A 142,159-nucleotide genomic window follows, 5' to 3' on the forward strand; every position below is an offset into this window, starting at 1 on the left:
ATGTCACCGTGGGGGACGGTGGCCGTGATACCTTCTCACCTGAGGGCTGGAGGGCGACTGAGGAGCCAAGGGAGCAGGTTCTGGATCTCAGACCAAACCCGAGCCCCGACGCACAGGATGGAAAATCAATATGGAGACGAACAAATTAATGGTCAAGGAGCAGAGTGTTAAAAGCCACACCAAGCTCACGTAGCTGTTTCCCGTGGACAGAGCCTGGAGGCACCGCTTTTGGGGCTCAGAAAATACAGCCCCGTCAGCTGCTGGAGGGTAATTACCTGGTGGACCCACAAAATGCCAACGCTTGGCTCTGCCCGTGTGAAACGAGACACCGTCAGGATGGGCAGGGAGGAGTAAGCGCTCTAAGAGTGACATGTAGGAAGAGCTGCCAGGATGCCCCAAGGAAGCCGTGTGAGATCAGCACCTACCGGGGACGCGGACAGGCTCATGCCAAGGCCCCCTCCCGGCCAACAAAGCCAGGTCTCAGAGCAGACTGCCCTCGCTCCTGCATCTCGCCCTCCTCCATCTAAGCCGGGTGGGCTGCAGTAGAGTCCTCACGGGCCTCCCTGCCTCCCATCCAGCCCAGCCCCTCCTCCCTGCTACCACAAGGGTCTCTGCCGCAAGAAACCCGCCCTCAGCGCTCCCGGCCCGGCCCGAAGCCCCCAGGGTCTCCATAGAGCCTTCCGGATCGAGTCCCCAGCATTTCACCCACGGCCCGCGTGTTCCAGCAACCTGCTCTCCAGCCTTCGGCTCCGGCCCCGGCTCCTCCGGCCTCTCCGCTGAACTTCAGATCGTATGCAGACTCTTGGGCACCTCCACTGGACCATCCACAGGGCCTCAAACTCTGCATGGCTGGGACCAAACTGGTCACCTCAGCCCCGCTCACCCCGAAGTGCCCCCTTCTCCTGGGTCAGTAACCGATCCCACCTTCCAGCCAGCGGCTCCACATCCAGATCGCATGCGCTGAAGCGCACCCCTCCCCCTCTCCGTCAGCGGCAGGCTGCCTCTCACCCCCCACAGCCTCTGCGATGATCCTCCTACTCTTCCCCCACAGCAAGGCCAACTGCTGATATCAACGCAAGCCGCAATTTCAGACGTTTAACATAATGGAGTTTTATTTCTGTTATGTAAGAACTTTAATGCTACTTTATTTCGCAGTTATGTAAGCACCCAACGCAAGTGCTCCTGGTTGCAGCCAGGGATTTTCCTGCGGGGAGGGAATCAGAGAGCAATGTTGCTTCCTTTCTGCGTCCCATCAGCACCCCAGGGCCTCGGCTTCCTCTTTGCAGACAGTGGAAGAGCCCTCTGTGGAAGAGTAATGAAGCTTCTGTTCTTTGGAGGCCCAGCTTTGTCCCCAGCATCCCATTGACTGATTGAGAGCTAGTCACCTGGCTATACCTGGATGCACAGCATTCTGGGAAACGTAGTTCTTCCAAGAACACCCTCACCTGAGTCATAACTGCACAGGGGGAGAGGGAGTGTGGGTATCCTGGTGGACCTCAGCCATGCCGCCCCATTCTCCTGTAACCGTGCCGAGGCAAGTCCAGTGTCCCTGGAGCATGCATGAGGTGTCCTCTGGACAGGCGTGGCATACGGCCCAACCTCAGCCCCGCCCACACGTTTGCTTGAAGGCCTTTGAATGTGCTGGGCCTCCTCTCCACACCTTTGCACCTGCATTTGCTCTGCAGGGGCTGAGACAAAAATATGGACAGTGACGAGTGCCGTGATGACCCAGCAGACAGCAGACGTGGCCCCCTGAGCAGGTCTCAGAGCAGAGGAAGCTGGATGCCAGAGCACACACTCCCATGCTTTGTAGCGCCCCTGGCCTGGCCAAGCTGTGGGCTGGACATTTACACATCTGGCTTCGAAGGAACCTCCCAGCGAGCCGGGAGGAGGGTACAGTCACCGCCTCCCCAGTGCTGACTGGGAAACTGAAACACTGAGAGAAGAAGAGTGCAGTTCAGGGCCACGGACACTGGCCCAGTGGCTCCGATGTGCGGGGCAGCAAGGATGCAAGGCCTCGCATGCCAGGGGCCCTCACCCTGTGCCACCACCTCGGGCCCCAGCAAAGAGCCCGGCTGCAGACCCTCTGGTCCCAAGGCAGCCCTCCTGGCCTCTGCCACAGGGCCCCTGGGCGGCGAAGGTCACCCTCCCAGCCAACCGCCCGTGGCTCCGGAAGGGTGCACTGCAGAGGGCCCCTCCTGCTCCCGGATTTGCAGGCGGGGGCTGCATCCTGGGGCCAGGAAGAGAGGGACACTCGTGCAGGTGGCCTGGGGAGACTCAGGGGCCTCTCGGAGGAACGGGGTCAAACTTTGCCTGAAAGCTTGAAAGACATGCAGGAGTAACCTGGGGGGAGAGAGGCAGGAAAGGAGCTCTAGGCAGAAAGACCGGAATGAAGGGAAGGAGGAGAGGGGCGGGACCCGGAGGCTGGGCAGGGCAGGGACCCGACCTGGGGCAGGGCAGGCTGCAGCAGCGGCCCAGGACCAGGAAGGTTCCAGGGAGGCTGACCAGCATCACCCTTCTTTGGCCAGAGCAGCCACGTGGCCACACCCAAGTTTGTGGGAGAGAAGGACTCTGGTGCAGCTGCCCCCCGGGCTCCCAGACCTCCTGGAGCCCATCAGTCCCCACACCCCTCCTCCTCAGGAAGCCAGCCCGAATCAATAATAAATCTTAATCAAGTAGTAGCAAATCTTTAATTGAAACCAATCACGGAATTGCGAAGACCTGTGTTGTTGATTAGGCAGACAGAGGCTGTGTGATTCCCCACCCAGGGACTCGGGCTGTGGAAGGTGAGCCCAGTGGGGAGGGCCATGGAGGGGGTGCCCTGTGTGGTCCCCAGGAGGCAGAATGCTCTTGGGGGTGCCCCTGAGGTGGGGAGAGGCTCCTGTATAGGCCTGGTGGGGTCGGCCCCAGGAGGAGGGCGCCGTCCTCGCCGGGGCTCCGTAGGGGCCGGGCTGTGCGTCACTATCTCTCCAGCCCCGGTTTGAAGGGTGGATGAGTGAAGGTCACGGGGCCTGGAGGTTCCAGGAGGGCCCCCGGGGGGTGGGCAGCTGGGAGGGACCCCCAGCAGAGTGTTAGCTGCTGGGCCCAGGGTCTAGACCACATGGCGGCCCTGCTGCCCTTCCTCCTGTCCCAGCCTGAACACCCCCAACAGCCCAGGCTGCTCAGACCTCTTCGCAGAAGATATAAGGTCAGACCCCAGTCACCTACTCTCTCACCAGAGATCTCTGTGACCAAGCAGGCCATTGTCCCTAGCTCCGGTGAGGTGGCCCATCCCCCAATGGACTGAGTCCCTGCCCAGCTTCAGCCCTGGGCTCTCTCTACCATGCCACCTCCACGGGGACCCTCCCAGGGCCGAGCATGTGTGTAACCACGTGGTGCCGCATCATTGACATAGGCCTCGATGACCCAGGATTCTTCGGGGTGTCCTCTGAATCTTGCCTCTGACAGTCAGGGGGCCCACCTGAACCCATGGAATAAACAATGCTGGCTATCACCATGTCTACATAGCACACCCCTCCTTCGTGGTCCTTGGGAGGACTCCCCAACCCCATATGCTACTGGTAGGATGATTGGTGATGGGCCCTGTCCTCCCATCTGTTTGTTCCGGGATGGATATACGAGCCGTGAGGCCCATCACAGGCTTCTTCCAGGACAGCTAAGTTGGAGGGTGTTGCTGAGGGAAGCCCTCCCTGTCTTACCTGCTGGATGAAGCCAGGAAGTGGCCAGCAGACCCCCAGGATGCAGGAGGGGGTGCGGAAGCTCAGCAGCATTGCTCAAGGCTGTGGATCCGGCCGCACCTAAAGGTTCAAGTGGACATCTCAGTTACGTGGGATAATAAACCCCTTTTTTCCTCAAACCCATGTGAGTTGGGTTGGTCACTGTCACCAAAGGACTCCTAGCTAATAGGCTATGGAGGGGGTCTTAACTTAATCTGATGGACAGTGTCACAGAGATGTGTGGGCATCACAGAACCTGAGTGCTGAGCCAGGAGGGGCCCAACATCACGACACAGGGAGCTCCAGCACCCGGGGTCCCAACATCCAAAAACATCTCACAAAGCCCCACAAATAACACCTGCTCCTTCAATGTGCCTTGAGAGACAAAAAACGCACCGAGGCTTCAGGAAACACTTTCAAAGGATCGGTGCTTTCCCTGTATCGGCAGTAACCGCATACATCAGAGACAAGGCCTCGCTCAGGTGAGGGTGAGAATGTTAATTATCGGTCCTGAGAAGTGCTTCGCGGCATGTGGCCTTGGGGGGATGGCTCAGCAGCCCCCTGCTATTCTGCCCAGGAGCCAGAACCTGATTCTCCCGACTCCTGCAGGGAAAGGTCGCCAATCTCCAGCTCCGGGTCCCTGTACTGGGAACTACAGAATCACAGAATCGCTGCACTCTTGTGCCTCTTCCAAGGGACCCATGCCACCCTGCGCTCGGGTCTGGCTGGCCCAGCCACTGCCCACTCCAGGGACCTCCTGTCCGCCTGAGGCTCTAGCACTTCCATTCGTTCAAGGCCCTTCTTGAGGATCCTTCTTCAGCTGGTGCAGGGTGGCATCATTTCCTCCCAAAGATTCTACACCAGTGCCTCTCAATTTTGCCTGTGTCAGATCACCTGCAGGGTCGCCAAATGCAGATTTCTGGGCTCCATCCCAGACTCAGACTTTGTAAGTCCAGATGGAGCCCAAGAATTGGCATTTCCAATGAGCTTCTGGTCTTGGCCACGTGGTCTTACAGTTCAACCTGACTCACTTGAATGTTCCTATCATCCCATGTCCTGGCTTCCTCGGTGCCCACAGTGCTCTGCCCTCTGTGTGTCAGGAGGGACATATGAGGAGGACCAAAAAAACATGGAATTACCTTCTGGAGGGCAGGCCCCTTGTAGCACAGGCTTCCCATGCTAGATGAGTGTTCTAGGAACCCATCTGTCTCAGCGCACGAGCTGGCGTCGTTGTGAGAGGCTGCGTTCAGTTTCAGTGAATTGTTTTGAAGATTCTTTCCACATTTGCCCATGTCACGGTGGGTGCTTTACGAGCACACCTGCCCACTCTGCGCTGAGTGTTCAGCAGTATTTGACTAAAATCGACATGACCCCCATGCCCCACCCTCTCTCACCCTGAGCGACTGTTTTTTGTTTCCTCGGATGAAAACAGTCTTCAAAGAAAAACGTTTTGCCAACGTGGAGGAGATGAGACAAAAGACAGCAGCACAAAAAGGCGTCAACGTCAGCACGTTCCACCTGTTGTGAGCCACGGAAAAAACGCCTCGCCAGGCACATGGCACCAAGGGGAGAGCTCTTGGAAGGCGGCTGAAGTTTAACCGTGTAAGAATCAATACACTATTTTTTGTAAATAAGTTCCAGGTCTTTGGGGTCCTCCCCCTCGTACTCAGCCACTTAGAGAAGGAAATCACTTCCCCAGGGGAGTCCAAACAGGACACTGACTCTCCGTAGCAGCTTCCTGTGACCTTCTGCAGGGATCAGCTTGACTGCTTCCCACCCACTACTGTGAGGAAGGACTGCAGGCTCCGGGGTCTCCCCTCCCCGCCCCCAGGGGACCTCTGCATCGCCTCTCCCACCAGCTCACGCAGCAGGCCAAAACGCATTCAGTCCCTCTGCAGCAGAGGGTGCCAGTTTCTGTCACCTGACCCTCCTGACTCCCACCGTCAGAGTTCACCTCCCCGAGATGCTCCCTGCTCCGCGCACCACCTAGAGCGTGAGGCCTGAGGTCAGGGGTGGCTCTCATCACTGTCCCCTGCCGCACACGTGCCCGGCCCGTGGCAGGGCTTCGGGAACTGCTCGTTTGGAGAGAAAGGAGTGTGCAGAGTTACGAGACAGGGGCTGTAGCTTCTAGTGCAAGAAAAGCAAACCCCAGTGCCTTCCTCCTGGAGATGAGGGCCTGAGGCTCAGAGAAGTGAGGGGACTTGCTCAGGCCACCCAGCCAGAGAGTGTCCCAGCAGGGACTCAAGCTCAGGGCTGAGTCCAGAGAGCTCAGGCTCCTCTGGGCATCCTGGGCTATCCCCATGGAGTGGCACTGCCTGAAATGGCGTTTTAATGCTGGGCCTCTGAGTAATTCCTCTTACTTGTGGTTTTAAGCTTAAGGACATCATGACCTGGGGGTGGTGTGTTTCCCTCTTTGCTTTGGCTGCTAGGGAGCTCAGAGCCAAATTTCTGGCTAGTGTAAAGGACACGTGGCAGCATCTCATGGAATAACCTCACCCTGCTTTTATTTTTCTCTCTCTTTTTTCTTCTCTTTCTATCCCAGTCTCCTCCCTTACTAATTATTTTCTTTTGTGCTGTCTACTGCATCCCTCTGGGTGCGAGATATAACATAAATCACTGAACAGCGACATAGGAAGTGTGGTGGGACTGGGATCGGACCCACTCTTCCTGATACCCACCCCGGCGCTCTTCAGCATCTAGAACATTCCTTGCCCTCAAGGAGCTTACCATCTGGACCAAACCCTGAAGACCTTTCAAAGGTTGTCTCACCTCATTTGACTTTTCCCGAACTTTGGTAATTTCTCTGAAAACCTTATTAACCCCTTCCCCACACAGAGCCCACAAACAGCGCGAGCCTCGCAGCCACCCCACGTGCCAGTTACTCTGGGGGAACAGGAAGAGTTCAGCAATGAGGACAGAGGTGCATTTCCTCCCCTTCAGAAGACCCTGGACTGGAACACGCTCACAGAGGCCGCTGGGGTCTGACGCCCCCGTTCTGCCGAACAATTACCCGTTTTGTACGGAGCCGTAAACTACAGCATCTTCCGTGAAATGTCCACGCGTTGCGGAGGGTCGCATTGGGCCTCGGGCCCTGGCTCCTGCCGCACCACGAGGGGTGGCTAACTCAGGCAGCATTCAGTGTGGGAAAGGCTCCCCGTTCCCCCAAACAGCCCTCCACCGGGCGGGCTGACGCCCCACCCGGCAGGCCACCACTTGGCAAAGATGTTCTGGAAGGTGCATGCCATCCAAGGACGCACCCTGAGATTCCTGAGGAAATCGTGTTCTCAGGGCAAGGCCAGGACACCAGACTCCGGTTCCATTTGTCCCTTAGAGCCAGTCAACGGCAGGCACCCCGTCTCCTAGCAGAAGCACTCAGGCCCCTCCGTGACCCGACGGCTCCCTCCTTCTCCACCTGCCACGAGCTCCCAGGGTTCCCGCCTCACACAGGACCGGGCAGTTCTCCCACGGGGCTGTGTCCTGGACGTCCCTCTGGCTTCACCCAGTCTGCCCCGCGCCATCTCCCCTTCCCAAACGCCCACCCACCCTTCAGGATCCCGCCCCATCATTGGCCCCTCCAGCAGCCCCGCTCTGGCCATGGCAGAAGCGAGCCAGTGTCTCCAGCCGCCCCTGGAGCGGCTCCAGCAAGCCGAGGCCCAGCCCGGCCCGGATGGTCAAGTTCAACCTCCAGTCCTTGGAAGGGGGCGGGTCCGCGGCGTGGCGGCCACAGCCTCTCGTCCCACTCGCGTCACAGTGTAGTGACTGGTAATACCATGAATACAGATGAGCATGACATGCGCCCACCAGGAAATCACACTCCGTGTGGGCACCATGTCATGTTTTTATTTTAAAAAGAATTAAGTTGTTAGTGCTTTTAAAAAAGTGATGCTATTAATTTGACCCTGACTTCCGTGAGCAGGCGAAGCAGAGAGACCATGCTGAGGGAGGGACCCCGCCGGGCTGGGCTGCGGAGCTGCGGCCCCAGGGAGGGGGGGACGGGCACCCGGGGCAGGGGAGCAGCTGTGCAAAGGCCTCCCTCGGGCACACGAGCTTCTTGGCAAAGGCCACAGCTCCTGTCTGCCTGCCTCTCTCTCCAGGCCCCAGCAGCCACCCCCACCGCGCCCCTGGGGACAGCGCAGGCTGGTGTTAGGGAGGGGCTCTCAGTCGCCCCGGTGCTGCTTCATTTGGCCCTGCGCCCCTCTCCGGTCACCCCTTCCAGGGGCGCCGTCCGCTCTGCGCCAGGACCCAGACCGCCGCCCCTTCCAGCCTCGTCCACGAGGAAAAGGAGAAGCGCGCGGGCCGGGGCGCTGCCTGTGCCGCCGCATCCCCGCCCCACGCGTGCAGGGGCGCGAGTGCCACGGGCCCGCGTGAAGCGGCCAGTCTGCAGTGACACCGCCTCGTTCTTTCACTCTTAGAAGGGCCTTTTCTAACGGTCCTCCTCTCTGTGGGAAGCGACAGGACGAAGGGCTACCGGCCTTCTCTGACTTCTGTACAAGGGGATTCCTGAACAATGACAACTGAGTGTGAAGGATGCTTATTTGGGGGCGGGGACAACAGAATGTGTGGTGTTTGAGCCTTTTTCTTTTTGTGCTTTTATACGGAGGTCTGTCCAGATAGTATCCAGCCACACGCTGTGGGAAAATAGGGACACTTATTGAGGCAGATACAAGAAACCTTGTATGTGGGACAATGACGCCTCAGTCCCCTTCAAAGGCACGGCCTTCCTGAGGAAATCGGGTTCACTGGTAGTGGTTTGCACCCAGTCATTAGCAACCGCAGCCCCGTGTTCCCTCCGCTCTGGGAGCAGAAGCCACGGAACAGATTTTGCCACGGCACATTTCACGCCAAGATCCTGCGTCAAAGTCTCCGACGCAGTGGTGTTTGGAGTCCTGAGATCAGCTTCTAGTGCTCGCCCCGCCAGTCGCTGGTCTTTGCTGATGGCGGCCCGCACGCGCTCAGCATCCTCAGGGGTTCTGCTTGGTGCAGGCCTTCCAGGACGTGGGCCACTTTCCACAGATCCTTGACCACCTCTGAAGCGTCTGTGCCACACTTTTATTTGTGCTGCACTCCTGGCATCGTCCCCGAAAGCCTTCTGAGTCACCCGAATAGTTTCCACGGAGAAATGTTCAAGCTTAACACACAACTTGATGCAGATTCATTGCTCTACTCACTCAGCCATTTTGAATGTGACGGTCACACAGTACACATGCTCACTCAACGGTGTCTACCGCCCCCACTGACCAGTACAGTGAAGTCGTCATTGTTCACACATGCGCACTCCAGTCCACTCTCCTTGGCTGCCAGGTCACATGCATGTCACGCAAACCATTCTCATTATATTAACAGTGACTGGACTTTTTCCAGACAGACCTCATACATTGTTTAAATTTTTAAGATAATAACCATTCATCCTTTATAAAAACAATAACTTTTCTAAAAGTTTTTAACTGACAGGCTCCTTTCAATGCCCAGAAAATAGTAAGTCAGTAAGGTACACATTGTGCATTTCTCTGTCTTCACTGCAGGTCCAGGAAGGAGGGATCAGAGCCCGACATCACCTTGGTACCAGACACTGGCTCAGCCCACCGCATCCACCCCTCACCTGATTAAGGGTAAATGCACCACAAATGTTTATCTTCATCCTACTCAAATGTAACTTCATAAAAACATTTATGAATTAATCATTTTGTGATCTAGAAATTTTCTTGTATCACAGGCTGGAGTCATATGTCTTGCTAGTGAAAGTATTTCTGGTCCATATTCCAGAAATTAAGAGAATCTGTATTTCCTAGTGAGCCAAAATAAAGTCGGGAAAACCTTAGTGAGAACTTACATTTTAATTTCGTTCAGGTAAATATCAAGGGACACAGTTTTGTGTTGTATGATAAGGGTGTGTTTAACTTTATAAGAAACTGCCAAACTCTTCTCCAAACTAGGTATGAATCTGCACTTCCACCTGTAATGTATGAGAGTCCCAGTTGCTCCTCATCCTTGTGAGCACCTGTTATAGTCAGTCTTTTTAAATTTAACAATAATAGTGTATAGGGGTGTCTCGTTCTGTTTTTAATTTGCATTTCCCAAATGACTGATGATACTGAGACTCTTTTCTGGCATAATGTGACAGCCACACAGCACAGATGTGAACATTCAGATAGTTTGCCTATTTCTTAATTGTGTTGTTTACCTTTCATTTCTTTTTCCTACCTTATGGCATTGTCTAGGACCTCACATATAATCACGAGCAGGCATGGTAGAAGCAGATATCATTGCCTTGTTGCTGATCTAAGAGGGAAGCTCTCAGTTTTTCCCCATTTAAGTATGATCTTAGCTGTAAGCTTTTGTAAATTTAGGAAGTTCCTTTCTATAACTAGTTTGCTGATAGTTTTAATCATTACTAGGTATTGAATTTTGTCAAATACATTTTTCTGTGCCTATTGAGATGATATTATGATTTTTCTTTTTAGTCTGCTAACATGATCAATTATGTTCATTGATTTTTTTTAATTTCTAGAATAAGACTCTTAGTCATGATGTATTATCATTTTATATATATTGAATTAATTGGCTAAAATTTTGTCAAGGGTTTATGTCTAAGAGAAATATTAATCTGTAGTCTTTTCTTATAATAACAACTGAATATCCAAATGCCAAAAAAAAAAAAATGAATTTCAAGCCTTACCTCATACCACAAAAAAGAGACTATATTTTGTATGGTTCAGATATCAGGGGCATGCTAGCCTCACTAGTTAGATTATTCCTTCCTCCTACTTGCAGAAAGAGTTGGTGGACAAATAATAATTTCCTTCTTAAATATTTGACAGGATTCACCAGTGAAACCAGCTGAGCTTGGAAATTTTTTCGTTTGATTTTTGTGGCAAGGTTTTTAACTATTTTTTAAACTTAATTTCTTTAATAGATACAGAGCTATATGGTCTGGGGTTTTTTTTCTGGAGTGAGTCTTGATATTTTATTTCAAGAAACTTGTCCATTTTATGTAAGCTGAGGGATTTCTTGGCATAAAGGTGTTAATAGTATAGTCTTCTTATTATTTTAATACTGGTCCACCATGTAGTGATGACCTCTCTTTCACTTTTGATATCAGTAGTTTGAGTTTTCTCTCTTTTTTTCTTAATCAGTCCAGCCAGAGACTTAGCAATTTTATTAATTTTTCAAAATACTGGATTTTGGTCTATTAATATTCTCTATTGCTTTCCTGTTTTCTATTTTAATACTTCCTGCTCTATCTTTGTTATTCCATAGTATTATTATTTTGGGTTTACTTTGCTCTATTTTTTTCTAATTTCTTGAAGTAAAAGATCACAGAGCCTGACCTGAGGCCTTTTCCATGCACCAGCTGAGCTCTATAAATTCCTCCTTAAGCTCTGCTTTAGTTCTGTCTCACACATTTTTGATATTTTGTTTACATTTTCATGTATTTCAAAATATTTTAAAATTCTTCTTGTGATTTCTTCTTTGAGGCATGAATCATTGAAAAGTGTGAACTTTCCAAGTATTTGGGGAAGTTCCCAGATCTTTTTGTTATTGCCTTCTAGCTTAATTCTACTGTGGTCAGAGAACATATTTTGATGATTTCTAACCACTAAAATTTACTAAGACTTGTTTTGATAGCCCAAACGATGGTCTCTCGTGGTGAACGTTCCTTTGCTCTGAGAAAGAATGTGCATTTTGCTTTCATTGTTGGGAGTGTTGAGTGAAGGCCAGTTAGACCATGTGAGTTGATAGTGTTGGTGGCTGGCGAGTCTTCTACATCTTTTTCTCATTTTCTATTTGTTCTCCCGGGTGTCAAGAGAGGACTTCTGTAATCTCCGGCTGTAATCGTGGGTTTGTCTGTTTCTCTTTTTAGTTTTGTCTGTTTTGCTACCGACAGGTTGAAGTTCTGTTACTAGTACGTAGGCCTTGGAGTACCATGCCCACTTTGTGAGTCACACCCCACGGGAATGCTGCAGAGGTTTATCACGGTTCCTCTTGTAAGTGAGTCTCAGCTCCTTTGTCTGCAGCCCCCTTAGGTGGAGCAAATGATCTGGTAGTTTATTACCTAACCGATCCCATTTTCCAAAGCAATTACCAAGGAAAAAAAAAAAGATTAACAAAATTAAAACCGAAAAGCTATTCTACCAATATGTTTACCAACATGAGACTAGAAATCACTGAGACCCACCTAAATTCAAGACCACATTCAAAATTCACTAATAAAGTATCCTTACCCAATAATAAGGAGATTTCAGCTCCTTACCTACACATCTGATCTACAGGAATTTTGCAGTACGGTCAGGAGCACAGACTTCCTGATGGAATTCTAAAATAAAGTCCTTAGTCAACTCCAGTAAAGTACTAAATGTAATTTACGAGAAGTATGTTTGGTAACTTCAAATAACTCAATGAACACAAAATACGAACTAGACATCAGTCATACAGAACAAAAGCAAGTAAGGTTTGCATCACTCACTACTAAGAGCTGGACTCCGAATGTGCATTTCTAATCAGTATGAGTTTGCAGGAGCCCCTTACCTCGCACCGTGGACCACGCATTGAGAAACCCAGCTCCCCAGGAGGACCCGCTACAGAAGCTGCTTCCAAGTTCATGGAGGAAACACTCTGCTTCCTCTGGAGCAATACTATGATCCTTTCCACCCTGATGATGACGCTCATTGTTTCCCTTTTCTCTTTGACCACCAGGAAGCTCAGAGCCAAACTTGCAAATCAAACATTAGAACCTTGTGCTTTGAACATTTTCATTCTTCTTCTATTCAAATTGATGCTTGTCCTAATCTTATTATTTATATTGTTCTAATTTATTAAGTGTATTTCTTATCAGCCAGCTCTTTTTTTTTTTTTTTCCTTTTTTTCTTATTTGTGTATGTGTGTGGAACGAGGCACTGGCATGAATAAATAAGTGCATGACGGTCCGAGGGTCACTTCTGATACTCCTACAATCACGTCTGCTCAATTCCTGTTAGTCCACTCAGACACCTTCCATGGAGCTAAGAATTCTATCGCTTACTTACAAGCCGAACTCTTTTAAGTGAGAGGAGAACCAGTCAGCTTGGTGCCGGCCTTCCCGGCCTCAGAGCACCGAGGGCTCCACAGCACAAAACCCACTGCCTGGGGAAGTCTTCTGCATTCTCTGCATTCTCCTAGGGGTCCCCGGGAACGTGACATTGTGATCTCAGTGATGTTTTAGTTATGGGGAGCGGTGGTACAGCAAGGGTGTGCTAGCAAACAGAGATGGTGGCTTCTGAGCCACCCCCTGTCCTGAGGTGATTAACACAAGCACCTAAGGCACTGGTGGGGGGGGGGGGGCGCTCAGAGTGGAGAACCTGTTCTGTAGGAAGAGGACTTGCAACACCCAGGCCCGAAGGGAGCAACACCGACCAGCTTTATCTTCGATTAAAGGTGCATCAGAAAAAGGGGCTCTCACACATCCCGTATGATTCTTTTTTAAAAAAAATCCACCTCACATTAATTAAATCACGGGGTAGAAAATGCCAGGGGCAGAGAAGTGTGGGTTTGCAGCTGGACCAGGGGCTCCCGGGCATCTCCGGGGGCATAAATTAAAACTATTGACTGCAACCCAGGCAGCACTTACCATCAGCACAACGTGGCAACGTGGTATACAGACCATTGGCTTTTAAAAAAATTAAAATATGAATCAAAGTTGGATGACAAAGAAGTTCAGCTTCTGGGGGAAAATCAAATTCATCATCGAAAGGTCACAATTCATAGACAAATTGCTGCTGGAAGGTATTACTTGTTTGCAAAACGAACCGTTGATCATTGGTAACTGCTAAATGCTTGGGCGCCTCTGACTAAGTTAATAAGCAAACAAATAAATAAAGTGCTCTGCCTTCATAAGGGGAAGGGAAAGATGAGAAAGTACCTGGAATGTTGAAGCCTAGCCGGGGAGGACGGGGGAGGAGGCGCTGCTGGGGGGCTGCTAGGTGGGCACAGTGGCTGGGGAAGGGCCCGGCAGCCCAGAACCCGGAAGGAAAGAGGAGGGAGCATTAGCCAAGCAGACTCATCGTGGGAAAACCTGAGATGGCCACTCACCTAAAAGCGCAGAGCATCAACCAGCGAGGGGCCCGAGGCCCCGGGGGCATGCCGGGGGGGTCTGTGCAGTTCCTCTGCCCTTGAGTCATGGAGGTCATTCGATTAGATATTGCAGCCCAAGCGCTTAGCGCGGAGCCCAGTTTGCAGGTGGGGAAAGCGGGGCGCAGAGTGGTCACACTTACATAGAAAGAGACCGAATGGGATTCCAACCCAGGTGGGTCTGCCTCCAGAGCCCCTCCGAGGCTGAAACCGAGGGGCGCAGAATGAAGGTGGTGGCCAGATAGACGAACCCCAAAGAGTTCTACAACCTAAGGGGGCCTCAGAGAAGGTAGCTGTCATGGCAAAAAAGGTACCAGACACCCAGTGCTCTTTTTTCTAACATGAAACTCCTTCCTGCCATGTTGCCCTGGTAGTGCTATGTGAGGGGAGCCGCTGAGTCCCCAGAGTTCTGTCCCCTCACCAAGCACAGCGGGGACACTTCCCCTTCTCCCACTCAGAAGCTGTCCTGGCCCTGCCATCCTGCTAAAACCCGCAGGGACTGTGTCAAGGTAGATGCCCACGGGTGAGAAAGCTCCACACAGTCTGGGGTGCGGGAAGTCCAGGAGATGGGGAAGGAGGTCCCCTAGGGTTTGGAAGGAGGGGACAGGTATTCCCAAAGGAGGGGACAGCGTGGGGAAGGGCTTGCATTGTTCCCCGGGGACAGGAGGCATCCTCTGAGGGACACTTCGGGGAAGATTAGAGGGACCGGGGTCACTCTATGTAACACAGCCATTGCTTGCTCATGTATGTCTAGGACTGAAAGCGCCTCCTCTGTCACCTCATCAATCCCCCCGGTGAGCAGTGGGGTGGAAGGGGGGCTTGTCCAAACAGCTTGCAGAGAGAGACAGTGGACAGGAGCCAGAGGCTGGAGCTGAGGTGCACACAGCAGCAGACGGACGGGCCGTGGACAGGAGCATCATCTTGCAGGGGGCCCAGGAACCCCCTGCCTCACCCATGCTTTTACTTCCTTTCTCTCTTTTCTTACCTTTGTGTTCAAGACGCATACTCCAGGCCCCGCCCCAGACGCACTGCCTCGGAACCTCTGAGCCGCGCGCCCGGGAACCTGTATTTAAGAAGCTGGCGGATGCATCTTCTTCTACTAGTGAAAGTGTGGGACCTGCCAGGCTAATCAGGCCTTGCATGGGGACCCTGGTCGCCTTTCTCCCTGGGGCAGCAGGCCTCTGGAGGGGGTCACAGCTCCCTGGAGCCCTGAGAATGGCCCGGGGTGGGTGCTGGGCGGGGGCAGCGGCATCTTTGCCCGAAGAGGTGCCCACAGCAGCATGGGTGGAAGCGCAGGGGTGGGGGTTTGGAGGGTGACAGGGGCAGGAAAGGAGTGGCCACACAAGACCGCAAGGAGAGACGGAGAAAGGGACTGGGGAGAGAGGCCAGGGAGACTCACAGACTGACAGGCAGACAGGCAGCGAAAGAGGGTGCAACCGGAGGTCAGAAAGCAGAAGGAGACCACGGGACTGGAGCCGCTCCCATCTGCCAGGCCTTCAAGTGCGGGGCAGACCAGGCCAGATCAGCACCCCACCTCCGGAGCTGGCCCCCTCTCCGCATGCCAGCCACCCCCTGCCCAGCTGCCAGGCACTCAGGGCTGTGCCAAGTGGGTGTCTCCACGACTGTGCCAGGCTGTGCGAGGCTCCCCGGGGAGCACACGTGGAGGGGGGCGGGCAGGATGCAGAGAGCCTTGGCTGCGTCCCACCGAGGGCGGCAAGGCAAGTCAGAGGCTGCTGGGTCCCCTGCATCGCGTGGGCCGGGCGGGGGTAGGAGGCAGGGAGCAAGGAGGCAGGCGGAGCGGGGGGTAAGCACTACCTAGGAAAGCAAACGGAATTTTGCTGGGCACCCTCCACGTCCCACGTGCTTTGTCTGCGCCTCCCTGTTTGATCCGGAAACATCTCTGCAATGTCCAGCGTCCGAATTACAGATAAGGAAACTGAGGCTGGGAAATGACAGGTGTCAGCTTTTAGCTGGGAAGAGGCTGAGCTGAGGTTCCTGCTCAGCCCCCAGGACGTCCAATTCTAACTTCCATATTCCTTCCACTGCACTGAAGTCTCTCAGTTCATAAAAAGACAGAGAACAATGCACAGCTTTTTAACCAGAGCCACGGCCAGGCAGCCATGACTGCTCCTAGACAGGGAGGGGGCACCACCGAGTCATGGGTGGAGGGAGTTATCTCTCTACTTAATTCTCTACCCTACCACCTTCTAAAAAGCGCCGGGGAGCTTACAGTAAGATCACATATACAACTAAGCTGTCAAAACAGGAGATAAAAAATAGTAGAGAGGACAAATGCTTTTTTAAAATTTCCAACTAGTAGGGATACTGTGATTGAACATTAGATTTAACTCTGAGCTTCCTGGCAGTTGTGGCAAAAAGGGAAATACAACAAATTACATGATTACATATTTCAATACAAGATGAAACACACTGACTTATCAAGAGACATTTATTATGCAACACTAAGCCCTAGAAACCATGGATAAGCCTTCTAGATAAAAAACATGTCAAACACCTGTTATCTTGGTATATTGCTATATACACACACACACACACATATATATAACTACATGTATAAAACATGTGTATATATAAAAGTATAGTTGCATACATATAGAACTATATAACTAGTTACATATATATAGTTGCATATAGTTATATATTTATGTAGTATGTGTTTATATAGTTATATATATATACCATATCTACTACATATTTATATAGTACATATAGTACATATTTATATGGTATAGTTATATAGTATATAGTTATATGGTACCGAGTTGGCTAAAAAGTCCATTTAGTGTTTTCCATAAAATAAAAGACATTTTTCATTTTCACCAATAACTTTATTGATTTTGATATTTTTAGTACATTGGCTATCTCCTGCATGATATAACATTGATTGTTCTCAATTAATGTCTCGATTTGATCAGTGTCAGCTTCAACTGGTCCATCTGACCACGGATCATTGTCCAGCGAGAAATCTCCAGCAAGAAACTTCGCAAACCACTCTGGACACATTTGATCAGTCACAGCACCTTCTCCATACACTGCATAAATCTTTTCTTTTCATCTTTTTTTTTTCTTGCTTTTCAGTTGATTTTTTGCCTTTCTTGAAATAATAAAGCAAAATATGCTGAAAATTTTGCATATTTTCTTCCATCTTCAATATTAAAATGGCTACACAAAAATTCACCAGTTTTGATAAGTTTTTTTTTTAATGCATGTTGAAATGGCAGCTGTCACAATACAATCTGACAAAATTGTTTTGAATGAAATTAAAGACAACTAAGCGCTACTAGAACCATGGTACAGAAAAAAACCAAACGAAGTGTTTGGCCAACCCAGTAGGGTGTTGTACACGCTGTGTCTGTGTGACTAAACTCAGAAGAAACGGAGTCCCTCAAAGCCAGGCAAGTGGAAGCCAGACAGGCAAGTGCTGCCCCCACAGCTCACAGGTTTGAGCCCCCCAAATGAAACGAAACCAGGACCTGGAGTTCTAGCGTCCGTCTGCATTGGGCTCGGCCCCTGCAGGGACCCCTTCGCATGTGACCTGGACTTTGAAGAGCTGCAGAAGTGTGGCCTGCCTGGGGCATGCATGTGCACATCCAGGTCTACACTCCCTTTCCAGAGCAACTGAAGACCCTGGGCTCCCACGGGAGCCGCCATGACCATGCTCTGAGGGACATTTTCATCACCAGAGCTCATCAGACTCACCCAGGGGGGAAGCCCACAAGGACAAGTTCACAAACTGGAATCGCAAGCCACCAAGGGGTCAGATCCATGAGCGTCCCTGAAACACGAGAGAACTTGGACTAATGGAATGAAGCCTATAAAGCCAACCCACAATGGGAAACATCTTTAACCACTTTTCTGTTGGAGGGACAAGGATTCTTTCTGTAGCCAGCCCTGGAAGTGACCGCCAATGGCAGGTGATAATACAATATAGTATTACAAGGACCCTCCAAACACAAGCGTAAGGGCTGAGTCATGTTGAGGGCTGAAGGAGGTTGGGGTCTGGAGTGTCACCTGTTGCTTACCTATTAATTTCTTTCTTTCTCTTACCAGCACCCTGGATTTTCACAATGGCTACCACACCGCACCGCAGGACAAAGAGTAGATGCTTAGCACCGACTTGTCAGTGGCAGGGAGGAAGGAGGGCGAGGAGGCCAGGACTGGCCCTCAGTAGCCCTTTGCCTTGCTGGAAGACTGGCCCACCCTTTGGAAACTGCATCCTGCAGAGCATTCTGGGCCAGGAGGGGGAAAAAAAGCTTCATGTGTCCTGTGCCATGAATGACATGGTGGCATCATTATCGTATGTTAGAATTTGGACAGGGGAAGGGACCACTCACTTCCTCTAACTGGGACCCCTGGGTTTACAACCTGGGATGTGTCCTAAATTGGACAAGTGTTTGCTTTACGTTTTTCACTATGAAAGATCACAGAAACACGAGTGCATTTTCGTGACCACCTGTGAGGAATCAGCCACAGTGAGGGAGACAGTGTGGGCTGTGCAGACATAGCAGGGTGGGGGTTGGGTTTCCTAATCTGCAGCGAAGGGCGTGCGTGCCTCCTCCTGCCTCCTGCTGGATCCTGGGCTCCGTTCAAAATGACAGAAGCCTGCTGTCCACTGGCTGCCTCCCCAGCTAATCATGAGTCATTCCAGGGATGAACTGCAGGGCCTAGGCGTGCGGGGCACTCAGTAGAAACTCCAGGATAGTTAATGGAACAAAGAGCTGAATATATGGATGTATCCCCCTCCCTGTTCAGCAAAAGGTAAGACCCTGGAAGGTATGGGTGAGTCTCATTGATCGGTAAGTTCCTAGCAGAGTCTGTGACCCTGATAAGTGTTTATTAAATGAATAATTTATGAGTGGATGAATGGATGAATGAATGGATGGATACATGGATGGATGGATGGATGGATACATGGATGGATACATGGATGAATGGATGAATGGATGGATGGATGGATGGATACATGGATGGATGGATGGATACATGGATGAATACATGAATGGATGGATGGTTGGATGGATGGATGAATGGATGATACATGGATACATGGATGGATGAGTAACACATTAATGGATGGATAAATGGATGAATGAATAGATGATGAATAAATGGATGGATGGAAATGCTATACATTAGGATTTGGGAGAGGACCCTATATTAGGTTGAATTGTACTTGATGTTTTTAAGAATCTCAGCCATCTCCAGAATTCTGTTTCTCCATTGAGCTTCACTGTGCTTTTCCAACATCCATGCATTTTCCCATGTCAGACCCATGGCAAGACATGCCATTTCTCCCTTGCCTATCCTCATCTTCTAAGTGAATCTTTCCTCACCTTTCAAGGAGCAGCAAAGTTTCCCCAATCATCGCTCTCTCCAGCTGACTAAGCTGCTCCCTATCCCAGGATCCTCTCACTGACCATGTTACCCCCTCTTGCCATCATTTCTCTTACTGAACGGGGAGCTCTTTGAGAGCAAAGACCAGGTCCCAGACTTGCCTCTGTGCCCGGGACTGACATCCAGCTCAGCCTTCACTTTGGGAATTAAATAGACTTCTGAGCTCAACCTGTTCTGACATCTTCAGAGCACCCTAAATGGTCTGCAACTAGAACCCTATAAAATTGTTTTGAAGGTTATGCAGTGCAGGCAATTAACCACTAAGACTTCACTTGCACACAAGAATTTTCATCCTCCCTGGTTTGAAAGTTACATGAGGTTCATTACATATTTCATCACACTAACATTTAAAAAGTTCTATTCATCTAGTTTTCTCTCCGAAGCAGAAGGGGATATTTTCTAGCTTTAATTGCTGAGCTTACAGCTCAGGAGTGCAGAGTGCAGGAGCCGGCTCTGATGCCCCAACCGCGATTGGGAGTGTTTGGAAAAGAGGGACACCTGTGACCTGCGAGGTGGCTGAGGACTTCCAACCAGCAAAAGCACGGGGTTTTCCGTTCCAGAACCCATTCTCACCCCGATTTTTGTAATCCGAATAGGGAACATTTCTGCCATTAACAGTCCCATCAAAGGCTGTTATTTGTTCCCATGGGACAGACACTCTCACCGGGATCCAATTATTTGAAGGCAGATTGAGTCCTTTCCGATCCCCTTCACTCTCCATTATACAGAGGGGAACCTGAGGTCCCGATGAAGGAAAGGACAGACCAGAAGTCACAGAGTTACTGAAGGGATCATGGTGCGAACTGAACCCAGCCTCTCCTTTGCCCCACTAGGAATCCCCAAATTTGGCCTTATTAAAGAGGCAGAGGGGAGGGACAGGCTGTAAGTGTGAATGACAAGCACTCACTGGTGTTAACTCTCATCCCAAGCAATCTGGGAGACTCAGTCTAGGGATTTGTTTGCCAACCGGAATATGGAGAGTCTCCCCCAAAGGAGCAAAGCCCTGTGTAGTCCAATCAGAAAACAACATGGCATTTCAATTCTGCTATTTGCACAGTTTTCTGGGCGGGAAAACACACAAAGGCACAAACACCATGTTTCAAAGCCAGCCAGGGAAAGAGTTGGAGCCCAGAACCTGTGGGAAAGAAGAAGAGAACTCCTCACTGGGAATTCTTCCTCCATAAGCCCCTAGGAAGCAGGGCAGGTCTTTCCTGAATGGCACCAACTCCCCTTTTTGGACTGGAGCTCAATCCCCACTTCTTCTCCTTCAGGGGTTAGACTCAGTCTTGGGAGAATGGGGACCTGTGTGGGGTGAAGACAGGTGCAGAGGGACACGCGGCCCGGTTTTCTCCTGTCATCTCTGTGGGCAGAACCCACAAACCATCTCGGCGAGCACGGTGCGGTGTTTTCATCTTCTGCAAAGTCTCCGTGCCCAGGTTCTCGGGCTGCCTCGTTCGGGACCCAGTTCGTGGTCGGTGCCCTGTGAGCGTGCGGAAAGCGACGTGAGTGGAGCGTTCTTTGTGGCTTTAAGAGCAGGAAACATAAGAAGAGGGGTCAGGAACCCAGCGGGTCTTCGATTACTGTACACTCAGCAGCAGGCTTGCTCACACGCAAGGAGGAAACCAGAGGTGCCCTGGTGCCTACGTGGACGAAACCCAGCAGAACATGGCCTTCTATCTCCATCCCATCTGCCGCTCCAGGCCCAGAACTGGGAAAAACCAAGTTAAAGGCTATTTCCTTCTGAAAGACCTTGCTTCCTCTTCTGGATTGGTGCGACTATCCCTAAAGAAAGTCCTCAAAGCTGTTAACGTCCCCAACAGCGATTTTCAATGCCATGAGACTTTCTAAAACGTGCAATACCTGACGATTTAGTCAGGGGCACTGACCTCTTTTCCCTTAGATTGTCAAAAAAAAAGAAGACAACAGTCAACACAACCAAACTTATACCTATTTTTTGTCAAATGGGCAAAAATATATCTTTGGGGTGCTGCCAAATTTTAGGAGCTACCATAGTTTACGGGCGCCATGAGATGAAGCAGGTTGAAATCGTGGGTCTGGACCGTGAGAAGGGAAGGCAGTCCTCCTATGGGGTTTGTTAGAACTCACAACGGTCAGAGGTGCTTTTGAGCCCAACACCCTCACTTCCCCAACCGGAGACCCAAGGGGACCTGATTCAGGACGCAGAGTCATGTGGGGCCTCTGTCTCCTTCGTTCCCACCCCTGGGTGCCTCACCCAGTGTTCCGGCCAAATGACACTGGACCCCGAGACCTGTCATCCTCAGAGGTTCCTTCTAACCGGCTTGTTCGCAAACCTGGCCGTGTGTGAGAACCACCACTTTTAAAACCCCTGATGCCTGGTTCCCAGCTCCAGAGGTTCCGACAGAAACTGGGCTGGGGCGAGGCATGGGCGCTAACGTTTTTCAAAGCTCCCAAGTGATCCCAGTGAAAAACCAGGACCGACAACCACGGTCCTAAATCCCGCTGGCTCGCAGGCGTGAATAGCGCTCTGTCAGTCGCTCCCGCCATTACTTCCTATCTTCCCAGACATGGATGGGCAGGAGGGGTTGGGTCAGGAGGAAAACAGAGGAAGACCTTTAATTCACCCTTGGCCATAAGCGCTCCATCCCCCACCCTTAAAAGACACAGGAAAGGACAAGGTGTGGAGATCAAGTTAAATGTCCAATTTATTTTTTATAACTTGAAACCAGAACAAACTTGGTTTTGAACAAGCGTACAAATGAAATGGCAGACACATGCTGAACTCAACATTGTGACATTAAGGGGAAAAAAAGAGGCCCAAAATCTTGTACAGAGAATAAAAGGAACAATAAATATTTTACTAAGCCATATTGAAATGACCTCCCGTCATCTCAACATTTTATCCACAATTTTAAAAAAGTGCCTGTTTCTTCAACAGAGCACAAATACCAAGCAATAATAAATAGTTCCAAACTTGTAGTAAAAGACAGAACCTCCAAGTAAACAACAAAAGCTCATACAATAAGTAATAGAAAAGGTAATAAAAATATTTTGCCTTGCCAATACAAATGCTAACAACTGAAATCAATGGGACTTGGCTTTGCAGCACTGAAATACAAAGAGCACCGAAGTCACGGGGTTGCCTGTGTCAAACACAACCTTCGACGGGCTGCCACTTGGGACCAGGACGAAAGGCTGATTTCCTTTACTTTTCACATTTTCCTTACAGTTCAGCCTCCTCCTCTCCCCAGAAAAGACCCTCTCGTGGCAAGTGGCAGGTTCCAGTGGGAGGGGGCAGGGCTACTTGGAACGGGGCTGTGGCAGTGTGGACACCCGCCTGAAGTCGGCAGGGTCGCCCAGGCGGGGGCCTCTCCCAGCAGGTCATCGGCTGGAGTGTTGGCTTTTTAAACAAGAAAGAGAAGCAAAATGCTCTTTTCTCTGCCGTCAGTGGACGGAGACACAATCTTTGTGCTTTAGGATGGCTTAGTCCTGGCTTTCGGGTGACTTGGTGTGAGCAGGTAAGAGCTGGCTACGTTTCTAACTACAAGAGGACCACCTCGGAGGCTGTCCGGTGCCTTACCAGGGCAGCCCAGGGTCTTGGGGTCAAGTGGGCAGGAAACTGACCTCTCAGCTTTACCTACCCACCCACCTCCTCTCACTTAGCCGAAGGTCAGTGGCAAGGAGGAAAGAGCCTATTAGAGAAGCTCCCAGAAGAAGGATTTCTGCATTTGGTAAAGAATGGCCCAAAAGGATGCTTGGTCATACTTTCATAACCTGAACGAAGGGTTTCTTACAGTTCCTGAAATAAAAAAATGGCTTCCTGATATAGGTATTTTTTACTGTCTTATTCCCTCATCCAAAAACTACCACTTTATAATCTTAAAGCTACTTGGCTTTACAAAAAAAAAAAAAAAAAGAGGGAAGGGACAAAGGAGGGAGACAGAAAATAAATTAAAAGGAAAGGAACAGATAACGGACGAAGAGAGGCTGGAGGATGGAGCGGAGACACGAGGAGGGAGAGGGGACTGGGCCAGGCACCCACGCCATCCCAGGGCCTCGGCGTTCGGAACGGACAGGACGCAGGTTTCGGAAAGGAAAGCGGCAGAGCAGGTGAGAGCAGGCAACACTCCCCGCGGGACGGAAGGTCCTGGCCGAGGCGGGGACTCCCTCCTGCAATCCCACTCGCGCTGGTCGCAGCGGCGGACCGCGCCGCCTGGGCCTCGCCGATAGGCCAGCTCCTTTTGTTACATTCTTTGTGTGTTGACCGTCCTGCCAAGGGCGACAGAAAGCTCGGTTTGCCTTTCTTTCTGCGTCAGGGCGGGAGAGGTGGCAGCGGCGGGGCCGCGGAGAAGGAAGATGCTCGCCCGCTCTCTCTCCGGCTGACACCTTACAGATGGCCTCTTAGAGAAAGGGAGGGCTCTGCGAAATGTCACCGACATCTCTACGAAAACTGATTTTTCCACTCATCACAAATAAAGGGTTTCCCCGTCCGGTCTGCTGGGGCCACCTGGGGGGCCTTGGCGCAGGGTTGGGCTGCGGGCAGAGGGAAGTCAGCTCCAACATTCCTTCGTGCCGGCCAATTCCGTCAAAAATATACACAAGTAAAATGACTCGGGGACCAAAGCATTTCACTGCTTGCTTTTGTTTCTTCTCCTCAAAGGTTGTCAAACAACCCTTTTTCTCCTGTACAATAGGACTTAACATACAAATTTTTTTTTTTTTGCAATATTTTATCCTGCCAAATTAAAAAAATATATTATGGCAGCCTGTATGTTTTTGTGTTTTTTTTTTTCTTTTTATTTCCAAATTCACTAACAAAAAGGTACATTAAATCCCTTTAAAAGGACAAGCTTACAGTTAAAAAATTACAAGCTCCAGTAAAAATACAGCAAGTGCCTACATCATATGAACCAACCAATATATCCATTCCAGAGGGGGGCGGGAAGAGAAAAATAAGTACAGGTCAGAAATGTGATTTTTTTTTTTTTCTGCAAAGCAATAACAATATTAAGCACTTTTTTTCTACATACTTTTTCTACATGGTGTAGCAATCCCCTTTTAATCCCCAAATACAAGTTTCTATACATTTTTTTGAAATAAAAATTCAACACCCAAGGCAGAAAAGAATTTACTAAAACTCCGACTTACAGTTACTGCGACAAGAACAAATTTATAGACCCACCATTTAAATTTTACTGCAACATTTTCAAGGAAAAGAAAAAAAGTTTTTTTTTTTCTTGTTTTGTAAAATGCCCAGGCAGTCTCGATTATTACAAATACTGGTCCACTTTTACAGTAATCAAGAAATTTTAATATATATAATATATACTAAAACCCCGTCACCAAAAGAAAACAATATACACGCAGCCACTGTGGCATTTTTTTTTAATAACCTATTAAGCAAACTTTGAAAGAAAAAAAAAAGGATCTCTCCAACACACATACACACAATTTTTTTACCCTTGTATGTATCCAATACTGTAAACGTATTTTTAAGACAGAGTGCACTAAATTTAACTTTAGGAAAAAAAAAATGAGCCATTGTTCCTGAATTGTTTTTTTGTTTTGTTGTTTTGTTTTTCATTCAACGCTATCAACTTGTAACTTGTGTCACGTGAGTTTTAATTCAGCAGTAAGTCACCTCCACTCCACCCCTAAGCAGCGTTGTCCCATAAACAAAAAGGGGCTGAGGACCGGTCGCTAACAGTGGGTGGCCACGGTTGTGCTGGGTTTATTTCTTCATTTCATTGGGTCTTATGGCATTTTCATGTCCTCTATTTTCAACCAGGAATTTTTAAAATTTATTTAAAGGAAATGTGGCTTTGTTTGTGTCTAAAGAATGTACTTTTCTTGTCTTACTGTTTTAAAAAAGTCTTTTTGTTTCAAAAAAAAAAAAGTTTTGCATTTGTCTCAAGAGACTGAAATAGGAAGATCAGTTTTCAAGGCACTCACATCAGATCGATGGGCAGTAGAAAAACTGTCCAATAAGTTATTATTTTCCTTGGTTCTTTATAGTGCCAGTATTGTGAATGCCACGCTTAGCAACACTGACACTCGATCTCAGCCGTCCCTTCCAGTTGAACCCACCTCTGGGCCAAAGAGAAGACTATGTTGCAATTTCTTGTTTAGAAGCCATTTAATTTAAATGCAAACAAAAGCTTTAAAGTGCGGGTCAACGGAATTCAAAAGTCTAATCTCAACGGTCCAATGCTTAGTACCTTCGAACCTAACGGGATAGAAGAGGGGAAAAATTGGGAAGTAGCGCTGGGCACCTTCAGATGAAACTCTTTTTCTCTGCTCTTCCTGGAAAAGGGAGCAGAAATTCACGAGATTTCCCCGCCCCTGTCCATACAATGTCATCAGTGTGCGTGACATGAGAACACTAGCTTCCCTTAGTTCACCATCAGGGCACTTGTCTGCTTGAGAAATGATCAACAATTATCATGTGTAGCAACGTAGGATGTGGGATTTTCGTGGTGAGGGTGATAAAAAGGGCAGGGGGTGGGGGGGAGCTGCCAAGCCAGAAGAAGCCTGAAAGAACACTGCTGGTTTCTTCTTTTCTGTATCAATGCAGGCCACGACCACCAGCCCCTAAAACAGTACCCTCAGCCCGTTTTATTTAGCCTGTTCTACAGCAAAATGGCCAAGATGGCATCCCAGAGCACACCCGCATTTCCAGAAGGGGAGAGTATCTGCTGGAATGCACCATCTTAGGATTCTCTAGGCCATTTCCCCAGGGAGCCTTCAAAAACTCTTATTTCTCTGGCAGTGCTGAGTTTTCGGGGCCCCTTTCCCCCACCACTCCAAGTTCCCCTCTTAGAATGAATGGAAAGGTTCAAATGAACACAGAAAAGGCCTCTGTTGCTGAGGACATCATCAGTGCTACATCTCCACTCCAATTCTGAAACAAAGTGCTACAACTTTAGATTGTTATCCGCTGTACATACCCCCCCCCACACAAAAAAAAAAAAAAAAAAAAAAAAACGCATGCCACTTTTTATTTCAGGACAAAAAAAAAAAAAAAGTAAACAACTTTAAAAGTCATTTAAGTGTTGGCTTCTTCACAAGAAATTACACATGCTTAGCTTAAATTTCAAAAAAGCAGCGCCCTCCCCCCAAAATTATAATTTAAAAGATATGCTTCCCCTCTACATTGCTTGCGAGTCATTGCTCAGGCTACTACTGGGATAAAAAAAAAAAAAATGAAGAAGGGATGGATACCCAACAGAATCTTTTAAAGGAATTTAAACAGAAAGAATAATAATAAAAAGTACCTGCACATGCCAAAAAATTACAAAACCCAATAAATACAGAAATTATTGCACAGTTAAAAGGCTCCACAATTTTGACTGCCTTAACAACCCTCGGGTTTCCCTAGGACTTCGCAGACACGGGTCAGGTTGGAGGGCCACCTCCCCTGGGCCCCGGGAGGGGAGGGGGGGCCCACGTGGGATGCTCAATGGCGGTGACACGGAGGCAAGTGTCAGGTCAGCATTCTGTCGCTTGGCAACGGTTCCACTGTACAGGTGCGGGGTGCCCGACCACGCGCGCCCGCGCGCCCACGCGCTTAGCTCCTCTCGGCCTGCTCGATTTTGACGTCGTTAGTCAGCAAGTGCTCGCCGTGCCACTTTTTCATGTGTTTCTCCAGGGTGCTGTAGACGCTGAAGGGCATCTGGCAGATGTCGCAGCGGTACACCTCCTTGCCGATCTGCCCGTGCGTCTTCATGTGGCGCGTGAGCTTGCTGCTCTGCGCGCACGCGTAGTTGCACAGCTCGCATTTGTAAGGCCGCTCGCCGGTGTGGCTCCGCCGGTGCACCGTCAGGTTGCTGCAGTTCTTGAACACCTTGCCGCAGTACTCGCACGTGTCGCTGCGGCGGCCCTCCTTGGAGCTCGGCCGCCCGGGGCCCGGGCCGCCCAGGTGCGGCGTGCTGCCGCCGCTGGCCGTGCCGCTGCGGCCCGACAGGCCGCCGTCCAGCAGGTCCCCGGGCGGCGTGGAGAAGCGCAGGCTGCCGTTCTCGGACGAGTGCTCGGACGACGTGGCGAAGGGCGACTGGCGCGCGTCCGTGAAGCCCAGGAAGGGGTCCTTCATGAAGTGCCGCGACGCGGCGTAGCCCACCAGCCACTGCGAGTACACGTTCTCCGTGGGGATGAGCGCGGCGGGCGGCAGCTCCAGGTCCTTCTCCACCTTGATGCGCTTCGCGGCGCTGTTGAGCCCGGGGCTGGGCAGCGGCGCCGGCTTCCGCGGGAAGAGGCCGGGGAAGGGCTCGGCGCCCGGCGCGAAGCCGCCGCCGCCACGCCCGTTGACCGCGCCGCCGCCCGGGCCCGCGTCCCCGCAGCCGCCCGCGTCGTCGTCCTCGCCCGGGTCGCCCGCCGCGCGCTTCAGGAAGGCGCCGCGCTTCTGCTTGTCGGCCAGCAGGTCGCCGTACTGCGGCAGCGCGCCCAGGCCCACGTTCTCCATGACCTTGCCCAGCACCAGCGCCTTCTCGTCGGCCAGCGCCTTGGCCGCGCCGCCCACCCCGGCCGCGCCCGGGACCCCGGGCACCCCCGCGCCGCCGCCGTTCTCCCGGTTGCGGCTCAGCTCCGAGTCCATGCTGAAGCTCGACTCGGGCCGGCTCTCGTTCTCCAGCAGCAGCTCCTCCTCCTCCTCCTCCTCCTCCTCGTCGTCCTCCTCGGGCTCGGGCCCCAGCGACGGGTCGCTCTCGTGGTGGCGGAAGTCGCCGCCCGCCTTGAGCCCCTCGCCGGCCAGCTCGCTGGTGCCGGGCTCCGGGGAGCTGGCGGCCGAGAGCCCGTCGTCGGAGCGGCCGGCCAGCGAGCCGGCCTTGTGCATGTGCGTCTTCATGTGGCGCTTGAGCTTGCTCGCCTGCGAGCACGCGTGGTCGCACAGCTGGCACTTGTAGGGCTTCTCGCCCGTGTGGCTGCGCCGGTGCACGATGAGATTGCTCTGGAACTTGAAGGTCTTGCCGCAGAACTCGCACGACTTGCTCTTGGCCGGCGGCTGGGGCGGTGGCGTGCCGCCGGGGGCCATGGTTGGCAGCGGCGGCGTGCTCAGGAACGGGGACTTGGGGCTGGGCTGGAAGGGGTTCAGGAGCCGGTGCATAGGGTTACTGCGGCCCGGGGACACGGGCGGCGGCGTGGAGCTGTTGCCCGCCAGCTCGCGCAGCCGCCGGGAGAAGTCCATGGCGGGCGAGTCGATGGCCATGGGGTTCAGGCGCATGACTCGGTCGAAGGCACTGGGGTGCTGGGCGACGAGCCCCATCTCCTCGGCACTGAGGCGGTGCGGGTCCAGGTGGTGGCGCGGCGGCGGGCTGAAGAGGGGCGGCGTGCCCGGCAGGCGGCCCTCGCCGAAGCCCGGGTGGTCCCGCAGGATGGGGCCCGTCATGCGCAGCAAGCTGAAGGGGTTGCTGTCGCCCAGGAAATTCATGAGCGGGGACTGGGCCACGGCCTCGGGCCCCAGCGGCGGCGGGATGGTGAGCCGCGGCGTGAGCGAGCTGCTGGCCGGCCCGGGCTCCAGGTAGATGCGGAAGCCGTGCGTGTTCTGCGCGTGCTGCAGCAGGAACCACGCGCTGTTGAAGGGCTGCTTGCATGTTGTGCAAATGTAGCTGGAAGGCTCATCTTTACCTGGGGACACACACGGACAGAAAGGCAGAGAAGAGAGCGTGAGAAGCCGCGCGGGGCGAGCGTACCGCGGGGCCGCCCACCGGAGAGCGTGTAAGTGGGCGGCCCAGGCTGCGCTGTGGCAGGCCCTCGGGCCAGGCCGCATGCGCTCCAGCCACCTGCGGGCTTCTGCCGGCCGTGTGGACGGGGGGCCCAGGCAAAGCCCTGGCCCGCTACCCGACCCCAGGCAGTCACCTGAATGCCGCAGACCCCAGTTTGCACCCCTGAAGAAAAGGAATCCTTATTCCCATTAGTTTAGAATCCAGGGGAGACATATTTGTGAGCAGGCCTGATTCCAAGAACAGGGGTGATTATCAGGCTTGGACCGTGGAAGAGAGAGCCCAGGCCACACCGGGCACCTGGCAACTGTCAGGCCAAGACATGACTGACATCTAGACCCTGAGAATTCTGTGTCATGGGAGCTGTCCTGTGCATGCTAGGATGTTCAGCAGCGCGTCCCTGGCCTCTCCCCACTAGAAGCCACGAGCACCCCCCACGGCCCCAGTCACTAAGATCAAAAATCTCTCCAGGCATTACCCAATGTCCCCTGGGAGGCAGCACCAACCCCCACCCCCGGCTCACCCTTCTGAGCACCACCAACGATAAGGTAATATCTGATCCAAGGACATTCTGAAAACATAAGGCAATCTGAATCACCTTACACACACTTTGTAAAGTGAAATGGCTGATACCCCTGAATCGTTTGGGATTTTAGCTACAGAAAATTTTGCGGGTTCCTACATCATCATCGGTGCAGAAAGCACTGTCAAATTGAAACACGGATATGTAGGAGCAAAAGGAACTTAGCATGTCTGAAGACCACCACTGTGTGATGGGTGCCCTAGCGTGACCTCACACACACGCCCTAACCACTGTGTGGGATCTGGCCTCCACAGACCCTCCAGGAGGGGGAAAGGCCAGGAGGCCCCTGGCCTACATGAAGTCCTTTACCAGAACATTAACTGAATGAAAGAATGTCAAGTCGGACAGAGCAGTCAGGATGAAGGGCAGCAAGCATGGATTTGTTAGATACTGGCTCTGGTGACATTGGGAACAAGCCGTCATGAACCCAGGTGGCACTGAACCCAAGGTCATGGTCTTGTCCATCATTGGAGCAATCATAAAATGGAGGCCACACGTTTCATCCAGAACCCGTCCTGCGGCTCCCCTCCTCAGCCTGCGGGGGGAAGCCGGCTGCTTCTCCAGTCTGAACCTCTCCTCACGCTTTACGTAAACAGGACGGGTGCAGGCAGGCCCTGCCCTCTGACACTGGATTCACTCACTGGCCAGGAAGGAACAGGACAAGAGATCACAGCCACAGTCTTGAAGAACCCATTTTCTCCTTCCAAACTTCCCTGTACCTGGGAGATTGTAACCCTCATAAAGCACGGCAGCCCCAAACTCCCTGGTGACCAGAACCAACATTAGGTAGTTGACACGAGGTCCCGCAGGATGCCGAGCCAAGATGACAGTCCCTCATCTCGGCCTGTCCCCGGTATCCATGTAAGGGCTTCTGAAATCCCATGGTGAGACGTATTTCTTGTTTTCCACCCATGAATTATATTTCTGGGAGGCTGCACCCTTAGCAGTAAAAACCCAGCGACTCGGGGACCGAATGCTATGAATTCCATACAGGTAGGTGAGGCAGGACAGCTCCCGAGGGGCCGGGGCTTCCAAGCCACACGAGGCGGGCAATGTCCCAGAAGAGCGCTGGGCCATCGGGGGGGCAGGGTGTGGATTCTCCCAGACCACACACCAGCGGGGCCAGAGCACCCACCTCCGGAAACCAAGGGCATGCCCTCCAGGCTCGCTGTCCTGTTGGGGTCCCTTCACCGTCGTCCCCTCCGCTGTGTCTGTGTTTGGGGGTAAAGAGACCACTGAGAAGGGAGGACAGAGAGAAAGGAAGAACTCTGGCACTCGGCTTCACCTCGCTTTTAAAAACAGCTCAAGGAGAACTTCCGAGTGAGTGATTTCCTTTCTCCGGGGTGTCTGGGTAACTTCCTTCTCCCAGTGTGTCTGGATAATTCAGTTCCTCATGCTGGGACCCAAGGAGAATTCTCCCCACCTGGAAAGCGCGGGGTGGGGGTGGGGGGGTCTTCCCAAGGCCCCCGGGCAGCCTGAGTTTCACCCGCAGCCCAGAGCTCCCTCTCTGCATGCCACTCAGCCAGCAGAGGAAGTGCCGCACCGTCTCCTGTCCTCAGCTTCTTAGTTAGCGTGCGTGGGGAGCAGACCTGCACCTCTGACCGTCTCACAGGAAAGCTGGCCAGAAGCCACATTTAGAGTCCTCCTCACACCCTCTTCCGGAGCGAGGCAGGATAAAGAAGCAGTAAATAAGAAGCAGATAAATAAAGGCCCCTTTTCTGACACAGACGCTAATAAGACCAATGAAGTGGTACGTCCTACAAGGTCATTCATCTTCAGATCAGAGAGTGCTTCTGTGCCCTTCGCCTCAGCTTCGGCCACTGCGGTCCATCCAGTGACGGCACGCAGCGCTGCGGAGCTTCGCGTTTCTCAGTGGGACCCCCACCCGCCCTGCACCCCCAGCCCAGTCTCTCTTTTCACCATCTCCATTTCCTTGGGTACCTCCAGAGCACTTCCTGATGCTTGTTCTGTTGGCCACACATTTTCTAGGAAGTTCTATTGCTCGTGAGGAATGCGCTAGCAAAAGAGAATTCAAAATTCCTAGGCAGGCCAGGAAGGAAGACTGCTCTACTGTCGAAATGGCCGATGGAAACATTTTTTAAAAATAAAACTCAAAATGGCAGCTGCTCGGAAACGTGAAGCTCCATGTTCCAAATATGTAGCTCAGATGTTTCCACTTCTTGTTTTTTAAAAAAGAGGGAAAGACCGTTGCAAATATCCAACAGGGAGCCGCCGAGGGAGGAAGTTACCTGCCCATAATTCACCATCAGGCGTCTCCATCCAATCGGATTTCGGGGCCATTTGCCGTGCCAGGGAGAGCTCTTTCTTTTCCTGCACCCCGAAACCACTCAGGTTCCTGGACTCCCCTCCTCATGGTGGCTACAGTCCCTGCTGGTGCCGACCTGACAGCTTCTGATTTTTAAAACCTTTCCCGGCCTTCAAAGGCCCTCCCTAGACCACTCTCTTTCCACTCTACCACTCTTTCCTTTTTTAATAAAACGCTCATTTCCACATTACCGCTTCATGGTCCCCTCTTGCCTCCACGTAGCCTTGAGCCCTGGGGCCGCTCACTTTTAAGAACCAAACAATATCAGAAAGTCTTTGAGAGCCGTTTGGAACGTTTCCATTCGAAAACTCGCTAAACGGGTTAAACCGTAGCTCCCAGAGTCGCGATGGCTCCTTTGTACAGGCAGCGGGAGAGCCTGGGTCAGAGGGCTGACCCCGCTCCTTCCCGGGACCAGAGGCTTCCTCCTCGTCACCCTGTCCTGCAGCTCAGCGCCACCTGCCCCAGTGAACCGGAGTCCGCACGAGGTGAGGTCATCTCCAGTGGCCCTGGACAGGCTGCTAAGGTCGCGAACGGATGCGTCAATTATTGTGAAGTGACGTTCCCAGCCACATGAAACTCGGCCTACAGACCTAAAAATGTCAGCTGCATGTGAGGCGCTACGACATCAGGCTTGGCGACTCGGAGCCTGGGACCCGCCTCCTTCCTTGCTTCCTTCCTTCCTCAGACCTTTTTAACAGCAGCTGGCAGGAGCTCACACTAAATCTTTGCTCCACAGGCTCTAAAGGGAGCCCCTTGTGTTTTTCCCAAGCTCAAACCCCTCTCTGTGATCTCCTGGGAATAAGATGGCAGGGTGGGTGCATACCTCTTCCCAGCAGAGTCCTTACGCTCTCTGAGCCTCGATTTCCTCCTCAGCAGAATGGACACAACAGACCAGGGGGACCAGGTGCGACCCTGTGTGGACACACCCCGTGAAAGTGCACAGTGCTACGCACACGTTACGGTTTGGGTGTTGCGCGATTTGTTTTTTATAATCCATCTCGTACCCAGCACTGGGCGTTTTGGGGTGCCTTTCTGTGTAGCTCTGGCAGTAGCAGACCGACCCCTGGAGGAATCCTAATGCAGCCCACCCAAGGCATTAGAGGTTCCAGGGAAGCTGAAACTTGCAAATGCCGAGGAAACATCCTTTTTTATTGTGACGTTTGGGAAGAGACACACAACTGGACTCCTGCAATGAAATGCTACCCTCCCTCTGCTATTAAGTTTTTTTTCTTTTTAATGAGCATCTCAATAATTTCCTCCTCATTATCCCAGTAACTCCAGTAATACCAATAAAGGTGATAGGGATGTTCAATAAAAAGCACCGCTTTAACTGAGTTCTTATTATTCGGTCAGAAGGCCATCACTGAGGACATGGGTTTAATCGGCCGCCTCCTCAGGCCGCACGACACCGGCGGAAGGGCATCCTGCCCGCAGGAGACAGCGGCTCCGTGCTGCTGGAGAGGGAGCAAGGGGACACTGCCTCCCAGCTCAAGCGGGGCCCGGCTCATACGCTGCCGCTGTCCTCCAACAGCTGGAGGCGGACGTGTGAACCCTGCCGCTGGGACGTGAGCACTGGGTCTTGGCCCTCTGCAGTGTGCAGGGCGCTGTACAGCTGGGTTGGCACTTCCGCGTGCCCTGGCCATTTCCAGCTGCTCCCAGGGCCTCTGGGGGAGGCCAGGCGACTACATTCCTGCTGGCAGGTGACAGAGCTCAGAGTCCCCTAGCCAGCAGGGGAAGGGCCTCGTCCCTTGTCAGGCTCTTGACCCCAGGCCCCACCCAGGGACAGGTCACTACCTCTACACAATGAAAACAGCCGAGAGAGACACACAGAGAGAGAGGTTCTCCTGCTGCCCTCTGTGTGTCCTCCCAGGAGGTACATCCATTGTCCTCTGATGGGACCCGGTCCGGTCCCCACAGGCCTAGCTCCTGGAGGGGAGACCTTTCCCAGAGCTACTGCGCCTGCAGGTGGCAACACCTCAGCACCTGGCGGAGAGGCCATGAGACGCCAGGCAGCCCGATCAGGAGCAGGAAGCTGGGTCCCAGGGTCCCCTGTGGCAGGCCCCTCCCCCTCGCCAAACCTCACGGTGTCTGGTGTCCAAAGAAACAGCCGGGGTCTCTGACTCACCACCCAGCCCTCCAAAATGAGAATAATTATTATCGCTCTTATCCCTGAGATGGCTAGACCTCATCTTAGCAAGTTTTTAAAACACTGTTTTCTCTTTCAGGGTCCCAGAGAGAAAATGGTCACATGGCGGGGTAGGGGTGAGAGGGTGGGTCTTTGTAAGTTTCCTGTTTGTGTTGTTTTCGAACACAGAGTCCAGGAACTCTCCCAACCACTGACCATCGCTGCTGGTTCTGAATGCAGTCCCTCAAAGCTCAGCCTTGAAGAGAGGCGGCCCTGGGGAATCCCAGCAGCAGCAGTAACAATAACCCACGATTAAACCCTCACCCCCCGCCTGCGGCGGCTAGCGCGCGGCGCCCGACGACCCCCGAGGCCGGAGCTGGCACCAGCACCATTTCACAGAGGAGCAAAGTGAGGAGCGGAGGAGAACGCGAGCTGCCGGAAGCCTGAGGGTTGCGCCGGACTCGAAAGAGCCTGACCAGGAGAAAACCGTGTGCCGACCTGCGTGGGGAGTGGGGCGGCCGTGCGCACCCCGGTATTCACCCTCTGCTTCTGGCCCACGTGCTAACGAAAACGTGGAGTGGCGCTGCTTTGGGCTAGAACTGCAGTCAGTAACTCAGAGAAATCATGCTCACCATCTCAGGGACAAGTAACAGACGCCCTTTGCTGGGTGGTGGAGGTGCTGGGGAGCACTATTCCGGCTAATAAACGGTCTCCCTGGTGACGGAGCACTGAGCCGGCCTCCTCTGATGGGGCCCACACCCCTCCACCTGCGCCGGTGGCAGACTTTACCAATCCATCCCTGCACACTCCCTCCAGGCTCAGAATCATCCTCAACGCTGCCCTCCAGAGAGCCATGGCCGCATAGGGGGTGCCGCTGCCTCTTTGCTGGCCCGGGGCCTCAGTGCACATGGGCGACCAGGGCAGATAGGGCTGAACACACCAGGGAACAGCATGTGTCCTGCTGAGAGCTAGGAGCGCGCCTGCCTCTCATTCATTTACTGAGCAAATAGGGGATGGGGCCTCTGACCCACTGGGTCCGCTGCTGGGAGCTGGGACGCAGCTCCCATTGCCGTGTGCGCGGGACACCGAACAGCCCGCTCCGTGGTCTAGTGAAAAGTAGGAGAGCTGCCAGGGAGAAGTGCGAGGTGCTGGGGGAAGAAAGCAAGGGTTGGGCAGGGTTTGGGGTCTAGGCCTCCCTTATGCCAGCCCCCCACGTGCATTACCGCCATTAATCTTCACGATAACCCTACGACGTACTGTGACCACGCACAGGTGCAGTAACGCACGCTCAGAGACCGAAAGGAAGTTGCCCAAGGCCGCTCCATTGGCCTTGGGGTATTTTTGTGAAATTTATTGTCTAAGCCAGATTCCAAGCTCCCAGAGGACAGGCACCGAGCTAGTCTGTCCACTGCTATGACTCGGGCCACCAGCACGTGTCCTTTGGAATTGTCGGTAGGCTGTGTCACATGGGCGTTCTGTCTGCTTCCCCAGCGTTTGCACCCCTACCGGGACAAGGACGTCTGCCCAGGTCTGGGCGAGCCCACCCGGCTCCACAGCCTGCCTCTGCAGGTGAGGCCAGCTCCGGCTCAGCACGCTCCGCGGATGGGCCACTTCCCAGGCTCGTCGGGCCCAGGCCTCACCTGGCACGTCCAAGCCCTCAGCCAGCCGGCTGCATGCCAACCACCAAGCACGCCGGGACCTAGGTGACTCCAGACAGACCAAGCCACCTCACCACTGCCACTGCCCACCTTTAAGCCACCTTGACAGAGTGGGCAAGTGGGCCAGTGATCTTCCCTCATCACAGAGCTGACAGCATCTGCCACCCTTAAGGAAGCCCCCGGCGCTCAGCCTTCGAGACCTGGCCAGACTCGCTGCCCACCTCGGCACCAGCCACTCCCCTTCCTGGTCCCCTCCCCACGGCCGCGCACTTTCCCATGTCCACTTTCCCATGCCCATGGCCTGCCACTGCAGAAGCCCAGAACACCTGCCTTTCCTTCCCTACCTGCAAAGCAGCCTCTTTGACCCAGACCAGGTGTAACCCCTCTCGCCTCCCACAGCATTCTGACCACCATACGTATGATTTATTTCGCCCTTGACTTTGGTGGGTTCCACTCATAACCAACCTGCACGTGCCAGTGTTGGCATCGCAGGGGGACATTCACGGCAACTTTGGGAACTGGGTTTCCATCCAGATTTTGTAGAAAAAGGAAAGTAAGGCTCATCAGAGTTAAGTGAGGGGCCCGAAGTCACACAGCCCGGTCTGAGTCCAGGGCCCAGTCGGAATCCAGACACACACCTGGCTGCACCCCCCACCTCCCCACACCCCACACTGGGACACCAACGCTGCCACAGCAGGCCCTGCGGAGGGACTGGAACCAGCGTGGCCAATCACCGCAGCTGCACGTGAACACCAGCGAGCTGGCCAGTGACAGCAGCAGCAGGCTTAGACATGTGTCCCTTGGCTGAGGCTAAAGGGGCCCTACACAGTGAAAAAACTCGCTTAGCCTCCAAGTGTCTGAGGACAGTCCGTCTACCCCCGTAGCGTCCACGTGACCAGTGAACTACATTCATGCTTTAGACTCCTGGAGTCGCCTCAGGCTGGGAGACTGGGCCCTTTGCCTTCATCCAAGACTCCACTCTACGCACTGCCGTCCCCCACGCCGCCAGGTGTGCCCAGGAATGCCCAGGAACCCCACTTCCAGCAAAAAAGGACATTCCTGGAAGGCACTGAACCCAGGGAGAGCTGATCTTGTCCCACACGCTCTAGGGACGTGCCCCTCTCAGTGAGTCACCCTCTCCCTCATCCATCCAGTCACCGCGCACTAGGTGCCGGCTGCGGCAGAGGAGCCAGCCGTGACCCCTCCCCTCCAGAAGGCCACAGGTAGGCAAAGGGAGCAGGGTGGGTTAAGCTGCGGAAGCAAAGGATCCTAAGGCAGAGCAGAACCTGCCGAGTGACTCCAGTGCTTGGGCAGGAGGCAGGTGGGAGTCACCGCGTGGAGGTGAGTTCCAGCCAGATGCGGGGAGAACACGGCACCTGCCCAGACCAAGGAGGAAAGGCAGGGTGGAGCACCCGGCGTAAGGAGCCGGGACATCTAGCCCGCACAGAAGAGAGCGGTCTATTTGCTGAGGGTTGTGGCTGGTGAGGGAATAGGGGATGCAAGCAGAGGGGTATACGCCCTACAGACTTCCTCAAGGGGTGCAGACCCGGCTCATTCACAGGGTCCCCCACACTCACATCCAAACCCAGGGCCAAACGTTCACGGGAAGAGCCTGTCCCACTCCCCAGACTCCTACACTTCTGAGGACTCCAGGAAGCGAAGCAGGACAACGGCCAGGCCACACACACTGGCCCGCCAGAGACAGCTGCAGCCTTGTTGCAAAAGGCAAAAGAACCTTCTCAGCACCAGGTACACGCTTGCTCCTCCCTCGCTTCTGTCCTTCACCACACGGACACCCGGCGCGTCGGCTCTGTGCCGGACCCTGCACTGAACGCAGGGACGCAGAAACGTCTGCCTTCACGGAGCCTGCGGTCCAGGGCAAGAGGCCAATCTGCCTGCACCCACCGGGTATGGGCTCGGGCCACTGCGTCACTAGTAAAGGGGGTGCCACCTGGTCTAGAACCCAGAGGGAGGCGCGACCAACAGCCTGGGAGGCCCAGGAAGACTTCTCCCAGGAGGCGCTGAGTTCAGGAGGAATGAGTCTGCCACGCAGAGAAAGGTCATGCCTGACAGGGGAACCTGCATGAACAAAGGCGTGGAGGTGGGGTCCCAGAGTCACAGGGGAGGAGCTGGAGGTGGAATTGTAAAGCGGGTTTGGGATTCGTCCGAGGAGGCGCTGGAAACATGCGCAGACTCAGCTGTACACAGATCAGATTCCATTGCTGCCAACTCAGCACTGGAAAAAAAAATTTTTTAATAGAGATTTTTAAGCCCACACTCAAGGCTGCTTGAGTGATCAGTGTTCAGTTTAACAAAATCTCAGTACAAGAGGAGGGTGTGGATGAACCCTGGGAGAGCTTTGTTTCAGACCAGATCCAGTCTCCCCAAACTGGGAAGCCATAGGTTCGAAGAAATGGAGCCAGGGAGCAGAAAACCCACAGAGGGAACTCGAAATCCCATCTAGGAGGTTCCCTGCCCTACAAGGCAGCTTCTAAAACACCATCTCTGGTAATTCAGTGTTTCCACCCAGCCTCTCATCCTGACACCCAGGAAGCTACCTTCAGGAACAGGGCGGTCCAGGTTCTTGGTGAAACATTAAAACAGAAGTTACAGCTGCAGGCCCCGTGCCCCTCAGGTTTCCCCCGTCTCGCTTTCAACTGCTCAATTCTGTGGTCAGACCAGGTGTGCAGTTCAGGCTCAGGAAACAGCCCCCTGGCCCCGAAACGAAGCAACGTTGCTGGCCGCGGGGTGCCTTTGGGGGCAGGGTGAGAACGGCAACGTTTCCCACTGAGGCGCAGGAGCCAGGGGCAGGGCACACAGCACGGCTGTAAACGCGGCAACGCCTGTACGACATTCTCGGAAAGCTAGGCCCGTTTCTCCGGATCGCCTTTGTCAGGTTTCCCCCTCTGCGTCGGAAGACACTCAACGCGCTGGAAGTAGCGTGTCCTCCCGGAGATGGATGGCTGCGCGGCTGGCGTCCTTTGCACCTGCTGTCTGTTGGCAACCCCGCGCGGGGCCTACCTTTCCCAGCGGGTTCCGGCGGGCTGACCGGGGAGCTGCTCTGAAGGTCTTGTTTTGCTCACCTCAACTCTCCCAATAGGGGATTTTCCGAAAGGGTTCTAGGACTCTGGGGACAGGAACTGAGCGGGAAAAAAAAAAGGGAAGCGCAGGGCACACCATCCTTCCCCTTTCATGGGAAAATAAGAGTGGATTGAGAAATAAACAGGCAAGACGAGCCAGGAGGGGCCTGCACGTATGCACACCTCCCGCAGATCGCACGCCACATGCCTTCCGGCCGGCACAGGAAAACTGCCTCCCCCACCCCCCTAAGACCCTCTTCCTGGGCAGGCCTCCACCCTGCGTCTCCTGGTCTCCTGCGATCCACACCGCTCTCTGCGCCCCACCCCGAGAAGTAGGGCGGGGGCCATAAATCTCCTTTTAATGGAGCGTACGTTCAGCTCGGAGGGGATAATTGACGTCGCGGCGCGTCCCCGCCCGGGTGATATAGGTTTGCTAATGCAGAGGGGCCTCGTTACGGACGCACCACAAACAAGTAGTAATATATGTATATTGTTCTGGGCGGCATTACAGCCAAAGTGTTCCGGTCCACGGGGATGGATAAAGCACAAGAAAACAGCAGACATGCACTTGTAAATTTGTCTCATTTGTCTCTGAAGTTAAAGGTTATTCCCTTGTTCTGAATTTGTAATAAAAACATGCTAGCCCAAGCTTTGCGGAGAATGTTTGAATATTTAAATTGTGTATAATGATAGGCAATTATAGGGTAAAAACTGGACCTTATGAATGGGGGAGCGCTGCCTGGATTGCTCTGTGTTTTCCTACCGATGACTCATTTATCTTTAATGCATCTCACAAGCACTCCCCCCGCCACACACACACACACATGCACGCGCACACACACACATGCACGCACGCACGCACGCACACGCTGCAGGAACTGTTACCAGCTCCCCCTGCCACTAACCAGGAACCAGCCAAGCTTGTGTTTGCCGCGGTGGGTGGGGTTTTTTCCCTTTTCCTTTTCATTTTTTAGTTTTGTTTTCTTAAAATTTCATAGTACATCTCTCCAACCAAGGGCTGAGACAGAGGCCACGGTCCCTCCAGGGCAACCCCAGCGGGTCAGTGGTGGGGAGAGGAGGCCAGGCAGGGAGGGGCCTGGGAGCACAGTGTGCATTTCCTCTGCCCCCACCAAAGGTGGGAGGAGAGCAAGGGGCTGGCAGGGAGCCCCAGCTGTGCCCAGGGTGGCACACAGCTCCTGTCCTGAGCAGAGGTGCCCGCCCGGCCCGCCCAGGTTAACCAACTGCAGCGTTAGAGTAACTCCAGCCAGCTTGTCACCAAGCACAAAAGTCATCAGCGAGTGAATGTTCTTTTCTGCACCACAATTAAGACGAATCAATACGACGTGCCACAAATGGTATTTTACTCTCAATAAGAACTCGAGTTGAGTTTATTCAGAATATTTTAGCGCTTCCCCGGGGGATTTTGGGCCTACGCAGATGGCAAATAAAGTACTCAGCCTAAGGCTACAGCACATTATGGTAATTCTAATGTCAGATGTACTTTAATATACAGCTCTATTTAATCACCCCATTATTTCACATTTCCATATGAAAAACCTGCGGCACAGCGCTGTGCCTCAGCCCTGGTGCCAGCTTTCTCCAGCCCGCCGGCAGCAGGAGATGGTCATCCTCGCCAGGCGCGGCTCGCAGCCTCCGAGCTTCCGGCCCGACGCGCGGCCACGCTGCCCGGTGCTTAGGTAATCAGAGCCTTCAGAGATGCATCAGCCGCCACGGGAGGTTACAGGAAACAGATCTAGCACGCCTCAGCCCCGCCCAGGTTCACACAAAAACGCAGGGGTGTGTGAGTGTGTGTGTGTGTGCACACGTATGCATGTGCTGGCACATACACACACACTCCAGGTGGTGGGGAGAGAATCGCACCCATGCTCACAGCATGGCCCCCCTCCAAACATCAGTGGGCCCAGCATGGTGGCTGGGGGGGCCCAGTGGCTCCTGCCCACGGCCCACAGAGACTGCCCCAGCTGAGTCACGGCACTGCCACCCACCCCAGAGGGCAGTGACGCCAGGAGGCAGCAGGCTGTGCTGGTGACAAAGGAGGTGGGGCAGTGCAAGGAGGAGTGGGGAGTGGGGGCTGGGGAGCTGCAGCCCAAACGGATTGTAGGCACCCAGGATGCTGCTGCTGGGTTTGTGCTGGGAACCTGCAGCCCAGGAAGCCCGGGCCCCAGGAGAGGTCGAGTCCTGTGAGTTCCCAGCGGCTGCAGCACCTCAACACTGGCTCCGCTGGCCAGCTGGTGGGGAGAAGCCAGCGGAAGCGTGGGTTTGGGCTGAGCCCAGGAAAGCACTCTCAGACTGTCACATGCATTGGCCACACGACGTTCCAAGGAAGCCCAGCACAAAACCCACTGACCACCCCATTCTAGATTTCTTGAAGATGGGTTTGCCACCTGACCCTGTTGGGCGCCCCAGCAACAAGTCAACACTTAAAGCCACAGAACATAAATCCAGTAAATGGTTGCCGCACATGTCATCAGAATGAGGTGCTTGCAGGGGAGCAGGACAGTCCTAATTCCTAACGTGGGATGAAAAAAACCTCTAAGAAAAGAGAAGAGAAAGGGGGAGGAAAACAGAAAAGGAGGAAGGAGGGAAGGAAGGAGAGAAGGAAGGAAGGAAGGGCAATAAAACTTAGAAAGCCTTAGCGTACGTTGCCAAGAACACAGGCAAATTCCTCAAAATTGTCCATTCATCAAGAAAAGCACTAGTTACCTAATTCTAGGAAATTTGTCTTATAAGCTCAGCATAGGAAGTGTTTTCGAGAAAAAGTGCTTGATCGCTGGAATGTGCATGTCTGGCCACAGCCCTGACTGACTGTCCCAACTCCTACAGACGCGACTGTGAGAAATGGTCACCACCCCACATGGGCCACACCTGGTCGACCCTCAAAGCAGGATGGTCCTGCGACTTATTTTTAACATACACTGTGGGGGCAAAATGCAACATAGGAGATGTATTCTCAATTCCCAGGTCCTTCGGTTCCACCCTGTTTTTATTGGTGGTTTGTCAACCTAAAAATAGAGGCTAATATTAATACTCTCCAGGCCTTTTTCTGGTGGCAGGTTTTTTGGGGGGAGAGCTAGACCAGGGGTTCTCAGCTGAGGACTGTTTTGCCTCCCCTGAGACGTCTGGCCGTGCCGTGAAGCATCTCGTGGACAGAGGCAGGGATGCTGTTAGAGTTCATACAACAAAGGACTACCAGCCCCAAGGTCAAGTGCTGGGGTCGCACAATGTCGGGCTCTCTTGGGGGCACTTCGGCCTGAACCTGCAGGACAGACTGCAAGAGCCATGTCTGGAACTGGGAGTCAGGCAGAGAGGGAGAAGGCGAGGGGACAGGGTGGAGATGTGGGGTGAAGAGAGACTGAGACATGGAGGGAGGATGGGCAGGCATCATCTCCTCTGGGCAGTAAATGAATTGTGGGATCCCGGTCCATTTCCTCCTTGTAGAAACCGTTTGAATTCCAGAGCTGCCTGGAGCTGTGGAACGGGGGATCCCAGGGAGCTGTGCCTTATACAGGGGGTGCCAGCCTGTGCAGGCAGTGAGCCCCCTCCCCCGGCCCACCACCAGAAACCAGTCCCTGAAGGGTGCCTCCCTCCAGAACTGGGCTCAGCCCCCCAGTGCAGGGAGGGCAGGGGCTGCCCTAGATTTGGAGGCTCAGATGTGAGCCTTGCAGCCGCGGCTGCAGGAGACGAAAACCCAAATTTACTTCCTGAAGTCAGAGAGATAAAAATACAATTTCTGCTGCGCACGCCACTCTCCTGCTGCTGCTGCGACGCTGAGGTTGGGGGAGGCGGGGTAGAGGGGAGCGGAGGATGACCACACAAGCCTGAGTAAATGTTTTCTCGAACGTGATCCAGAGAGATTACATAAAAGAGTACAGTTAAGGACCGCTCAGATCCCAAGGCCTTCAAGAATGTGCCTCCTCCCGAATATTTTTAGAACCATCACTGGAATGATTCTTCCTGGTTGTAGAAACCCTCCAAATCAGAAAGTCAATTTTTCCCCTATTTGCAGAAGGGAGCCGGCTCCGCGGGCCGGGTGCGTGTGTTTGGCTTGGCGGCCGTTCCCAGCGCTGGCTTGGCGGGCTTCCTTGGAGCGAGCACGGGGAACCTGGCGCTCTGCACACAGTAGCGCTTTCATTTTACGCGCCCCGGCCACGCTTCCCGACGAGCAGCCTGGAAACGGCCGGCCCGGGTCAGGCCAGCCCCGTCAACGGGGAACACAGCAGGGCTTTCGGGAGCCCTCTCCCCACAACGGGGATCGTAAACTGGGGACGCTGCTTTCGGGAAAGCTGTTGCAAAGGCGGAAAACGAAACAATGCCAGCGCGTTCTGGGGACAGCAGTGGCTTTCACCCTGCCTGCCTGCCAGCTCCCCGCCCCCCAGCACACTGCCAGGCCCAGCCCCCACGGCCCCTCCTACCCTCCTGCTGCCAGAACCTGCTGCAGTTTGGATGGGAAGGGGCAGGAGGCCTTCAGAGCGACACTGGGGCTGGGTCTTAGGGCAGACAGAGCCGCTTGTGCTGCTCCCAGCCTTGGCTGGACAGGAAGGGGTGAGCTCAGCTCTGAGCAAATGGGGCAAACATCTGTACTGAGGGCCCACAGCACACAGGTAAAGAGCCTTGCAACCTGACAGCGGTCAACAGAGGAAGCTATTTATTGGTAAGAAGGTGAAGGAATGAGTGAGTGAATGAATGAGCAAGTAAGTAAATGAATGAGCAAGTGAGTGAGTGAATGAGTGCGTGAATGAATGAGTGAATGAGCGAGTGAGTGAATGAGTGAGTGAATGAGCAAGTGAGTGAATGAATGAGCGAGTGAGTGAATGAATAAGTGAATGAATGAGTGATGAATGAGTGAATGAGTGAGTGAATGAGTGAGTGAGTGAGTGAATGAGTGAGTGAATGAATGAATGGATGAGTGAGTGAATGAATGAGTGAGTGAGTGAGTGAGTGAGTGAATGAGTGAGTGAGTGAGTGACTGAGTGAGTGAGTGAGTGATGGGTGTTGAATGAACAGGTACCTGAATGAGTGAGTGGCAGCATGGGGGGGCTAGGAGGGAGGAGGCGTAGAAGGACCACTTGGGAGCCCACCTCCCTCCTCCACTGACTAGTAGCTGTGGTCCCGCCCTCCCCATTAGGGAAATTGTCACTCAAAAAAGGGACTTCCAGGTACAATTTCCGCCCCTCCCTGGCGTCAAGAAATGTAGTGATTTTGGCCTCTTAGGGAACAGCTCATCCCCACTGTCTCTGCTTCACACATTCCTCTTTCTTTCTCTCTGTGTTGTTTACAAAGGTTTCATTATGTTTTCAACTAATCAGAAAGGCCCCGCTAATACACAATTAACATGTGATTATAAAAAAAAATTAAAATAGCTTCCAGAAGAAGGAAATGTAATTAAGTAGAGAATGCTTTTCAGTAAGTGCTTGCTTTAACCCATTGTCAGAACACAGGCTACGTTCGTCCACAATGCCTGAACAGATGCCAAGGGCAGAATGTTAAAAGCAAGTTTAAAAAAAAAAGGGGGGGACATTATTTTCTGGGGGAATAATAACCATCAACTTGGCACAACGCGCTGGGGAGCTCAGATTCCGGCTGCAGCGGGGCCACCTACCCCCTCCCCACCCCTGGTCCTCTTACCCCTCTCTTCTGTAAAAATGTTTCCCTTTAAATATATAAAAAAAAATAAACGATGAAGTCCAAATCTAACGTCACAAGTGCAACTGAGGGAAGACACACACTTCCAAACCCCACCGCTCACAGAAGTTCCAGTCCAGACCAGGCAGAGAGCCTGATATTGCCGCTTTTTAATCACGTCTGGGATTACGTCGCTTGAAATCACTCTGGCCAAATTTCAGAAGGGATCTGTCTTTAAAAACCCTAAATCTAAAGTGCATTTTTTCACCTCACGTTCAAAAACACACAGACAAATCAAAGCACTCCGTTACCCGCCCCTTCCCTGCCGCCCCCTCAGATTCACGCCTCAGGCCAGAAAGATCTGGCCATTTTAGGGGCCACAAGGTCCATCCACGTGAATGAGGCGCTATGGCCTTTGATGGTTTCTGCCAGTCCCTTGGTTCCCACACATTGTAAATTCAACGAGTTCCCAAGAGAAGTGTGTATGTCCCATACACGGAGCATTTGATCTTCCCCATAATTCTCCCCAACGTGACAGAGGGGAAGCAAACTCGGGAAAGCTCAGGGCTGATGATAGGACAGACACACTCGGCACCTGTCCCCTGACCTTCAAGCCTGAGCACCAAGCAAATGCTCCAGCCCCAGGCCGTCTGCAGCAGCAGAGGTGACCGTGAATGGCCAAAACCCCACTGAGCTGCGTAGGCTCTGGAAACTTGCCCAGGTCTGGTAGGACAGGCCTGCCAACGAGCTGGACTTCTGGACAGTCACTCCCCAGGGTGGACAGCCCAAGGCCAGTGAGCAGGTCTGGCGCTCCCGCCTTCTGTCCTCTGGGCCACCCAGGACACCGTGCAGCGCTGCCCCTGCGCCTGCGCAGTGGACCAGACCTCTGGGTCTCCCTTCCCAATGAGCATCGACTCGTGTTTCTTAGCTGGGGGCCTGGGAGCAAGGCGCTCGGCTTCTCTGAATCTGTCCTTCAGAGGGACAGTCCTCGTCTGCACAATGTTGCCGACAGGAAGCTCATGTCTGAGCCTTTCGGGGTGAACAGCACGATTCGAAGGGCATGTGTGGCCAGCCCGAGGGCCTGTCCCAGGTGAAGGAGCAGAGACCCAGGCCTGGATGGTCTGGCTCGAGAGCCCGACGTCTTAGCCACGTTGACTGTCCACAGTATCAGTGACCCCGGCAAGACGACAGGCCGGGCCCCGCCCTGGTCAGCAGGGCAGCATTTCACCCTGCAGCAGGCCCCGCGCTTCGGAGACGAGGCTGCGGCTGAGCACCGCCCGTCTGCCCAAGGCCGCCCAAACCGTGACACGAGCAAGGTTGCCAGCCCCCCCACAGGGCCAGGTGGGGAAACTGAGGCTGCCGGCAGGAAGAAAGGCCTCGCACACACCTGGCGTGAGCCAAGCCCTGCTTCCGGGCCCCGCCCCCTAGCCAAACACACCACAGGCGCCAAGGTCGCTGGTCCCCGTGACCCAGCGCCCCCCTGGAAGGAAAGGAAGGGAAGCCACCAGTGACTCCCCCGACGTTCCCCAGGCGTTCTCAGCAGGGCTCCCCCCTTGCACCCCCATTTCGCTGATGAGACCAGAACACAGAAGGCAAAAGACACACCCACAGCCTACAGTTCCCAGCCCAGCATCCTATCCTTGCCGCCCCTGACCCCACGACTGCCCTCGCCACGCACGTGCTGAGGGTCTCAGCATGTCCTCACTAAGCACTGCGAGGCTCCTCACCTCGGATTCCAGAGGAGAATCCATGGCTCAGAGAGGCAAAGCAGCCTGCCTTAGGCCACACAGCTCAGACCCAAAAGGAACAGAAGTCTCCATGTGAGAGCGCCCCGCCCCGCCCCCCAGGGGTGACAGGCCTCTCCAGGGTGAGTGCCTTGTCCCAGCCACCCTCACAGCCTTCACCACGTGGCACCGTCCAGCACAGAGCAGGCGCTCTACCAACACCTGCTGGACTGAACCAAAACGCCCTTCCTGCCTGCCACCCAGAAGAGCCATTAAAATTCTGCAGGAGGCGCCTGCCCCCCGCGTCTGCACGGCGCAGCAAGAACTGACAATTCTTCCTAGATAAATATCTGGAAAGAAGTCGGGAAACAATTAAAACGAGAAGCTAATAAATGATGAAGAAGCCCATGAGCCAAGTGCTGGCCCACTTCCCAGTCTTCATTCATGCATCAAAAAAACCCCAGCGGTCCGAGGCTTCAAGAGGGCAGCTGGGCAGTGGGGCTGTCCGGCTTAATATAAATGGGAATTAGATATGATCAAATGTACTCACTGCGTCCCCAACAGCAGACACTATCTCCCAGCTCCCCCTCCCGGGTCTCCCAGCCAAGCCCCCTTCTTGGGAGCTGTTGACAGATGATCTTGTAACCAGGCAACCAGGCAGAGGAAAGGTTCCAGAGTTCTTCCACAGGAGCTCACAGGCCGCATTCTGCTCGTGGTGGCTACTGAGTGGCAGCAGCGTGACACTCTCTTATAGACCATAAAACACGGGGGGCGGGGTACCTGAGCTGCGCACCCACCGTGAAGACTGAAGTGCTGTGGTATTCTCTTTCTCTGCCCCGGCCACACGGGCCAGCCCACTTGGCAAGGACATGGCTCCCTGTCCTCCGAAACAACCCGGGCCACCTATAGGTCTGCAGCGAAAGGTCCCAGACCCCAGCCTTTCCAGACAGCCCTCACTTTGCAGACGCCCATCCTCCTTGACCATTGGCCACCTACAGCTGTTCTGACAAATGCTCCCAAGATGCCAAGGGACCAAAGCCTCAGAGGTTCGGCGGGGTCAGCTGCACTTTGGGGAAACGGGCCTGGGCCAAGAGCATGCCTTGGATCTGCAGGAGGGGGGAAAGGAAAAGGACCTTGGGGGTCAAGGAAATGCAAGCTCTGTGCACCAGGGGCATGTGGGCTCATCCATTCTAAAAACCCAAAACCCTTTGAGGGCCACATCAGGCTCCTCGAAAGCAGAGCTGTCACATGGGGCGTCCGGCATAAGCCAGGCATTTTCACGTCCTAGGTTACACTGAGTGCTCAGGGGTGAGGCCAGTGTTGGGATTACTGTGACGTGGTCAGGGCTCCGGGCTTGGGCCTCAGGGCGGGAGGCGACGGAAGGATCATTTACCAAGAGCCTACTATGTGCGAGGAACTTGGCCCCAGGTTTCGCACGCATGCCCTCGTGAATAGTATTCGCCCATCTGGAGGTGCACCCAGGCCCCCGATTCCGACCTGGATGTCACGGGCGTCTCTCTGATTCCCTAGCCTGAACCCTTGTTAGGCTAACTAACCGCCTTTTGCTGGCAGTTGCCTCGTTTGAGGGCACTGTCTAGGGCTACAGTTGGTGGCCGCAGGTGGGACACAGAGCGGTCATCTTATTTCTTCTCTCCAACCACCACAGCGCACTTAATAGAGAGAATGAGTGAAGTCGGAAAACTAAACATTGGAAAGAGAGTAACTGTTTTTTCCAGGAGGCAAGCCTCCAGGATGTCCCTGTGGGTATCAGAAGGGGAGGGAGGGGCACCCCAGGGAGGAAACGAAGACCCTGTTGTCTGGGAGGGGATCTCATCCGAGTATCTAATAAGGTTCTTCTGACAATACCAACCCCCACGCACACACTCCTCGCTCTTTCTGGCCGCATGCATAGAAAATTCTTCCTGCGTCTCGGAATGGAAGTGGCCACAGCTAAAGACGGGGCGGGTGGCTGGAGCGGAGACGATGCAGAAATGGGGGCCAGCAGCTCAGCAATGTCCACCCTTCTGGACCACATACCCCCAGCCCCAGAGGAGGAGGGCCAGGGCCCCAGCCAGGCCCCGATTCCCAATTTGGACCAACAAGCAGAGAACGGAAATAAAGCCAATAAAAAGAAGATGGCTCTGAAGCGCGCAGGGAGGCCATCCATCACAGCTGGGCTGACAGGAGTGTTTCCATCTCGGGGCTGAAGGGTTTTCTGGGAAGTGGAAGGAGGAGCTCACGAAACCGCAGCTTGGCAGAGCCCACTGGAGGGTGCCCGGCTGGAAAAGTCTCTCTCCAATCAGCAGAAGTCACAACTTTTGAAATCAATAGTACTGCATCTTCTGATTTTTAAAGGAACACGTCCATCTTGCAGACAACTTTACAGACACAGACCAGGATATGAAGAAAACAGAAACGATCAAAGCCACTTGCATTAAAAGGTGGATGTTTTCTTTCAGCCCCTGCTGTGGACTTCGGCACGCACTCAGACATCTACTGACGGAGCCCGTCCGGCCCAGCGTTGGTTTGGCCGTTTCTCTCTTGATATCAGTTGGGAACGTTTTCCCACATCCCGAGGAACGCCAGGGAATCTTTCTGTTCATCGCTCTGTGACGTTCCATCATACGCTGGGACTCTGTTCACTGACGCCCCCCTCCTGCTGGAATCGACTTGCCCCCCAAACTCTCCACTGTTGCAGGACACCGCGGGCGTGCGCACGCGTTTTTCTGCACATCTCTGGCTTCAGGATGCAGCCCTGGCAGGAGGATCCCCGGGTCCGAGGGTAGGCGGGACCTGGCCACCCGTACCCCGCTGTGTCCTCACTCTCCAACACCGTGCCACTCCACAGCTCACCGTAACAGGGCCCCCAGACGACCTGGCTGACCCCACCCCTGGCCAGCACACGTCAAGAAAGCTTTCCTTCTAATGGACGATTTGGGGAGAGCCTCCCCCGCTGAGCGGGCCTGCCTGTGGCTCTCCTGGCCACGGCCAGGGTGACAGCCCCTGCTGCATCAGGACAGCTGTCTCCCCGGTGCCCCCGGAAGCACACCCAGCACCGATGGCACCCGCTCCCTGGACACCAACTCCCTCCCCTCAGCAAGACGCTTTGCACGGGCCATTGTCCACAAACAATCACTTTCTACAAAACAAACAGAAAGAGCATGTCGCCGATACTTGTGCGCGATACTCATCCGCTCTCTGAAAATGTGAGATAATGAATAAAAATGTTCATTACAGAATTATTCGCTTTCCTCCCTGATTCACGTCCCGGTAATTACCGTGACCAGCCTAATAAAAACTGCTACAAACCGGAGGTCAACTGGCAGTTAGAAGTGTTCATTTTCACTTCAATGTATTCATCTCTGGCTCCTAATGGCCTCATTTTCTCCCATGCTTCTTAATAAATACCACTGAATTACAGGTTAAATAGCTAAATTAAATTATTGCAATTACAGCGTGCAGAGCCCTGAGTCTGGGTTTACCTTTCCCAGTTCAATTAGAGGCGAAGTTTCACAGCGCGGAATTCTGATTGCTGTCAATATTCTCCGTTGCTGAGAATCCGCGCGGCACCCAGATAGTTGGTAAGAGGGGATCCCCGCACCCCTCCCTGCTCGTTTCTGAGGGGCTGATTGGAGCACTGTCGACTGAAACAAAATCACACCATCAAAAGCGGTTTTTGGAAAGCGACCACAAGGTATAATTGATTCTTTTCGACTGGAAAGGGAAAAGACATAGCAGGGTCCTGGCTAAATGCTCTGTGTGTGTGTGTATGTGTGTGTGTGTGTGTGTGTGTGTACACAAAGAAAAGGCCCATCCTGTGAGGAGGAAAAGTACATTTCTATAAATCCAGCACGTGTGTGTGTGTGTGTGTGTGTGTGTGTACACACAAAAGAAAAGGCCCATTCCCTGAAGGGGAAAAGTACATGTCAATAAATCTAGCACACATGTATGTGTACATACAAAAGACTCATCCTCTGAAGGGGAAAAGGACATTTCAATAAACCCAGCACATGTGTGTGTGTTTGTGTGTGTGTGGACACACAGAAGGAAAGCCCATCCTCTGAAGGGAGGAAGTACATTTCAATAAATCCAGATCCTCTCTCCGCCAGGCCACGGGCCCGCGATAATTTCCTGGATCCACGTAAGAGCGCTTCCTCATTATTTAAATATATTCGAAGGCTTGTTGCTATTGCCTCGCCACAGGATTAATTATCCAGCATCCCTTATAAGACAGAGTGTCTTAATAATACGCGGAGCCTGGGAAGAAAAAACACCCTCGCTTGTTCTCTTCCCCCAAATCCCAAGACACGCGAGTCTATTTCTGATGAAAGAGCTCCCCCTGACTTCCCCATCCTCTGCTTCCAAAGGCACCGGCTCCCCCACGATGGGGACGCCTGCCCTCTTCCCCTCACGGCCTTATGAACACACAGCACATGACGCAGCCAAACCCCACGGCACTCACCCTGGAGTGTGTAGGAATCTGGGGTGCTACAGGGGTCCACGTCACAGAGAACAGAGCCCACCCACTTCCCTGGCCCTGAAGCCCAGGCCCGGAGGGCAGCGAAGGGAGACTGGCTGAAATCCTATTTGGAGCTTTGTCATCCATGCTCGGAAAGCCTCCAGCTAAGGGCGCCCAGCCCTGAAGGGCCAGAAATGTGGGTGCTGACTGAGGTCCAGGCACATCAGCCACCGGGCCATGGGGGCGACTCGTACCACCATTCCGGAGAGCCCACTTCTGGAATCCTTCTAACCACAGCATCCTCTGGGTGTCTTGGCACTTCGTTTGCTCCCCCCAAAAGATAGAGGATTTCCTGCCCAGGCCCAGGGAAGCCACGTTGCCGGTGACACTGACGTGGGGGCATCTGTGTTCACAGGGCCAGCTCTGCCGGCCAGGGCTCTGAACTCCCCTGCAGATGCCTGCCGGGCCATGCTCGCCGAGGCAGAATGCCCCCGGCACAGGGCAGGAGGCTGGCACAGAGCCTCCTGGGCAAACCCAGAATGGAATCCGAAGCAGGGAGTCCCAGGCGGGGAGCTCCTCAAGAGCAGGGCCTGTGTGTGGCTCACACTGGGGCGTGGAGCAGGGCCGAGGCCTGGCACAGAGCAGCCCGTGGCCAGTACTCGGTGAGGCATGGGGAAGGTGAGGCAGCCTGCCAGAGTCCAGCTGCCACGGCCCTCTTCCTCCCAGACCAGCCTTAGCTGTCACGGAGAAGTGGGCACAGCCTGGCCCAGGGCGGGGGCGGGGGGGGGGGGGGCGTTGGGGCAGGTTGGAGAGTGGACACACATCACCCAACTTCCCAGGCCCCCCGGCATTTTCCGCAGGGCAGGATCTGCACCACAGAGCACCGGGTTTCCCGAGAGGAGGGGCCAGAGGCCTGTACAAATATTCCCACAGACGAGAAAGCAACTCTAGCCAGCGATTCCTACCCTGCGAAGCCAAGGCAAGACCTTGTAAAGAAAACAAGGTGACCACCAACTGCCCAAAACTGATCGGGAGGTAAAGCTGTCACATACAGTCAACACACCAAACACTGGAGAAGTTTTTCTGGGTGTGGGGACGCAAATGGGGACAGGGCCACCCTCCCCTCTACTAGCGGTGCTCAAATCTGGACCCTGAGCCTTCTAAGCCTGGCAACAGCCTGATGGGGCATCACCACCATCATCACCACCCCAGTGGGGTGCTTCCTCCAGTTTATGGATGACATGAGGTTCAGGGAGGTGAAGTGATTTATTTATCCAAGGCCACACCGCGGGGAACCCCCAGCCTCCCATTACGGGGGCTGCCCTGGGGAACAGTGGATGCTCCCACCATGGCTGGGGCCTGTGCTCTTCTCGATCTGCTACCAGTGACCCCCGCCACCCGCTAGGCACCCCGACGTTACCGGCCCTCCATCCTCTGTACCCCGGGGAATGTGTGCCTCCTTCCCATGCAGGCTCAAAACTCCTTCCAGAGCCCGCAGCCTCCCCTGACCATCCCTGGTGGCCTCCAGGGACTGACCAGTGTCTCTGTCACCTGGACCCTAGAACAGGGCCGGGCTGCAAGGGGGTCCTCAAGCACCAGCAGGTGTGCGTCGACCGCATCAGTCAGATGTGCTGTCCTCGCCTAGAGACACCACCGCCGCTTGTTGTTGCTTCTGAAAGCTCTGTCTGAGGTGGGGGCAAAGGGGAGTTCTCTCCTGATCCCCCCCAGAAGGAAGAGGCCCTCCGCGTCCCAGCTCACGTCAGCTGTGCTCCGAGCGGGGAGGGCCCGGGCGGTGATCTGGAGCCCCAGAGAACGGCCCGGCAGCTCCCTCCTGAGCCGTGGCCACCCCGTCCCAGCTGCCACAACAGAACGCCGTAGACAGGGTGCTTGCAGACAACCGACGTTCCCACAGGTCCAGAGGCTAAGAGTCCAAGATCCGGGCGCCCGCAGCTCGGAGTCTGGTGAGGACCCGCTTCCCACTTCATAGTGGTCACCTTCGTACCGTGCCCTCCCGTGGCAGAGAAGGACAGGGGGCTTTCTGGGGCCTCGGGACCTAATCGCCCCACAAGACCCGCCTCCTAACACCTTCCCCTTGGCGGTTAGGAGTGAACATATAAATCGCTGGGCTGAGGGGACACGAACATTTAGACCACAGCACCCGGTGACAGGCAGCTCAAGGGGTGAAAGGCCTCACGGGCTTGGGAGAAAGCGGGAGCCCCCACTGCAGCCCCCCCCCCCCCCCAGCCAAGGCAGCGTCGACATCCTTCTAGATCCCTGATGAACAGGAGGGCCCGCCTTCTGGCCGGCGGGACAACAGCCCTCACGGCTGCAGGACATCTGACCGGCCCCAGCACCACCGAGGCCAGCTTACACTGGGGACAGTGGAGCAGCTGCGTGGAACAAGCCTGGGGTCTCACTCAGCTCCGCCCCTGCTGAGTGACCCAGATAAGACCCTTCCGCTCTCTGTGCAGGGCGTGAGTCGGGCGACACAGCCAGCTTCCCGCCCTCCACCACGAACCCGGGGTCAAGGTGCTCTGAGGCCAGGGTGACCGCTGGAAAGCCACGTCCACGGGGACTGGAGAGAGGCCCCTGGGCCCCATGCATGGCTGGTCCATGGCTGCGCATCACCCGCACCCCCCTCAGAAGCCACGGCAGCTGCTCTGCCGAGCCCCCAGCGCATGCAGGCACCCGGCTGGGCCCTCCCACGTGCTATCTCCATTAACGCCCACTTTCTGGAGGAAGACATGGGGGCTCGGCGTCAGGAAGGCGCTTCTGCAGCCGCAGAGCAGGAAGGCAGCGGCCACCGCACTGCCCAGCAGCCCCTCCCGCTCCCTGCGGCCTTAGCGGGCAGAGGAGGCCTCGGCTGCCATGTGAGCCGCCCCAGCCGGAGGGTCCCCGCCTGACTCAGGTCCCTGCCTGTGAGGCCCACCTCCGCGGACCGAGCAGCACACACAGCCTCGGGACGAGCGGCCCTTCCATGAGGAGAAGCACCACAGACCCCTTTCCAGCAGCGGGTCCATGACGGACCAAACACAGTGCTGCATCGTGGTGTGAATTTCCTAAAGGTGGGTGCAAAATGGGTTCTGTGCGCTCATTCGCTGAACAGCATTTCCTAAGCACCTACTATGTGCCCGGGGCTGTGGGGATCCTGGCAAGGTCCCACGCCTTCAAGGAACTCATTCATTCACCCATTATTCTTTGCTCTCTGACTTCACAAATGGGTCTGCTGCACAGGTGTCCTCTGCCAGGCTCTGTGCCGGGCAGGGGGTGCAGTTATGAAAGGGACCCCCACACACCCCTGCAGGCATCACCACTGCCCTGCACAGCAGGAAGCAACCACCTCTGCCTCTCGGGGCCTAATGAGGGCATTCCTGGTTCCCTGTGCAGCACACGCACCCCAGCCCCTCTCACCCCCACCTTCAAGCCAATGGGCACCACACAGGGGTTCCAGGTGCCATACAAAGGCTTCCTCCCTGTGGCCCTGCAGCCCTTGCCCCGGACTCCCAGGCTCGGCCCAGACCTCAGCACTTGGACCCTCTGGGACCTGCTCGGTCAGACCTTGGCCTTGGACCACAAAAGCCCAGGACGTGATGATGAAGGCGGGGCAGGGGGGGATGCGGCTGAAGGGGGACAGTCCCTGGCTGGTGGTTGTTGCAGACAGTGTGCATGGCGGGCCCCTGGTGAACTTGGGGACTGGCCATTTCCCATGAGTCTGTCCCTGGCGTTGGCACGGAGGCTGATGCACCCACGGGCCTGTACCTGAGCCGAGCCCCTCCTGTCTGCAGTGACCAAAGGCACTTCACCGGACAGGGCAGCAGGGAGGGGCGGGGGTTGGCCCAGGGCAGGGAGGCAGGTGGGAGCCCCAGCCGCCCCTCTCCCCAGACGGCCTGCCGAGGCCCAGCAGCGACCCCTCAGCTGTTCACCCCGTCTGCTCAAGGTGTCCTTAGCGTCGGGGCCAGGGCTGAGCAGCTGGGAGCTGGGGGCCAGGCTGGGCCTACAAGAGTCTAGAAGCTTCTCCTTCACCAGTAACTTCCCTCCTTCCCTTCGTGCAGCAGGTAGGGTGGAGCTTGAGCCCAAGCGTGCAAGGGAAGTCGCAGACAAAAGCGAGCACCCGCATCTCAGTTCCGTCCCTGGGTTCCTGTAGGTCATCATGAAGGGCATCTCTTGTTCAAAAATGTTAAAGACCTGAAGAAATTAATGAACTCATCCACAATAAGGCTGCAGGGGTGACGGAAAACACAGTGGTTTGGCTTGGGTCCTTATTAAGCCCACTTGGTGTGACAACCCCGTGCCTGCCCCTGCCTTATCAAGGGGTCCCCGACACAGAACAGGCGGGCCAGGTGTTACCTGCGGGCAGGTGTTCAGAAATTGTACCTCCAGTTAACTGACTTTTAAAGGGAGGGTGGTTGACCATTACCTAATGGCAACGTGACCTTCCACAGGTGGGAAGGGGAAGCGAAATGAAACAGGTCCTTGAAGGAGCGGGAGGACCACCCGGGGCAGCCGAGAAAATTCTGGGGTTGGTAGAGATGGTGCTTTTGTCTTTGGCCATTGCTTTACACTTAAGGTTCCCCAGACCCTAAAAGGAAGCATCCAGGGACACCCCAAACTAAAATACCATGGCCAGCTGGGCCTATGGAGAACCCGTCCACTCTGGGGCCCTCCCCCGGGTTCTACCCAGTTTGGGAGTCGTCCCAAAGGCTGCACACCCCATTTCTGATAACTGTTAGTTAAATGCAGCCCGAGGGCAAGGTGTCGGCCACGCTGGCAGCCAAGGAAACAGGACGGGTCCCCTGCACCCCCCGCCTCGCACGCATCCTGCGGAGCAGAAAGCTCAGAGGTACAGCTTCGCAGCCTCACCCTTCGCGGTCTCTGTGGAATGAGGTTTGGAGTAAGTGAAAATATTACAAATAAGAGGGAATGAGCAAAATTCATGCAAGTTCCTGTTCCCGTATCTTGCCTCCAACAATTAAAAGAAAACGCCAGCACACGCATCTGTTCCCAAGAACAGTTCAGTGCCTCCCCAGTGTGGGGCCACAAGGCCAGCCCCAAGGGCTTGCTTCAGATGCCTTTCCTTTGCAGAAACGAGGTGTTGAAGGAAGGTCAACCCCAAAGGGACAGCCTTGTCTCAGGACGTCTGGCAGGCAGGGAACCCGCAGGGTGAGCGCTGTCTTTCCACCTGAAGGCTGAGGTTTGGGGAAGGGAACACCCAACCAGCGGCCCCCTTGTCCAGACTCTCTGTCTCTCTCCAAATGCAAAGAGGCACAACGAGGTCTCGGGGGGGCCGAATGGGAGGACCAGACCCTCCACCTTCAACTTCTACCAGCGTCTCTGTAAGATGTGTGTGGTTTTGTGAGCTGATATTGCAATGACCCGTCAGTGTGACAGTCACAATTCCTCATCTCAAAAACCCACAAACTGTGGGCCATGGACAGGATTCTGTTTTTGTAAATAGAGTTTTACCGAAAAACAGCCACACCCATTTGGTATGCATTGTCCACCTATGGTCTTGCCTGGCAATGGCAGAGTAGTTGCAACAGAAATCATCCAGCTCACAGAGCCTAAAATACTTACCGTCTGGACCTTCACCTTAGATAAAGGCCCTATCTTATCTGAAAAATCATGAAAGGAAATCTCCCGGGCTTCAGATTGATGCAAAAGTCTTTGCAGAACCATTACTCTTTCTTTTATAAGCAAATCAGAATTCACCACATTTCCCTTTTTGCCAAGGCTACCAGGAAGCTCAGCACTAACTGCACTCCACTGCCCTGTGGGTTCCTGGAACAACCTTTCCCACCCCTTAATTGTATGGCTCCCGTGCTTTCACCATCATTTTAATGCTTCTGTTACCAGTTTACTTAAAGTAAGAGGCTTCAGACTCCTTTATTATGGAAGCAGTTAAAATATCAAGAATACTGAGGGCAGGATGGCGCTCCAGCTCAGGGGTCCCTCTGCATCTGATAAGCCCTTGCAGACCCCACTCTCAGACTATCTCTGGAGCAAGGACCCACCCTCAACTCCCCATTTCCTTCCTGTCCAATCAAAGCTCCCTCTGGCTGAGTCCTCTAGGCTGGGAATGCCAGCCTGAAGCTGGGTGAGCTTCAGGCTCTCGCTCTGGTCACTGCCTGCTTCTGGTGGGCAAGAAAGACACCCCTCACTCACCCAGACCTTCCTGGGCACTGAGGCCCACACTGGAGGCTGAGACCCAGAGACAAACACCGAAGCCCAGTCTGTGCCCCGGGGGGCCCTCCTGCTCCACACAAGGACACCACGTGACCAGCTCAGCCCAGAGGCGCGCACTGTCGCCCAGGGGAGTTTTTCCTGGAGATGCTGCAGAGAGCTGGGTCTTAGGGAGTAAACAGGATTCCCAGTGCCCGCAGAGACCAAGGAACTTAATGGGCAGAGTCCTGCCAAGCTTCAAAGGGCAGAAGTATCTAGGGTCCCAGGAGGGAGCCCTTGAAACTGAGAACAGTAACAACCAGCCCTGAGCAACGAGGGTCCTGGCCGAGCCGGGTCCCACCCACTTCACCTGGTAACGAGCCACGTACGGTCCAGGTGGCCCCGAGCGAGTGACAGGGGCTCCCTGAATCTCCGTCTCCCCACACCCACGTTGCAGCAGCAGCCTTTCCGAGGACGCGAGGCAGCAGGCCCGGCTCAGAGTGGGTATGTGATAAATGGAAGCTGAGAAGACGGGCGGCCGGATTGGGGGCGGGGTGCACCGGGCAGCTCTGGGAGCTGAAGGCAGAGGCCCCCGAGGCCGTGCATGCGGCAGTGGGGAGTTACTGTCCCGGGGGTACCTGGGAGCTGGAAGACCTAGGCCCTCGTCATTCGGTCCTGCAGTCCTGCTACAGAAAAGGCCGGGTGTCAGCCAGGCCACAGCCACAAGCCCTGGGACTACACTGAGGCCTCATGCCAGGTGTGGACAAGGGACCTGCCCCTACAGAGGCTGTCACCCTGTAACCTCCACAGAGCTTATCAGGCAGTTGCTGCCACGGGCCTCTGGCAGGCCCTGACACCGACACTGGGCTTTCTCCAGGTCTCCCAGACAGTGACGTCATACGAGGGCAGACAGGAGGCTAAAGGAAGCAAAACCAAGCGCAGGGCTTGCCCTTAACAAGAGAAAAGGGGCTCAGGTGCCCTTTGGCTCGTGACCTCACAATTCTGGCTGCCTCCATCCAGTCCCAGAACCCATCCACGCCTCTGTGCGAGGCTTCCCTGGCCCAAGGCACAAGACGGGCAGTGTGAAGGTGCCGTCGCCGGAAGAATCCCTTTGGTGCCCACCCTCCCATCCCCCAGACGCCATCGGGCCCCAGCGGCGGGCAGAGCAGGACGCTCATATCAGGGAAACAGAGGTCTCCAGGCAAGGCCCCTGCCTCCGCCCAGCACGGTGACCGCAGACGGGGCTCTGACCCTGACCGCTGCCCGGGAGGGAGGCGCTGTCCTTCAAACCAGGTCCAGAGAGAGGAGGAGCAGGGCGGGGGCCTCGGAGACCCAGCACAGCCCTCGCTCGGCCACTGCGCGGCCCTGTGGTTGTGGAGGAGAACCCCGGCCTCTCTGAGTCTCCGCTTCCTGCTCTGTAAGGGGGGGACGGCCACCCTGCCTCAGGCAGCTGTGACAAGGGCTGAGGAGGTAAACACCAGGCCCATGGCGGCAGCAGGTTCGCACCCCAACTTCTCTCCTCCTGGACCCAAATGCCACTGCTGGTTGATCAAAACACACAGCCCCGCTGACATCAGCGGGAATTCTCAGGCGACCGGAGAGCAGGCCGCGGCCCTGGGGTGGAAACCCGCGGAGACCACGGAGGCCCATGTGATGGAACAAGCCGAGCCCGGGCCAGGTCACGGCCAGGACGAGGTCGATGTGAGGGCTGCCACCCCAGAGCTGCTCGCGGCACCTGGGACCGCGGAGAAGAGAAGCGGGGGCCACACCGCGCACCACCCTTTACGCTCACAGCGATCTCAACTGGGCACCAGAGGACACAGGCCCCTGCGAGCGCGGCTGGGCCAGAGTCAGGCAGGGGTGAGTCTGGGGCAGGACCCCCGAGGGCAATGCTCAGCGGAGGGGAGGACAGAGGAGGGCCCTGGGCTTGAGGGACCAGGCCAATCACCCTGTCTGCCTCTTTCCAAGTCTGAGACCCCAGGCCCGAGCCTGACCTTCCCTGCACCTCAACCTACAAACCGCAGAAAGGCCATCGGCCCCAGGGGGCCCTGGCACACACCAGCCGTCACGGGCAGCCTTCACCTTCATGAACAACCCCAACACTGAAGTCCAGGCCTCCCGACTAAGGGCCCACAGGGGCCCGATGACCTAGAGAGACCCGCCAGCCCCCGGACCCCTCCCCAATGGCCGGGGAACAGTGCGCCGTGATGTCCTCACAGGAAGGCTGTGCAGGATGGAAGTGGAATTTCACCTTCAGGGTCTGCGTGACCCCTCAGTCGGGGCTGCCTCTGCCCGAGGTGCGCAGGCCTGGGCCCGGCGGTACCCGAGCCTGACCCGCCTCTGAACCGCAGCATCCCACTCCTCCTGGGAGAAGCAAAAGCAAAAAGAGGGAACACGAACCATAGAAAATAAGGAAGCGGGGACAGCTGGTCCACAAGAACCGTCAAAACCAGGGAGGGGAGGAAGAAGAGTTGCCCAGAATTTCCATGCATCTCTGGGCTTTGTGAGCAACAGGCAAGGCCACGAGCTTCCTGGTCCATCCTGACTACAGAGGTGTTTACTGAACGGTTTCCTCCGGGGAGAAACAACTGAGAAGAGGTCCCTATGCCCCTAGCCACCTCCCGGGCCCCAGGCCCTCTGTTCCAGGTCTGAAATTGGCTCCCAAAGCTGCACGAGCAGCCCACACCCAAGGACTGAGAAACCAACAGCCTGAGGTTTGGGTCCCTGGCGAGGTCCAAAGGGCCGCTCGGGAGAGAGGTAGCCCAGCAAAGTCAGGAAGCCCCAGTGGCCCTGGCAGAGAGACTGAGGGCAGAGCCAACCCCCCAACCCCCTGTGGGGACGAGGGTGTCTCCAGAGGCTGGGTCCAGGTGACCACAGCAGCCCACAGGGCCGCTCACACTGTCTGACGGGTGACTGAGACACTCCCGGCCTGCGGGCTCCATGCCTAGGATGTAGGAAGATCCTGGGGGGGGGGAGTCCCGCCCTCGCTGCCGCCCCTCAGCTCATGTGTTGCTGCAGACCCCTGTGGTCACTGTGGAGAAGACACCTCCCCTTCTGCCTATGATGACAACTACTGTCATAAGAAGATCAGTAATAGCTCCCTTCGCTGGGACCTTCCAGGTGCCAGGCCCTGCACTAAGCACCGGGCACACCCTGGAACCGAGGTAACAACATTCGCTCCTTTCAGTGAGAGAGGAACCCAGGCTACGAGGTGAAGGGGATGGGCCACGGTCACCCAATTAGGATGGGGCAGAGCTGGGGCCAGCTCAGGCCTGGCGGCTCCCAGTAGGGCTCTCTGCCCACCCAGCTCTGCCTCTGAACGTAGCATCAGGGCAGCCACTGTGCGCCCAGGAGAGTAAGGGCCACCTCTCAAGAGAGCCTGTGGTCACGCATTCCGTGTCCTTTTGGTGCCTCACTCCCTCCCTGTCCTGTGCATCTGTGACCTGTCTTCACACAGCATCACAGAGCAGCTGGCTTTGGAGCCTGGTCCTCAGAACAGGACAGGGGAAGCGCTGTTCGTGCACATACATGCACATATGTGGACATATACACACGCACACAAACGTGCACGTGGGGGCTCACATGCGTGCAAGCATATACACACGTGAGCGTGGGGGTACATGCACACGTGTGTGAGTGTGTGTGCATGGTGTGTGTACATGTGTAGTGTGTGTGCATGGTGTGCATACATGTACATGTGTGCACACTCATGCACATGCAGACAGCTCTCCTTCCAAACAGCCAAGTCTGCCCGCCTTGCTCCCCAGGGCTACACCTCACCTGCCTGACAGACACGCACCTGCAGATGCAGGCTGTCATCAGACTCCTCCCACCCTCCAGAGCCCCCCACTGCGGCCTCTTCCATTCTAAACCCTTGTTTGTTCCCTGGGAAATTTAAGGAGTAGACAATGTAATGCTTGTCCAGCCTGCGCGTCTCATCATCGACACGGGTTTTTTCTTTTTCCTCATAAAAAGAGGAAACGTTAACTTTACAGAAGGAAATGAACTTGAACCTCTGCTCACCTGCACTCCTCCACACACATCCCCCAAACAACTTGATGGTTCCGAACTCAGAAACCACACTCGGTATCCAGTCCAGACCGAGAGCTGGCCCCATCCTGGTAGCAGACTTCGCCGGCGCGCGTCCCTCCTCACCTCCGCCCTCTCAGACCCAGCTCCAAGGCACTGCTCCCCTGCCCAAGGATTCGCCCAAGCGGGGGCGGGGGGGCATGCTGGAGCATCCTGCTGACTAAGAAGCAGAAGAAAAATGGACTCCCCCCAAAGGCTAAATTTCAAAAAGCCCAGTGGCATGCCCCATTGCACTCCCCTGCCTCCCGCTCCAGCGCAGTTTCATTCCCTCAAAGCAGGACACAGGGGCCTTCAGACAGAAGTCTCTGGGGCTGCCCCTCCCTGCAGTGATGCCTCCCCGAATGGCCCCATTTGGGTCAATGGGAGGCTTCCAGGACAGATATAGTAACAGCACATCTACAGCCCAGTTTCTCTGAGGGAACAACACCCAGCCTGCCTGCAACCTCACCTGAGCGGGAAACCCCCAGGGAGAGAGGCGCCGGGGTTGTGTGCCAGGGCCCGGCACGGAGGGCCAGCCCCCCCCCCACCCCACTCCCCCATCTGCTTCCAGTGCACATGAGCAGACGGGGAACCTTTTCAACTGGACATTAATCATTTGCAGCAATTAGACACCCGAGACTTGTGGAGGGAACCTGATGAGCCCCAGAAAGGAAGGGAGCCCGGCGGCGCTAGACAGCTAGGCCCTGCCGACCCAGGTGAGCCCACGGGGAGGCACGCGCGGGCCCCGGGCCCGCTCCTCTCGGGGCTGCCTGCAGAGCTCCCCTGGAGTCAGATTGCAGAGGGCTGCCATGCAGAGCGCCCAGTGGATTATTCAGCAATAAGGTATAATTGAAAGGATTAGCATGAATGCCATGTTTCCCTTCCAAAAATTCGAGGAACGCCAAAACGACTCTCATCTGGGCTGGTATGACTCATGTTTTTAATAGAGGAGCCTCATTTTCACTTCTGAGGAATCTGGGCTCAGGGAAACATTGTCTCAGAAACGCTCAGTTTCTTGCACCGACAACGTAAGGATGACAGCCCCAAAGGTAAAAATAAAGGTCCTCAGGCTGCCCCGTGTCCACAGGGTGGGACTTCCACGGGCCTCGGCACAGCACGAGATCTCAGGAGAAAGCATCAGGTCTGAGGCCAGCCAGGCAGGTCCTGACTCAGTGAGGCCAGTCCCTCAGGTCTCTGGGGCCCTGCTCGGGGGCTGTGCCCAGCCAGAAGCCCAGGGGCCTGGGCAGGGGATGCTGTGTGGGCAGCCAGCATGGAGGGCTTAAGGGCACAGCCGGGCCGGCACCTTCCTCCTGATCCCCAAGGGCTCTGGATGACGTAGCTCCTAGCCCCTCTCACAGAGGGACGGCCTCGGCATCCCAACCCCATGGCTCCCGCCTCCTAGCAGAGCCGGCTCCTGGGAGACGGAGCCCCAGGACACTGAGTCCTCTCTCTGCCCAAGGCCCAGCCCTCACCCCGGAGGGGCTGACAGCACCAGAGCTCAGAGGTCACGGCAAGCGGCAGCCATGATGAGACACCCCTGCCCTGAGCCCCCTTCCCAGCCCACCCCACTCTGGGTCCCAGTGAGTGTCAAATTTTACATAAAAAACAATCCCAGGAGGAGCATGTGGGGTGCAGACTTCTTGCCAGCAGCAGGACCTGGCCAGACACTGCTTTTCTGCCTCCTCGCCTTCTCAGCTGTAGCTTTGTATTAACACGGCCCCTAGAAGGTCCCCAGGGCTTCTAGATGAAGGGGAGGAGGAATCACGGGGGCCTGAGGCCATCCCTCCATCTTGCCACCAAGGAGCGCTGCAGGTGGGAATTTCCCATGGAGTACACCAGGATGGAGGATGTCCCAGGACACCGTGGCCACATCCTGGCAGCTCTGTCACCTGGCCGGCCACAGCAGGATGTCCCTTCTGAGTGCAGCACACCCTTCACCCAGGCCCCCACAGGCCCCCACGGTACCCAGGCTCGTGCCTGCCACGCCCACCCCCACCCTGCAAGGAAGTGTAAATATCCAGACCACCTCCCCAACTCTCCCCCCACCCCTGCTCCGGCCAAGGGAGAAGCACTCATTTAAAAGTTGCAGATAATGTCACTCACCATTCATCCAAATGTGTCACTAACATCCCATTAGACTGTAATTATTTTTTAATTAAAACTAAGAAAACTGGCATGCCTGTGCCGACTTTATGCATCTGTTATGGGTTAAAATAGCTTTTAAAAAATGTTTCGGAGACCGCAGTCTATTGTGGCCGCGGCCTCTGCCAAAGAAAACGCAAGCTTGCTTATTTTCTCCGTGGGGCGCAAGAGCGCCTATGTGTGCCGGAACAGAATCGGCTGGCCGTGAAAAGAATTCTAAATAAAACACAAACATGGAATTTGGCAACGCCACAGAAGCAAGCTTAAGACTAATTCCAGCATGTGGACGGCTCTCACATAGTAAGTCTGGCTCCAGCATAAACGAAACCAGGCACTGTAAAATACCAAGCAAGCTGGAGTTTCAACTTAAAGGGACAGAATGCTGGTTCCAGGTATAAAAGCTTATTAAGCCGGCTCGCGCTGGCTCCATAAATCCATAGGTTATTAGCTGTTTGCTTTCAGCCAATCCCTCTGTAAAGAGATGCATGTTGAGAGAGAGAGAGAGAGAGAAGGACAACAAATGAAAACCATCACTTTGCACTTGACTTTTGGTGCAGCGGTTCTGGAAATACTGTGCTCATTAGCTCAATTAGAAGAGAAAGACTATGTGAGACCTCAAGTATGCACAAACCCGAAAGGGCGGAGGGGAGACGCGGCAGAGGGGGCGAGGGATGCGCCCGTCCCATCACAAGGACCTGAAGGGTCCAGAAACCAGAGGTGTCGTGGGACAGGACTCGGCCACAGCGGGGAAAGCCATGGGGACGCTGGGATCCTTCCACCCAGGGAAAAGGCAAAGATGACGATCGCGATAATAGTAATTATCGAAACAACAACAGTAATGCCGGCTACTGGTCATCACCTTTCATATTCCAGCCGTTGCTGAAGGCCGGACAGTGGACAGGGAAGGCTCTCTACTATAATAAAGCAGCTCAGGACTCTGAATTCATCCTGCCTCAGCTTCCACGCCTATAAAATGAGGATAATAGTGCCCTCCTCTCAGAGTCGGGGTGAGACGTGGTGAGAGTGAGCCCCCGTTTAATAAAGCGCCCCATTATCATTGTTCCCCTTCCATCCCGCTAGCCGCTGCCATCCTCATTTACAGAGGAGGGAGCTGAGGCTCATAAACACTAGGTCACTTGCCAAGGTCAAAGAGCTCATAAATGTCAGAGCCAGGACTTGAACCCAGCTGTCTGCTCCCCCAGTACACATTCCTGGGGGACTGGGGAGGGGACACGCAGGACTGGCCTGTGAGGTAGGGCTGGGTGGGGGGACAAAGTCTCCCCTAGAAAGCACTGAGAAGGCAAATTCATCCCCAGGGAGAGAAGCACCTTCCCAGGCCTCAGGGACCTGGGAGCGGAGACAATGCAACACAGGCAGGATGACGAAGTTCAGGAACAAAGTCATCAGCAGGTTCTCTGCTGTAGACCCCCAGGGGCAGGGGCAAGGGCAGGGGTGCTCTGTGCTGATAGTGCCCCATGTCACCACACATATACATGTGCATGCACACTCAGGCCTATGTACACATGTGTGATCGCGTGCATATACTCACACGTGTATGCACACTCACACATGTACATGCATGCAAATACATGGAGGCATGTGTCACGTTGTATACAGGTATGTGTGCATGCGCGCACACATGTATGTGCATGAACACAGAGATACACACACTCAACATAAACACACAACACACACAGGGCCTTTCATTACGGGGCCTGTGGCAAGCCCAAGGACCCTGGCAGAGGCAATGGGAAAAACCAGGGAGAAAATTACATGAGGCAATGTTTGGCTCCCAACGAAAAAGCCATGGAATGTTTTCCCTCCAATCTTGGTTATTTCTTAGGGGCCTGCTCAGACCCAGCTCATCGCAGGGACAGCGGGCCAGGCCGGCCTCACCCAGAGGGGAGCCCGACCCTCCTGCAGCCCTCCCACGCTACCAGCCCAGCCGCCTGACCAGGTGTGGCTGTGACCCTCGTGCCGCCAGCACCCACGGAGGCCACAGGCAGGCTGCTCGCGGGCGGTCCTCCCATCACACGCATGCTCAGCAAGAAGGAGCCCAGGCGGGGGCTCCTGCCCTGCGACCCCACTCGGCAGGCCTCTGCAGGGGGCTCCATGGCCCCGCACCCCAAGGGGCCCCACGCTGCTCTTCATGAGAAGAGGCACAACATCTTGGAAGATGCAGACTAAAAATACCCCTGGCTTCTCACAGTCGGTTCACAAAAATAATTACATTTTCTTAAAAAAAAAAACTATATTATAGGCAAGTATGTGTCCAGCTATTTTTAGCTCCTACTCAACTCTGCTAATTTTTTCTCATAATAATTGTTGCAGACTTTTGTTTAAGCCACCCCACTCTCTGTTAATAATTGTGCTCTGACTGGCGCAGGGCAGGACAGGGGCCACACAACCTTCCATGTACCATGGCGGTCTGGGAGCCCCCCAGAGGTGGCAGCATCTGAGCATCACAGAATTGGGGGGGGGTGGCGCATGTGGAGACAGGCCATCTCCAGGTGTGACCCAGCGTGCATCTGGGGCATGCTCACATGTGCCTGAACCTGTCCCAGGCCTCAGAGTTCACAGAGAACACCAAAAGGGGGGCCCTGCAGGGGCCTACAACCAGAAAGGGGCATGTTGTGGGCTGAAGGGAGGCCCCTGAAATGAAATGTCTGCAACCAAACGCCTCGAATCTGCACCTGTGACCCCCTTTGGACAAGGGCCATGGCAGATGTAATTAAGTTCAGGATCTGGGGTGAGCTCATCCTAGATCATATGGGTGGGCACTAAACGCAATGACAATTGTCTCTTACACTTTAATTGTCCGGGAGAGGAGGAGAGGGACTCTGAGAATGAGGACACATGACCACAGAGGCAGAGAGACTGGAGAAAAGCAACCACTTCCCCAGAAGCTGGAAGGGGCAGGAACAGAAACTGCAGGAGGAGTAAGCCCCGCCCACGCCTTGAATTTGGACTTGGCATGGTAAATTTCTGTTGTTTGAAGCCACCCATCCTGTGGTCATTTGCTAGGGCAGCCCTAGGGAACAAACACAGGACAGCAGTCACAGCCCTCGATCCCTCCCAGCCCAGCAAGGGAAGGAAGGCCAGCATGACGGTCCCCAGGAGATGAGGGGACCCCAAGAGGCTCAGAGCACAGCGGGGCGTGCCCCAGGACCAGCCAGCTCGACCTTGCTCCCAGGGGTCCCCACCCGACATACGTGGCTCTTTCTGCTAAACCAAACCCAAATCAGCGCCCTGAGGACACCGCAGAAAAGAAAGCGAAACCTGTCCACTTGCAGAATTTTCTTCACCAAACACCCAAGCTCACGAAACAGTGCACTGACTGCTGAAAGCCAGCCATCCTGGGCGACAGGGCCGCCACGGGGTTAGGGCCCCTCAGACTCAAGGTACCGAAGGAGGCGCCCAGGGCAGTGGCTACAGGCACCGCGCCTGGCGTCGGTGGGAGCCGAACCCATCCCAGGCCCTCAGGGGTACGAACCGATGACTGTGAGCCCGCTCTTGTCCACACCCCTAAGACTCAGGCTCTTAGAACAAACCCCACGTCCAGGTGAGGATGTGGACAGGCTGGGCGCCTGTGTGCTTCTGGTGAGAACAGAAAAGGGTGCAGCCGCGTAGAAGACAGGCGGGCCGCTCCCTGGGGAGTTACACAGAGAGGTGCCATGTGACCCGGCCATTCCTCTGCCGGGCGTGTAGGCAGGAGAGCGGGAAGCAGGATTGCGGACCACGGCGTGCTCCTGTTCATCGCAGTGCTATTCGCAGCTGCCACGAGGAGGAAGCGACTCAGGGTCCATCACGGGAGGAATGGACAGACGAGATGTGGTCCGTCCACGCGGTGGACTACGATCCGGCCTCAAAAAGGGAGGCCTTTCGCCTGCTACAACATGGACGAACCTCAAGGACACGCTGAGGGAAATAAGCTGGACACCAAAGTAGACCGGTGGCTGTGGGCTTGGGGGTGGGGGGGGGTGGCGTTAATGTTTAACGGGGACCGAGTTTCAGTTTGTGATGACAAAACAGTCCCGGGGGTGGATGGTGGTGACGGAAGCAGAACACGTGAATGTACGTAAGGCCACGGAGCCGTCCAACTAAAAATGGTGAAAACAGTCAGTTCCGTGTTTGGCGCCGTTCACCACGATAAGGAAACAAGACCGGCGGGCGCGGCCGCGCGCCCCTGTGCGAAGCGGCGGAGAGAACGCTGTACAGCAGCGCGGCGCACAGTGGGCCTGCGGGTAATGGCTCCTTTCGGTGCCATCAAGAATAAAACGAGGTGCTTGTCAATAACGCGCAAGGACCTGTGAGAAAAGCGAGCCCGGGTCGGGGAGAACCGGTTACAGAGGCCCGTGGCCCAGCGGGCCTGCCCCGACCAGCCAACCCTCGCCTCTTCCGAACAAGGGCGATGATTTCAAGTGTCCAGATTTATGGAAAGAGTTCAAGTGCCCCTGCCTCTGCAGGTAGGGCCTCCATTTTTGCATTAACCTCCCTGGAGAAGTCCCAGCCCACTGAGCCCTTTCGCTGAAACCATAAAATGTAGGCGCTCCTGTTATCTCAAGCAGGGCCAGCCCAGTGCAGCCCCGTGATCCATCAGCTCACTGCTCTCTCTCAGCTGCTGCCACTCACACTTGCCAGGGAGGCCAGCGGGCCCGCAGCCCGGGAGCCCGCAAGACAGGGGAGGAGTCGGCGATGGCCCCCAGACCCAAGGAGACCTGAGTTCGAACCCCACCTCTGCTGTCTACAAGCTGTGCAATTTCAAGCAAGCCATGCCAGCTCTCTGGTCTCAATCTCTTCCCCTGGGAACTACAGAAGGTTACCTTCCTAAGGCAGAAGCTGCTAGGAAGCTTCAATGTCTGAAAAGGCCACTGCATAGGGGTCTGGCGCACAGTAGGGGCACAGAAATGGTAACCTGACCATGACCTAGTGGCTTCATTGCCGAGTGTAAGGAGGGGCCTGACGGGAGAGGAAATCATGGTTCATGCTTCCAGCCCCACTGACCGCACACCGTGGTCACACGCCGTCCCCTGGGCCTTGATTATTATTAAATTACCCCAAGGAGGGGACTGAAGTGACAGGTGGGCTGTAGTCCCCTCAGGGGTAACGGCGGGCTGCACCGGGAACCCCACAGAGCAGGACCTCTGTCCACCAAAGGTTTCTTCCACTGCTTTTTAGATTCACTTGGCCAGCCTTGGGTATGTTTGGATAAACGATATTTCATGGTTTAGACTATTTCAGCCTGATTGTGAAATATGCACAGTACACGGTCCCTCTGCCCTGCCCAGCCCTCGGGTTTGAAAAGACAAGTACATTTTGTTCCCGCACCAAAGAAATGACAGCCAGCACCTCGAGCATTTAAGAATGACAACAGCTGGTTTCTCTCGAGCGAAGAGAAATTGTTTCTAGGGGACAGGACTCAAAAAATGAAAAGGCACAAGCGGCGTCTTATGAGCTTGTTCTGCTTCCCCTCCCAGATGTGAACATGACCTCTTCTGGGTCTTCACTGCTCCCCAGCGTCTCCTGGGCACCTCAGGGCTGGGCCTGCCCAGGCACCGGGGAGACCGAGGCAGGGACACACTTGGGCCTGACAGCTGGCATGGGGCCAGCAGTCATGGCCCTGCCTCCCAGCCAGACCCCAGAAATTCAATTTGAGGGCAATGTGATGAGAAGATCTTTTCCCACGCCCCAGGCCTCTCCTTCAAAGTCATAACTTCCTGCTGGTGGTCTGAGGGTCATCACTGTGTGTCCCCTTAAGTCGTTAACAACTGAGACCCCTCAGAGGCCACCTAGAGCTAATGGAAGCTGGACTGGCCAGCGGGAACCATCCTAGAAGATACCCACGTACATATCTGTCACTGACCCATGCACTGGAAGAAGTCTGTCCCCGCCTCCAGCCTCACCTTCCCCAGCAGGAAAACCCCTCTACATCCTGGGTCCTCCCAGATCCCATAAGCCCAGTCCTTCAATTTGTCTTAAGCCAAGAACGGCAGGCATCCCAGGACATGTATCCCATGTTCGCTGTGCAGCCCATACCACCACGAGAGCTCCTCTAGGACAAGGACCCCGCTGAGCTCATTTCCAGACCCCTGGGTCTAGTCCACGCTCAGGCACCAGTGTGGCCAGTGAATGAAGGAAGAGCTGGGGGACCCGTGCAGGTCTCCCAGCCCAGGCTGCTTCCTGTTGCCCGCACCTGAGCACCATGCAGCCTGATGGGAAGCTGGAGACAGAGCTGTGAGCATGACTCCAGGTTCCCAGGACCTGAGTCCAAATCTCAGTCCCCCTACTTGTGTGCCGTGTGATGCCGGGACATTGTTGGCCTCTCTGAGCCCTAGTATCCTGAGGAGCAAAAGGTGGAAGGCTACCTCTTCTTAGGGCCATTACGACGATACGGTACCTGAGAAAAGTGTGCAAAGTGCCTAGGACACTCCTGGCACATAGTAGGCCCTTTAGAATACAGCAGCAAGTCACAGAAGCAGTGACAGCGCTGGGCCTCCCTCCCCTTTCATTCCCACTAAGGAAACCTCCCTGGCAGGAGACTTTCAAAGAGATGGCGGCCACGTCCTCATTGGAAGCCGCCGTCCTTGTCCTGAAGGCTTTTCAGCAGCAACTTCCTCCTTCCTGCCCCTCAGACTCCCCTTTGCCTCTGCTGCGCCACGTGCTGGGGACCTGCTGTGGTCACGTCCAGCCAGGAGCCGGTCAGTGGACCCTCCAGGGCAGGGATGATGGGCAGGGAGTTCTAGTGAGGCTAGCAGAAAGGCAGAGGCTAGCCAGGGTCCCAGAATCACAGCCATGGCCCCGGAGAACAAGCAGCAAGCTCGGTCCCCGCTCTGGAGCTCCCCACAGCGCCTGCCGCTCTCCCGCCAACACGTGTCCACGGTGACATTTCGCTTCAGGCCGGCGTCCACGCCACAGAGCGCTGAGAAGAGAGGGGGCGGCCAGCAGTCACAGCACGACCACAGAACGTCCCACACCAAGGACACTCGGAAGCGTGTTCCCATGGCCAACGGCAGAACTGAGGGTCCAAGAGGTTAAACGCGCAGGGCTCCCCAACGCAAGCGCGCGACCTCTGCCCAACCCAGCTGCACGTTTCACGGGGCCTCGGCCAGATGCGTTTCCTTCACCCGTTTTCAATACGAACGCAGGCGGGGCAGTGTGGTCCCGTGGGCAGAGCCTGCGGCTGCGATCCGGGTCTGCTCGGTCACACACGCCTCGTGCCCTCTTCCCCACTCCCTGCCTCAGCTTCCCTGTCTCGTAAGGAAGGAGTTGGGTGAGATGATCCCTCAGGGACCCCGGATCCTAGATGGTTAGAGCTTATTCAGGTCTTCAGGCCACAGAGGAGACCCGGACCCCGGGCTGCTGGGCCCCACGTGGAGGGTCCCGGCCGCCCCAACCACATTCAGGTTCCCTTCGGAGCGTCAGAACGTGGCGGCCTAGCCCTGAGGTCTCTGGTGTCGGTGGCCAGTGCTGGTTATTCCCATCCACTAACTGCTTTCAAGTGCTGCATCCAGGCTGCATTAAAAATTAATTACACATGCTATTTTATTGCCAGTGCATAATGTAATGAGCACCAGCTGTGCTAAACAGCCAAACTCCTTTTTAAGACAGCTATTAAAAAAAAAAAAGAAAAAAGGAAAGAAACTGCACTTCCAAATGCCTCTCCTGTCAGAGCAGGAAAAACAGCAACATCTTGTATGAATTTGAACAGAATTCTTTGATTTAGCTCTGCCTTCAGAACGGCTCGCAGAGTGGGGTGGGATCTGGCTTGGCTGCAGGTCTCCGTCTGGACGTTGCTGAGACCCCTTTTATCGCAGGACAGTCACCCCGGTAGGTGCCCCTGTGCCCCCGCCCCATGCGCAGCATCAGCCCCTCTCCTGGCCCCCCTTCCTTCCCAGCGACTTCAGCCCCCACTGGTGCCGGAGATGCGACTTCCAGGCTCTATCAGACAGGAGACTTCTCTGGAGCTCACCCACGCGCTCACGCCCTCGGCCACCTCCACCAGCCCCGAGAGGCGGCTTGCTGCCTCCCGGGGGCCTGGCAGCTCTCCACAGCTGCTCCCAGCACTTTCTCCGATTACGTGTTCTAAAGGCAGGGGGTGCGGGGTGGTGTGATCCCAGAAGCAGACAGACATGGGAGCAGAATCCAGGGACAGTGTGCAGAAGTCCCCGCTGGGTGGCATCCGTAGGAGCCCGGCCCTTTTGGGGATGCAGACATCACAAGGCGTAGATGACTCTAAATTTTTAATAACTCCCCAGAGAGCCCTTCTTCTACAGCAAGCCAACCCCGGTTGACCCTGGGACCTGGTGGGCCCAGACAACCCACCCACAAACAACTCCGCAAAGGGAAACACAAGGGCCTGTCTCGGCCCCTCCCCCGCTGAGGGCGCCTCTGTCCACGCACGCTCGCCACGCGCACACCTCTCCCTCTTCACCCCATACTCACCCCTCCCTCCAGAGTCTCCATGAAGGCCCTCGCACCCCCTGGGGCGCCCGTCGCCAGCACCGAGGCAGCACGCCGGGGGGCGCAGGGTGGGCACTGCCATCCCGGCCCGCAGCACCCCTTGGCTTCCCACTGATTCTCCGGTGTTAATCAAACCCAGTCCAGAATGAAACTACAGCTTGCTTCTTGTTCTGGTATGAAATGTGCAAAGCACAGACCATATCATTAACATAAAACTTCCAGAAATAAGGCCACTTTCCAGACAGGCTGTATTAATTGCACCAAGCTTCCACAGCCAGGGTGGTCTGATCCGCAGCGTCCCATTGGACGGCTCCGGTTATAAAAACCAACACGGAATGAACACGGGCACATAATTGAAGGAGGAGAAAACGAGAGATTCTACTGTTAAACCCTACTATTTACTTACAGGTATTCTTTTATCTTTATTGTGCCTTTAACCCAAGCCAAGAAACCCCAGACTAGTTAAATAACACAGCAAGCGCACTTTCAGGAGGAAAGTAAATTGAATTTAACTTTGCAGGATGACGCTGTGATTTCAGCAGACGCTACTGACGTCCACTGACTCCTTCTGTTAAATCCAAACACTTCCACTTCCCCAAGCTCAGGTCCTGTGTGTTCTTGCGGGAGGCCTTGAACTTCACCAAGCTCACGTATTCGTCAATATGACTGATGACTATTTGCGGCTTTTAAATATGCAGTGATGTCTCTCGATTCCTTTTCTACATCCTGATGCTGGTACAGGATCTGAGCCGGCGGAGAGGGGAAATGCCTTTCAGAACGGAAACTCCGCATCCAGCTGGAAGTCAGAGTCCACACAGCGCCAGACATGAACGATGTGAGGCTGTGACTCCCGTTCCACTCGCGCCTGAATCATGATGTCTACGGGGCTCAGCGCGGGGCCTCGCTCTCAGCACCTGGCATAGGTCCGCCGTCGATCCTCAGCACAACCCTCCAAAGCTTAAACCACCATGACCCCCAGGTTACGGGGCGGCACACGGCGGCGAGGGAGGGAGGGTTACTGAGGAAGAGGGAAGGAAATGCCTTGTCCAGGGCCACACAGTTATACAAGAGAGATCAGCCTTCACCCAGAGGCGGATACACACTGATGTCTGCCTCTGAATCGCAGAAGCCTCAGAACGGGGACAGGTGCAGGCCAAAGCCCAGTGGTTTTCAAACTCTTCTCTGAACATCCCGCCCCTGCCCAGCCATCCACGGGAACTCAGTCATCAAAACAGACCCCTATGACTTATTTCAGAGATCAATACACAGAGCCTCGTTTTTAAATTTTACATACGTATCACAGATACACTCGTATAAGTATGTATGTGTGTATATTCTTTAAAGAAGGAGAAACTCAGGCCTGGAGAAGGGGGATGACTTGTCCAAGGTCACCAGCCAGGTAGAGTAAGGGCCAGGACCACAGCCCGAACCTCTGGACTCCACAGGAGGCTGGAGAAGTCCCTGCATGGAATTTCTCAGGAAGGAACTTCATTTTCTAGGAATGCCTGGACTCCGCGGCCCACTGTTTCAGCAGACTCAAAAAGCAAAGGGCGGGCAGGGCTCCAAGATCAGTCCCTTCTCCCACCGTGACCATCCAGAGGAGGTCTGGGTTGGGGGCCTGGGAGGCGGGGCTGTTTGGGGTGCTGCAAGCCCGACAGGTACACATGCACATACCTGTGTGGTTTCCACCCCCATGAAATCACACCCTTCTATAAATAGCCGAGAACGCATTCCCGGGCATGCAATTAACCTGTGCCACACACGGATGCATGGGGTTTTCCACAGTAATTTGAAGAGAGCGGTTTGGTGTGTCCTGATCCAAAAAGGAACAAGACAAAGTGAGGACAGCGGCCCCTTCCCACCTGCACACAGGCCTGCTTCTTCCTCACCAGTTCCCGGGGTGGTAATGACTCCATCCCAACTACTCATTAAACAGGCACTAAAAACACGGAAGCAAACAGCCAGCCCACTGCCAGGGACAGAAGCCACAAAGGGACCGGAACCACTGGAACAAGACATTTTCAGGTATTGAAACTGATCAGAAAACACAGCGGCGCGACCTGACACAGGCTGCTTAACGGGGACCCAGCGGTGAAAGGGGACAGTGCTGGGAATCGGCGTGGTGCCCCTGGAGGGTCAGGACGAGAGGTCCCAGGGACCCCAGGCACAGACACCACATGGCCATCAAGTGTGGGGGCTGCTCCCCGGCTCTGAGCCCCTTCAGCATCAAGGTGTGGAACCCAAAAAGGCCTCCAAGCCAGAGGAGCCAGCGTCAAAGATGGAACAGGTGCTGGATGAGCAGCGCAGGACCAATCCCACCTCTGCTCCTCCAGCCCCTTCAAAGGGTCCTCCTTACAGGTGCACAGGCCCCGCTTCCTGCCTCTCCCCACACCACCAGGCTGCGAGCTAGGCAGGGGCCCATGTGCCTGACTCTGCATTGGTTGCACGGTGTCTCCAAACTAGGTGCTTTTCGTGGACAAATAGATGAGTGAGTGAGTGAAGGAGTGAACAAATGAATGAGTGAGTGAGTGAATGAGTGAGTGAATGAATGAATGAGTGAGTGAATGAGTGAGTGAATGAATGAATGAGTGAGTGAGTGAATGAATGAGTTAGTGAATGAGTGAGTGAATGAATGAATGAGTGAATGAATGAGTGAGTGAATGAATGAGTTAGTGAATGAGTGAATGAATGAGTTAGTGAATGAGTGAATGAATGAATGAGTGAGTGAATGAATGAGTGAGTGAATGAGTGAATGAGTGAGTGAGTGAGTGAGTGAGTGAGTCAATGAGAGCTGTGAGACCTCAGTGTCTCTGAGCTTCATCCTCTCATCTGTCCGGTGGGGAGGGAATTACCTCCTAAGATTGCTGTGAGGAGTAAAATCAAGAATGAACACAAAATGCCTAGCAGAAGGGAGCACACAGTAGGCCCTCAAGACACAGTCCTTGTAAAGAAGTGGGTCACACTGGCTGAGAGCGGGTGTGTGAGGAACGTCCCCTGGATGTACACAGGGGCATGTGGCTCGGTGGGAGGGGTGGCTTGTCCAGGTCCCCAGCCTTGGCCCAGCCACTCACCCTGCCCGTGCCTTGACTTCCCCACCTGCAAAATGCAGGCGGAACAGACTCTGCCCAGCACAGTGGCTTCTAGGCAGAGCCAGAGCCAGCAGAAAAGGGTGAGCGACGCCCCCAGCGCCAGGGAGATCGTGTGTCTGTACCGCAGAACTTGGCCGAGTCCAGTCATAAACACTAGGGCTGATCTTTGATAGCTCAGCCCCGCCTCCCCCCTCGAGCGGGGCTGCAGCACTAATTACAGGAAGCCATGAGAACAGGGCAGCAGCCCAGACAGAGCAGGCACCCGCCGCCCAGCGAGCAGGGGCCAGGGCACAGGCCTGGGGAGCCGGGACTGGAGCCCGGACAGGAGCCCCAGTCACCCTGGAGACCGGGCCGGCCCAGCTTCTTTGCAGCCCCCTCCCAGGTGATTTCATCTTTGCTTTGTGCACTCGAAGCATAAGCCCGGCACGTCTGATGTCACCGTCTGTCCTCCGAGGATGCTGCAGGCTGCAGGCGCAGCAAGGCCCAGAGAGCTCTTGGCCCTGGAGCTGGGACTGCCTGTGGCCCTTTGCAGAGCCGTGGCCCGAAAGGGACGCTCCTTCAAGATAGCTTCAACCAAAAGCAAATCCGGCCCCAGAGAAATCATTTTCCTTTTACCACCCAAGTCAAGAGCAATCCTGCAGGGTGGCCCAGCCCGCACCCAGCCTCTCCTCTCCCGGCCCCTGCCTGGAAACCAGACAGGGTGCTCGCCACCACCTGGCGCCTGCCACATCGGGCTCCTGTGGCCTCAGTGCGCTTCCCACCGGGCAGGCCCCGCCAAGAACGTGGGCAGGAGAGGCCGGGATGAGAGGTCCCTGCCCCCACACATTCCCGGGGTTTCAGGCAGGGGTTCTATTTGGGGACAGGTTGCATCACCTCACAGCCCGTGTATGCCCATCTGTGAAATGGGCGGTCACACCAACCAGAAGCCGGGCACACAGTAGGTGCTCAGCCCCTCAGGTGAACACATGGCCCTGCCCCAACCCGCACACACACCCCACAAGGCGTCACGCCTCCTCCTGAAAGGCCCCCTTAGAGTCACTGTTTCCTCAGAGTCGATGGGCAACACATTCTCACAAAGAGGAACTGCATTTCGGACGGCTCAGCAATGTACACAGACAACCACAGAATCTTCTGGCCGAGTTTGGGGGCGGGTGGGGGGAGGGGCGTGGGCAGGGGCTGGGGAGGGGGAGGGGGTGGCAGAAGAAAACCTCAGATGTTAAGCGTTATCCAATTAAGCTTTAGCTAAACATCCCAAAGAGATAGAATTTGGAGGATGGGGGGGGGGCCCTCCTGGGAGACTCTCAGAATGGGCGGAGGCGTGGGGGGACCTCCCGACCCATGGGGACCGGGGCACTGGTGCTCAGTTCCATTGGCATCCTTCACCACTTCCCCTGGCGCCCCCCAAAACTGCCTTTGGGGGCAGGGGCTGCACGGCCCCCTTGAGTCCCCACCTCGCCCCGGCCCACCTGGGAGGGGCAGCAGGGAGCTCTGCCGGGGCGCAACCCGCCACCCCCGGGGGCCCGCCCCCCACCGCGGCGTCTGTTACCTGACAACTGACACTGACATCCAAAAGGAGCCTCCGTGTGCCCCTCACCCTGAGTCCCGTCGCCCGAGAGCGGGCGCGCGCTGCAGCAGGGCAGGGGGAAGCAGGGCGGCAGAGCGCCCAGGGCGCGCAGAGGTGAGGTGATCACCGATGTGTGTGGGTGGGAGGAGGCAGCTATGGGGGCCATCGCTGGCAGCTGGGCAGGCCTGCACGGCCCTGGAGAAAAAACAATAGAAAAGACTGGTCAGTCGGGCCCTGGCCTGGACACGGGGCTCAGGGTGCGGAGCAGGGGCCCAGGGCAGAGCGCTGCAGGCCGCCCCGCCAGGGTGCCAGGCCCCGCAGGGAAGACCGCCGGGGCACAGGCGGGGGCCTGAGGGGGGCTACTTCTCCACAGCTGCCAGGCTGGGCTGTCTCGGGGCCAGACTCTCATCCCTGGGGGCCTAATGCAGGGAGCTGTCGGGGTGCCCACTCCCAAGTAGGTGCCCCATGGCAGGGGAGGGCTTCTGAAGGGTTGTGGAGCAGGCTCCATTGGGGCATCTGTTCCCAAAAATCGGGGCCACCCCCCTCTGGGAAAGTCCTGGCCACTGCTGTTTGCCCTGTCGGGATGGGCTATTTGCACAGGCCTGGGACACCTCCCGCCCACTTCGGAGGGCCGGGGGTGGGGGCGGGGGGCCGGGTTAACCTCCAGCCTGGCGAACGGCCAGCTGGTGCCTCTCCCCTGCCCACGGTCCTCCTCAGCAACCCAAGCCCCGCGGCCTTTGAGAAGGCTTTGAATGCCCTCCCCGCCGCCCCCCCACCCAAGAAACCCCTGGCACTGCTCAGCACCCCTCCCAACGCCTCCCCAGTCTGACGGCCATGACGCAGGGCCAGGGGCCAGCCTCGCCTCGGCTCCCCGGCACAGCCTGCATTTGATTTGACCGTTTATCTTAAATGGCTAAGAGACCACCAGGGCAAAACATTTGTGTGAAGCCCTTGCCAAAACCACAAGTGAAGAAGCCCAAATTCCCTGGGTAAATAATTGAGCGGGGAAGCATCAGAGAGACAGAAAGAAAACATCAACAAGACGACAGGCAGCTGGGCCCTGGGCCGGCTCTGCCCGGGAGGCCACCCGACACTGCTCACCACCCCATGCAGGCCTGCAGGCGGCGGGTATCCACCCAGGCCACGGTCCCACACGGGATCCCCCACCCAGAAGAGCCACAGGGCCCTGCGGACCCACTGTGAGCCAGGAGTCACGGTGTTCACCTTTGGCGGGTTTCCCAGGATGCCATGGGGCGGGGCTCACGATGCCATTGCCCAGACAAGGAAACTGACAATGTGCCTACGCAAAGCTTCGCACACAAGCAGCAACCCCACCAAACCCTGGCTACCTGCCTCCGAACCAGGGTTCTTCCTCTGTTACCCAGGACTGGGGGCATCGGGGCATTTAAGAAGACCTGCAAATGTCCTGCCAGCGGGCCAAAGCTAACACCACCCACTTGGGCCCCTCTGAGCCCAGGAAGATCCCCTACTAGGCTAGGCCCAGGGTCCGAGATGTTTCTGAGCCAAAGGCCCAGGAAGGACATGGCCAAGGACCCCATAAGCAAGATGCTGAGCAGAAGGCAAGGCCCCAGATTGAAGGCAGGCCCCCAAGGAAGGTCAGCATTTGAGGCCAGTGTCCCCTGTCTCCTTCCAGAAGCCTGCCCTGGCCAGTCCTGACCTGAAACCCTCTGGACACTGCACACTTGACCCTGTCCACTATGGAGGCCCCACTTACACACCACGGAAGGCTCTGGATCATCCCTGACTGTGAAGGGGTTTTCTGCTGAACGCCCATCACAACCACTCCACTCGGCAGGGAAGGCCATCCCTGTTCCATAGCGGGGAGACTGAGGCTCAGGGAACTTGAGCCCAGGTGTGTCTCCAAAACCTGGATGTGCCTTGCTTCCCACCTGAGGCTGCAGCTGCAGTGGAGCGACCAGGGCGCCCCAGGATCCTGAGGGGGGGGCGTAGGGTATGGGGGAAGCCTGAGCATCTGTGGTCTCAGTCAGGCCGTCAGAGATTGCAAAAGCGCAAACCCAGGTGGGCTTGCAGGTTCTGGGTGAGGCCACAACATAGCCACCAGCATTTATCAGGGTTAAGAAAACCAGCAGGTGCCCCCGGGCCTGGCGACATTGTCCGCGCCAAAAGCAAGCACAGGGATCAGAACCTGTGTCTCTGTGGTTGGAAGGAAGGCCCGCACGCAGGGCAGGTCCAGCACCACCTTCTCCTTCTGCAAAGGTTGGGCTTAGGCCAGAGCCGGTCAAAGCAAAGTCATCCCCAGCTCACGGTGGGGTGGGGGGCTGGGCCGCCCCTGGAGGGGCTTCCACACCTCATCTTGCTGAAGTCCACCTGCTCCAGGGACCCACTCAATGGAGGCAGGGATGGGGCCAGCAAGGGTGAGGGGCTCCCAGGCCTAAACTGCTTGCAGAAGACCCTCAGGGGGTTCTCGGAGGACCCTCTGCTCTGGCGGAGTTTGCGGGCCGAGCAGCTTCAGCCTGCCCAAGGGTGGAACTCCAGAAATCCTCTTCTGAAGCTACTGCCAAAGCCCAAGGTGCTGAACTGAAAGAAGCCCCCTATTGTATGTGTAAGAAGAGTCCAGAACAGGCCAATCCAGAGACAGGACACAGAGGAGGGGCAGGGGGTGGGCGGTGAGAGGGCTCCTGGGCAGGGGGGTTCTTTTGTGGTGACAATGTTCCCACATTAGATCGTGGCGCTGGTCACCCAACACTGTGAATATACTCAAGGCCACTGACTGGACACCTTAAAATGGTTAAAATGGTGAATTTTATGTTAGGTGAATTTTATCTAGATGTTTTTTTTTAAAGGCCAAGGTGAGGACTGCCTCTGGCCTCAGTGCCTGTCCCGGGCCACCTCCCCACCTCCCTCGAAGAGTGCAGCCAGGGAATCCAGGATGCTTGACAGGGGACCTCACAGCCTGTGAGGGGAGACGGGCTCGCGCAGAGGAAGCCGGGAGCTCAGATGCAGCCTTGGAGCCAGAGGTCTGGGGTTGAATGTCTCCTCTGCCACGTCCTGGCCCTGGGACCCAGGGGAGACACCTTCTCAGAGCCCTGCCTGTAAAGCAAGGTCGGGACACACCTGGCCAGAGCCAAGCGTCCGGCAAACATTCAATAAGTGATCACCATCATTCACTCGTTTTCCATTCTGGAACTTTCCCTACCCCCTATGAAGGGCGCCCTATGAAGCCCTGCAGGGCATTCCTGCAAAAAAAAAAAAAAAAAATCACTTTCTTTGGAGGTCTGGGGGGCGGGCCCCCCTCCGAAATTGCAGCAGACGCGCGTGCGTGGCAGTGTGTGGCGGAGGGACGCCAAGACGCCATTCCGGCTTTACCGCGATCCAGGTGGCTTAAAAATAAACCACTGGCTGGCTGGATTCCTTATCATGGGAGTTCACTTTCACTGGGAAAAAGGAAATAAACAGTGAATACGTATATGATCTCATCTAAGCCCAGCAGCCTCCCCAGGGGGTCGGTAATATGAACACACACACACACACACACACCATCATATCTAGGGAAACTGAGGCATGCTGTACAAAGAGGTACAGAAAAGTCCAAACATGACACCCCCCCCCCCCGCAAAAAAAAACAAAAAAATGCAATTCTGAGGCTCCAAAGGAGGCTGTAAGGTCCTTTTTACTGCCTCCATTCCGCGCGGGTCTGTGAGCCGTTCCCCTCCCGGAGGGCCCTGCAGATGGCCCGGCTCCGCGCCGCACACATGCGCGGTGCCCAGCGAACACGCCCACACCCCCGGCGGGCAGACACAAAAACGCGCCTGGAAAAGCCCCAGCCTGGTTTTCCGAGGGACGGGATGCTTGCCCGGGGCTGACTCCTCGGGCATCCCCTCCCGCGCGAGACTCCCAGCCCGGCAAGGGGCGCTGGGCTACTCCGTGCAGATGTATATATTTCTCCCTACCGGTGCCTTTCAATGGATACATTTTTTTTTTTAGAGCCAAGAACCCCTACTGGGAGTGCAGAAATGAGTCATAGATCCAGGAGGGCGAGAGACAGGGAGCCCACGCCTGGGAGTGAGGACCACGGGCAAGACAACCTGACAATCCCAGCGGCCCCCCTCCCCCCATGCCAAGACATTAATTCTCACAAGTCGGAGAAAATTACTATGCATGAATGCAAAAAGCATGATCAGGAGTAATTAACATGGCTTCATATGCAAATTTTATTAATGCAGAAGTACAAAGTCATTATGCAGATGAAACTTACGTCAACTCTCTTGACAAATATTCATCGCTGAGGCTCAAGTTTCTCCCTCTTTATTTATTTATTTAATTCCTCCGCTCCCCCTCCCCCCTCCCCCCCCCTATTTTTCCCCCTGGATCTTTATTTGTTTTTTAGGGGCGCAGGTTGTGCTGGTGGTCGCTGTGGCGGCAAGCCAGCCACGAGGACGGTTTGACAAGTTTGCAAAGTTGTTTTTCAACCGGAGAAATTTATTCTTGCGTTGTTGATTTCTTCTTTTTTTGGTTGCTGGCAGGTACAAGACGGCTCATAGGAGAAGGGGAAAAATAAAAAAATAAAAAGCTCTGGGCAGCCGGCAGCCAATCAAAACGCCAGAGCCTGTAATGAGGGCGATTGATGGCTGTTTGGCTTTTACTGCAGGGTAATGAGGAGGGGGAAAAATATGAATATTCATGAGACTGTGCTCCTGCCTTTGATGATTAAAGAAATTTTTAATATTCAAATAAGCGCTTGCCAAGTGATTAACAAAGAACATGCACGCAGAAATATGGAAATGGGAGCCGGGAAAGATGTGAGAGTCAAACAGGCTGCAGGAAAGGCAGCCCCAAATTTCATAAACAAGATAGGCAGATAACCCAATTCGCATGCGGGCAAATAAAAACATTTCTTGCGGATCGCTTAAATATTTTGCCAGCTACGTGGTCTTAAGGATGATGAAAATGCTCTGCGTTAAGGGGCTGGGGGCGGGAAGAGAGGGGGAGGGAGGGAGAGATCACAGGAAGTCAAAGGCTTTGCTCACATTTAAGGATCATTATCCTGATTCCGGCCCACCCCCCCCCACCTACCGGGAAATCAGGGCTCTTTTTCCGGTTTGCTAGAGAGAGAAGAGGGAGGGAAGCCAGCTCTGGCTTGAAGACCCAAGGCCGGCGGGTTTGGGGTGGGCACGCACACAGCCCCCGGTCATTTGTTGCTTCTGCCTGGGGGTGGGGGGAGTACAGTGACCCCCTAGAGGGAAAAGGGTGTGATTTGGGAGTAGTTCAGTGCCTCCTCTGAACTAGAGCCTTGGTCAAAACAGAAAGAAGCTGGAAGGACTCAGATTCCTCGTGGGGTCTGGCCTGGCCATCTCAGGGCCAGCCACCTGGGGCCCAGCTGCCACCCCCGGAAAGCACCTTCACGGACTGCCGGCTCCATTAGCCGTCTGCGAGGGCCGAAGGCTCCTCTTTTAACAGCTCCAGCATGCTTCCCATGGAAGCACAGAGTAACGGTATTAGCTGATAAAATGATCCCGCAGTTAAAATACATCTAATTAGCAGCCGATGACATCCATGTTGGCAATTTCCTATTTGAAAAAAGTGGCGTGCCACCTTATATGAGACGGCATAGTTACTCACAGACAGGTCCCAGCCCTAACCCATCATCTGTCTCTCCTGCCCTTTTTTTTTGGCAGGGAGATGGGGAGTAGGGGGGGCAGGGTAAGGTAGAGACAGGGGTGTGGCTGAGGCAGCAGGAAGAGAGGAGGATTCTAAGGCACCTTCTTTGTTACTCAGAGCTACAGGGGTCTTATGTGGGAGGGGGGGTTTCAAAAAATAAATTCCTTCAATCCACAGGTATTATTTCACATCTTTTTCTTAGTTTTTAATTACCCAGCTCTGGGAGCCAACAAAGACTGGAATTTGTTTTTCATTTCACTATAAAAATATATAGAATAATAAAGCAGAAAGGTAATGCAAGCCAGCATTTACATGAACACCGAAGGTCACGTGCAAGCCTGCAAGCCCAGAGGGTAAGTGGTGTGCCCCAGGCTCAGCTGGTGGCACCAGAGCATCTGGGAAACCAAGAAGTCCTCTGTGGGGAGGCGGAGCTCCCCAAGTTCCACTCCCCACTTCCAAATTCTCAATCTAAGTCAGGCACCCATCACCAGTCTCTGGGGCCCTGGTTGTCATGGGTTGGGGTTTGCGGGGTGCATGTGTAAGCATCCTTTAAAAGAGGAGCAACGGGAAGGGGAAGAGGGGTCTCACAGGGTTTGCACAGCTATGTTTGACGACTGCCTTCAGGGTCGTTACATAGAAGACGTGAAAACATAGTTCGAATCCACAGCCTTTGCTGGGGCCGCCTGCTGGAAACACAGCCCTTTCCGGTGGCCGGGAGCAGGGATTCTGATGCCAGTGAAAGAACTGGTGGGGCTCCCTCACCACCTGGACCTGGCTGGGCTTAGAGAGGGCCACTCGGGGTGGGGGCACAGAGGGAGGGGCAGGGGAGAGGTGGGCTTGCCAGGGGCCCCCAAGAGCATCTCTGGGCTTCCACAGTGACCATCCGGAGACCCCACGTGCCGCCGGCAGCCCTATGTGGACGACAGAGCATCCTCCCGTGCCCACCTCCTCGAGACGGCTTGGCCACCGACAGGAGGCAAAAAGCACATCCCTCCCGGCACCTTACACCAGGCCGCCGTCCTCTGGGCCCCTCGCCTCCTGCACACTGAGATCTGTCAAGGGTGAATCACCGCCTCCACCACTTTTGCTCCCCAGCACGCACATCTAACGCATCCCTGAAAAGGGAGAGGCGAGGCCCAGGAACAAGCATGCCCCCCAACACCACCACCAAAACCTGTTTTCCTCCTTCCGCCAGGCCTGAGAAGGGAACGTCCTTCCCAGCAGCTGCGTCCTGCAGTTGGAAGCAGGAGCACGGATACACCCCTCACCAGGTCCAAAGGCACTGTGTCCCCGGCCGCCAGCCCCACTTTCCTCAAGATGCAAGCCTCTGGGGCAGCAGGTCCCCTTGCCGCACCCTGAGCCAAGGATCCGTGAGGTTACATCACAAATTCCCAGCCGTCCTGTGGCCCTTCCCAGTGAGGCAGCAGAGGGCATATCAGGCACTGCTGGGGAGGAAGGGTGAGTCCACACGGTCCTCCGTGAACGGCGCAGGGGAAGGGGAAGGGTGAAGGATGAAGGATGCTTCCACTCCGTTCCTGTGCTGGGCACCCAGGGAAACCCCCGGAGCTCTCTGAGCTGCTGGAACACACTACAGAAGCCTCAGACCCCAGCCGGAAGTGGAGGCCTGCGCAGCCTGGCTTCAGGACACACATGAAACGGACATGAGTCCCCTAGGGCAACCTCAGCAGGCAGGGCCCGCTGAATCGGGGCCGCCGACCCTGGAAAGGGCAGGCCAGGGACAAGAAAGTAAAACCATGTTTCACTAGTGAGAAAACTGTGTGTACCTGCGCACCTACCACACACGAGTACACATATGTGCATACACACACACACACATCTATCGGCAAAGTAAACATGCTCCAGCATCTGCTTGCATCCCCAGGCAAGGACAAACGAGGTGACAGAGTGTCTGAATGTCACCAGCCAAAACAGCGGGCCAACACCTGGCGGGGGAATGGCCCCTTTTTCCCAATTCAGGCCTTCTGATCCGCTTCATCTTCAGCAGTTTTGGCCCTAAGACAACTTATCCGAGCTCTTCCGACAAGTTTCTCTTAGGGTGCATTAAGAGCCACCAACACTACATTACACGTACCTTCATGACACGCCCCTGGACGAAAAGCACAGCCTATACGCTGAAGTAAAAAGCTGGATAAGTCATTTGGGTTTCAGGCCTGAAGACCTCGGGACTTGGGGTCAGGAACCTGTGGCCCCTTTCCAGATGGAGCTTGGTGGCCAAACTCCAATGACCAGCTTGGCCAGGCATCCCTTCGACATGTCCCCACTTCCCCATAGTTGTGTGTGTGTGCATGTGCTGGGGGGAGGGGGCAGAGTCAAGACTGAAGTCACACGTCACGTGAGGGAAATAAACCAGGAGATGACTCCGTCTAACGACACGTTCTTCTTTCCCAGCAGCATCCACAGTGCCTGTCATCTGAGGAATGAATGACCTGGACTTGCTGACTCCCGACACGTGTCAAAAATCAGGTCCCCTCAGAGATCGTGTGTGAAAGCGAGTTCAGGACGCTGTAGTTCCCAGGGACTCAGACACAGCTTTGGCTCGGCCGCCTGGCGCACGGAAGGAGGAAGTCTGAACTGAGAGTCCCGGAGAACGCAGAATGAAAATAAGACAGCCCAGCCAATAAAAAGAGCACCAAGAAACAGGGTGCCCAGGAAGGAGGGGACTGGGATGACGCAAGCCAGGGGCAGCCAGGAAAAGGGACCCCAATTCCAGGTGTCAGCATCACCCCCTTTTTTAAAGATCAGACCATAAAGTTGTACCTGGGCAGCAAGAGACCGTGCAACCCCAGGGGGCCCTCCTTTTTGCAAGGAGAATACAATTTTAACGTGGTTAGTAGCAGGTGGGGAAAAAAGAAAGAAAAAGAAATCAAATTGCAGAAAAGGGGAACCTGCTATAGTTTAAATATATATATATTTTTTGTTTTTAGTTGTATGTTGGTCTCTCCTACTATAATAATAAAAGAATCCGATTCTCCCCTGGATTTTACTGTTAATTCTTTTTCTTCCTTTTCATTTCTTTTTACCTTTTACTAACAGACATATAGAATATTGAGGTTCAATGCTTTTCCTCACATAAGAACAAAATCTTTCTGTGGCCTCTTTATGTTTCCAAGCCAAGTCTGAAATGTCACTAAAGCTTTGAACAGGCCTGTAATTACCTCCAACAAAGTCGTTCCTTTACCCGAGTTTTCTGTATGTAGATGGCATTTAATGTACACATTGTGAGCCCGCCTTTCAGCCCAGGCAGCATTTGACGACTCAAATCACACATTTTCTTCTAAGGGAGCAGGCTGACAGGTACCTTCTTGCTTTATTTTTTGATGTGAAATCCATTTTCATGTCCTAACGCACCAACGGTGACGTACAGTGTGTGCTCAACAAAATTTGTAAAAATTAACACTTCGCGGGATTAATTTAATAAAGATTGTTAGCACATTAACTCTAGTAACATCGCTCCTTACGATTCAATCCAGCCGCGCTCCCGACGCCACCGCAGCAGAGGTGTACGCTCGGCTGAGGTTCACCCCGCTATTTAATGTAATTACAGCAACCGGGAGCAGGGTCCTCCGTGGCAATAGCATTTCTACCGCAGAGTGGTCCCCTCAGAAACGGGGAAATCACAGCACGCGGACTTGGACTTTGCTGTCATTTTTCTTCCTCAGCTGTCTTTGAAACAGATGTGCTGGACCTCAGACTGAATTCACTCCAGAAGCCTCGCAAAGACTCCCGATACGTCAAGCCTTGCCTCCTGGCATTTATTTGTTTTCAAAACCATTAAAAAAATTTTTATGAAGGGATTAGCCAAAGAACATTATGCATCACCCATAGACACAGACAACAGGGTGGTGATGGCCACAGGGAAGTGGGGCGGGGGGGGGGGGGGCGGGGGGGGGGGACAAGGGGAGGAAATGGGGACGTCTGTAATAGTGTCAACAATAAAAATAAAGTAACAAATAAATAGTTCTTTCCGACCAAAACAATTTTTTAACCTGCAGGCTATACTGGGCTATATTTCTCTGCCCAGCACCCCATCATGACAATGACTTTTCAGACACCCCAAAACAATGGAGTGGGGAAAAGGCAGCAGAACGGACGCCTCCCTGGCTCTTCTTTTTACAAACAATGAGAGCGTCGCGGGATTCCAACGTGCTCCAAACCCCGGTGGGGACTAGAGTCTGACTGTCACCTCCGAGAAAGAATCCAGCCAGTGCCGTTTCAAGAGGCCTCGGAAACTAAACAGACACAAAACCAACCAGAAATAAGAAAGAAAGAAAAAAAAAAATCTTTGCACCACCTCATGCAAAATGGCAGAGAAAATTAAGTCTCGGGGCTGCGAGGAAGGAGCCTGACTCAGCTCTCCGCCGAAGCAGAAGCAGCCTCTCCTGGTCTCCGCCGGCCGCCTCCTGGCCCTGGAGCTGCCACGTGCGGACAGAAGTGAGACCTGTCTCCAGACCTGCTCCCCGCCTGCCCCTGTGCCTTGGGGGTGTCGGGGGCGGGGGGGCGATATTTTTTCTTCCCTACGTGCATTTTCATAACGTTATTCTACATCCTAATTTCTTTGAGGTGGGGGGCAGGGGCGTCAGTGTCACTAAAAAAACGTCATTCTGTTTTGCAAAATCCTGCAGCTTCCTTGGCAGCAAGAGTGGCTGGCTGGCTGGCATTATACCCTCATTTGACAAAACTACTCTTTCTGGGCATGAGCTCAAAAACAGGTAGGAAGCAAATGCTTAGAAATAAGGACGTAAAAACAGCCAACAGACTCTTCACCGCCACGAGCGCCAAGCATAAACACGGTTTATTTAGCTGTGTTTCATGCGTCCGTCCTCCATGCAACTAGGCACCCACTCAGGTGACGGGGGCGGCTGGGGAGGAGGGGATGGGATGGGAAGGGGAAGCCGGGAGGACCGCGGGCTCCGAGGGGGGACGTGGCAGCTGCGAGGACTTCCTGAGCAGTTCCGTTCAGAGTTTTAGGAGAACAAGAATCTTCTGCCCCCAGACACACGCATGTGTCAAAGAAGGCTGCACTAATCTGCTGGTTAATTAACGAGCTGCCACTAACAAAAGAGAGAAGACCCAGTTCATACAAACAGTGTTTACATGGGCGTCGCACGATCCAGTCGCCCACCTCCCTTCTTTTTCTTGCAAACCATGTGGGCTGGGTATGGGGACAGGCATGGAGGCCCCTCAGGTGGGGGTGGGGGGTCGGAGCTTCTAAGACCAGACCTGGGGGAGAGGGAGGACCCCGCCTGCCTTCTCTGCCCATCCTGGCATGCCCACATGGAACTGAGATCTGTATTCGATTAAGGAACACCAGACAGCCTCTGGCTCCATGCCTGCACAAACGGGCTACAGGGATCTGCCTGCCGCCCCCCCCCCCCACTCCAGCTCTGATGCTGGGGAACAAGGGCTCCCTCAGGTCCCCCATGGAGAAGGCAGAGGGCCACACGCCCCCACCCCTACCCCAAGACTCAAGCCTGAGATCTTGGCCCTGCAGGGGTGAACCAATGAAATCCATAAAGCAAGCATCTGTATTTTCTAAGTAGCAAGCCTAAACCACAGGTTCTGGGCCCTGCCAAAGGGGATTCCTATTAAAACTCCCATTCAGGTCACTCAGCATTTGCTGGGGGGAAAAAAGAAAAAGAAAAAGAATCCAAGCCTCTTCGAAAGAAAAACAACAACAAAAACGAAGCCGGAGCCCCAGCAGGGCACGCGGGGCCTCTCGTTTCCCCAGTGGAGGGACCATTTCGGAGCAGCCGGCCAGCTGTGCGCTCGCGCCGTGGGCACAAATGCCTGGTTCTGCTGGCTTCGGGAGGCGGCAGCAAAGGCAAAGCGAGGATGTCTCACCCGTCTGTGTCTGTGCCGAGTGGCCTCCTCGCCTGCAAGGCTGTGCATGTAAATGCTGCCTGCTGTATGCATTCCTCGCCCACCCGGGTCTGCTGCACTCCCTCAGCCCAGAGGTCAGGGAAGATACCTTTTCCGGTATATTCAGCTCAAGGGGAACAGCAAACCCGCTCTGGGGTGGGGTTCTGAATCACATGACAGTCCCCGAACAAGGAGATGGGGGGGGGGGCAGTCCCTAAAATGAACGGGAATGGGAGAGACGGGTTTCTTATTGCTATTAAGTCACTAAATTGAAAATTCAATTCCTCCCCTTTATACACCCCCTCCTCCAAATCCCTTAATTCTTCCCCTTCCCTTGAACGTGACATGCTACATGAGCAGCTATATGATTCCTTGTCCTTTTGCCAACCAGTCACCCTGCCCCCGGGGACCGTACAATGACAGTCCCCTCTTTTATGTCCCTGAAATCAGCAAGGACTCCACTCCTAGGAAAGGGTTTGCTCTCACACCTGGATGGTGGCAGGCGCGCACACACAATCAGACAAGCCCATTTGACAGATGAAGTACTAAGCTGAGCCGGATTGCTCTGGGCCATTTAGGAGCAGACATACTTGAGACTGGCAGGGCCTGCCCACGCTCTGCATCGGTGCTTCAGCACAAAGGTGGCCCATTGTGTCCCAGCAACAACAAATACAGATCAAGGGTGTCACCAGGGTCAGGCGCTGCTCTGAGAGGCCACGCTTCTAGAAAATCCTATAAAAACATCTAGGCTTCGGGAAGTAATAACACTGAAGATGCTTACCCACACCTCCAAAGGAGGCCTCCCCAGGATCCCTCTTTCTAGCAATTCCATGGTATATATTTCAACATAATTCAGCTGACAACATCCCCCAATCCCAAACAAATCTCCCACACGTGGCTCCTGAACAAGGCAAGGCAAGTCACCTGTGCCCTGCAGACTTGTCACAGCACAGAACAACACACCACAAGGCAGCCCACCCTGCCATGTGAACACCAAGGACAAGAAAGGGGGGTGGTGGTCTTCTGCCACTCTGCCCCCAGCCTCAACCTAAAACTAGAGGAAGCAATCACCAGTAACTTTCATCACTGTTGAATCATCAAAAGAAAGAAAACAGCTAAGGTGGCCGCCCCCTCCTCTGAGTAAGAGCCATTCACTCAGCCAACCACATGCCACCTGTCTTCCAAGCAAAACATGAACCATTATCCCCCACACACACCATGTTTCTCAAAATCCAAAAACGGACATCCTTCCAAAGGAACTGCAGGGACCTAGGACGGGGCCCCTCGAACACACACGTGACCAGTGTTTTCTCTTCCTTTCTCCAAAGGAATCTGGTAACATAAATATTAATCAAAGACGAGAATCTGCCTTTTCAGTCTTAGGCCATTATGAGAGCTGGATTGTGATCTTTACCCACCTTTACAGATATTCAAAGGCAGATTCTATCTTGTTCGAACTGTTATAAATGGACGCCTGAGAAACCGACCAGCAAGTTCAGGCAGATAGGAAAACCTTCCTGTCCAGGACTGCCAGCAGCTTTTAAGTTTTCAAGTGTTGAATGTGTTACCTTTTCCATGGGCCTTTCAAAAAAGTAAATTGACAAATACCTTCAGAGTCCTCCAACAGAAAAGCTAGCTGCTCAAAGTTCTGGTTAACTAAACCAGAGTCTTTTTTTTTTTTTTTTTTAAAGATCAACTCTTACTCGAAATGCCATGAAGGCATCGGTTGCAAAATACTGTATTTTTGAGAGCACAGAAAGTACAGTATCCTGTTATGATCTGGGTCAGCCCAAATCATAAATAGATACGTACATGCATATTTTTTTAAACTACCTTGACTCTAGTTACAGCAAATTTCTGAATAATGAAAAATAGATACGGTTCCAACTCTAGCCTAGCAAAGCTGTCACAGTGAAGGTAAACTTTAATCTTCTACAGCCGAATAGCATACACTTTTATTTCCAGAGTAATAGCTTTGGGAAAATGTTTGACTGTTTCCTTCAGAGCTTTGTGGTAAGTACATTGGGCGTCCAACCCGGGCTTTTCTGGGTCTTTAAGGGCTGCCTGGAGTGCTTTAAACAATTGGAGGCCAATTTTTAAGAAGCAAAAATAGAGACTCTTAGCGAGGTGACCATTAGCATACAAATTCTCTTGGAGGGAGGGCATTGTAAACGAAGTGGGGCTGGAGGAAGGGCGACATTAATTTCCAGTAATTTCACGAGGCTTTGTGTCCCACTCTAGTGCAGGATTCCATTCCTACACAATTGGGAAAACACTTTTGTTCTTGAGTGTTTAAAAACCCCAGCCCCAGGAATTCCCTCTAGGAAAGCAGGGTCCCTCTCCTGCAGGAGGGGAGTGGGGAGCGAACTCCTAAGAAAACCAGTCTGGACAAGGCTGTTGCCCCAGTGGACGCAAGATGCTCAAAGGAACTCTGAGGCTTGTTCCAGCCGGGCCTCACCTGGATGCAGGGGCCTGCCACGCTCTGTCGGCCAGCGTGAGCTGGCAACTGACCCTTCAGTGCTTTGGCAGCAGGAGGAGACGGGATCCCGGGGCGCCCCCAGAACTCAGGAACGCCACACCAGCAAGGAGCCCCGCCCCCCTCGCGTGCGGAGGTTTCGGGAAGGGGGGCCACTGGCAGGAGTTTTCAGGGTACTGAAATGCAATTCCCTGGGCCCCAGTCCGTCACTAGCCCTGGTGCGCGCCCAAGAGATGGGGAGGGGGCAGCGGGTGGAGGAGGGGCGGCCCCGCGCGCACAAAGGGGCCCCAGGACGGCGGGCTCCCCGCCCTTGACCTTGGGTCTCCGCCTCCATCCATCTCCGCCTGCTGCCAGGGAATGGGGCTGGCCCGGGGCCAGGGGCGAGCTCGGCGGGCCGAAGCCGGGAGGGGGGCCAACAGAAGGCTGACAAGGGACAGGGCTCAGAAAAAAAAAAGACTCAGGGGCAGCACGGTGCTCCCAGGAAACCTGCATTCCGATTCCGGGGCCCCTTCGGGAGCTGGGCCCTGGGGAGGATCCGATTCCCTGCACGCTTCCCGCCCCCCAAAGCAAAAGTTGCATGGAAGCAGGAAGGTTGCCCCCGCCCCTTGACTAACCCTACAACCCGCCAGCCCCCCACCCCCACCCCGCCTTCCTCGACCCCGGCCGAGAGGGGGAGGGGAGCTGTCACCAGAGGAAGAAAGGAGCGCGCCTTCCCCGCGAGGCCAGACGCGGGCAGGGTCAGCTGCGCCCCCGCCCGCCCCGCGCCGCCCCACTCCGGCAGCTGGCCCATTAAGGCCCCGAATTATGCATGGGCCTGGGGCCCCCTCGGCCCACCCGCCCCAGGAACACACAGTCAACGTGCGCGGCGGGTAGGGCCGGGAGAGCAGGAAGGAGGTGGCCGATGGTCGCAGAGCCGCGTGCCCGGGGCACAGGCTGGAGAGGCCGCGGGGCGGTCGGTGAGGCCGGCTGCCCGGCAGGGGCAGGCATATCCAAAGGCCCGGGTGGAACCCGGCGGGCAGGGGAGGGGCACGGACCGCAGGGGAGCCCTCGGCGCAAAATCACTAAGTTTCCAGAGTGTCCGGCCGTTCCCACGCGGGGACTGCGAGGTCCAGCCGACCGCGCGCCCCTGCCTGAGCCCTGCTCCACCCGCCTCGGAAAAGGCCATTGTGTGCTGGGCTTGGACTAATGGACCCCAATCTCCGAGGCCATTGTGTGCTGGGCTTGGACTAATGGACCCCAATCTAGGAGCCCCCAGGGGGCGGGGCCTGAAGCCCCCGGCGCGGCAGGAGCTCGGTGCCCGCCCCCTCCCGCGGGGGAGCGGATGGTTTGCAGGAGGTGGGCGAGGCCGAGGGGGAAGGAGCGGGGAGGAGGAGGGGGGCGGGCGGGGGAAGGGTCGCTGGAGACCGGACTGGGGCAAAGGAGCCTTGCAAGCTGCACCATCAGAGCGCTCGGGAAATGGCCTTCGTGGCAAGGCAGGTGGTTTCGTGGGAGCGGGAGAAAAGGTGCGGTCTCAGCGCTGGAAGGATAATGATGTCCACCACCCCGTCCCCCTCCCTCCTGGTCTTAGAACGCGCCCACGCGGGCCCCACAGCCCTCAGCAGCCCCCGAGTCTCGCGTCTCCACACCACGTGCCCTGGACCGCGGGGCCGCGACACTGCAGGGACCTCGTTTGCCCGTCTGTTTCTGGAAATGGTTCTCTCCCCCCCTCTCCCCTGCTCTGCGGAGCAAAGGCCAGGTCAGGAAAATTACAGACTTCTGTGTCCCAGCAAACAAAGTGGTCTCCTTCGCAGGGAAAGTCTCACAAGCCAACGATGTCAGCCGTGCAGGGAAGACCGCACTGTTTAGGTTGCTTAGATCGCCTGGCTTTGAACTCGCGGTGGGAGAGGGAAAGAATCTGCGTGGCCTCCTTGGAGAACTTAGTTTCGTGGGGTCCGCCAACCTCAGGCGACTGAGCCCGCTGCTGGGAAGGGGTCATCAAAGGTCCGTGCTGTTTCCTCTTAAGGGAGGGGAAGACCCAGACATCACAGCGACCACCGGCCACCGACAGGCAGTCCCTGGCCCCCAACCCCAAGGGAGGACCCCTGGAACCCCGTTGAGGGGAACACTCTCCACATGCCATGCTCTGCCCCCAAAAGCCTTTGAAACAAAGCCAGTGCTTTCTCCACTGTGTTCAGGGATCCCTTTGGCTCCTGAAGGCAGGAGAGCGGCGCTGTGTTTTCTGGACGCCGAGGGGTTTGACAACTGGCCTCTCTCGAGCCCCATGGCAGTGCACGCACTGGGGACGCCAGGCCAAGGACGCTGTGCACTGTGGGTTTATCGTGGGTGGGCGCCCACCTGTTTGCAGCTTGGAGTCTTGCTTCACCTGCCTGTCCAAGGCTGCCTCCCACCTGCAACCTGAAGGGCCTGGAAGCTGCCCAGGGACTGGGCCCCAGGGCGCCAACAGCCCTGGTCAAGCGCGCTGTCCTGGGCTGGGCTGGTCGCCCTGCCTTTGTGGTCCACCTGAACAGCTGCCTTCTCTGCCCAGTAGGAGTGCGGGTTCTGACTTCTCTCCTCCAAGGCAAAGCCATTTTTGTTGCTCTTTTTCTACCCAAAGGAGCCCAGAGTCCCAGTTCCCAGGCTGCCGCTCTCCCAGACCTGTCTCTCACTGAGGGGTCTCACCTCTCCCTCCCAGGCCTCCCCCTCACACCGCTCCCCTCCCCCTCCCCACCCAGCAGAGCCCCCCCTTCCTGTACCACCCCCCCTCCCATATCAAAACCAGCAGACCAGCTGGAGGGCCCCAAAGAAACCCACGGAAAATAAGATGAGGCCTAGAGGCCTTGCCACCCTGGGCCCAGCTGGGGGCCCCTGTGCCCTGAGCAAGCCTGCTTTGTGGAGCCCCTCCCTGGGTTCTGTTAGGGAAGGCTGACACCCCTGCCCTTGAGGTCACTGGCCCTGCCTAGCAGTGCCTGAGCCAGGCAGTGTCCAGTTTTTGTGGGGTTTGAGGTTTACATAATTTGGAGGGCCCTCTTAACAAAAAGAAAAAGAAGAAAAAAATCAAATACCCAAGCACACCTCCAGCATCAGGGGCAGCACCTAGGAAGGGCCTGGGCACACAAGAGGTCCTGAGCCTGAACTTGCCACCTCGGTCAGGTCACGGAATCCTCCCAGAAGGATCATCACGGCTTGGAGCAGGATACTGTTTATCCTCTAGGAGAACAGCTTTCCTTTCCAGCCACCCGTTTCTTCAAAGGAAACCGACTTCCCTTAGCCCGCTGTATACCAAATGAGGCAGGGGGTGGTCGGGGCTGCTGGGGGGTAGCTGGAATCTAAGTCCCCACCCCGGCCAGGCTCTTACAGCAAGGACACCTTCCCAAGTCTTGGGTCCGCATCCACGAGTTCACGTCGCCTGCCCCCCACCCCCCACCCCACCGTGAATTCAAGACGCCCATTTTCCTGTTACCACCGGACTGGGCTGAGCAGCAGTGAGCACCTAACAAGACAGGCTTTGCACACATGGCAGGCGACACAAGATCCACAGACACGTGTAGGACAGTAGAGGCCCACTATCCTGATTCTTTCTCCCCACATGGGTGCCCACGTCCCATCACGGGGCTTCACCCTCGGACAGGAAATCCCTTGCTGCCTGGCTGCAAGCAGGAGGAGCTGTGACAGTGACAGTGAAGGGACCACACACCCCGTGGAGGTGACCCAGGGAAGGCCCCATGCCACTCCATGAAGGTCACTGGCCGGAAGTCGGGGGCCTAGTTGCTAGGCACGACCATGCGGCTCACTCACAGGCTGACGGTACAAGGTGCCTAACCCTCTGTAAGACGGAAGTAACGTCGGATTTACCTCCTTGGTGGGGCGGGGACGGAGGAAGGGGACGGAGGGCGAAATGTGACGGGGACAGCACCGCCTCGCTGCAGAGAAGAGTGTGACTGCGGAGCTGACACCCCGGGCCCCTAGCCACTGGCTGTGTGGCCTTGGGCAAGGGACTTCAGGTCTCTGCCCTTCAGTTTCCCATTCTATAAAGTGGGGCTGAACTAGCAGCTACCTCGCGGGTCGTTCGGAGGATTAAATCTGTTAAGCTGTGGAAAGCCCTTCAAACAGGAATGGCACACCGTAAGTTCTCAAAGTACGTGTTCAGTGACAAATCCTAATAGGAAAAACTCAATCTCTGTTTGCTCAGTGAAAAGAGGAACCCAAGGGCACAGGGTGACAGCCGGGCGTCCTGACATGGAGCGAGCCCTGCCAACAGATTCCGGAGCTGGTGGGTATGCATTAGTCAGGCACGAAAATTAGCAAAGCAAAAAAAAAAAAAAAAAACCTGTCAAATGCCTAATAAAAAACCTTAAGTCAACTGCGAACTATTTACTGTCAAATAAAAACCCTAATAATAATAACAGTAAGTAGGCTGACAGGTGGTGAGGTTCCAGGTACCTCTCTCTCTCTCCCCGCTTCCTTCCCTCCCTCTGTCCCGACCTGGAATAAGGAACCACTTACGTAAACCACAGGCCCTACGGCTTCCAACCTAAAAAGAAGAAAGGAATTGCCCTTTAGCTGACCAGGACTTTTTGTCTTCCTTTTCATTCAGGAGAACTTTCCCCAGCAGCCCGGTGCTAAGGGTCACATTCTGCAGCAGTTGGCAGTGCTGGCAGCGTCGGCACACGTCACACGCAGCTCCGGTCTACCGCCTTCCCGGGAGGCCGGCAAAACAGGAATTTCTCAGCCCTGTTTACAGGTGAGGAAACCAGAACTCTGCGAGGGGAAATGCTTGGTCTCAAGCCACGGGGCTGGGCAGCCTGGTGTGGCCAAAGGTCACCTGTCCTGACTCAACATCCTGGGGGGCTGGACTCAGCCCTGCCGGTAACAGTGACTCAGGCTCAGACAAGTCCTTTCACCGGGAAGAACGGGAGGGTTGGCAGCACCGTCCTTCCAGCCCAGGCCAGGAGGCCAGAACCCCACGTGGTGCCCGCGGGTGCCTCTCTACCATTCGCAACAGCGGGCAATCCACAGGGGCCTGGTGTGTGTGTAACATTGTCTCAGTCAAACCTTAGGACAGGCCTGAAAGATAAGAAAGAGTATCTCCATTTCATAGGAGACCTAGACTTGGACAGCTGAAGGTCCCACGAGTCACTGGTAAAACCAAAGTCCCAGCCCAGGTCCATCCACATTCTAGGGCGCTTCTTCCTGCCACCCCCTCCAAAACCTTCACCAGGAAGTATGCAGGCAGCCTGAGGGGTCCTGGCCTTAGTGTCAAGGGTTGTGCCTGGGACCGGCTTCAAGGACCCCCTTGGGTGGGGTGTAGAGGCAGTGCCTGCCTCCAGTGGCTCTGCCGGCCTCCCCACCCTGTGTGACCCCTGGAAGCCACTCTGTTGCATGACCTTGGGCAAGTCCCTTGACCTCTCTGAATGCCAGTTTAAAGCCGGGTTAGAAATGCCTATTTCAAAGTGGGGTCAGAGGTATCTGTTTCAAAGTTGCTATCTATTTCAAGGTGGATAACCCAAAAAAAGCACCGAGCACAGTGGGGGTTCCCAGGCAGGTCTCCCCTTTCCCACCACCCATCAGCCCTGCCCAAGCTTGGGGGTCAGCCCTGCCATGCCCAGCACCCTAGACTGAGCCCAGAGCCACATGCTTCAGAACGCTCCGCTCTTCCGTGGTGTAGACAGAGCTGATAATTAGCTCTCACGATTTAATAATAGAAAAAGATAATCCATGCCACAACACACATGGATTTAACCAATCTTAATTTGGAGGGAAAATAACAACTCTAAATATATCAAATACAAGTTTTTCAAGACAACCTGCAAGTGAGTTTATCTCCAGTTTCCAGCACAAGCAAGTTATTTAGTGTCTGCCACTGGCCAAGCTAATATTCTTTTCTTTTCCGCATTGATTTTATTTATTTTTTAAAGTCTGAAACGAACATTCTCAGAGCAGCGTGTAAATCCTTCAGCCGATGAGAAACCCTTCTTTCTCCAACGCACTCTGTCCAGCAGCGGGTGACTGGCACCCCAAATCAAATACGCTGTCTGTGCCCAGGCCTAACCCTGGACCCTCCAGGCTCAGACGAAGACTTGCAGGTGGGCGGGGCCCTCGCAGCTGGGAACTGCCTGCCACCTCCAGCCCAGGGGGACCTGCCACCTCCTGTCACCTGCTGCCTCTCTCCGGCATTTCTCCAGAAACCTGACATTTGGGGTTTGAGGGGAGGAGGAGGAAAAGGCAAAAAAGGCAGACCTCTGAGTGACAGCTGATGGCTCATTCCTCCCATTATAGCTTCACTGGGTGACGGAAGAGGTGGTAACACACAGGAACCCAAGAACAAACTACCTGTGATCAAGAGCCTCCCCTCCAGTGGCTATGAAATGGGAATTCTAAGGAGGAGCCTGGAGAAAATGGCTGCGCGAGAACTCCAAGGTAAAAGTTCAAGATCGTCACCGAGGAAAGCAAGCCCCTGGTGCTGCTGAGCGGGGCCAGGCCCTCCTGAGCCTGGCTTTTTAGGAGCTGCCACTTTCTGCCATCTGCCTCCAGCTGGGCCCTGTGCTTCCAACCCGGCGCAGCGCGGAGGGGGGTGCAGGCGTGGACACTGAGGCCCGGGAGAGTGACTTGGCCTGCCTGGGTGGGCACTGGAATCCCACCCCAGCTGGTCAGCGCCCAAGCCCGTGTGCCTTCGACCTCCGAGCCCCTTCCCCAGGGTGACACACCACGAGAGCGTCACCATGTGACCCAAGATGGGGGCTGACAGGGTGGGGACACACGGCAAAGGCCACGGCTGCTCTACAGTTGCTTCTGACGGTGGGCTTCTGGAGCCCCCTGGCCCAGGGAGACCCGCTCGGACCCCAGGGAATGGCAGAGCCAGGGAAAGGGGAGGGCGCTCAGGTTTGTAGCACACGTCACGTGACGTGGCAGCTACTGTCAGGTGTGTCCCCAGATGCGAGAACTGCAGCCTAGCAGGTCGAGGCTCAGTGTCCAAGGCTGGCAGGCAGCCGGGTGGCACACGCCTGGTCCTTTCCCATGCAGGACATGGCCTCCCAGGTACAGGCCACAAACGCCACCCCCTGTGCCCCCAGTCTCCTCACCCCTCCCCCAAATGCCCATCTCAGAGAACAGCTCAGAGACGCCTGCTCTGTGCAAACCCTGGAAGTCGCCTGGTATCCCCTCCCAGGGTCTCTCTCTCCCTTTGACGGACAGGCCCCGAGGAGCATCAGAACCCTCACAGAGGGCAGGGAGGGGCCCTGGGAAGGGGTCTTAAGAAACAGCAAGAACTCCTACACAGGCGGTCATGTACCGGACTCAGATGCTGCCACCGGACTCAGACCCCCAGGCCAAGGCCCTTACCACTGACCACCTCCACCCCGCTGTCCCCAGATGGGACGCAGGGGCCACTGCGCCTCCTCGCCCACAGCTGCACACATCAAGGGCAGACACCATGTGCCCACACAGCGGCCAACTTCCCCACGAGGGACAGAACGGCAGCCCTGATGGCCAACCTCCCACATGCTCCCGGCCCCCAGGACTCCATCACCCCATGGAGGGCCAGGTAGGAGGGCCTGAGATGGAAGAAAGGCAGGGGGTGCACAGTGGCTGAATGAATGAATGCCCTTCGGTAGACAAAGCTTCAGAAACGTCCTTCTTCCTTTCTCCTATTTCTCTTTCATTTAAAAAAAAAAGGACTAGTAACTCCTCCCTTCATACCCATTTATTACTGTCCCAAGGAAAGGGTCCATCGGGGATCCAACACTGACTGACAGAATCCCAACTCAGTTCTCACCCTGGGCGTGCCCATAAGAGTGGAAGGGACCCCAAATATTTACAGGCCAGGCCTGCCCATCCGTTTCTGGAGCTCGGCTTCCAGAAGCACCTGGCAGCGACGGGGGACAATGCGCGGACCCTCTCCCAGGAAAGGCCCCCGCACCTCGGACGGCCGAGCCAGAGGCAAAGTCCCAAGGATCAACAGCCACAGGCCCTGGGGCCGGCGGGGCCTGGAAGGGCCAGAGCACCCCTCCCAGCCACGGCCGGGAGGCAGGACCGGGGGAGGCCGGGGCTCGGCCGGCAGGGCCCACAGCTGCGTGGGGTTCCGGAAGCCCGGGCGGAAACGCGCCTGTGATTCCTAGCCCCTCTCTTAAAATATAAAGACTCAATTATCTGTGAGCAGCTTGCTTTACACATGAATTGACACATTTATTTTACAATAAATAACTGAAAGTTATCTGTGTTTCCTTTACTGTTAATCTACACAGAGAAATAATAAACAGGGCATGTCTACAGAAAGGCAGTGGCTGCGGTCCTCAGAATTCAATTAAGCTAAAATAATTAATGCTCCCACCATATTAAATTACTTTCTACACTGGAGCCCCTGAAGTTTTATTCTTTAATCTTTCCTTTTTATTAAATAATAAAAAAAAAAGTTGGTTCCAAGGTAGGGAGAGAAAAGGGGAAGAGGAGGGGACGAGAGAGAGAAGGGGGCTGTCGAATGGGACAGTTGTCTTCAGCTGACTTGGCACGAGGTCTGTTTTGTGCCTTTGATTAAAATAACATTTAAAACGCTTTGAGCAAACACATCTCTTTAGACTTCAGGGGATTATCTGACATATTTCTTCGAGAATGAAGAAACCCATTTGTCCTGTTGCTGAACTACCCTCCGTCGCACGTGAAATACAAACACCGGGGCTGCTGTAGCATCACCCACCGGAGGAGGGTTTGCGGAGGGGAACTCGGGGGGACTAACTGCCTTTTGTGAAACCATGTTTCCTCGCTTTCTTAAACAAACCGACCCTCAGGGGTCTGCGGCCTCTCGCTGGGAGCTACCTTCTCCGTGAAATGGGGACTCAGGTGGGTTTCTGGGAAAAGCAGAAAGCCTTCCCACCGAGCCATGGACAGGGGCCCGCGTCTCACGGGCAGAGCCACCCCTGAGAGGTCCCAGGCGTTGACACCCTGCTGAAAACCAGCCTGGGGCTCCTGATGAAAGGAACAGAGGGTGGGGACCCCGACAATACAGCACCTCCCCCACCCGACGGCTCCGGCCTTCATGGAGGGAGTGCCAGGCAGATCTGCACGGAACTCAGAAACCGGGGCGCGTGGGACTGCGGCCTGAGAGTTTGCTGTCGACGCCCTTAGTAACTTAGGAGTGCGGGAGCGGTCAGGCTGGGGCCCACACCAGAAGGCGAGGCCCACCGGCCAGGGTCCCCAGGGCCTACCACCACAGTCTCCCCACCCAACAGATCTCGCCGATCCCATTTTATAGGTGGGCAAAGCGAGGCCCACGATCACAGCTGCAGAGAAGCCCGGGCTTGCTGTACTGCCCTATCCACGGCCTCCTGTGCTGGGGGTCTCCGTGCACACACACCTGTCTCATCCGCGGACGTGGGGGACCCTGGCTCACCAGGCTTACCCTCCAAGGAGCGCCAAAATCTCAGTCCCTCCAGCAGCCCCGCTAGCTTCCACACCCAAAACACAGTGGAGGGAGATGCATGCCGGTCCCCAGGTCCCCAGCCGGCCACCTCCACCTGTTTGCACCCTGCGGCCCAGAGGGGAGGGCCCGAAAGAACAGCTCCACAGGTAGAGCATTCACGGAGCCACGAGCCACGGAGCCACGAGCCACGGCTCCCGCAACCCCCGCGCAGGCTGGCCAGTGCTGCCACTCCCTGCGGACGGGTGCGGCACTGAGGCAGGGACCCAGCAGCAACGTGTCCAAAATCAACCGTCAGGATCTGAACCCGCATCTGCACGCGCTCTGATGCTGTCTTGCTACAGGACAGGCTGCCGCTCGAGGGGACACCGGCTGGCAGAGCCGTCCTCTGTCCCCCAGGTCTCCTGGGCTCAGAAGGATGAAGCAGAAGCAAGCGCTCCGGCGTGCACAGAGCCTGGGCTCCGTGGCAGACTGGCTGGGGGACGCAAGCCCCACACCTACTGTCCAGGTAGGAAGGACGAGGGGTCCAGGTGCCAGCCGAGTGGGCATGCCAAAGGACAACGTCCAACCTCCCTAAGGGGCACGGTGTCCAGTGAGTGCCCACAAGCCCTTCCCCAGACCTACCCACAGGGACAAGACAGTGTCAGAAGGAGCATCTTTGCACAGAAGGGAGACTGAGGCCAGAGAGAGGAGAGGGAGAAAATGAGTGGCCCCATTCACAAGTGCCTTCCAGGGACCACCCACATGCAGTCCCACGAACCCACAACCCCAACGAAAGAGGGTTCACTGGCTCCATCGCACAGACGGGGAACCTGACTAGGACACGTTGTAACGAACAGATTCCAACCCGAGACGACCTGGTTCCAAAGCGAGAGACGAGGCCACGAACCCCAGCAGACTGCGGGCCAACTACACCTCCAAATTCCCAGTCTGACTCCCGGCCACACCTGTGCAGCGTCCCACAGCCAAAAGCGAACCAACCATCAGCCAGCAGGCCGCCCTGCACCCCAGGCCTGTCTCCTCCTGGAGGTCACCTGGACGGTGGGCCCTCAGGAAGGGCAGCCCAGCGGTGGCCCCGAGGCCCAACGGGTAGCTCTTGGGCCATCCCAACACCAACAGCCTCCATCAGAGGACAATCCCCCGACACGGGGAGGGGGGGCATGGGACATGGGGGGTGGCTTCTGCAGCGGCCAGGCGAGTGCAACATTCCATACCTGCAATGTTCTCCTGCTTGGGGCAAATGCCTTTCGTGGGCGAGAGCAGGTGGTCATCTTCGTCGGGGGTGACCTGGATCCCGATCTCCACCGGCTCGGACACTTTCCTGAGCTCGGAGCGTGAGGAGGGCGGCGGGCTGCCCTTGTCCAGGCCTTTGTCATAGCAGGCACCCAAGCTGCCCCCACACTGCTTCTTCTTGTGCTCTATAAAAACCAGGATGTCCCCTAGGGGGAAGTTCATCTGACACTGTCCACAGGTGAGCAGGTCAGGGTCGGGGCCACCCACCAACAGCCCCAGGCCGCTGGGCTCCTCTATCTCCAGACCCTCGTCTTCTTCAAGGATGGCCGCTTCCACATGGTCAGCCTCTGCTGCAGAGAGAAAGGAGAGGGGGGCAGAGAAGACAGAGATGCGCTTAGGCAATCACGAGCACCCATCGTGTATTCCAACCCTTCCCCACCTAGAGGGAGGACCCCTCCGCCACGGGATGCCGAGGTCACCAAGTCCTCCCCAGGACGCCCGGAGGGAGGGGGTTCACCATCCTGCGGGCGGGCAACAGGTGGGCACACTGAGGCTCCAGGAGCCACATCACGACTTCCTGAGGCTGTGGCTTCAGCAGCGCTGATCTTACTGCTTTCTAGTTTATTCCCTCCCAGTTCTCTCCCCTCCCCTGCCCCCCGCATCGCAAACAAACACTCGTGAGTCCATATGCCCATCGTACGTCCTGGTTTCACAAGCACCTTGGCCGTCCCAGCCACGGCAGGATCCACCAGAGACATGTCTCTCAAACTCTGCATCATCCGAGAAGCACCTGGGGAGCTTGGAAGACCTTCCATGCCCTGGCCGACGACCCTGCGATCGCAACATCAGGTTTTTGTTTAAGCCTCCCAGGGGATGCCGATGGGCAGCCCAGAGACGTCTGGCCCTGCCGGGTGCCCCCTTGCCTCCGCCTCTCATTCACAGGTTCCCCGTGCAGGCGAGTCTGACTCACGTTCCTCTACCTGGGCCCTGGCTGCACACCAGACAAGAACACGGAACCCAGGCGGTCTAGAGCGCCAGGTCTTCCGAGAGCAAGAAGCCCACATGCTCAGAAAGCAACAAGTGAGTGCTGGCTCCAGAAGAAACATCGAAAGGAAAAACAATGCAGGAAAGGGACCCTGCGGGTCTGCCGGCTGAGTCTGCTGGCTGAGAGGGGCAGCTGGCCATCCCATCCAGCACCAAGCACCTGGTCAGACCCCCCCGTGCTTTGTAGATGTCCCAGCACTTAACTGCCCCATCCTGTTTGACTCTCACTGCCTTAAAAAGAAAAGGAAAAAAATTCTTCAGATCCGAAAGCATTTCTTGGCAGAGGACAAACCACACTTCCAATGGGTTGGGCATTTTCATATTTCTTTAGCAGCCGATACACTTCCTTCTTATTGTAAAGGGCACAGGACCCAAATATTTTGGAGCTAATAAATGCCTGTAAGAGCAGCAACCCCCCCCTCAGGGGAAAACTGGAAGCCTGGGCAACAGAAAAAGTATCTGAGATCAGGGAACTGGACAAGGAGGTTGTATCTCCCCTCCAGGTCTGAGCAAATTCAGGGAGGAATTTTTTGAAAGCAAATGTCAGTGGTCAGGGTCTTCGGAGGTCAGGAACCCAAGGAGGCAGGTAAATGTTAAGTTGTGTGATGTTCAGGACAGGATGGTGAAAACCACAGAAGAACAGGGGGATGGAAGGGAAGGGAGAAAAACACATTCCGTGGCAGTGAAGTTATTGGCGGGCCAGAGCCAAAGAACAGATAATTTAAGGAAAAAATTCTGTGGCATCTTTTGTCCTACACATAAATCACTGCTCCGTGTTTTCTGGACACAGACGTCCTCGGGGCCTGTGAGAGACCGTGTGTAGGACTGATCCCAGAGTAGTCGGTACATGACGCAGCACACACAGGAGCTAGGCGTGCATGGGCCCACGAGCAGGTATTGCTGAGAAGGGAGACCAACACTTGCCATCCTGCTTGGGGTTCTAGGAAAGCAGACAGAGCCTCCAATGAATTAAATGCAGACACGCGTTCACAACGTGGTCCTACAAAAATACAACCATGCCCCGCCGATGAGGAAATCCTAAATCTGTGGTCTGCTTCCCTCCTAACAAAAAGGACCTGGAAGGTAGGAGAACACAGGCTTCACAAAGCCAGCCGCAGAAACCATTAATTACACTTTGAGAAGAAATCAGAGTTTACTTAAAAAGGACGTGGAAGACAATGCTACGTAATTAATTTACCAATTTATTTTATGAAAAGATGTTCTGCTATGGTTAAAAAATGTAATCTCAACCCTCCCACCGAACGGCGGTTCTTAGAGGGGGCGGGGGCTGGATTCCTGCGAACCGTTTGTCAGATGGAAAAGGTAATTATTCGGGGCCTCTCTTTCCCTTTAATGATCTAACATTGAGCAATACTGTTTATATTGAAAAGCTCACACCTTTAATTACCAATTACATATACATAATTTCAGAGCCAAAGGAGAGGGCTGTGAAAACAGTTCTTTAGAAATATAAGGACGTATTGTGCGTCATTCCTAGAGAAGGAACTCTAATAAATGGAAGGAGGGTGTCAAAATATTGTTTTGTTAAAAAAGAGAGAGAAAAAGAGGGGCACAAAGGAACTTATCTGAAAGCAAAAAGAAAAAGAAAGAAGAACACGGGCAAAATGAAACCGAGAAGTCAAAGGGACCGGGCGAGCTGGGCGGTAGGAAAGGCGGGCGAGACCCTCTGCCGAGAGCCTGGCAGGCCGGGCGCTCTGCCGTGTCAGTAAGGCCACTTGGTGAAGAAAGACAAGGACCCCAGCGGGCCTGTCCGCACTCCCAGCCCCGTCCGTCGTCCTTCCGAAGGACGAGGAGGTGTCTTCTGCTGCTAAATTCCACCTTCGGGTTCCTTGGCCCGCTGTGTGCCCCTCTGCTTTCCTTGGACCTTCCCAGCCTCGCCCCTGGCTCTCCAGCGCAGGAGTTCTAGGAGCGCGAACAGCTCCTCTCTGCTGGGGGGCTCAGAGCCACATAATTTCAAATTCATTTTGTAATTCGGCAGAGGCACAGGCTAATGTAGAAATTAGCCAGGGTCACGTGTGCCCGTTTGCAAGCAGGCCTTCCTTTCATCTTTTGCTGAGGACTCTGCACCAGCTCTGTCTTCCTCGCCCTCCTCTTTTTCCCCCCTTGGTAACATCTGGTCAGCTTTCCTTGATTGGACAGCCTCTGCCTTTTCACTTTCCTGGCCCCGCCAGCCCTTCGAGGCCGGGTAACTGAGTTTGAAAGTATCCCAGGCCGTTCACTATGCCGCCTGCAGTTCAACTTCCACTCCCTGTCCCCTCGCCGCCAACCGACCCGGGCAGCCGGGCGCAGCTGGTGTGCCCAGTCAGCTCCGAACACGGGTCTCCACCTCCTGACCCAGGACCCAGCTCACTGCCTCCAGGAGGCAAAGAAACATCCACCAGAAACTCTCCCTCCCCCACTTTCAGTGTTGAAAGTAAAACTCCAGATGAAGAAGGCATTCACCCAGCTCCAAGAATGGGGCTTCCTCTCCCCTCCCCCAGGGTGTGGGGCCGGTTACAGGAGACACCTCCCCAGGACGGTGGCCATGGCACCCCCAACATTCAGGCAGCAGAGGCACCCTGAACCCCCAAACTGTCAAACGTTTGGGTCAGCGCGGGCAGACCAAGACAGCTTACTGAGCCTTAAAAGCTCACACCCAAGGCCCTGGGAGACACCCCTAAAGTCAGGCTGTGGTTTCATTTCCGCTGGCAGGCGGATACCCAGCTGGCCGTGTGGAGTGCATGTGTGTGTGTACGCGTGTCCCTTCTGAGAACTGCATCACTGATGGGAGACATAAAAGGAGAGAGAGCCACTTGGCCCAGCTCGGAGAAGGGCAGAGTGAGGCCATGTCTGGCCTCCTGAGAAGCTTCCCTCCCCTGCCCCGTGGGCACCGAGCTGCACGGCCTCGCTCAGCCTCAGAGAAGCAGCCTCTGCATGCCAGGCAGAGCGGTCCCAACTGCCACCCGCAGACGAGCAAGCACCTGGAAAGAGACAAGAGCCATGCAAACAGAATCGGCCTGCCGAGTCCCCAGGCCCTGCCACCAGCCCCTGCCTGGTCCGGCAAACTCAGGCCTCACAAAAAGAAGGCGAGAACGAGGTTTCCCCGGCCAGGGCGTGTGCTGTCGTGGGAAGCGCCCCACATCAGGCGGCCCTAGAAAATACTGCTGCTCTCCCTAGGATGGGCCGAATAAGGTAGAGAAATTGCCACACTGCTTGATTCGTTAACAGGAAACAGGAATGGATGTGCAGGCCCCTGGCCCCAAAGTCACACATCAGAGGAGGGGGGGTGCAGTTCCTGAGATGTTAAATCCAAAAGTGCGTGGAGAGAGAGATATTTACACCCAACACGTTAATTTTCTTTTACAGCAAAACCACATTTTATGTACAGGGCTGGGCCTCCTCCCAGCTGGTGAATGCATTTAGAAGCAATGAAATCAGGATTCACAAATAATAATGGACACTGTTGTTAAGTGCACGCGGAAGCACTTCCTGCTAAGACACACTCTCCCGGGCGTCAGCCCGGCTGCGAAGGAATTCGGGCAGCAGACAGAAATGGAAGGACACGGTTAGCACCGGCCCAGCCAGGCAGCGGCACAGGCTTAGGGGGCCTTACCTGGCCGGCGCTCCCCACCACGCTGGGCCCCCGGCCCCGCCCACCCTGGTGCATCTCTAACAACTGCCCCTGCACCTGCCCTTCGGGGAATTCCAGCTGAGAGGCCCCGCCTGCTGTCCCCAGAGCACGGCTGCACACAGACTGTGTCCCCTTCACCCTGCCGTGATTCAAACCCAAATCGCAGCCTTCCATCGGGGAGAAACATACACAGAATTGCTGTTTCAGTAGCCGGGGGGAGGGGGAGAAGGGGGAAAGGGGGTGGGGGAGGGGTGCCAGGATCATAAAGCCGAACGCCACCAACGTCACAGGCACCACCGTGATGGGCACGCGTGTTTATGAGGACTGGCTGCATCCGGCCGCCGAGCCCCGCATCCAACAGGAGCCTGACACCTGCTTCCTGCGAAGACGAGTCCCAGCCACGCTCACCAACATCCGCGGAGGGATCGCCGTGTTCTCTCCCCGGGAGCGTTCAGGGAGGGGCCGGAACGCCACCGGCACACGCACTCCGCAGAGCACAACACTCTCTAAGCTGCCATCAATTTTTAATTTATTGGATCCAAGAGAAAATAACAACCATGGGGAGAGGGGGGTGGGAGACAGAAGGAATCAATTCTCGGTGGAGAAAATAATCTAGGACTAGAGGACGCTGTAAGGCACAACAAGAAGTTCTGCGGCCGCAGGGAAAGATGAAGTGCTGGGCAGAGGACAGAGACCCTTGGCCCAGCCAGGCAGGCATTAGGACGGTCCTCACAGGCTGCAGAGCGTGAAGACACGTCTGGGGGCGGGAGGGAGTGCCATCCGGGTCCCAGCCCACTTGCCCCCAAATTCCTGCAGCCAGCAAGGCTTGGGGCTGTTGCTGAACCCTGGGAGAGCACAGCCAGGCAGGTCCGAAGCAGCACACGTCATACAGATGGCCTCTTCTCCCCTGACCACCTGCCCTCTTGCAAGATCTCAGGCGTCCAGCTTGTTCCAGTGTGGCAGAGCTAGTGGGCCAGGCCTGGCACTCCCCTGAGACCTCCCAAGGGCACCCCCCCTACAGCCCTCAAATTACTGGAGGGACCAGACGGCACACACCAGAACCACCCTGCCATGCAGCTCAGGTCTCACAGAGAAATTTTCAAGATTCTGACATCTGAGTAGAAGACGGAGAGAAAGCTGCCGGTACACAACCTTATCTGCTATGTGGGTTTCCCTTCCCAGGAAAATGGTCAGCGGTCTGGCTGACGGGGCCAGGGCAGCAGGGGATGGGGGGGCAGTGCAGCTGGGCCTGGTCTGCATTCCACAAGTCAGGCCTGCTGATCCAAGAAGACGTTTGGGGTGCAGGAAGAAGCCTGGCCCCATAGCCCAGGGGCAGGTCCATGTGGGCTAGTGCCAGATGTGAAGAAGGCCCCAGATACACACATGGTCCTACACACCCCCGCCAGTGCCGGGACACTGCAGCTTATCCAAACCAGCTCCCTGGAAGATAGATACCTCAGCTCGCTCTACAGACTTAGTCCAACCTTTCCCCTGTGCCCACCGCACTCTCCTCTCCACAACCCCCAAAACTGGGCTCAGGAGGCCGGGTCTCACACACTCAAAAGCAGAAAAAGGACCGAATGAATAAGAAAAACAGCATCCTGGTGTCTTCACAGATCCCATCTGTGAGTTACTGAAAGCTTACTAAAAAACAGCCACGTCCATGATACCAAAAACTGGAGTGACCTACGTGTTGATAAATAATAGCCAAGTTAATTTTTTTTAAAGGATTTAGCACAGAGCATAGAAATCCTTCTAAACACATTCCGAAGACCCTATAAAACTGCAAATGCCTTGAGTCTTTCTGCGGCACAACAGGGCTCTGGAGGATGTGATCTAAACGCAGTCTTTGCGGCCAAAGGAAGGGGTTTGTTTTACTGAATGCTGTGCGTTCTCAAAGGTGCGAAGCAGGAGGAAAGAAGGGCCCCCCATCCAGGACACGGACTGCAAGCCCGCAGCAGGGGGACCTCCTGCGGGTGACGCCAAGACCACAGATGCAGGGCTGTTCTCCACCTCTCACGGTCAAGGTCGAAACTTACATGCAACCCCCTTTTTTTCCTTAGCAGCACCTCCCTCTCCGCAGCCATGGGTTTTTGGTATGTTTTTTGGGTTTTGTTTTCATGCTGCTTCAGGGGACACCTTACTAGAGCGTTAACCAATGTATCTGTGTTTCAGCAGTTCAGTGGAAGGGGGTCGTGAAAAAGTTATGTAAAACGAAGGAGATTTTTTCTTTTAAACTTTGAAGTTACTTAATGTTGTGTGGTCTGGGCTTTCCTTATGGTAAAATAGCTCACCCTGCCTAATTCAACAGATTATCGGCTGCCTCAGAAAAAGAAAAAGAAAAAAAAAAGGATGAATTTCTTGAATTTCACCAACTACACAAAAGACTTGCATATATCAAAACGCCGGCCGAAAAGTCCCCGTGAAGGTAGCACCATAAACCCACCCTCGATCTGGTGTCACTTTCGTCAGTAAAAGCAGAGCTGTGCCCCTCGCCCCCCTCACTGGCTCGTGCAAGAATTGCGCCCCTCGGCTTTCCCATGTCTGCAAATAGCTGGGGCTCGGCACTTTCTATACACGCCCTGGGAAAACTGCCACTCCGGAGGCAGTCGGCACCCGGCTCTTCTTGGGGAGAGGAAGAATGGGAGGGGACCTCAGCGACGCTGGGCTCCCTGGGAAAGAGAGATTTGTAGGAGTGGGGAGCTGCCGGGGGCACATGACACACAGGACTCCAGGCCCCATCGTCAGTAAATAAAGATGCTTCGAAGTGACAAAGCTATGCCGAGAACAGCCGGATGACACACACAGCCATTCACTCCCGGGTTTTTTCTGTGCCCTCTCCCCGTTAAAAAATACATCGGTGTCCCTACAGCTCATACCACCTTCAGAGAAGGATGCTCCACCGGCATCAGTAACTTGACCGTGCGGAGCAGGGCACAGTCCCCAAAGAGCAGTTATTTTCCCTTGTCCTCCCAAATGTGACACAGCATTAAACCTAGAAGCCAAGGTCCTTGGAGAGTTGCAGCAAAAGGCAGGACCAGAGAGTCCTTCCCGGAGCCATAGGAGATGCAGGAGACAGTCCCCAAAGGTCAAGAACCTCATCTTTACCCTCCCCCAACATATATATATATATTTTTTCAAGCATTGTCATATCTGTGGTCTGTGTTCAGTTACTGCTTGTGAAACTCCCCCAAGTTCCAAGGCACAGGATTGGGGATTTCTAAAGTGAATGTTTTTAACGGTTTTCTGCAGGCCAGAGGCCACTGCCCAGCCCAAGGCAGCCAGGTGACAGTGCCGCTTCATCCCTGAGTGGTCAGGTGAGCCTGCTGCTACGATATGCTTACAGCTGGCTCGGTTCAAACAGTAAGTGAGGTAGAGAAATCATCAGATCAACTGCCGGCCCCTGTACGGGAGAGGGAAGGCTCCTGTGGTGGAGGACAGCGCTCGGCTTTTGTCTGACCTAATTTATTTCTCTTTCAGGTTAAAATAAAGCACACTTTCCTGTTGCAGGGTAACCTCTTCTGCCCATAGATTGAACTAAAGCGCAAGACTTGGGGTTAACAGAGCTGTCTCCAGGTTTCTGAAACTTGAAGAAGACATTTACAGATCCAGAAATCCTGTCCTGGAAGGCACATTCAGGAGAGAAACAGTCTCATTAAAAGCCATTCATTACGAGGCCCGTTTGGGGTGAAAGGTATTAGCAACGCCGGGTCCAGCAAGCATACCCTCCTTCCAAAGTTTCAGGCGTTACCTGAGTCGGCATTTTACATCTTTGGGGAATGATGCTATTTCCCTTAGTACAGTGGGAACACCCCCTAATAAACGGAATTGAGAATCCAAGTGTTATAAAATCTGGGCTAAAAGGATTTCCACTCATCAAGCTGTTTTCGGCACACGACTCCCCGAAGCAGTGGATCTCAGCTGCGCCCCCCTCCTGTGTGCCCTGCCGCCCAGAAAGGGACAGAACGCTGCACCTCTTCCTGGTCCCCCTCGCCGGGTCAGGAATGCCTCCACGACCTGGAGGAATGTTCAACATCAACACCACCGACTAATCCGAAGGCGGGAAAAAAACACCATTCAAAACTAACCCTTTTCATTGTTGCTGTTTTTAAGAGAAAGGAAAAACAAAAAACAAATGACCCCCATCTGCCCAGTGAGAGCCTATACATCAATACCGATAGCTTGAAAACAGATTCTCAAACTTATATTCGCATTTTGTCCCACTCGACCCTCTGCGGGAAAATCGATGCCATGTTGCAACTTCGCACTGGAGACGTTTCGCAGCGCCCGGCAGGGGCCCGGTCCTCGCCCAGGGTGGCCGCGCCATGCCACGGGCGCCGCGCGCCCTCTAGCTGCCACGTGGCGCCAGGCGCGGCGCGGCCGGCCAGGCTTGCCATCAACCAGCAGCCAAGGCAGCTGAAAGTTTATTTTGGAAAGTCTTTTATCACAACAAGCAACAGAGAGTGCAAAGCGATGGAGAAGGGAGATGAAGAGAGAAAAGGGAAGGCTGGGGCAAGCCGTGTTCTAGGAGGAAAAACTGCCAAAAGCTCGATTCCGATAAGGCGCTAGAAGCTGGTGCCCTCCGCAGTCGGAAGCTGAGATCGTAAAGGGACTGTTTTGCCTGCTCCATCTCCCTGAGACAGAAGGCTGATCACTGTCCAATGCACCCAAAGTTGGCTGTTGCTTCAGACAGGAGGCCCCGTGAGTCCTCCACGGTGGTCAGCACAGCACCTCTGACCTCAGCCTCCCGCCCTGGTCCTGAGGCCGGTCTCACCAAAGCAACTACACTCGCTCTAGTTCTTGAGAAATGACTCGTTTTCTGTTTAGAAACTGTTTGGAAGGCCAGACAAAAATCAACAAGGGCAGAGCATAGGCAGAGAACAACCTCTCCCCCTCAACAAAGAAATAAATAAAAAGAAATTTGCATCTGTACATAATAGTCAGAGAGGCAAAGAATACCCTTTAAAAATATTAGGGGTTGTTAAAATATGCTCACGGCTGTTTTCTCTCAGGTGTGAATTACAAATGAATAAAATCAGCCTGGCATGACACCTCAGCTGAACACATTTTATCCTCCCGTGGAATCAGAGCAGCTGACTTATATCACACTTCTAATGATATGGGGTTTCCTTCTCTGCAGAAGGGAGACAAACTTCACCCCCCACCAACAGCTACCAAAAAAAAAAAAGGGCCTATATCTTATGAAATTTATCAGAGGCCCGATTTTGAAAGATCTGTGGGCAACTGGAGATACATAGCACTGTACCCTAGGGAGTTAAGGTCACTGTCAGCACAGCGGCCTTCAAAACACACAGCTACAGCAAAACCTAATTTAAAGGTAAGCATGGAATTAACGCAGCCTAACTGCCGAGTCAAATCTTGGGTCTCTAGTTGTTTTTGCAAAATTGTGAATTCATACGGAAAATTGTTCATTTTCCAAAGAAACCTGTTGGTGGGTTGTTGACAAATCACCTTCGCTGGGGTGGTGTTATTCACCATGGACACCTCACTCTCTTCGAAAGCCTCAGCTCCTTCGTGGACTGGTGTTCGTACCCCTCCCCGCTCACCCTGTCTGGACAGGAGGCTCCCGGCCCTTCCCTCTGCCCGGCCATCACTGTCCCTCTTCCTCCCCTCTTCACTCTTGTCACTGTGTTGTTTTGTGTTTGCTTTTATTAATAGCTGTGTCTGTCCTCCAGTTTGAAAAGCCATATCCATCTGGGTCAAACATTTGAAACTAACCAGAAGCCCAGGTTTTCCTCCCCAGCTGTCTCCCACACTTTCATGCCTCCCTCCTCTTCTCACTGGCTCTGTCTGTAAATGTAACTAGCTCATTACGGAGTCCTTCGACCCCCCGTCCCCGGGGGTCCCCGAAGATTATCGAGGCTATTTGTGTGCCCTTGGTGTTTCCCAGTCCATCCGTTATCTGAGGTTGCATCATCCCCAGCAAAGCCGAGGTGGCTGCTCCCCAGGCCGGCGGGCTGCCACCCAGCTGAAGCTGTACCCCGCTGCAGGTGGTTCTTCCAATTTAAAATCTAAAATGTGAACCCCAGGTCGGGGCTGTGACAGCACCCACTGTGCTGGCCAGGCCTCCAGAGCACCTTCAGCCCATGCCTCCTTCATCAGCACGGAGGGGCACGTCCACAGGCCACACAGCCTCACCGGCACCCAGTCCTTGCCTTTCCCCTGCCTGCACTCCCACCTCCCGGGTGACACAGGACAGACAGAAAAACCAGCTGCTTTTTTTATAAGAAATAGCCTCATCTGGAAGCTGGCTGGACCCCTCTCCCCGCTTAAACCCTTACACATGCGTTGGGCTCCGCGTGCCCTGAGAGGCAGGCGGGATACCCTTTGCCCTCTGGTCTGCCTGTCCCCATCTCCCTTCCCCTTTGCCTCTCCTTTCCCTCCGTGCCTTCGCTCCAGCACTGGCTTTCCCCAGCACCGCTCTGAGCAAGGCTGAGAGGGACTCAGAACAAATGCAGCCAGGGCAGGATGGGGCACCAGCCACCCCTCACCCCCCACCCCGACCAGAAGGACGGGGCTTTCTCCTGGTGTCCCAGGAAATGCCAGAAGAGGAGAGAGCAAAAGCCAAGCAAACCTACCTGCTTCTCCCCCTGACACACAGCTGCAAATTCGCCCGGCTGCTGTTTTGAAGCTGCTGGCTTAGCAATGCACCCCCAACGACTCCCCCTCCCCCGACACCCCCCAACTTCCCCCTCCTCAAAAACAACTCTTACAATTATACAGAAGCTATGTGGGGCAAATTGCCTCCTGGAGAAATGAGGCACCTGTAAGTACAGACATTCTTACAACCACTCCACCATCTAAGGGGGGGGGGAGGCGGCGAGGGGGATAAGCGATTGATTATTGGTAAATGCCACCTAGCAAAAAGGAGAACTGGGTCAAACAAGGCTCAAATCTGGTTGCAAAACATTTTGTTTTAAAGGCAACCAGCGGGTCTTCTTTCACGTTGGAACGGTGAAAATTAAAAGAGCAGTCCTCGTCCCTTCCTCCAAAAGCATCCCTCTCCCAAAGCGAACCCCACTTTAATATCTATCCCCCTCCCCCCCCCAAAATAATAATAAATCCACAAATTCTTACTAAGGTATCTGCCGTAACAAAGGAGCAGCGGCGGCGGCAACTGCTCCGAGCAGATGGCTCCTGTGCTGGGTTTTCAGGGGAGGAGAGAACCCCTTTATATATTTTTTATTTATTTATTTATTTATTTAAATTTTTTAAAATATAACATAAATATTCGGCTCTCGGCCGCCCCGCAGCCAGTCCTCGGTGGCGGCTGGGCGCGCAGTCCTCTCCAGCTCGGCGCCGGCAGCCCGGCCCCAGCCCGGCGCGGTGCCGCGAGGATTGCAGGAACACAACCTACCCGCGCGGTCTCGATGGCACCCAGAGGATGTTTTATTTCTATTGCAATAATTTTTTTTTTTTTAAATAGCAACAGCGACCCAGGCACCGCGAGAGAAAGGACCGCGGGGAAATGTTCGCGCGCCGCGAAGCCTCGGCCGGCCGGGCAGCGCGGCGAGCCGACCTTCCCGGTGCAGCGGAGCGGGCACCCGGGGCGAGCTCCGCGGCAAACCCCGTACCTGGCCCGCTCGCGCTCCCGCTCGCTTTCTCCCTTCTCCGAAGAAGCCCAACTCTCCGCCCGGCTGCCCGACTTTGCCCGCCCGCCATTGGCTTGAAATCCACACGGTCTCAGTCTACGGATTTCCACTGCGACCTGCCTTGTTTATTTAGATACAGAAGATGAAAGATACTGAGATAGAAGGATGGGTAAGAAATGGATAGGTCTCTCTCCTTCCATTCTTTATTTTTTTACTACTATTTTACAAGCACATCTCTCTCTTCTCACTCCTAGCTCACGATCTTTTTCCCCCGTGGCGGGGATTCTTCACCGGCCTCCAAACCCCCCTCCTTTTTTCGGAGTGGGGGGAAAGAGGAGATCATCCCAGGAGGCAGCGGAGGTGGGGAGATGGGGGTGGGTGTCGGGGCCCGGCAAACGGCCGCGCAGCTGGATTCTTTTGCAAAGAGCAGGAGGAGGGGTGAGAAGCAAGCGGCTGCAGAATCCCTGGACCGGCGTGGCCGGAGCCCTGCCCGGCCGGGTGCAGCGACCACGGGACTCGGAGACGGCGCCCGCCGACCGATCCGCGTCTCCCCCAACCCTGAGCGCACCCCGCTGTCCTCCGCCTGCGCCGTCAGCGCGGACCCACGCGCTCGCCAACTTTTCCCCACTTCCCGGCTTCCCCCTCCCCCTCCTCTCCCCCAGCCCCCTCCCCCTCCTCTCCAAACCCCGCCACCAGCGCCGCTGCCGCCACACACGCCGCTCGGAGGGGCGAGGGTCCAGCCAGGCTCCGCGCGCACATGCACACCTCCTCCAGCCTGCGCGTCCCCTCCACGGCCCGGCACCCGCTCCGCAGGCCCCTGAGCCCGGGGCGCGTCTGGCTGCGCAGCGCCCCGACTCCCCGGGCTGCAAAGAAACTTTCCTATGGCCCACCGCCCCCTCACCAGGCTCTGGGCCGTCGCCGCTGCCTCTGCGAGCTCGCGGGCCGCCCCGGCGCCCGGCCTGGCTGCGTCCCGCTCGATGTCCCCAGCCCCGGGCGCCCGGAGCCCCATCCTCCGGCCCCCGCGCGCACGCCGCAGACACTTACGGGTGATGAGCTCCCTCTGGGACAAGTGCTGCGGGTTGCCCTGTTTGCGGCGGGACATTGCCCCGGCATCTATTCTGGCATCGCCCGGAGAGCTGCTGTGATGAGGGAGCCGGGGGAGGGGGTCCGAGCTGCCGCCGCCGCCGCGCCTCCTCCTTTGCCCCGGTTGGTGTTTTGGTTTTTTTATCCCCCTTCCTCTCTTGCCCTCTCTTTCTTCTCTTCTTCTTTATTTTGCTCGTTCTTTTATGCTGTTTTTTTGTTTTGTTTGCAAAAAGGAAAAGAGAATAAAAAGGAAAGAAAAACCTCGATCTAAAACAGGAGAAAGAGGCCAAAAAAAAAAAAAAAAAATCCCAAAATCTGCTGTTGCTTGCCGCAGACTGGCTGGTTTCTTTAAAAATATATTCTTTAGGAGGAAAAAAAATCCTTTGCACTTCTTCCAACTGCTTGGCCTCCTGGACTTCCAAATGTCTTCTTGAACTTAAACCGAATTTTGCACCGGCTCCTGACACTTTCTTTCGGGGTCTGGTAGGTGGAAAGCGCACCTCTACCAGGAGAGGGGGGGAGAAAAAAATGCAAACAAATAAAAAATAAAAGAAGAAAAAGAAAATAAAAGAAAGCAAAGAAAACTTGGGGACTTGTCTCGTACCCCCTCACCCCGCCCCCTCAAAAAAACCCGAAGCAATGTAAAACTGCCCGGGTCCGGTTGTTTCTGGGCTTTCTGCGGGCTGCCTGTTTTTTTCTCGGAGACTGACCCTTCCGAGGCTCTGGGGGGACTCCAGGATCGGCTCCTTCCCAGTTCACCTGGCAGGCTGGCGCCGGCCGGAGAGGCTGCCGGGTCCCCGCGAGCGCTCCCCAGCGCTGCCCTGGCGCCGCGGGCCCGGGGGCAGCGGGGCTGCGGGGCGGCTCGCCCAGCGCGCCTGGGTCCGTGCGGGCGCGGACTGGGAGCTATAGGTTGCAACGTGAAGATGGCGGAGTCCGGGTTCTCTGGGAGCTCTCGGTCTCTCTATGGCTGGGGCTGCCTCTGTACAATGGGATAAAATTCAAGTTCAAGTGCGGACGTGACGTTTAATCTGCACTAGAGAGACAAAAAGACCCAGAGAGTCGGAGCACTGGGGGCGACTAGCGGTGGCTTTTTAACATTGTACCCTGTAAGAGAACAAGAAAGCACACACACATACACAGACTCCCTCTCTCTCCCTCTCTCTCTCTCTCTCTAGCGCGCGCGCACTCACACACACACACTCGCCCGTGCGCACACCCGCAGTCCGGGCCGGCCACACGTGCAAACGGCGTTTTTGTGCTCCGCTCTCCTCCCGGGGCGCAGACAGCGCTAAGGGGGGCGGGGGGGCAGTGGGCAGGACATTTTTAAATAAAAGAAAATCCTCCCGTCCCTCCTCCCCTCCTGGGAGCAGGACCCCCTGAGGAGGGGGCGGAGTGTGGTGTGTCTAGGAGTTGAATCTAAGCCAGACCCCACCCACCCAACCCACCGAATGCTCCTTAGGACTTGCGGGGGGCGGGGGGGGGGGCAGTGGGATGTTGCTCTGGAAGAGGTTTGGGGTGGGCACCTCGACTGGGAGAGATAGTCGATTGCTTCATCTCCGGGGAAAAGTAGCTTGGTTGTTTTTACTTTTTGTTTTATTGGGCGATGGGGTTAAAACTTCCAAAAAGTGTCTCATACAAACACTGATATTACAAACGCTGGGAGAGCCGAGTGGACAAAATGAAAGGTACTAAGATCAGAGAATGAAGAGTGCGTTTGGGGGGGGAGGAACGTGAGACCTTGTCTGAGTCCCCTTCCGGAAGGAGTGTTCGCCTGGATCTGTGCGGTCCCACCTCCTCACTCCCCGGGTGAAACTCGCGCCCCGCCCCCTTAGGGTCTGTGGGAAGCAGCGTAAGGGTCCTGGGGTAAGAGGGGCTCCACGTGGGACAATAACTTGTACGTGCTGACCCAGAAGTGGCCAGATCTCCTAAGACACTCTGGTCCCCCAGTCTCCTCCCACCTCCTAATAATTACTGCAACCTGGAGTAAAGACCCCCCGCCCCAAGTGCTCCTCCGCCCAGGGCAGGACTTGAAAGCGCCAGTCAGACCGGGAAGGTCACAGCTGCCTGGTCACCCGTTTGGTCTCCAGCTGGCAAGGACAGGATGAGTGGTGGGGGCCTGACCGTGGCCCGGGGACATGGCCAGGCCATGGTCTTCGTGGACATCCCCGTTCCCTGCCCAGGCCGCAGCCAGGTCTGTGTACTGAATGACCTGACCTCCCCGGCTGGGCGCACCACGCGGCTACAGCCCTCTCCCTCTCCTGGTTCTCCTGGTCCCGGCGGGAGGAGGCCAGGGCGGGTCGGGGCCTGGCTGCGGGCTGGGCTTGGCAGGCTAGCCCAGCTGCACCCACCCCACCCCACCCCCAGGCCCGGCCTGGGCGGCTTCACCTGAGCGAGGGGCAGGGCTGTGACGCCGCCGGGCGCGCCGCCTCCCTCAGGGCCTTTTCCTTGGGGGCACACCGGGTTTGGGTTCGCCCCCAAGGTCTTAGGTGGGGGAACCATACCAACAACTTAACAGCGCGCAGCGCCCATTAGCGAAGACAGAAAGAGCTCCATGCCTAAATCACCCCCTCCAAAAAAATAATAATAATAAAATGTGTCCTAGCATGTAGTTTTTCAGATGGGCTGCAGGGTCGCCGGCCGAGCGGAAGGAGGGGGTGGGGTAGGGCGAGTTGGCGTTCCCACCCCTTCCCCATGGTCTGCACGCAGCTGCTCACCACCCCCAGCTCACACCTCACCTCCACGTGGTCCAAAGTCTGGAAGTACCTCCCTCTCCTAGCATGCCACCGCCCCACAGCGAAAATCTTTCCAGAAAAGTGGCCTAAATAAGAAAAAATGCCCACACGCACGCACCTTTAATAAACTTCTTAGGAAAACCATAAACCGGCCATCCCAACTCGCCCAGATTACTAAATTTGAGAACGCAGTCAGCTCTCTTTCTGAGAATGGGCGCTGTGAAGTCCAGGGAGGGTTAGTGTTTTGCCCAAGGTCACACAGCGCATGGGGGCAGGTCTGGACTCGGTCTCCCTCGGCCTGCCTCCGCTCCGGCGCCCAAAATCCCGACCGTCGACCCTCACCCTCCGGGGCTTGGTAACGAGGAAGGGGGCCGAGTTTGGGCGGGCGTGGGTGGGGAACGGGGTAGCCCCCTTCAAGAAAGGAGGCCCGCGGACTGCGCGGAGTGCTCGGGGGCCCCGGCAGCAGCTGCCACCTCTGGCGCCCTGGGGCCGCGAGGCCTGGGAAGGGGGCACCCTCCGCCCCACCCCCGGCAGGAAGTAGCGGGCAGGGGGCGGCACGGGCCGACTGGCCGAGGAGAGCGTCCTCATTGGCCCCGCGCTGCCCCGACGACGGCGGGAAGAGGGCCGCGCGGGCGGGCCGGCGCAAGGCCCGACACGCCACCGCCCGCCGGCGCGCTCCACCTCGCGGCGGCCGGGGAGAGGCGGCCCTGGCCCTGCCCAGCCCAGCGCTGGCCCCTTCGCCCTCCTCCTCCTCCTCCTCCTCCTCCTCTCTCTCCCGAGAGGCAGCCAGGCGCAGGCGGCGAGCGATCCCAGCTGCCGCTCCAGTCTCCTTTTTTTCCCTCTGCCCGTCTGGCACGGGCACCATTAGCGCAGAAAGCTGTTAATGTCTGGTCTCACAGCTCCCCCTTTAGTCTTGCTGCGCTCCCTGTCTCGAGTTCCAAGCCGGATCAATAGCCGCCTCTCCGCCGACCTTGACCTCTCCCTAGACCCCGCCCCACTTCCGCAGCTGGCCCACACTAAGATTTCTCCACGCTCTTGATGCCCAGACACCAGGCGGGCTGGGCGGGAAGGGGGTGGCGGGGCTCCGGCCACAGCCCGGTCTCTTCCCCTTCCTCCGGACCCCAGGCGAGCAGGCGATCCAGGACCCTTCTGAGAAGGTCGCTGCACGCGTGCACACACCCCCACGCCATCCCTGGGTCTCCCAAGGCTTTGTTTAGAATAAAATCCCTTTTCTCCCCAATAAAGGAGAGGAGTATACAGGTGCTTAACATATGAAAATATAAAGGAGAAAGTGCAGGTGCTCATGAGGTCCCAACGTGACACAACCTCACACTCACTCCTCCAGCACCTACCTGCAGCGGGCCTACTGTGTGCAGGACCCCGAGCTGGGGCTTTGTGCAGACTAGAATCAGAGGGAAAAAGGCAGGACACATTTTCTGCACTCTCGGGGGGGGGGGGGGCGCAGCAGATGTCAAAAAGCTTTTGGATCTCACAGATATTTTCCTGCTCCCCTTTTCTAGCTTCACAAGGCATGCCAGCAGAGGATGCCCCGTATTCCTGGCCACTTTACATTTCTTTCAGAAGAATCGTTCAGAGATCAGAAATCATTTCATCAAATCCGGGTGCATTTTTAGTAATCCCGTGTGGACCTCTGATTCCGTGTGTGTGCCGCCTGGGACAGACACACCAGGCAGTGGGGGGAGATGAAATAGACCCATGACCCCCCCCCCCACCCCCGCCTCCAGCAGGGCTTCTTGTTTCAAATTCTTTGAAGAATTCTCATCCTTAACTCTTAGGGGTCTTTAGGAGATTCTACAGTGTTCTTTGCCTTCTGTGCTGTTCTAGTTTATGTGTTTACAAAAATTTGGAAAGAATCAAGATGATTCGCGTCTGTAGAATTGGGATCTTCCAATGTTTCTGCAGAAAATCCGTGCAAAGAAGAGGTGGGTCTTCCCGTGGTCACAGGTGTGGGGCCAGTGCAGAAGCAAACTGCTAATTCCTGCTCCTCGGGATCTATAAATGCTATTGACTGAGAAGATGAAGATAAATAAAATGCATCGATCTGATTGGTGGATTGACTTGCTTTAACTTTCGAGGAAACCACAGTGGACAGACTAAGCAACTCCTATTTATGTACACATTAATAAGGCTCCCAAGAGGGCCCGATCACCTTCGTTCCAGTTCTAGAATCTCTAGGAACTATCAAATCCAGAAGCATAAAAAGACAAAAGAGGCCTTTTGGGCTTCCTGGCATATCACCTACAATTATTTGATGTCACTTCTGAAAATTACAGCACATTTCTAAGTGCCAGAAATAGTCAGTGAAGGCTTTGCCTGTTGCTTTGGAGGATGGCGCAGTGGGAGTTGCACGATCCCAAGAGCAGAAGCAGGACCACAAAACTCGCCTTTGAACAATTGGTTGTTCTCCGCAGGCACCGAATTTAGCAACCATCGCCTTTGTTCAAACATGACATCATCTGTACCTTATTTGTTTCTGTAATGCTTGGGCTTGATCGGGTAGTAGATTGACTCCTGATTAACTGCGTGGAGCATTTGGAAGTCCTGGGAAATCTAAGAGGGGCCACTGCCTGCTGTCTTTACAGCTGCAGCCTGCAAGGAGTTAAACCCAAGTCACTGTTCCTTATTCATGTATTATTTTCTTTAAAAAAAAAAAAAAAAAACTTAACCCGGCTCGAAGTGTATGAAAAAGACTCACACCCACATGGAATGTTCCTAGCGCTGTCCCTGTCACCAGAAATGATATTGAATGGCTCGGTACTAGGGGATCTGGAACTATTTCTACAGCTTTCTCACCTCATTTGGAATTTTCTTGCCTTGCTAATTTTAATTCTGTAGTTGAGTCATCAATTCAAATTTGGTAGGGACTGGCATCACCCAGTTGGTCGGCTTGGGAGGAATACTGTTCACAGAGATGGTCTGACTGCACCAGACCTCACCCTGGATGTGCACAGAGACCGGAGCAGCTGTGGAGTGTGTGCAGGGGTGGGGTGTGGGGGTGGGGGTGTGATGTCCTGGAAGGGTCTCTCTGCTGTTTTTCTTCTTGTCACCGAGTCTCCAAATTGTAAGAATGCGCAAAACACACGCACACGCACACACACACGCACACGCACACACACACCCCCAGTTGGAATTCAGTGGCCCAGTGACCATCGATCTCCCCCACTGGAAGCACGACAAGGAGGGGGGAGAGTGAAAATGGCTCCTGTAGGGGAAGGCACTGAGCGCCAGGAGGGAATCTTCAGTTCTGACGCTTGCTGTCAGAGCCGCCGCTACCACGACGCGTCTGGCGGTAGCACATGGGGAGGGGTTGGCGTGGGGGGCAATAATAACTACCTTCTAACAAGGGTTTTATGAGACTGTGTGGATTAATTAGTTTGTATCCTTAAGCAGTTTGAGAAGGAGGAAGTTTCAGCAAATGCCTCGCCTGAGTTGTAGAGGAATTTGACTCGGTGGCGAGCCCTGCGCCACCCCTCGCCAAGCCCAGGTCCTGACAACTGCTGTCTGTGCTTCGGAGTGAGGGGACAGACTGCTCAGGAGGGGAGCAGAGGAGCGAGAGGCAGGAGTCAGGGCGGCACGCTCCGAAAGGCATGGCTAATGAGCACGCTTGCAAGGGGCCGCTCACCGAAAAGTACAAATAAAAGCCAGCCAACACCTTGCTGCAGCTCTGCCTGCCGGAGCTGGAAAAGAAAAGGGTTCTGGGAGATCTCATCTGCCGTTTGGTAGTTCTAGACACAGCTAGGTATGCTTTCGAGTGAATTCCACAAAGGGGGATTGTATGCTAGAAAACACTGAAGCGGTGTTCCCTCAGTCTGACAGAACAGGGCTAAGGTCGCCAGCGGACAAACAAGCCTCTGCGGCGCACGGTCTGAACTGCAGCCGCGTTGTTGGAGATGGGATCACAGACCTATAGGACAGGGAAGTTATAGAGGTTGTTCCATTATGCGCATATTAAAACATCGCATCTGCTTGAAGACACACTTTTGGCTCAATTTACAAGGCAGACAATTTGCTGCAACAAAAGATCATTAATACCACCCAGGGGTGCTGGGTTGCTGTGCATTCTGGTAGAGTGTATTAGTTTAATCTGGTCCTTTTTAAAAAATGATCTCACTGTGATTTTAAGCCTTTGGGATCTTTGAAACAAGAATGGCTTCTAAAATATGGATGTGGCAATAACACTTTCCATTTGAACTTGCAACAAAGCCCCTTTACGCGCCTCTCTCTCTCTCTCTCTTTCTCTCTCTCTCTCTCTCTCTCTCTCTCTCTCTCTCTCTCTCTCTCTCTCCTCATCTCCTCCTCCTCTCTCCCCCCCATGTGTGTCCCAAAATGGAACACTGGACAGCCACAAAGACACCCATCTCTGACCTGTCTCCGGCGGTCTGCAATCTAAACAGGGCAGATTTACAGCCCATGTTTTTTACATCCGAGTTTGGATCTCAGATTCCAACGGGTGGATTCATCAGCTGTGGGGATTTAGCCCAAGCATCTGCAGTTTCATTATTTGTATCTGCTTAACAGGAACAATTAGAGAACTGAAAAGTGAGGACGCCTGTTTGGGGACTGGTTCGGTATTGTACCCAGACCACACATTCCAGCTGGGAAGGAACACAGTAATGTATAAAGCATTAGTGGGTTTAACACTCCGCGTTGTGTTCGGGGAATCGAATTGTTGATGTTTCTGGCAAGGACTCATACTCCAGCAGAAATCTATCAAACACCTTAATTAGCTCCGGGCACGTAAATGTGCCCAACCCAGAGGCAAGTCGGAGGGCAGGAGAGGAGAAGGGCCGGGGCTGAGCCCCCGCCCCCAGGGCCCGAGGCCTGCGTTTCCAGACCAGGATGCCCCGGCCCCCGTGCGAAGTCGGACAAGCCCTGGCTCTCGCCTGGGCCCCCACGGGGATGTGATGGAGGGTGTTTGGGTGGTTTGCAGGGCGTTGGCCAGCCGGATGGGAAGAGGCCGCAGGGACACAGAGCCGCTGCCCACGGTAACTGGAGTCTTTTCCTCAGCCAACCATTCCACCTGGACCTCAGTACAAATTATTGTTTTCAATTACCACCTGTGTATTCCTTCCCATGCAACTTATTGATGTAAAATTACAGCGACACTGGTATAAATAAGTTATGCCGCGGTTGTAAAATGGAAGAAATTTTGTTGTAGCAATTATGTTCAGCAAGATGACAAAATAAATTTCCAGAGCTGTGCCTGCAGTAACCTGGGGAATTTAAACCTCATAATTTCCATTCATTTCAGATAATTTGGAGTAATTTCTATATGTAATAACTTTGTAATGAAAAACACAGCGGTACTGAAGTGATTTCACTCTGTTTTTTTTTTTTTTCCTCCTATGGTATACATGGCACCAAATAAATGATAAAAATAATATTTCCTTTTTATATGTGTGTGTGTTGAGTAATTCCTTCAGCAAAAAATCATAAACTAATACCCAGACTAAATCTCTGTCCACAAAATGAAAAATAAATTGAGTTAAAGAAAGTGAAGAAGTATGAAAGGCTGTGGATGTTTTATTGTGAGTTGATTGAATTGTCTTGTCCCCATGCTCCTCCCGCTCTCCAAGGGGTACGGTTCCCCTGTAAGGGGCAGACGCAGGCCAGCCCCGGACTCCCAGGACAGGGCTGCAGGGAGACCTTCAAGGCGAGACTCTTCAGGCCAAGTGCAGATCTCTCCCCAGAAGCCCTTAGGAATGGCGGTCCCCACCCACGACTAGCGGGGCTGTTCCAAGTTGCTGCTTCCCACCAAGGTCTTTGCGGGCAACTTTCACTGAGCTTGAACACGACCGACCTGGCTGGGCAGTGGTCATGTAGGTCCTCCTTTAATCAACGACATAGCGACGTGGCATTGCATTCCCAGCAGCACGGGTGCCCTGCCCGACCTCTGACAGTGACGCCTGCCACTGAGGGACACAGCCCCTGAAGGCCCCACCGAACCCAGCGGCAGCGCCCACTGAGGGGGTGCAGGCAGCAAGGACGATAGCAGCCCCATTAGCTCCCAGGCCGTGCAATTAATCTCAGCTGCCACCACAGTGCCCATCAAGCGTCATCTCTAAATGAAAACGGGGGCCACTCTGGATGAGGCGCCCACCCCTAAACCCTGCCTGCCAGGAGCGACAGCCAGGCCAATTGTCAGCTCCCTTCCCACCCGCCAAGTGTTCTCCCCCTGCCCTGCAAAATCCTGCCATGTAACGCAGCCAGGGGCTCAGAGCCGGCGTCTCAAGCTGGGTGGTCCGGGCCAAGCGCAGGGGGCATTCACTTCTACGGGTCTTCGAACTCCCTGTCGGACGGGGGCTTAGCAGTGGGAGGTGGGCCTTGGTGCCTGGCCCCGTCCCTGGCACGCAGCAGTCACTTCATAAGCACTGTCATGTCTCAGCCTTTCAACAACACACAGTGATGGGTGCCTGCTAAATGCCAGACACAATAGGGGGTCCTGGGGCTCAAAGATGGCCATATGTGTGGTCATTAGTACCCAGGTTCCTCCTTCAGACAAACCTGAATTTGCCGCACCATCCCTGCTCCAAGGGACACACAGGGTGGACCAGAAGTCCGTGACACGTGCTAGGCCCTCAGCAGTTAGAACCAGCCCACCCATCGACTGCTGGCCCTGGCCCAAGTGCCGTGGGAGCACAGGACTAGGAGCAGGGGGCTGCAGATCTCCTCTAAGACCTTCAAGACCTGCTAGGTCAAAGAGAGATGGGCTAATGTCATTGTCAAGTTTACCTTAGATCTAAACTAATCCTGGAAGAGAAAAGCCTTCATGCTCAGAAGCCAGAGGCCCGTAAGTAAGAGGCAGCGCGGGGTCAGCCACCCCACCCCCGCAGCCTTCCCCAGATTCGGCGCCCACTGTCCGCAATGCTGCAGCAGGCAGCTGGAGACACCCCTGGGTGTGGAGCTAGAGCTGCAAGGCAAAGACGGCGCAGGACCAGGACACAGAGGAGGGAGGAGAAAAGAGAAAGAGAAACAAAGTCTAAAGCAGAGTTAGCAGAAGAGATTTTTTTTTCCATTTGGGACAGCAAAATCCAGGCAAATGTGACCCCAGCTCTGAAGCCAAATCACTGAGGTGGCCAGAAATGGGCAGAAGGAGAAAAGACAGAGAAGGTCTGGGAACAACACCTCTCAGAGGGGGCTGAGCAGAAGCCGCAGGGGTGGAGTGCAGGGAGAGGCATCAGGGAGTCAGAGGGCCTGCGGGTTAAATTTGAGAGCAGACAACTAACTAAAATGGGTCCACGCTATTCCAGAGCACAAAGCCCTTCTATTCCTGACTTGAGTTTGTCCTTCCAGTAACCTGCTGAGGGTCGCAAGGCAGGGCCCACACAGCTTAATGCGCGCACACACACACACACACACACACACACATACACACACCTGCACGTGCCACTGAGAGCTGGGAGACCTCATGCAGGCTGCTTCCCGTCTTGGTGGCCCAGGTCCTCCTACATTGCACACAAGATCTTGCAAGGATGACATTAGATTGTCCATCCGAAAGCCCCCGCACCAGGCCTGGCACACAGCAGGCATTTGATAAATTACAGGTATTATTTCTATTACTATGGGAGCCTTATGCTGGGGTGGGGGAGACTCTCCCCCGCCCCCCAATCTAAGGTGTACACTACAGCACTCTCATTTCAGGTCTGAAAAGAGTAACTCTTTCCTGATTTCATTTGTGAACATATTCAACTAATATTGATGAACCACCTACTATGTGCCGGGGCCCAGCCTAACCTCTGCGAATACCCAGAGGAAGACGTCGTGGTCTTTATCTGCCAGCACATCCCTGAGCTCTGAGCTCCTCACAGCGGACAGCAGAGCCTGCCTTCTCTCCTCTGCCCAGGGTGGCACGTAGTAGGTTATCGAGGAATGAGCCAGCAAGGCCTGAATCCAAGACCTGCCACCTCTGTAAACTGGCACGGGACCCTGGGAAAGCCGAGCCCACAGAACAAGGGCTGGGAAGAAGCCTCCTGGTAACTTCACAGGTGTCACTTCAGAGATGGGGACCCAAGGGTCATCTTACTTCAGCCAGAGCGGGGCATGGCGGTGACAAACAGACCACCCATAAAAAATTTTTTTTTTAAAGACTGCAAGAAGATACCGAAATGATGGCCACTGACTGTTAGCATTATGGGATTCCAGAGGCTTTTTGAAGAACTTCATTTCCCAAACCTCCTGCAATGTTTGTAAAGACTTGCCATACACTTTAAAGGAAGTTTTGTAAAAGAATCAAGGGAGCCCTGGCCAGGTGGCTCAGTTGGTTGGAGCACCATCCCAATACACCAAAAGGCTGCGGGGATTCCTTTCCTGGTCAGGGCACCTGCCTCTGTTGTGGGTTCGATCCCCAGTTGGGGTGCGTATGGGAGGCAACTGGTTGGTCTCTCTCTCTCTCTCTCTCTCTTTCTTTCTCTGTCTCAAAAAAATCAATAAACATATCCTTGGTGAAGATTCAAAATATATCTATTTCTTAAAAAGAATCAAGGGAGTGATCGCTGGACTGTGAAGAACAGTTAGTTGTGGGGTCGGGGGGAGGAGTGGGGTCTGGCCTTGAGATGTTGTTGCAGGAGGACACTGTCCTGGCCTGGGACCGCCCAGGGTGCCGGGGGCTGCAGGATGAGGTTGGCGGGGACCCTCTGTGGGAAGCTGCCTTGTGTTCTCCCCCACTCCCTTCTGTTCGGGGACCTCCATCACCTTAGACTGGCTCTCCAGCATCCTAAGGGGCTGGTTTTAAATGTCCCCTCTCCACACCCGCCAGGGACACCGGGCTGGGACTCTCCCAGGCCTCCCCGCAGCACCGGCCTCAGAAAGCAGTGCCCTGGGCTCTGCGCTGGGTAAACACCGGCGGTGGGGGTGGGGGTGGGGGGCTGCTTTGAGACGCTCACAATGGAGAATGTCCCCTTGAAGCCTCCCCCTCCTTCCCACCCTCTGTCACCCGGGGAGAGGATTCATTTATGCAGCCTTCACAGAAGACTGACATTTTCGACTTTTTTTAGCAGAATAAATTTATAAGGTAAATTAGGGGGTGGGAGGTCTAGTGTCCTAGGCAGATTCAGGCTGGTAATTACAGAGGCCTGATTATGTATTCACCACGGAGCCTTCGGTAACACGGAAGACTACAAGGATGGCTCTTATTCTCCCTGCAGAGGACATTCTCCCCAGGAACCTCCGCCACCAGCCTGGAGCTGGGCTTCTCCCCGCCCTGAGCCGTCGTGGAGACACGGGCTTGGCACGGGCACCCACGCCCCGCTACCTGCAGAGACAGCCCTGACCCGAGGCAGGGCGCCCACCTTTCCCTCCACAGTCCTGAGGAGAAGTGCTCTTTAGCTCGAGGAGCCTACTTGGATAAAATAAAACTCAACAAAAAGGAAGTTTTCTTCTTTATCCTGCTCTGCCCATCTTCCCCAAATTCCTCCTTGAATTCTAAATCTATGTCTACCAGCCTACGGAGTCTCAGCTGTCACTGTCATGGCCTTGTTCCCTGCTGGGCCGGGCGCTCCTCGGGGTGGGGACTGGATCTTTCCCTTCTCCAGCTCACCAGAGCTCAGCACGGGGGCCCGGCAGAGCAGCAGAATGAATGAAAACATGCACCAGGGCCTTCAGGAGAGACGCTGGGCCTCCACCGAGCGGGAAGCTGGGGACACGCGGCACCCAGCCCTGCGACGTGTGCCCAGCTCCCTCTTATTTCCAGTGGCCTTTCTGCTCCCCAAACGTCTGATCACTCACCTGGTACCTATGGATTGCACTCTGTTGTGGGCTGAATCGTGTCCCCCCCCCCCCAAATATGTTGAAGTCCTCCTCCCTGTCCTGTGACTGTGGCCTTAGTTGGAAATGGGGTACTTGCAGATGAGGTTACACTGGGTTAAGACATAGCCCCATAGCCTTAGTCCAATGGGACTTGAGTCCTAAGAAAAGGAGAGGACACACAGAGGGAGACACACAGGGCAAGGTCATACGTCCACAGAGACAAGGATCACCGAGAATGTCCGGCAGCCACCAGGAGCTGGAAGAGGCCGGAAAGGACCGTTCCCAGGAGCCTTCAGAGGGCCCATGGCCCTGCAGACTCCTGGATTTCTCAGCTGCCTCCAGAGCTGTGGGACAATGAAAGGCGACGTTACGCCACCCAGTGTGCGGCACTTTTGTCACGGCAGCCCTAGGAAACGAGCACTTGCTCCCGCCATGTGCCAGGTCACAAGCAAGGCCCAGGGCAGCAGAGCTGGACGGCACAGAGGAGCTCAGGGGCAGCAGGCCCTTCCCACAACCCCGTGTCGCCTTTGCAAAGAGGATGTGGACAAGAACTGTCGGCCTTCCGTGTCACGCTCAGAAAGAGCAGCAATGACCAGGCTATAAATGTCATAAGGCCAAGACAAGGACAGGCGTGTCCTTCCATCTGGAACCCCCCACCCCCACACACCCAGGCCAGTCTCTCATCCTAGCTCTGGGCTTCACGCAAACTTCACTCCAACTACGATGGCAGAACGTAGGGGAAGCCGCGCTGCAGCGGAGGACACATTCGGGGGCTGAAGGGCCTCTCGGGGGGGCCCTCGGGGTGTGCACCCCCTCCGAGTAAGCACACGCTCAGCCCCTGTGTAAAGCTGACTCCAAAACACCAGCACCTCCTGACGCTCCCCGGCAGTAGAGGTGTGAGCTTGGTTTGTGGCTGGGTTTCATTTTCATTTTGGGGTTTTATAAACAAAGAATAAAATAAAAGAGGCGACAAAGAACTGACACTGTGGACGGTGGAAAGGGGCCAGGTTCCAGAAGATGGAACTGGGTCCATGACGGGCCTCGTGGGTTTGTACTGAAACTGTCTGCGTGTAACAGAAGCACTGACCCCCCCCCCCACCAACACCCCTGTAAGATCCTTCAGGCCAATGAGCCAGCCCTGCTCCAGCATAAAGAAAAGAAAGTGACTTCTTTCCCCTTTTCCCCAAGTGCCCTGTGAAGAAAGCTCGTGGGGGCAGGACGGACTCGCGGCTCAGCCCCCTTGGGTCCTGTGTGAGCCGCGTGGGAGGGCGAACGGGGAAGTCACACTTCTGAGAGGTGCTGGTTTCACACCCAGACACGGGCGTCCGCAACTCTGACCAAACGCACGCACATACGGCCCGCTGACCTGAGCTCGCGACCCGGGGTCTGTCTCCCTGTTAGACTGTGACCCTCCGGAGGGAGCGGAGTCCTGGGGCCGGGCTTCCAGACGAGAACTGACTCCATCGGCACCCTCCTGGGCGCCAGGCGCTGGCAGGTCACCCTGCGTCCGCTCTTCCGCATGCCCACCCTGTCGCTTGCACATCGGCGCCCACTTTACAGGAGGGGAGACCGAGTCACACAGCACGCCCGGCACTGCCCAGCCAGCCCTGGCAGAGTTAGGGACCCCGAGCCAGGGTTCCAGGGGCACGGGCACCGCCCCTTTCTCCACTCTCCCATCAGCCAGGCCAGGCTGTCCTGCAGTCCCCATCTCGTCCCCAACATAGAGGTTTGCACACGAAAAGCGTGGTGTCCCTGCTGCCCTCCACGGCGCTCGGCGGCAGCCCTCTGGCCCCCCTCGTCACACCTCGTGGCCTCCACGGCCTCAGCAGGGAAAGAGGGAACCAGCAAGTCACGATGGCTCTTAACCACCTCAGTCCAGGAGTGACACATGTCACTCACAGCCCATTGGCTGGGAGCTCGTCATGTGACCCAGCCTTGCTGCGCCTGGAACATTGGAGGGCTGCGCTCCTGCCGGGTGGCCGCCGTATCCAAAGGCAGTGGGTCCCTCAGACACTGTGTCTTGACTCAAAGGGTCAACGGGCCTTAACTAGAAACTTCCTCACCAGTGAACTTGGGCAGCAAGAGGGTGGCTCCATGGCAGTGACAGCTCGCCTGACTTGTTACATAACTCACGTCGCATCCTTATTCTGAGCCAGCGGGGCTTTGCCACCCTCTGAGCCTCACTGTCTTTGCGCGCCTCTCTCTCTGCGTTTGCCCCCGTCACAGCGGAGAAGAGCGGGGCTTAACCCTGGGGACATTATTCCTTGTTGCGTGCCTGCCGTCAGGAGCGCACCGACCCGCAGGATTGGGAGGTGACCGGTCAGCTCCTAGGAAGACAGGGCTCACAGACAGAACCCCCCCAGTCCAGAAATGTGTCCATCTGACACGCCAATCAAAAGAGACTTTCGAACTCTGGAAGGTGTGAGCTGGGTGTGTGGGATAATGGAAAACACCCAGGCTTCGCTCTGGAGCCCTCAAAATAGGGTTTGATGGACAGATTTGGAACAGAGAACTTGGAAGCTGGGAGGAACCGAGAGAGGATGCTGTCCCCCTACCTCGGGAGGGAGTCTGAGGCCAGCGGAGGAGGCACCAGACCGAAGGGAGCTCCTGGGTCGGAATGGGGGCACACCGGTACCCCAACTCCCAGGCCCATGGCTGTGCCCCAAACATCCCCAAATCCCTTTCCAGTCTGTCAGTCATCACAGGAGAAGGAAGCTGCTGAGAAATCGTAGGACTCTCTTCTCCATGAGACCTGACAGAGGCTTGGAAAAGGCTCCGGGCTGCCCGTCACCCAGGATGACAGGTGGCAGGGAAACAGCGGGCGAGGTGGGAACCCCAGGTCATCTGGAGGGAAAGGGGCGATTCCTCCCTTCCGCGCCGCGTCATTGCCACGCGTGCCGGCACGAGGCCAGGGGGGCAGCCCTCTCCTTGGGCAAGGTGTCCGCTCCAGGGAGGCCCCCAGCTCCTACAGACTCAGGGACTGACTCAGGGAGGCGGACGCGCAGGCGGGAAGAACACTGCCCAGTTCCACACGGGTGCGCGGCCGGCTCCCAGCTGGGAGGGGCCGTTCTCCACGGGACCTCACGTGGCCCACGAGCCAACCAGGGGAGCGTCTCCGCCGCCCTGGCCTGCTCTCACGGGTCGTGAGGCTGCGCACATGGTTAGCCATGGGAACAGAAACACTGCCAACTGCCAGGGACCCGGTATCGCAGTGGGCCAGGACGGACATGGTCCCACGGCGGACACTTGGAGCTGAGGAGCCCTGAGGACGGTGGCTTGGCCCTATCAGGTCATCGGTAAGGAAACCGAGGCCCACCAAAGGGGCCTCAGAGTCCTGCCTCGTCCCCAGCCGGGCCACCTTGGCAATCGCCGTGGCCCCTGCAAACTAAGTGCTGTGCTTGCCATGGCTTCCGTCCTTACACTGGGTCCCTCTGACTGGGGAGCTCTGGCCTGGTCGCCACATCAGGTGACTGGCTGCAACTTCTTGTTCAGGGCCCTGACCCAGAAGGTCTGCCCCTGTCACCACCTCCTTGCAGGGGCACTCGCTCTGTCCTCTGCTCTGGGACCATGGAGTCCGGTCCCTGCTCCAGAGGCAACCACCGCATCCCACACCTCCAGGGGTTTCCCCTGCGTCCTCACCTGGACCATGAGTAAGTGCGGGCAGAGACGGCAGACACTCCCTGGTGCGCCGCCACCTGCACCTGCAGGAAGCTCCTCCCGCAAGTGCTTGGACTGTGACTGGAGGCTGGCACCGGCGGGGCGTGAGCCCCGCGCTGCGGAGCGGCTGTGCGGCTGTGGGGGCCCACGGGGCGCTGCCCCGGTGGGAAGATGCTGGGCCTGCTTCCTCGCCAAGTGAGCCTAGAAGAAGGCAAAACGGAGCGTGCAGCGCGACCTCAACTAAGAGAACGAACTACGTCAAAGAAAATATTTCGTGGTGTTTTACTAAAATGAAAAGGAAGGAAGGAAGGAAGGAAGGAAGGAAGGAAGGAAGGGAGGAAGGGAGGGAGGAAGGAAGGAAGAGAGAGAGAGAAATAAAGAAAGAGAGAAATAAAGAGAGAAAGAAAGAAAGAAAGAAAGAAAGAAAGAAAGAAAGAAAGAAAGAAAGAAAGAAAGAAAGAAAGAAAGAAAGAAAGAGAGGGAGGGAGGGAGGGAGGGAGGGAGGGAGGGAGGAAGGGAGGGAGGGAGGAAGGAAGGAAGAGAGAGAGAGAAATAAAGAAAGAGAGAAAGAAAGAGAGAAAGAAAGAAAAAGAAAGAAAGAAAGAAAGAAAGAAAGGAAGGAAGGAAGGAAGGAAGGAAGGAAGAACACACAGAGAGAGGAAGAAGAAAGGGAGGGAGGGAACGATTATAAGGACAGGGAGAAAGAAAGGAAGAAAAAAGAGGGAAGAGAAAGAGGGAGGAAAAGAGAATCTGAAAGGAGAGGAGCCTGGCTGGTTTCAATGAACTTGATCCTAAGGGTCCCCGAAAGGGGTCTATCTAGGCAGAGGCGGGCAGCATGGAAGGACTGTCTGGAGTTAGCCTCCAGAGATGGTTGGAGGGGTCGAGACTGGAGGTGAGAGGCCAGCAAGGGGCCATGCCTCGGCGCAGACACAGGCAGGCGGGAAACCGTGGCAGGACCTCCGGGGACTCCCTGAGAGGACGCAGGCGGAAGCACCAAGCTGAGCGTCCTGGCACGGAAGGCACCTGACACACATAAACGGAACCCAGCTACAAACCACCACCAAGCGGAATGAGGCAAGTCCTAAGGAGATGAACACGGGGATGCTGTGCAGAAACAAGGCAGGAGAACCCTGACTAGGCAGATCCTGGAAGGCTCCCGAGGGCTGGAGGTCACTTCACCTCCCTTTCAAGGCTCAGCCGGCACACCTCCTCCAGGAAGACTTCCCTGATGGCCCCTCTGCAGGGCTCCCATCAGCCCTGGACGCCATCCATCACAGTGCAGAGATCTCCATAGGTCCATCGCTGCTGCCGAACTTTGTGGGGGCAGGGACGGTGGCTTCTCCTCTGACCCCCCGAGTGCCCCTGCGTCGACACACCCTAGGCATGGACTAAATGGCTCCAGCATCAGTGGCTTTAATTAAAACATGCTGCAGCTTTCCCACAGCTCCTCTAAGTACTTCCCCATGTCTCCAAGAAGAGCGAAGTCTTGACACTCGGATGCACGGCTGTCTCCCCACGCCTTCTGGAGGTCACCTCATCAGCGCTGGCCCCCCAGCTGCTCTGGTGAATACCCCCAGTGACCTCCATGGGGCTAAACGTAATGGTCGCCGCTCAGTCCTCCCTGCCTGTGGCCAGCTGAGCGTGCCCTCCTCCTCCGTGGGCTTTGAGGAGGCCACATGCCCCTGGTGGTTTGTTCCGCTCAGCACTCTTTTCTCTCCTCACCCCTCGGCAACCGGCCATAGGGGGCACCAGGGTCATCCCTTGAACTTCTTCTCAGTTTGCTCTCACCTCTTTGGTGACATCAACCTCTCAAAGGGCTTTAGATGCCACCAACATGCCCATGACTTCCAAATTTATGCCCTCGCCCTCTGAACTCTGCTTCCGCGCTCCCATCCTCCTGCCCGACCTCCTCACTGGGGCCTAAAATAAACCTACGATACCTCCCCGAAGCTGGTTTCTGAACTCTCCCCCAAAACCTGCCCCCACCGCAGCGCCCCCAACTCAGTACAGGGTCACGGCTCAGACTAGAACCCTGACCTTCCTCCCTCCCACATCTGGCATCCCGTCTGCCAGTACCTCCTGTTGGTCCTACCGTAACGGTCTTTCCAGATGTGACCCGTTCCCCCGCCTCCATGACCACCTCCCTGGACCATCCTTGGCCCTATTCTCAATAGCAGTCTGACCTTTGGAAAGGAAAGTCAGATCACATTGTTCCACTCAAAAGCCTCGGGAACTCAGACCCGACCATGGCCCTGATGGTCTCAGGTCTGTGCTCTGTGACCTTGACCTTGATGACCTCAGCTCCATCTCTCTCTCTCACTCTCTTCCTCCCTCCCTTCTTTTCTTCTCAGAAAGAGAAGCAGTCCGAGTCAGTGTGTCATCCCGTTCCAAGTAGCTGTTCTCAAAAATGGCCAAGACCAAGATGCTCACCTGGACAGCGATTCACCAGGTCAGAGATAGGGCCTGGAAGCATGCCTTTTGAACAAGATGAAGGGGCAGGATTTGAACCCAGGAACCTGTCTCAGGGCCCATGCCCTCACCCACGACGCTGTGCTCTCCCGATTCCCTGAGAGCATCACAAAAGTACACAAAACGTAGTTACAGGGATGTCCTTTGCAGGACTTGTCACTATCAGAGAGCACTGGAAAATACACTAGCTTTTATCAATAGAACAGTGATTAACAGATGCTCCAGTGGGATATTGATTTCGGTTAGGACAGAAGAGCCTACGAGGAGACCACTGCGTCTGTAAGAACCACTAGAAAATTCAAATACAGTTGTTTTTAATTTTAAGACATCAGGACCATAGGCTGGGCCGTAAGGTAATCCTCAACCAGATTTGAAAAGATTGAAATCCTTCTCGCTTTGTCCTGGGACCACGTGGAGCTAAGCTAGAAATCAATAACAAAAGGAAACCCCCCAAAATCTCCAAGTACTTGGAGATGAAGCAAAACACGTCTAATAACCACTTGGCCAAGAACAAATCACAGTCAAAATTAGAAATATTTTAATAAAATAACAATCAAATGCAACATATAAAAATGATGCAGAACTAAACCTGTGGTCAGAGAGAAATACATGGCCTTACAAAAGAGGAAGGGCGGAAAGACAAAGAGAGGACGGAACAAAGAAAGACGAGCAGAAATAAATGAAAAAGACAACAAACACGTCATAGAGAAAGTTAGCAAAGGCAAAATCTACTCCTTTGGAAAAGAGCATTAAGGCTGATCAACATTCAGAAACAAAGAGAGAATAAATGACCAATATAGAAACGAAAACTGGACACCATTACAAGCCTTGTGGGCTCGCTGTGAACACCATTTCCCAAAGCATTTGCATGTTTAGGTGAAATGTCCAAAGTTCCAGAAAAATGCAGCTTTTCAAAACTGACACAAGAAGAAATGAAAAAATGTGACTGGTCTACAAATATTTCAACATTATTTTGTGAAATAAAATTGTCTTTAAAAGAAATGTCCAGACACATAATGTTTTCCTGGTGAGTTCTGCCAAATATTTACGTGAAAATTTATGTCAACACTACACAAATTTTGGCAGAGGACAAAAAAGAGGAAATACTTCGCAGCTAATTTTATGAAACCAACATAACCTTGATGTCAAAATTTGCTACAGACATAACAAGAATGGAAAATCAGAAGTCAGTTCCACTCATAAAGGTAGATGCTAAATCCTAACCAAAATGTAAGCAAACTGAATCCGGTGACTTATATATCATGACCAATAATAATTTGTTTCAGAAATGCAGGGTTGCTTTAATATTTGAAAACTGACCAGTTTGACTCACTACATTTTCATAAAATGCAGAAAATTATATTATTATCTTATAAACGTCAACATCCTTTATTTTTTTAAAAATCTTAGAAATGAACTTTCATCCTCTGATTTTAGAAAAGTACATATAAAAATCTACAGTTTTCATCTCCTTTCTCCTTGATATAGAAGAAAAGGATCCTACTACTGTCATGTATATTAACACTGCTCTGAAGAGCCTGGACAGTAGGACAAGGAATGAAGAATAAATAAAGGCTATAAGAACTGAAATGTGTGAAATAAGAGAGCAGTGGGAGAAAAGCTGACAACTGTAATAAAACAACAATTTTTACAAACCTGTATCATTTTATTAACCAATGTCACCCAATAGGTTTAATTTTTAAAAAGAAAAGAAATATATGAAATAAAACTGTCATTTTTCTCAGACAACAGCATATGTAAAAAATTCAAATAATCCACAGACGACTATTAAAATGAATCCATGAAGTTAGCAAGATCACCAAACGCTGAGAGCATAAGAGAGGAAAGGCCTACAATCAGAGCTGTTAAGCTACTCTACAAAAAAAAGCTTAAAAAGTCAAAATAAAAGGGAGCAGAGGCGAAGAATTAATAAAGAGCAGAAATCAACAGAATGAAAAACAAGTAATAGAGAAGGTACGTGAAACTAAAAGTTGGTCCTTTGATAAAAGCGATAAAAACCGATAAACCTCTACCTAGAGTCATCGAGAAAATAACGATCGGTTTCTGCGACGAGAGAGGGGACAAAGCGCGTGTCCCACAGACGTGAAGAAGAGGGCAGTGCTGTGCTGGGGGCCGCTGTCTCCGGTAGGGAGCAGGTTTGCTCTGGGGTGTCTGTCGGCTCCCACGTGTGGACGCGGCCACCCTGGCTGCCTTCTGCTGCCCACGTGGCAGCTCTGAGTGCGCGGTTAGGACGTCCACGGCCGACTCCCGTGGGCCTTCACCTGAACAGCCCCCACAAGAACCAACCTGAAAATCCTGACCAAAGTGCTGCCCATAACTTCATGCCAGTAAATTCAGCGACTGGGGGGAAATAAGCAAATTTTTGAAAGATATAAATTGCCAAAAATAACTCAAAAAGAAACACAAAACAAGTTGCCCAATAACTATTAAAGAACTCAAATTTGTATTTTAAAAATCTTCTCACCGAAAATAAATGCCCAGGCAAATACAAAGTCACTGGTGATTTCTATCAAACATTGAAGGAATAAATAATTGCCAGTCCTGCACAGACTCTTTCAGAAACAGGGAAGGAAGAAATACTTCCTAATTTATTTTCTGAGGCCCTGACACTAAAATCCGAAAAGGACGTTTCAGGAAAAATGACACAATAAGCCAGATCCCCTACAAAATTATATAAAATTCTGAATAAATACTAGCAACTCAAATCTAGCAATGTATGATGATAATGCATCATAACCAAGCAGAGTTTATTCCAGAAATGAAGAGTTGCTTTAAGATTTAAAAACCAATCAATGTAATTTACCATATTAATAGAATACGAGAGAAAAACCACATGATCATTTCAAAAAATGCAGAAGAAGCATTTGAAAAAATTCAACACTCATTCATGATTGAACACTCAGCAAACTAGGAATAGGAGCAAACCTCCTCACTCTGATCAAGGGAATCTACAGAAAACCTACAGCTAATATTATACATAACGGTAAAAGACAATGCTTTCTCCCTGAGGTCAGGAACGAGGCCGGGATGTTGACGAAAATGGAATACCTGCTACCTTATCATCCCCCTCAACAGAACCGTGAGTATGTGCAGGCACCAGAAGACAGGTGTAAGACTGTGCACAGTACATTACGCATTACAGGCCCAGACTGGAAACGACCCCAGCGCCTTCCAGTAGTCGAATGAATAAGTAGATTGTGGTGTGGTCATCAGATGGAATGCCGCAGATCAGTGAGAAAGTAAAACGAACCATTGACACATGCAGAAGTATGGCTACGTCTCGCAAAGCCAGATGTAAATGCCCACATGCTGTGTGAGTCCATTTCCGTACACAAAGCTCAAAATACAAGCCCAGTAAGCCGTGGTGACCGAAGTCACAATGAGGTTACATTGGGGGGAAAGCAACAGGAATATGAGGTGCTTCTGGGGTGCTGATAATTTCCTGTTTCTTGACAAATGTGATAGTTACCCCCAAATGGGCTGGCTTTCCAGAAATTCATTAATTCGTGTGTTTGTGGTCTGTATATGTTTTTCTAGGTATGTTACACTTCAATTTTTCTCGATTACTTTAACGATTAGGGTGCATCGACACTGTAAAATGCCATGTAACCGTTTTTAACGAGATCATTTTCTCTATATATACTAATTTGAAAATCTCTTCAAGACACGTTAAAGGAAAGTTTTTTTAAATCATATGACATGATATTAAATTTCAGAGTGACCTGTTTACTAAATGTTCAGGCATGTGTGCCTGTATACACACACATGCATTTTAGATGGATGGATAGATAGATATTACACAGATAATTTTGAATGAAGCACAAAAATATAATAAAGTGGAAATTCGAAAGCGAGAGTCCCAACCAAGATGAAAAGGCATCCAGTGTGAACCCACGTGCGCACTCGCCCTGTGTGCAGGCAATTGTTTGTAGATAATTTTAAAACAACAATAAAACCAAACGTTTATCTGCTTTTTATTAACACCATGCATTGGCCGTTCTAAATAATGCTCGTAATAAAATACTCCTCCTGGAAAAAAAAATCTTTTGTTGGTCTAACTTCTAAGTAATTGCTGCTATTACATTTGAGTTTTAATAACATGTAGGCAAGTCTCAAATTAGCACATTTTTATTACTCACCCTTTATTGAATATTGGACCCTACATGGAAGTTGATTCAAAGAACTTCCACTTAAGTGGTTTGCACTCAGTACACACGAACCCAGCTCTGCGTGTTCATCTGGAAAGTACGTTCATAATGCCTGGGAATCATGCAAGCTTGCAAACGGCGAGGGGTAGTATTTTTGTTTGATAAAATAGCTTGCTGAATTTAACTATTTTTAACCATGCTATTTCTTTTTAAATTGTTTGTTGTTTCAGGATTAAATAGCCATCAAGAAAATAATAGTACTGATTATTTTGCGACTGTTCCTTAAAATAATTTTGTGACGCTGAGGAAGGAGAGTGTTAAAAATCATCTGCTTCAGACGTTCAGTGCCCTAGAAGGGCCGCTGACTATTTCGCAAGGATGCTGCGAGGATTCAGTGAGGAAACTGGACAAAATCCGTGGCCTGGTGCCTGGTGCTCAGTAGGTGCTCAACACAACTGGTCCCCTACCCGCCTTGCCCCACCTTCCCCCCCCACCCCCCCGTTTCCGGACTTCAAGAAGCCGAAATTCAAATTGAGATCGAAGTTTCACCTGTGTGCCAAGCCCTGTGATCAGTGTTTTATATGCATTTTCTACTTTTATTTCTCACAAAAGCTCTATGAGTGCGATGCTGTGTCCCCAGCTAATATACCACAAAACTACAGAGTTGAAGCAATCTTCTCAAACCTGTTCAGCGAATAAACGGAAGTTTTATGATCGAGCCTACATTTTTCTGTTATTAATCCTGCCCCCTTTCTGTATCATTGTCCTGCAAGTTGTATTCACCGTTGGTGATGTCACCGTCATCACCACTCACAGTCAAGAGAACATGCCAGGTGTATTTTTGCCCACATTTTAACACTTTCCTAGTTCTTTATCCCTTTCTGTGCCTCACGTCTTTGACCTGGAATCATTTTTCTTTAGAATTTTTTTAGTGAGGGTCTATGGGTGGCAAATTTTCCAGTTTTGTTCATCTAAAAAAAAAAAAAAACTATTTAAAACCCATGGTTAACAGATATTTTTATTGGGTCTAGAATTCCAGGGTGACAATTACTGTTTTTCAGCACATTGAAGAAGATATCATCCCACTGTCTCCTGGGTCCTATTGTTTCTGTTGAGAAGTCGGCTGTAAGCCTGCCCCTCTTTTGTGTATAATCTATCTTCTCCCTCCTGCTTATAAAATCTCTTCTTTGGTTTTGGTGACCCATGGTTTTGTTATGCTGTGTTTTTCTTTTAGCCTTCTTGGAATTGGGGGGACTTCTGAGGATTGTTCCTCCCCCATTCTGAACATTTCTCAGCCATGATCTCTTCACATGGTTGGCTTTGCCCCACTCCTCCCCTCCCCTGCCCCTTTATGTCTCCCCTCCACGCTCTTCCTCCTCTTCCCTCCTTCTGCCACTGTGATTAAACTACATTTGGACTTCCCACTCTGTTTTTTAGCTCTCCCAACTTTCTGCCTGTATTTTCCATATCTTTGTCTCTTTGACTGATTACCAGTTTCCTTATTTCTATCTTCAAATTCACTAATTCTCTCTTTAGCCTTCTCTAAACTGCTATTCAGTCTGTCCATTGAGTTTTCAACTCCAATTATTTCATATTTTTTATTCCTAGGAGTCTGTTTTCTAGTATACTTGCAACCTCATTTTAAACGTCTCATTTCTTAAATATATGAATCATCATTTTTGCATTCTTTATATAATCCTAATATTTGAAGTTTTTGAAAGATTATGTGGTATCTAATATCTCTCTCTTTCGCTCTCTCTCTCTCTCTCCTGTTTCTTTGTGCACCTAGTGAATTTTTAATAGGAATCGCTCATTTTTCAGGGAACTTTTAAGCGTAGAAAGTTTTTAGAGCCTAGGATGAAAGTGGTTTCCTCCTAAGAGATTTGTGTTCTTTTCTGTCCGGTGCCTAGAAGCACCACCAGCATGGAGCCATGTTGAGCTAAACTACCACCTTGAAGCTATTTGGGCTGTGAGGTGGCGCGAACTCAGCCTACAAACTATCCTCAGTCACAGATTTTCAGAGGAATCTTCATTTTCCCTTTCACCCAGCTCCCAGGTCCGAGAGAGCACTGTTTTCCCCTCCGTCTCAGGAGGGGGTCTTGGTTTCGTGTTCACATTTCCATGTAGGGTACACCTCCCTGTGTCCCACACTGAAGTCATCTTGGGCAGCTCCTGAGCTGTGCCCTCTTCCTCCCTCGCCTCAGGAGACATAAAATCAATGCTCAGCTTCACCCGGTTTAACCAACGTCCCCAAGTCAAAAGCTAGCTTCCGCCCTCTGCTGAGTCTCCTGAGCCTCTGTCTTCACTTATTTCCTGGCCTGCGTATTCCTCGCTCTCTTACCAGCTCGTGGATGCATTTACGGCTTTTTTCAATCTAAGATTTCTAGTTTTTCCAATAAGAGAATTGCCCATCTGGTCCACAGTGTTGCCTGACACAGACATTTGGGGGCCTCAGTTTTCTCGTCCTCAAAACGGGCTACTCTCTCTGTCCCCCAAGGTTATTGGAAAAGTCAAGAGCGCTGATCGTCTTGAAAATAAACATGAAACCAATGTTTGTCTTGTGCCAGGTGAGAAACAGACACATCAGCAAGCAGCGGGGACGCAAACACAGGCCCACAGTCCAGGGCTCCCAGTGAACCCAGTTCCGGGAAAGGCAGTCATCTGGTGCCACACAGACGCTTTGCAATGCCCACCTGACCCTCAGCATCTTGGGGTCATGACACTTCGGTCCCTACAGGCAAAGAGCAGTGGGAATACAGACTTCAGAGATGAGGTGGCATATGAGCGGGGCTTTGAAGGGGGCTTCGGGTGGGGTTGGGGGGAGGCTGGGGGTGGGAGCATTCTAAGCAGAGCCAGCAGCATGAACAGAAGCACAGAGGCAAACGCAGGGTGAGTGCAGCGGGCCGCTGGCCGAGGGCAGAAAGGAAGGCGGGTGCTGGAGGGCCAGCGCCTCGAATGCCAGGCCCGGCACTGGGTCTTCAGGCACTCGGAGCCTTTGTGGGTTCATGAGCAGAACAGGGACAGGAGCGGACCAACTGCAGCGGGAAGGACGTGTGCTCCACTCCTCGGTTTCTGCTCAGCACTGCACACAGCACAGGCGCTCAGCAGACACTGGGCGAGGGGATGGATGGGGGCGTGAATGAATGGCTTAAGTCTGTTCGACTGGCCTCTTCATTTTATTTTTTTAATTTTATTTTCCAATTACAGTTTGCATTCATTATTATTTTGTTTTTGCTTCAGGTGTTGGCCTGGCCTCTTTCAATGGAGACCATATAACATGTATTTGCTGGTTGAGTCTGGATTTGTTTGTATCTATATATTTGGACAGGACATAAAATAATTTTAATAAACATTCCCAAGCACACCTTCAGTGGGTTCCGTGAGGGATCCGTGTGGTCATTGGAGGCTCCCTGGCAGCCCCAGAATTCCCTTCTTGTTGTTGAAGAGCTTCTGTGGACATTCCCAGGTGTTCGGCCACCTTCCTGACAAGTCTCGTCTGGTTTCTCTCTTTTCCAGCCCAGCCCAGCTCCCCAGTTGGGTGTCTGGGGAGCAAAACCTACCTCTAGCCATGGGGACGAGCTCAGGGCCCAGGCCGCGCCTGCTGGGCACCGGGAGTGGCCCAGACGTGGCTGTGGAAGGCAAGGTGGCCAGCTGGTCCTTCCCCAGAACATTTTCCCGACGGAGCCGACGAAGAAGAGCCATCTTTGCTCTCTGTGCCTCTGCCCTGGAGGGCGTTTTATTACATGACCTCTTTTCCCACTAAAGCCAGTTTGAGTGGGAATCTTATCGATGGCGATCAAAAGAATATCAGCTGATTCAGAAAACTGCGTGGTGTGTGACCTTGAGGATATCTGTTCACTCACTCGTTATTCAATCAATTGTAGACTAAATGCAGACAGTTTTCCAGCAGTTTCCTTGGGCAACTGGTAGCACAGCATTCTGCCGGACATCAGTCCCCCTGCCCTTCCTCTAGACACCTGCAACGGTCAGGGCCTCGGGCCAGGTGCTCTGGGACACGTCAGCTGATGGGAAATGGAAGGACAGCCTGGCCACAAAGCATCGTGTGTGCGTGTGTGTGCGTGTGCATGTGTGTGTGCGTGTGTGTGTTTCTATAAGCCTCTCCAGGCTGCTCTGGCTCTGAATCCCCACGCCCCCCCCTCTCTCTCTCTGCATCTGGGTGGTGGCAGCTCTGCCTGAAGAGATGCCTAACGTTCCACCAGAATTTGAGAACTTATGTCCACCCAGCAGTTCTGCTGGGTGAGCTGGTCACGCCTTTCCCTCGAGTTGCTCAGGCACCAACCCCTCATCTTCCAAGTGAGGGTCCCCAAGCTCAGAGAGGTTTAGAATGTGGCCCAAATCACCAGCTGCCAGGAGGTGGAACTGGAAACTGAGGCCAGGTTTCCCAATTTGCATCTGGGGTGCTCCTTCCGGAGACCATGAGGTCCATGGGTGAGGCTGCAGGGAGAAGGTCCAGACACAAGAGAGACCCTTCTGCTATTTGTCGCTGCGTGGCCGCAGGTAACCACGCAACCTCTCTGCGCACGGGAAGGTGCCGGGCCAGTGCCCGGTGCGTGTCCTCTGCCGCTGCCGGTCCATGACGGAGAGCAGATCAGCGGGCGGGGGGACGTCAAGGAAGGACTCTACACGGGCAGCATGAGGGGCCTCTGTCACGAAGGAAGGTGGTCACATGAACCTACACGTGTGATGAAATGCCACAGGACTAGACACAAAGCGTGACCGAAAGACCCGTGCCTGCAACACTGCCGGAAGCCGAGCTAAGACTTCTCATCCAGTTCATCGTCCTGTGCGGACCAATTTCCTGGTTTTGACAATACACATAATTTTGTCAGACTGACCACGGGACAAAACATGGGACCCCTCTATTCTTCTTTGCAATTTCTGACAAGTCTATAATTATTTCACAACTCCAGTTTTAAAAAGAGCTATGCAGGCCCCAAAGGCAAACCTCAGAGGGACAGGCCGTGCTTGTGACCTGGCTGTTGTAGACACCTGGCATGTGGCCTCTGCCCGTCGCTACTTTGCAATGACAGTAGGTGATAGACCTACTGGTCGGCCAGCCCCGGCTACCCAGTGCATTCATAAGGAAGCGCGTCCATTTGGAGATCTCAGACTTCTTTGTAAGTCTTCTGATGGCTGCATATCATGGTTCTGAGAAGGGGCAGGAGTGCACGCGGACCACCGTGGTCCAGTTGAGGAAACTGAGGCCCAGAAAGGGGCGATTGGCAACAGCAGGAGGTCTGTGATCTCCACCCTCACATGAAGGAAGAACCTCTCTCCCAGGAGGAAAAAGCAAACTTGTCACCCCGCTGTCACTGGCCACCTCCGGGTGGCTGTTTACTCTGCCAGGTGGA

General features: G+C 54.5%; 1 protein-coding gene across 2 annotated transcripts; it reads right to left on the bottom strand.

Moving 5' to 3' along the window:
* Positions 1 to 26,250: 26,250 nt before the first annotated feature.
* BCL11B (BCL11 transcription factor B) lies at positions 26,251 to 114,286 on the bottom strand. 2 transcript variants are annotated; one of them, XM_090271374.1, is made up of 4 exons: positions 113,957 to 114,286; positions 100,606 to 100,974; positions 75,990 to 76,202; positions 26,251 to 28,832 (listed from the first exon to the last, which is right to left on the bottom strand). In XM_090271374.1, exons 1-4 carry the CDS (start codon positions 114,012 to 114,014, stop codon positions 26,782 to 26,784), a joined length of 2,691 nt encoding a protein of 896 aa, XP_090127500.1. In that variant the 5' UTR covers positions 114,015 to 114,286; the 3' UTR covers positions 26,251 to 26,781. The 2 variants fall into 2 exon arrangements, with proteins under 2 accessions (XP_090127500.1, XP_090127501.1); XM_090271375.1 differs by lacking the exon at positions 75,990 to 76,202.
* Between the last annotated feature and the right edge of the window lie 27,873 nt (positions 114,287 to 142,159).

This window comes from Furipterus horrens, unplaced genomic scaffold (assembly GCF_987537825.1).
Source record: "Furipterus horrens unplaced genomic scaffold, mFurHor1.1.pri manual_scaffold_3, whole genome shotgun sequence".
Taxonomy (NCBI): Eukaryota; Metazoa; Chordata; class Mammalia; order Chiroptera; family Furipteridae; genus Furipterus; species Furipterus horrens.

Excerpts from the sequence above, each read along its gene's own strand:
- BCL11B (XM_090271374.1), bottom strand. The coding sequence starts at position 114,014 with ATGTCCCGCCGCAAACAGGGCAACCCGCAGCACTTGTCCCAGAGGGAG. Across the intron at positions 76,203-100,605 it reads CAAGCAGGAGAACATTGCAG|GGCCGTGCAGGCCTGCCCAG; the intron begins GTATGGAATGTT and ends TTTTTTCTCCAG. Across the intron at positions 28,833-75,989 it reads ATGTCAGTGTCAGTTGTCAG|GTAAAGATGAGCCTTCCAGC; the intron begins GTAACAGACGCC and ends GTGTGTCCCCAG.